General features: G+C 43.5%; 6 protein-coding genes across 10 annotated transcripts; 2 read left to right on the forward strand and 4 right to left on the reverse strand.

Moving 5' to 3' along the window:
• Positions 1-1,986: 1,986 nt before the first annotated feature.
• RUNDC1 (RUN domain containing 1) lies at positions 1,987-21,433 on the reverse strand. Its single transcript, XM_083147553.1, has 5 exons — positions 20,946-21,433; positions 12,487-12,645; positions 9,183-9,381; positions 6,363-6,446; positions 1,987-5,768 (listed from the first exon to the last, which is right to left on the reverse strand). The coding sequence occupies exons 1-5, from the start codon at positions 21,342-21,344 to the stop codon at positions 4,903-4,905; spliced, it is 1,707 nt and encodes a 568-aa protein (XP_083003679.1). The 5' UTR covers positions 21,345-21,433; the 3' UTR covers positions 1,987-4,902.
• Positions 16,210-40,464, forward strand: PTGES3L (prostaglandin E synthase 3 like). 4 transcript variants are annotated; one of them, XM_083147559.1, is made up of 8 exons: positions 16,210-16,310; positions 29,896-30,009; positions 32,132-32,198; positions 34,280-34,378; positions 34,776-34,865; positions 36,270-36,332; positions 37,158-37,200; positions 40,360-40,464. In XM_083147559.1, the coding sequence occupies exons 2-7, from the start codon at positions 29,942-29,944 to the stop codon at positions 37,167-37,169; spliced, it is 399 nt and encodes a 132-aa protein (XP_083003685.1). In that variant the 5' UTR covers positions 16,210-16,310; positions 29,896-29,941; the 3' UTR covers positions 37,170-37,200; positions 40,360-40,464. The 4 variants fall into 4 exon arrangements, with proteins under 4 accessions (XP_083003685.1, XP_083003684.1, XP_083003682.1 ...); XM_083147558.1 differs by lacking the exon at positions 16,210-16,310 and adding an exon at positions 21,384-21,622; XM_083147556.1 differs by lacking the exon at positions 16,210-16,310 and adding an exon at positions 21,929-27,663.
• Positions 40,465-43,048: 2,584 nt separating this feature from the next.
• AARSD1 (alanyl-tRNA synthetase domain containing 1) lies at positions 43,049-89,239 on the forward strand. Its single transcript, XM_083147554.1, has 13 exons — positions 43,049-43,210; positions 48,947-49,068; positions 51,410-51,538; positions 52,444-52,603; positions 54,481-54,538; positions 55,750-55,906; positions 60,580-60,696; positions 62,066-62,196; positions 64,397-64,463; positions 66,063-66,154; positions 69,247-69,301; positions 83,258-83,352; positions 86,218-89,239. The coding sequence occupies exons 2-13, from the start codon at positions 49,030-49,032 to the stop codon at positions 86,354-86,356; spliced, it is 1,239 nt and encodes a 412-aa protein (XP_083003680.1). The 5' UTR covers positions 43,049-43,210; positions 48,947-49,029; the 3' UTR covers positions 86,357-89,239.
• Positions 89,240-95,192: 5,953 nt separating this feature from the next.
• LOC146008357 (glucose-6-phosphatase catalytic subunit 1-like) lies at positions 95,193-101,153 on the reverse strand. Of its 2 annotated transcripts, XR_014444495.1 has the most exons (6): positions 100,853-101,153; positions 99,778-99,887; positions 98,347-98,455; positions 98,010-98,125; positions 95,808-97,078; positions 95,193-95,753 (listed from the first exon to the last, which is right to left on the reverse strand). XR_014444495.1 is itself a non-coding variant. In XM_083147560.1 (5 exons), the coding sequence occupies exons 1-5, from the start codon at positions 101,080-101,082 to the stop codon at positions 96,570-96,572; spliced, it is 1,074 nt and encodes a 357-aa protein (XP_083003686.1). In that variant the 5' UTR covers positions 101,083-101,153; the 3' UTR covers positions 95,193-96,569. The 2 variants fall into 2 exon arrangements, 1 of the variants encoding a protein (XP_083003686.1); XM_083147560.1 differs by having other exon boundaries at positions 95,193-97,078.
• Positions 101,154-116,280: 15,127 nt separating this feature from the next.
• Positions 116,281-126,735, reverse strand: LOC146008358 (glucose-6-phosphatase catalytic subunit 1-like). Its single transcript, XM_083147561.1, has 5 exons — positions 126,463-126,735; positions 121,833-121,942; positions 120,073-120,172; positions 118,526-118,641; positions 116,281-118,267 (listed from the first exon to the last, which is right to left on the reverse strand). Exons 1-5 carry the CDS (start codon positions 126,690-126,692, stop codon positions 117,756-117,758), a joined length of 1,068 nt encoding a protein of 355 aa, XP_083003687.1. The 5' UTR covers positions 126,693-126,735; the 3' UTR covers positions 116,281-117,755.
• An 8,326-nt stretch (positions 126,736-135,061) lies between these two features.
• On the reverse strand, positions 135,062-141,646 carry LOC146008359 (glucose-6-phosphatase catalytic subunit 1-like). Its single transcript, XM_083147562.1, has 5 exons — positions 141,341-141,646; positions 139,865-139,974; positions 139,048-139,153; positions 137,783-137,898; positions 135,062-136,485 (listed from the first exon to the last, which is right to left on the reverse strand). The coding sequence occupies exons 1-5, from the start codon at positions 141,619-141,621 to the stop codon at positions 135,974-135,976; spliced, it is 1,125 nt and encodes a 374-aa protein (XP_083003688.1). The 5' UTR covers positions 141,622-141,646; the 3' UTR covers positions 135,062-135,973.
• Between the last annotated feature and the right edge of the window lie 2,533 nt (positions 141,647-144,179).

Raw genomic sequence — 144,179 nt, forward strand, 5'->3', positions numbered from 1 at the left:
AACACATCAAAACACATGAAATACAGACAAATGTATTTTATTTGTGCATAAAACAAGGTTTCAAAACATGAAACAAAGTTTGTGGACAACCTCAGATACTGAATTTAAATGCCAAGCAATCATGCTCTTGCACATATTTAGTGCCAGTTACATACTTTTAGCAATACTGGGGGCCGGGGATGGTCGCATGCACGTGGAGCTCCGGTCCCCCATCCACGGAGCTCCACCATCCCTGGCCTCCGGAGCGGCGGGCAGCATGGCGGCGGAGAGGGGAGGGAGGAGGCAGCGCTGTGCACCTCCGGCAGCGAGCGCTGCAAACGGCACCCCCGGCGGGACGGCAGGCGCAGCACCATCGGCCTGCGGGCGGGCGACTTCCCCTAGTTGGGGTTGGGGACGCACACTGTGGAGCTCCCGCTCCATCCACGGAGCTCCCATCCCCCGGCCCCCCACTGCTGGAATTGAAGCTGTGAAGGTCAGCAGGAGAGAGGGATCCCCCAGGCAGCAGCGGTCCGGCCTAGCGGAGGCCCCACATGGATGTATGGAGGAGGCCTCTAGCCGAGCAGGCCACAAGCGCAATGGCTGATGAGGACCCCCGTCCACCAGGCTCCCGGCGACCATCGGAGGGAGAGGTGAGGGGAAGCTGCGTGAGGACACCAGCGGTAGCCCCCCCCCCAGCTTGCAGTTTCATCCCCAGGAGAGAGACCACAGGAGAGGGAACCTCTGCCCTCAGGAGACCAGCGGTGGCTCCCTTTCCTGCAGGCCCAGTCTCCAGCCCCAGGCCCCACTCGACTCGACTCTGCCCTGGCCCCCAGTGACTCTCTCTCCCCCACCAACTCCAGCCCCAGGCCTCACTGCCTCTGCCCAGGCCTCAGTGACTCTCTCTCCAACCCCCTCACCGCCACCACCCACGCTGCCCGCGGCTCTCCCTACAGGAAGATTTAAGAGGGCGCCACAATGGCTGCCTAGGAACTGTGCACTCAGCCATATGTATCCCTTGTCCCTATGTGATAACTGTACTGTCTCTGCTACAACTGTGCTGTCTTTGCCCACACTGTTACCTCATACTGTGCTTATAATGTTACCCACCTGGCTGCTGCAACGACCACTGGCGCCGCTGATGGCTGGCTAGGCGCTGTGCAGCTCGGAGGGTGTGTGTCCCCTGTGTGATAACTTTACTGCCCCTGCTTATATTGTTACCCACCGGCTGCTGCAACGACCAGTGGCGCTGCGGATGGCTGCCTAGGCGCTGTGCGACTCGGTGGGTATGTGTCCCCGGTATGTGTTCCAAGTGTGATAAACTGTACTGTCCCTGCTTATATTGTCACCTGCCTGGCTGCTGTGGCGACCAGTGGCGCCGCTGATGGCTGCCTGGGCGCTGAGCAAATCGGCGGGTATGTGTTCCCGTGTGATAACTGTACTGTCCCTGCTTAGATGTTACTCACCTGGCTGCTGCAACGACCAGTGGCGCCGCTGATGGCTGCCTAGGTGCTGCGCAGCTCAGAGGGTATGTGCCCCCCGCATGTAATGTCCTAATGTAACGTATGTAATGCCCCCCCCCCCCCCTTCATCCCTGCTTGATGCTGCACTGTAATCCACAAAAAATTCCTATTAAAGTTGATTCTATTCTATTCTATATGGTTGTCGGAATAATTTGGATAACGGATATTTGGATAAGGGATACTCAACCTGTATATGCATAAATGAATATAGAAAACGTGCATTGGTTGGTCTCTAGTAGACAGAAGCGCTGATAATGGCAGACTGTCAGTAATCACTACTTCCTTACGTGGGGTAGAAGCAGTATCAGCTCACATAACATATACAGATACACTTTTTACCCATAATGCCTGGTCATGAATTTACCTCAGGTGGTTAGGATAACCTTTCAACTTCATATATTGACAGGGTTTGCTAAATCTTCAAGCCCCCACACCAGAAATATAGTGTACATATATAAATTACACAGACACGGTCCATGACATCAAGTTAGATTTCAAAACTAGCAGCATTTTATTTTCCATGAAACAAATTAGTTTTACCTCTACATAAATATAAACATTTTATACAGAAAAATAAAATCAAAATATAGTGTCCGCAACAATTTCATGTGTAACATTGCACCATAGAGGATTTCACCGTACTAAGTATACACCATATGCCGTTCTCAAAGACCATTATAATCACCAACATTTGGAGGTAAAATATAATCGTGAGATCAGAATAATCATGCTGTAACCAACACCATTCAGGGACTAGCTTTCACTGCTCAGACTACATTATACAGACAAAAAAACAATATACAGTATACCTGGGTGCTATGGGTTACAGCACATTTTTGCTGTATGCAATAAGTTATTAAAATATTCCAGGAATGAAGAGATTTGTTTTTCTGTCTGTATATGGGTACACTATGGTCAACAATCTGTCAAAAAAATTTTTGGGTAAAAATGTAACTTCCATATCAACAGTTTTCTGTAGACCGCTGTAAAGTTTTGTAACATATACACGTAGCTTATATTACACTTATTACTGGTAAAGTAATAAGAGGGATTTGAGATGAAGTCCACTTTGAGGGGTCCATGTACTAAGCCCTGTAGAGAGATGAAAGCTCACAACTGCCATTTTCAAACCCAGTCTGTAACTTGACATTTAGGAGCTGACTGGGTGCTACGTTATCACCGGCCTCTTTATCAATTCACCAGCCTTAATACAGCTGCCCCATAGATCCACAGAGGATATTATCCTGCTACACTCAATTGTGTTCACCTCTGTCGCAATTTAAAAAAATGTAAATAAATCTATGACTAACATTTTACACTTAGATTTAGGGTTCAGGAGTTCAGCAACACCTCACCCATCAACAATAATTTTAACACAATTGCGATGGCACTGGTGCATTACACAACAGTAGTGTGTAAGGGCTCTAACATCCGTTAAACAGAGCATGGTCAGAGGTCTAGTGTATAAGACTGTGTGAATTATATTAAATCTACTTTTGAAGTACATAAAAAAAGTGTATGTAATGTGTGCTCTAAGCATGTAATATTTTCTGTTACGCACTTGTAAAACGAAGTGATCATCCCAAACCTTCTGCATAGAAAGCCTTGTAACTCAGCATTCTTTTGCATTTGATTTCAGCGTTCTGATTTATCGTCTAAAGATGTCATCATCGTATATAAACAGCTAAAATTACAGGAACAATTACAGACTATATTGATTCAATCATACAGCTAATTTTTTTTGTATATTTATGATTACATCGTACATTGAAAAATATACATACTGGTATAATTTTTAAATTGTGATTTCTTCCCTGGTTTGGGAGATTGTGGACCATACATGACCAATCATCCCCTCTTGCAAAAATAGAATATGCGCTTGGTCTATGGAAATATTCAGTCCAGCTTTAGTAGTATAATAGTAGGTCTGTCATTCCACTATCTGGGATGCAGAAACTTTGTATATACATGGATATTTCTTTGGTCAACTTAAATTATATTTGTTATACATTGGCATGTATATAGAGAAAAAAAGAACAAATTCAATGACTAGTCTTCCTAGGATCACAGTGAAGTGTTAAAAAAAAAAAATCACAAGTAGATTCTAAAATCAGTGGTCAGGGAACTCTGTCGTCATTACCCCACACAGTGCATGTTTTGCTGGTAACCCAGCAGGAGCACAGGTGTACTAATTACTCAGACACATTTTATAAGGTCTGCAGATGGAGTTAATTATTTCACTTGTGATTCTGTGAGGAGACCTGCAAAACATGCACTGGGTGGGGTAATGAGGACCGAGTTCCCTGACCACTGTTCTAAATCTATATCTGTAATGTACAGAGCACTCTATATGGAAAGTGACTATGTTTAGTGTGCAGGACACGCTGACCTGCACCGATGATCCCCAATCATAGTGGATCAGTTGTCTGTAGATGAAATTCTGCCCATGGTCTTTATTACCTCCAGGATATTCATACACAAAAGCATGGCTACGTTTGATTTTTCCCAGGAGGCCACTGCACTTGTAATTGGGTGTTTTATGCTCATATAGACAAAGCTATAGAAATATAATGAACACACCAGCTTCCAATTCTTGTAAAGGATCTGTGCTGTAGAACACAATGTAAGTACAGACCTTTATTTACACATCAAAGCAAAACACTGTCACCAAAACAATATTACTAATCAGTGTGGATCAATAGGTTGACCATCAAAAGATCGACCACTATTGGTCGACAGGCAGAAGGTCGACATTGAAAAAGGTTGACAGGCGGTTTTCAGAGTTTTGTGTGGTCTGTGTCGACATAGGTAGGTTGATACGAACACCGTATAAAATGTACCACTGCGCTCAGCACACTATTATATTATCCCTCTATGCCTACTGGGATGGTCAAGTACGAACAAGTCAGTAAAAAAAAAAAATAATAATAATTTATAACTCATGTCAAACTTTTGATTGTGTTGGCACTGACCATGTCAACATTTTCTGTGTCGAACCTCTGCCTGAGGACAGACACTGTTGACCTATTGACCGCATACCATATATATTGATAGACAAGGTCTACCCAGAGTGTTCCAACATTTACAGTACAGTATCAGAGTACAGAATGGCAGAGACTGATTTGTGAAAATATTCTCCAATCATTATTTATATAATTAAAAATAAATATTATGCACTTCCACATAAATAGTCATTTGTAGAGTATACTGAACATGTTATTGTCCCGATCTTCAGGACTACTAGTTGTGCTTGGTATTCAGGAAAACAAAGTAATCCTCAATGCTGTTGTACTTCTAGAATCAGTAGTAGATTTCAGGAGCCAAAAGAATCCACTGAACAAACAATTACATAGTACAGTCCTCCAGATATATTAAGTTCTTACATGAAATGTACAGGTGGGACTCAAAAAGCATCTTTAATGTTCTTGAGCTGCCGCACAGCAAGGTCCACAGGGAGGTTGAACTTTAGGTTGCTGAGTCGACTAAGAATATTCAAGGCACTTTCAAAGCCACTGCTCGCCATATAACTCCAGGGCTGGTAATGTGATTGAATTAACACCCCTGACTTGCAGATGAGGTTAAGCCAGGAGACTAGACGTTGTTCATTTAATGCCATGCAGACCAACGCCTTGAATTCAGAGTCTGCACTTCGCTTGAAAGGGTCATGTTCTGTCAAGACTGTGTTTATGGCAGAGAGGAGGCTGTGTTTGGGGGTTACTTTACTACCAGTTGAGACAGGAAGGGAGAAGGATTGCGAGAGCTTGCGGGCAGGAGACTCTACAAAGGCTTTTCCATTTTTCTCGTTGTAGTACTTGACAAACAGTTCCCAGGGGTGCATAGAAGGAGGTGAGGTGGTGAAAACAGGGATGAGGCAGGCGATGGGTGCTAGAACCAAACTCATTCCTTGAGATGTAGCATAAAGGCCATGTGACAAGAGATCTCTTATAGCAGCAGCCAGCTCTCTCCTGACGGCCACAGTTAGTTCATCTTTTCCTCCCAATGCAATCTCCTGCATGTTGGCATAGCTGATCAAATGATCTGCAGGCTGCTGTCGCAGCGCCAACTGTCTTACCTTCTCCACAGAGCACTCCAATTTCTTAATCAGTGGAGTGAAATCTCTGTTGCTTTCATCCTGTTTCCAGAGGTTTTGTGGCAAATTACCTGTACCACAGCCCAACTGGCTCACAGCAAAAATCTGCAGGACAGCCAGGGCCCGACGTAACAGATGCAGGCCGGTCTCTCGCATCTGCTTTGCCTGCTCTGGATTCACTGTTTAGAAAAATAGAAAGTATTTACAAGATAAATCAAATTACTCAAATCTGAAAACTACTGTAGGTGTATGTGAAATCTTTGGAATAAAGGTCAATCACTTGAGCTTTCACATATGAACATTTAGTGAGAACTTTTTCTTGTGTTAAAGAATCTATAAACCAAAATATTTAATGTTCTTATTGATAAACCTCCTAAAGCTCCAGCAATATTCCCATTGTCTATACTATCTCAACTCAAATATTCCCATATTCAGCTCTCTATCTGTACAAATGTACGTGGGTGAAAGTGAACCTGCAAATGTCTCTCTACAAACTCCATAAGAGGAGGTCTGGAGCACTAAAAGCAAGTGCTATAGACCAGTGGTAGCCAACTCCAGTCCTCGAGAGCTACCAACAGTTAATGTTTTCCAGATCTCATCACAGAATCACAAGTGAAGTAATTAGCTCCACCTGTGGATCTTTTAAAATGTGTCAGTCAGTAATGAGTGCACGTTTTCAGCAGCTAGGTTGTCTGGAAAATGTGAACTCTTGGTAGCTCTTGAGGACTGGAGTTGGTTCCCACTGCTATAGAGCAACGAATCAAAGTACTCACCATTAGTTCGTGCACTTGAGCTAGACTTTGGGTCGAAGCCTGCAGCTCCTCCGCTTAGACTCTCCACTGGGCTACCAATTTCATCTACAAGAAAGAAAAGTATAAATATGTAAACTCACCATTAAGTAGGGTTCTAAGCATAGTTAACAAAAAGAGCATACAGTGGAATAGCATATATCAGCTGGCAGTCACCTTAGAAAGTGTAACAGTGCACAGTAGAATGAATACATTATAAAAATGTTTAAAGATAAAGTTTAGGGTTTTTAGAATGGCATGTGTTCTAGTATTGGAGGTATCAGGCTCAGAGGTGCAACATGGTACGATTATTGTATGTATGTAATTTGCACTGCATTGCATCACATACGTGTTGCAATGCAATGAAATGTGATCTAGTACAAGAAGCATGTGCAGCACATACTTTTTGATCTGTGAGATGGGATGTCCACGGTAGCGCGCATATCATTGCACCCGGCAATTGTACCGTGTATGGGCACCTTTAGGACTAATGGCCATGGGAATTGAAGGTAGTCAGTCAATAACGAACCAGCCATTTGCATGTTCTGCTAGTAATGACTGAAAAGCCATAACGCCTCAACAATGCTGTTGAAATTATGAAAAATTTGGCACAGGTAGTAACTGTATTCCCATTCACTGAGGGAAATTTACTAAAGCTTCAAAAAATGAAACGAGAAAATCAGGATTTGTCTATCATTTTCTAGGAAGCAATAGAGAAATGATCGATAGAATCGGATTGGTTACTATGGGCAATATCACCTGGTTTATTTTTAGAAGATTTAGTAAATGTACCACTCTTTTTGACATTGGCCTCATATTGTACATGTACAGTAACTGCACTTTTGAAATCAATCCGGATATATTGGATATCCGGATATATTTTTTAAATACACTTGGGAGTATCTTATGTTAATTCTTCATACTTTGTTGTTATTGCTCTCTTGTGTTCTACAACGGCCAATCATTTGCAGGAGAAAATATAAACGCTGCCATTCTAAAAATGAAAGCACCAAATAGCTTTTAAAGTTTAACCTGGTGTAATGTAACCTAATAAAATGGAATGCAACAACAAAATGAGTTTAAAACAAATATGGGCAGCTCCGTTGTGGTAGATAACAAAGATCCACCTAGAAATATATCAATCATGACTGCTCCTACAAGGCGATATAGATGATTAACTCTTTTACTGTATTAATGCACATTTAGGCATTTCAAATGAAATACATGTTTAATATCTCTTATCCAAAATGCTTGGGACCAGGAGAATTTTGGATAACGGATTATACCGTATTTCTGAGTATTTCAGTTAAGTTTATTGAGGTATCTTGCATTTATGTTGTTTAAATACATCAAACGCATGAAATACACACAAATACATTTTATTTGTGCATGAAACAAGGTTTCAAAACATGAAACAAAGTTTTTGTCCCATCACAGGCACTGAATTTGAATGCCATTCAATCATTTTCTTACACATATTTAGTGCCAGTTACATATTATATCCTCAGTAGTGCCAGTTACAGATGTCCGCAGTAGTGCTTTTAGCAAAAAAAAAAAAAAATTACATTCTGGAAACTATGGATAAGGGATATTTTGGATAAGGGATATTTTGGATAAGGGATACGCAACCTGTACTCCCCACATCTAAATTGCACAAGCAAATCATATTACATCAAATTTACCGGTATTAAATACACCACAAAATACACAGGCCCAACTTCTAAAAAGAACAATGATCACCTACACACCTAAGTATAAGACCATTGTTCTGACTTATATTTGCGAGCCCATGAGAAATCATTCGATGGTGGCGACCATCGAATGATTTCTCCAGTGGTAGGACATGCCTCGTATGGTTGCAAGGGGGAAATGGGGGGGGGGGGGATTTGGCGGGGTGGGCCTTCTTGGAGTCAGTAAGCTGCAAGGGCCTCTGTATCCATTTAGCTACAATGCAATTTTGTCTGATCAAAACCTTCTGATATTGCAAAGCATAAGACCCAATATGTTCCAATATCGGGCGATAACAATGGCCCTTATTCTGATCGGTGCGGAAATTCCCGCATGCGGACGGACCGCCGATGTTGATCGTCTGCGCATGTGCAGAGGTCACTCTGCGCATGTGCAGGCGATTTCGCCGCACGGATTCTTTATACGCCGCACAGGGGGCGTAGAGGGGCGTGAGGGGCTACTTAGCCTCATTACCCTATGCATACGCCCCGCGTTTCATGGGCGTTCCCATGCAAACGCGGGGCGTATGCATGGTAATGAGGCCGTGACGCGTGGGTACGGGGCGGGCATCTGACATCGCCGGATGTCAGCTGCCCGCCCCCATACATGATTTCACACGGACAAGTGTCCGTGTGGTCTTGTGTTGCGGGACCTGGTGGAGCGTGCGGCCCTGCATTCGATGTTCGGCGACCATCGAATGCAGGGGCTGCTCCCAAGACGGAGGAGGCGTATCCCCGTCCAATTTCATGCGGATCGCCACATATCCGCATACGGACGGCAGGTGGCAATCCGTATGGAAGGCGGGGATTCGCCTGCACGGTTGCGGCCGCATATTCTGATCGGGCCGCACCGATCAGAATAAGGGCCAATGTCGGCATCAGGGCTAATAGGAAGGCCCCTAGTGAACCTACAGTATTAGCAGCAGTAAATGACTATGCTAATAGGATATCCACATAAGATACATGCACATTCATATGTAAAAATGCAATTTAGCACCCATAGGTTTACGCTTTCAATAGCATGCAACTATCAAGTGCTTATTTTTCTGAAGATGTAAAGAATAACACCCAAATTGACCTTGAATAAATTTAATGAACATCTCTAGGTCTCGGATCTGGGTTTTCAGTTGATCCACCAGCTGTTCTTTTACACGGGCTGGGTTAACAATCTGAGCAATGGCAGCATCCACTCTTTGACGCAGTTCTTCTGGAGACAAGCAGCCAATGTCCTCATTTAGATTGACATCCAGTTTCTTAATCAATTCATCTATGATCACCTGGGGAAGGTAGAAGACTTAATGAATACACGATATGTATGTTATAGTCCATCAATGCCTACTTCTCCTTCCCTCTAGTCACAGGCTCTATGCGGCTATGGATCAGTTATGTTGAATGCTAAAGATTTTTCTTAAAATTTGTTTTCTATAATTAGGAGTGAAAAAAACAAATTAAAAAAAAATATATCTATTCTACCATCAATGTGAATATTTTTGATAAGGTATTTTCCTCTTCCTATTTACAATGATAGGGCAAGTTTAATACCTTTGCCCTAAGCTATTCAATTAGTGGCACAAGCCCACGCCGTAAACACTGGAGGGTGTATTTACCACAGAAATAAGGCGTTAAACCCAGAGGCTTTATCCGTGTGGGTAAGTACAGTGGGTGTGGTATGGTGGGCCGACCGTCGGGATTCCGACAGTATGTATACAGACATCTGAATCCCAACCGCCAGGAAGGCGAGTGCAATGAAACCCCCAGTCAGCTCACTACGCTTGCCACGTTGTGGGCTCGGTGGCTCGAGGCACACACCACAGGTCCTATTCTCCCTCTATGAGGGTTGTGGACTGTCAGATTCAGATGTTGGGGTACTGACCGTCGGAATCTCAAATGTCGGGCCGTCATCCAGCACTGCTAATACTGTCTTTCTGTGCCCTCCTACAATACAACTTTACCAAATAATTTTTTTTGTCTTTTTGACTTTCAGATGTTGTATGAGCAGGTAGACTTCTGTTGCAATGGTAACAGACACCAAGGGCGAAATGTAATAGGGTGCGATTTTTTAGACTAAAAAAAAAAATCGCACCAAATCGCACCTTTAAAAATCGCATTTTTTGCCGCGAATTCGCATATGTAATGAGATGCGAATTAGCGGCAAAAAAATGCGATTTGCCGCGATTTTTAGTCATGAAAATGTGCGCATTTTCAGTCATGAAAATGTGCGCATTTTTCTAAATGCGCTTTTGTGCAAAAAAAAAAAAAAGTTAAAAAAAAAAACGGCGTGGGGTCCCCCCTCCTAAGCATAACCAGCCCCGGGCTCATTGAGCCGGACCTGGTTCCAAAAATACGGGGGAACAAAAAGCATAGGGGTCCCCCGTATTTCTGAAACCAGCCCCGGACTCTTGGACCGGTCCTGGTTCCAAAAATACGGGGGACAAAAAATCTGGGGGTCCCCCGTATTTTGAAACCAGCACCGGGCTCCAACAGCCCGCGGTGTCATGCCACAGCCGGGGGACACTTTTTATACAAGGTCCCCCGGCCAAAACATGAGCACCGTGGCTGGTCAGCCTTGGACGGGGTACCTGGAGGAGTGGGGACCCCCCCAATAAAGGGGTCCCCCCCCCCCAGGCTTCACCCGTCCAGGGCTGAAGCCCGGGGCTGTCACCGGCGTCCGTGGCCAGTGGACGCCGGCCTGATAGGGTTAAATCCATCATACATATCATTACATTGCTTTTTACCGGCGAACTACAAGTGCCAGCAGACCTCCCCCGCATGCTGGGACTTGGAGAACCACAAGTCCCAGCATGCAGGGCATTAATGGGCCCGCTGGGACTTGTAGTCCACCTGTAAAAAGAATGTTTATAAAAAACACACACACAGAGAAGTACAAGTTTATTACACACACACACACCTCAATTTTACACCAGCATACTTACCATTCCTGGATCCAGCGCTGGTCTGGCTGCTTTACAGCCGGCTCCCCCCGCACTGACAGGCAGCGGGGAGAACCGCTTTCTCCGTTGCCTGTCACCGGCTTTCTCCGTAGCTTCTGTAGCTCTGTCCCAGTGCTACAGAGGCTGAGAGCGTGATTGGCTGAGCTATGCGTCTCCATGGAGACGCATACTGTAGCTCAGCCAATCACGCTCTCAGCCTCTGTAGCACTGGGACAGAGCTACAGAAGCTACGGAGAAAGCCGGTGACAGGCAACGGAGAAAGCGGTTCTCCCCGCTGCCTGTCAGTGCGGGGGGAGCCGGCTGTAAAGCAGCCAGACCAGCGCTGGATCCAGGAATGGTAAGTATGCTGGTGTAAAATTGAGGTGTGTGTGTGTAATAAACTTGTACTTCTCTGTGTGTGTGTTTTTTATAAACATTCTTTTTACAGGTGGACTACAAGTCCCAGCGGGCCCATTAATGCCCTGCATGCTGGGACTTGTGGTTCTCCAAGTCCCAGCATGCGGGGGAGGTCTGCTGGCACTTGTAGTTCGCCGGTAAAAAGCAATGTAATGATATGTATGATGGATTTAACCCTATCAGGCCGGCGTCCACTGGCCACGGACGCCGGTGACAGCCCCGGGCTTCAGCCCTGGACGGGTGAAGCCTGGGGGGGGGGGACCCCTTTATTGGGGGGGTCCCCACTCCTCCAGGTACCCCGTCCAAGGCTGACCAGCCACGGTGCTCATGTTTTGGCCGGGGGACCTTGTATAAAAAGTGTCCCCCGGCTGTGGCATGACACCGCGGGCTGTTGGAGCCCGGTGCTGGTTTCAAAATACGGGGGACCCCCAGATTTTTTGACCCCCGTATTTTTGGAACCAGGACCGGTCCAAGAGTCCGGGGCTGGTTTCAGAAATACGGGGGACCCCTATGCTTTTTGTTCCCCCGTATTTTTGGAACCAGGTCCGGCTCAATGAGCCCGGGGCTGGTTATGCTTAGGAGGGGGGACCCCACGCCGTTTTTTTTTTTATAAAAACACTTTTACACATTTTTATTAACAGAACCATGCACAGATCTCAATGATCTGTGCATGGTTCTGTCAAATTCGCCTGTCAGAACCTGGTCTATTTTTTTTGCGATTTTTGGTAACATTGACCAAAAATCGCACCCTATTACATTTGCGAGTTGTATACTTTATAATGGGAAAACATCTGGATGCGAATTGAAATGTGACTAAAAATCGCACTTCTAAAAGTGCGATTTCGCGGTAAAAAGTGCGATTTTTTACCGCGATTTTCAACCTATTAAATGTGCGATTTTCGGAAAATGTGCGATTTCGGCCGTTTTTGACCAAAAATCGCACATGTCTAAAAAATCGCACTCTATTACATTTCGCCCCAAGGTTTTCTGAAGTGCGAGTAGAACTTTTGCCATCAATAAGGAATATTTGCTTACTCGCTGCCTCTCCATGAGGATAGATTGGGGCAACGAATCATAATTGCCCTCTTGGTATGCAAAAGTCTCCAAGTCATCCAGCTGTGTCTTCAGCTGCACAATGAGCTCCCGCTGCTTCTTCCGCTGGGCATCAATACGCTCCCTTTTCTCCCATTCACTCTGAAACAAGAGATTTGTTTAGATTTTATAGTGCTGCAGCAAGAAAATAGTAAGGACACACAAATAAAATGTCAGATATAGTATTTTGGAGAAGCCTTTTATACAGTACATGCTTCTTACACACACTTTTTTTTTTTGTCTATAAATATATTATTGTACCTAAAGACACTAATGTTTTCATAGGTTATCAAAGAAGTAACAAAATTGAACAAGACTGACACTTACCAGTTCCTGTACAGGGAAGCGTTAAAAAAAAAAGGGAAAAAAATGAGGTTTAAGTATTTGGCGTAAGTAGCATTTAGAAGCAGAACTGGTTTTGCATGGTGATAAGATGACCCGGGTGCGTCGTTTGTTTAAACAATCAGTCACAGGAACGTACTTTCTCTGCTCTTACAATTACAACACAATGCTTCTGTACAACCAGATACACAGAGAATGGACATTTCCTTCTTTCTCTGCAGCCCCAATACACAAAGGACTTTCTGAGTGATACTGTGCACAGTATCGTCTAGGGTGTGCACTAAATATTGTTAATGATGTGCGCTCCATTGCATCATTAACGTCCCCCTACCTCATGCATGATCAGACGAGGGGGGTCCTTGTTACTGCCGGCCATGCCTTAGTTGCAAGTATGGCCATCGCTCCCTTCTCCGCAAGCATCAGCAAGTGTGTACTCACTTGCCGATGTCGGCACCCCGCCGCTGCATATATCATGGTTAGCAAGTGTGTAATGGGCTTAAGAACAGAAGATTTCTATACAATAAACAAGCAGTTCCTTAAACAACATTAGCAATTATTAGAAAGTACAAGAATTACAGATACTACAAAGAGAACAGGAGTTAGGACCTGCCAGAAAAATTCTATATGGCATAACTATTCAAAATCTTGTCTGTAAGAGAATAAGCAGAATATTTGCCATTAAAAAGTAGAGTAAATGGTTAACGATTTTATTTATCAAACAATGACAACCCCTTTTTTCCTGCAGAAAAATGGGTCATCGCTGCTTATCTCAATTTAAGAAAGGGAAACTGCTGAGAAATAACCTGCATTTTATTTATTTGTGCATTGCACTGTAGTCCCATAGCCTCACATCCAGACTGCGGTGTAGAATAAATTGATTGAACTGTTATATGCTAATCGTTCCAGTTTGATGAAAAAGTATAATGCCATATTAGGGTGATGTTATTAAAGGAGCCCAAAGTGTCTGGCAATTTTGTGCATACAGTATGCAAGCTCAAGCTGTCTGCTTACACATGCAGAGTACAGCAGCAATTTCAGAAGATTTCCCCACAGTGTGGCCTTTTCAGACTGCGCATGAGAAATATGGATAAAAATGGCCAGAGAACTTTGCAGTCAGCATTAAACATTGCCCAAGGTAAAACTAGAATGAAGGACGCATGGCTTTTCGATCCACCTTTCTGAGGGGTGTAATTTTATTAAATTCTTGTGGTCTTTAGTTAGGATATGGTCACTAGGTCAACAAGCATTAGGTGGACACCACTAGGTCGACATGCATGAATGTCGACAAGGTCATTAGGTTGACACAAGCGGGGTTTTTCATGTCTTTTTGGGAACAGGCATGTGCCGACATGCGGTATTTCATGCTCTATCATCCACTAGGGCGTGGTGGGAGAATAAAATAGTGTCTGAGCCAGAAGCATGGCGAGCGCACGCGTGCTACGTTTCAGTATCCATGCCGACATTTGCGGGGAAAAAAGGTGAAAAAACCCCATGTCAACATTTTGACCGTCAACCTTCCCCATGTCGACCTAATGACCCTGTCGACCTAACCCACGTCAACCTAGTGGTGTCTACCTAATTGCGGTCTATCCAATGATCCATACCCATTTAGTTCTGTATTGCAAAAATGATGTTAAGTACCACAGTTAAAATAAGATTAATAAATTGAGCCCTAACTCATACATATACTTTGGCCCACAAACTTTGCAACCCAGCAACAATGGCTTCATCCTGCCTTGTTACATTAACAAAGCATCACTTAAGACTAAAGGCCCATACACACTGGGCGACTGAGCCGGGAAAGCCATTCATCTGTTGCTATTACCAGCAGATGAGCGGTTTTGAGGACGACTTTGCATAGCGCTGCGCTATTCAAAGCCGTCCTCTCCCGCTGACAGCACCGGGCAAGGGGAAAGCCGCTCAGTGTGTATGCACTAGGGATGCCAATCCCGGGGCTATTTTTCAATCCTGGGATTCGGGATTGAAAAATGCCTAATCCCGGGATTCCCGGGATACCCGGGATTGAGCTCGTCAATATAATGACGAACTTTAGTCCCCCCCAAACCCAGTCTAACTCACCCGGCCATTGCTGCGGGAGCCGAGCAGTGATGTTCAGAGGCCGGCGGCTTTCATTGGGGGCCGTGTGCGGGTGGTCTGGAGGCGGGCAGATGTGCGGTAGCCGGGCAGCGGTGGTCTGGAGGCCTGCAGATGTGTGGGAGACTGACGTCGCAGTACCCAGGCAGCAGTGAATGCACAGGTACCTAGCGGTGAGCGTGCACGGAGCATCAGACGCGCTGCGCAGCATGACTGCTGACATCAGGTCACGCTGCACGCAGCCACAGAGCAGCGCGCCGGGGTTTGGGAGAAGCCGGGAAGCGTCTGTGCTGGTCTTAGCGCTGCCCGACATTAGATTCGCGCATGCGCAGGCCAATCCCGCAATCCCGGGATTGGAACTTCCAATCCCGGGATTCAAATCCCGGCGTTTTTAGGGCCAAATCCCGGGATCCCGCCGATCCCGGGATTGGCCACCCTAGTATGCACTGAGCGTCTTTCCCCCTAGCGATCATCGCTGTCCATACACGCTGGGCATATTCGTCCAGTGAGTATGGACCTTAAAACTAGTCCAAAAAATTGACATGGCAATGAATTGACTAATTAGCTGACAGAGAAGATGTGGTGAGAGAACTATTGTCAGCTTCTGAGTTTATTACACAGTGAAGTCAGAAAATAACCTTGCTAAAACCATGCCCCAAACAGTAAGATCCTGTCCAATAGGCCCACCTACCACACCTGTGAGAATGGCCTGTGTGTAACCACAGCTAACTTCTCAAATTCTCTTCATTTACACTGGAATTTCTAGAGTTTCTTGCTCTGCTTGTTTAAGTACTGACATCTACAAATAAATAAGAATTTTCACATAGGTGCGTTACAAAAAAAGATGCTTAAAAAAGGAAAAAAATCTGTTATGCATCCATGGTGAACCCTGTACATCTTAATCAGTAAAAAAAAAAGAAGATAGACACTTTATAGTGTAAAGGTGCATACACACCTGTGATCCCCTAAAGCCGCCAATATCGTTGACTGAGGGGACCCAGCATTGGCAAGTGCATACACACATACCAATGCTGATGGGCTACGGCAACCATTCTGCCTTATGAGGGGTGTAGGCTTAGCGCACCTTGTCTGGTTCTGAGAGAAAAGAAAAGCAATTGCCACATGACATATCAGTATCAGGGAACCAAAAGCGTTGACCATGAGTGGCAACTAATCTGTATAAAGAATGATATAATATACTTATAAAAATATGCGTTAGCCCAGACAGGATGTTTGATAGAAATCGCCAGAAAGACCAGACAAAAGTTGAACATCCCATCTTTTGAAAATAGAGCAGCAGCAGGCAAGATATCTGGAGTCCATCCAATATGGTTCAATGCTTTTTCATTTCTTTATTTTGGTTGGCAGCTGGTCTTGCTTATTTATTTATGCATGCTGCTGTTTTTACCTTTAGGAGCTTAGCAGTTTATTACATTAGAACCTTTTTTCTGAAACATTATTATGCATGGCCCTTATCACAATCTTTTTTTCATCTATTGGGAGGTACACCCAAGATGATAAAGAAGTACCGCTCTTAAGAATGAATCCAGAGATAATTGGAGGTGTTTTAATGCATCTATATCAATAATGACATGACCTATAGCGGAGACTAAAGAGCGCTCTATTCTGCACCATTTGTTTTCAGGAACTATACGGTTATTTCACCTGCTTTGTCTATGCACTGGCTGTTACAGCAAGCAGTTTCCATTTTATGGTACTTATGGCCTGATTTAGACCTGTTTGCCAGGCTGCGTGTAATTGCAGCCTAGCAAACAGCCTTCACTCTGAAAAAGTAAGTCCATACTTACTTTTCAGATGCCCGCTATCAGCCAAATTGGGGGTAGGTGCTGACATCATGTGACGTCAGCCGCCCACCCCAAGCAGGAATAGTCATGCCTACGTTCTTGTGGGAATGACCATAAAATGCTAGGCTTTCCCTTGCTACCACCGCTGGCCCTTGCCAGAGCCATTTGCTCTTGGGGTTTGCGCATGCACAAACCCTGAACATCGGGAACTGAGATGAATTCAGCTTATATCGAATGGGTCTGAATAGGCTCCTTAGGACAAATCAGAAAGTCTATTTCCTGAACATGAGGGCATCCCTCTGAGATAACGTATGTTATACACCCTATGGAAAGCCCTTCCATGCACAATAAGACTCTCTACTAGCCTCCAAATTTTCAAGCATTCCCTGAAAACACCTCTTCAGGCAAGCCTATCATATTTAAGTTCCACACGCATAACCCTCTGAGGCACTTATGTATTATATAGATTCCCTTCTGGACTTGCAACCTGGTGGGACTGCTATGCTATTACCAGTGCCTGTCCTTGTGTTTCCCTCCTATGTCCTTATCGACCAGGGGTGGGCAATTATTTTGGCCAGGGGGTCACTTAACAATTCCATTAAATATTCGCGGGCGACACACAAAAATCGTATTAAGCCATACGGTATGAGCTCAAATTCTATATATACAAAAATAGGCCGTCTTACTTGTTTTGTAGGGAGAAGCCAACTCATAGAACAGAGACAAGAGGAGAGCAGAGACTCTCTCTGTCTCTCCTCCAAGCAGCTTCCATCCACATGGCACACACTGCCCGGGTTCCCACCTCCTGTGGCTCAGGAAATCACTGAGCCTCTGGCACCTAGCACACTATGGGATAGCTGAGCCGTTGCTCGACTGCCCTGCAGACGGTTCAGCTGTCACACAATTGAGTCAGGGCAGCAGGAGCTGGGTTATGCAGTGCTGCTGAGGAAATTCCGGCCAGCTGCCCCCCGTGTGGAGTGCAAAACATGTCCTGAGAGGCACCGCTGGCCAGTCAATATTGTGTCACGGGCCAGTTTGCCCACCCCTATTATAGACTGTAAGCTTGCAGCAGGGCCCTCTTACCTCCAAGCCTGTCTGTTTGATCACGGTCTACAATTGTAAAGCACAACAGAATCTGCTGCACTATATAAGAAACTGTAAATAATGATAATATTTAAAACATAGCTTTTATTATTATACATCTAAAAATCATAGTGATATGTATTCAACATAAAATGGATTAACCATAATGGTGTCTTCATTATCTTTCTTATGGGTTATAAGGGAGTTTATTCTTGCCTCTTCTCTTCTATGAGGTCGATCCTATTAGGAGCAGATGATTCGCAAGTGCACCGGGTGCACTATACGATGGACAGAATTCGCCTAAAAGCGCTCGTACCTCCATAGGGTTGCCAGCAATTTTAAGTGAATTAGGCCCATCGAAGGGTGCAAGATCAACTAAATTTGGGTGCCATTGCCAGCGGTTAAATGCGTTGGAACTAGAGATGTACAGGCTAGGATTTACTCTGATTTCAAAGCAGGATCTTATTGGCTATCCCTAATCACATGACAGTTGTTGACAGTTGATAGTCAATAAGATCCTGCTTTGAAATCAGAGTAAATCAGAGCCTGGACATCTCTAGTTGGACCGGCACCGTGCTCTCTTTGGAGCTAATGGGATCGACCCCTACCTAAATGTTTAATTGCCCTTTAAGAGTCATTTTGATCCTATTTTGGCATAAAATTATCACAGCTACAATTCTCCAGACTGCAAGGCACAGGCAACATAAATATCCATTTCCAGGTATATCAAAAAGTGATCATATCAATCTCCAATAATTATAAAAGCTTCATTATATTTAAGTCAATATCTTGTCAATAACTACAGTTTAGGTCAGTATAAATCTTCAAATGTTGTGTGCGAGACAGACAGACAGACAATAATGCAAATTGCACAATAGTATTATAGTGTAGAAGTCTGTCCTGATATCAGGGATCTGTAATTATATTGCAGCTCAACTATGGTCTTACCCCAGCCCAGGCAATGGTTTCATGTGGAGAAAAAAACAGAAGGAGAGCACAATGAAGAGTATTTCAACGGTAATTTACTAAAGATAAAAAGCTTGCATACATATCAGCTTAAAAAAAAAAAAATCAGCATGGGAGGCGTTCAGTATAGTACAACATCGACTGTCCAAGATGGCATATGATACACCGTACGCAGGCAATTTGCATATGATGCTTTGGGATCCGATAAATCTTATGGCAGTCACTGCAATCTCAGGCTCGGAATTGGAGGTTAAACACATACGATTTAACACTTTTCACCTGATTTCTCCCAATGCATCAGAATAAGGTAAAATAGGGCTCAAATCGCACAAGTGTATGTCCAGCTTAACATTGGAAGCTTTTATGATTATTGAAGATTGATGTGATGCAACTGCAAACGTATATTTATGTAGGCTATTCCTGTGCCTTGCAGCTGTACCTGCTTACTTCAAAAGAGGATCAATCTTTTTTGATCCCTCTTAATTTATACAGGTTGAGTATCCCGTATCCGAATATCCGTTATCCGAATTATTCCGAAAACCATACTTTTCAGAAAGTGGAAAAAAAATTTTTTTTTTGCTAAAAACTCACTGGGGACATTTGTAACAGCATCACTGGGGACATGATATGTAACTGGCACTATATATGTGCAAGAAAATGATTGCTTGGCATTCAAATTCAATATCTGAGATAGTACACAAATTTTGTTTCATGTTTTGAAACCTTGTTTTTTGAACAAATAAAATATCTTTGTGTGTATTTTATGTGGTAATAAAATATATTTGTGTGTATATTATGTGTTTATACAGCATAAATGCAAGATACTTCAAAATACATCATTGAAATATTAAAATATTCCGAAATACGGAATAATCCGTTATCCAAAAATCTCCTGGTCCCGAGCATTTTGGATACGGGATACTCAACCTGTACTATGAGATAAGAGGATCAAATTAACTTTTAAAAGGGCATGTAAACATTTTGCTGAAGACATACTATTTACATTGTTTGTTATAAGAGGAGGGATTACATAACCCATAAGAAAGAAAACTAATTATGGTTTAATACTTTTTTTAAATGTATATTAATAAAAGCTACATTTAAAATATAAACAAATACTTATATAAAAAGTGCCCCACAGAGATTTATTTTCTTCTGTGCAGATGCAATTTGATGCTGCTATATCTATAATAGAACATATAGAAATTATGTTGGTTTGAAACCAGCAATTTCCAAACTCAGTTTTCAAGGAACACATTTTTCAGCAAATGCATAGGTGTACTCATTACTCTCTGACATACTTAAAAAGATCCACAGGATAAAAAAATAAAATGGTACTTCACTTGGGGGAATCTGTGGGGATACCTAGAAAACATTAAAAGCCCTCAACAACCAAGTTTGGGAATCACTTAAGATTTCAAACCAATCCCTCAATGGGATGCAGTGGATATCCGGCGGTCGATATTTCGGCACTTTGTCCCTCTGTGGGTGTCCACGACACCCATAGAGAGAGAATAAATTAGTGTGCCGAGCGCAGCGAGCTCGAAGGGGGCGGGGGGCGATCCACGCCCCCCCTTGTTGGGATTTTGGCGGTCGGGATTCCGGCGTAGGGATTTTGACCGACGGGATTCCAACCGCCGGGCTTTCAAACCAATCTCCGTTTCAACATAATGGGGCAAATGTATTAAGCACCTTCTACTTTGTCTCTTCACCAGGCTTTCCACCCAGGTATAGGAAACAGAATCTACCCTATGTAAATCAGAGAGATTTTATATATCTGCATAGTACCACTTGTGCCACTGCCACCCCTCTCCCAGTAGGATATCAGGTACACATCCATAGATAGCCCCTGTGCCACCCTTCTTCCTGTTACCAGTGCCCCCATAAGCTTTCCCTCTCTCGGTCATGTACAGGACAGTTGTGCACCCATGGAAAGCCCCTCTGACAGTCCTTCCCTTGCCAGACACCAGGTGTACAGCCACCCTCGGCTCTTACTCCAATACTTAAGGTCCTGAAGTAAAGGAGGAAGAGGGTGGCTGTGGCTGCACAAGTTCAGGTACTGCAATGACTGAGCCATCAGGCATCAGCCCAAATACCTGCACCTACACTTACCGAGTCATCCAGCACCTGCTGGTCCGCCAATCCTCGGGGCCCTTGCACATGAGGGCAGCCCTTGAAGGCGAAGTCCTCCAGCTCGGCCAGCAGTTTCTCCTTCTCTGGACCCTCTGCGCGGACGATCTGCTTCAGACGGAACTGCACCTGGGCGAAGTGTGAGGTTAGGGCGAGCAGGGATGAATTAAGCAGCTCCTGCTCATCCTCCAGCCTCTGCAGCTTCTCAACCATCTCCACCGACCCCGTGCCGGAGCGCAGGAGGCCTGACACCACTCCTTCTGACTTAATGCCATGACCCGAGGCCTGCTCGTCTGCTTCTTCTGCAACTGCCCCGACGGGAGCCCACCGCTCCTGGGTGAAGGGCTCCCCATCAGACATCGACATCTCATCAGCGGACATGGCTACCTGTCACCGGCTGCTGCCTATGCCGCCATATTGGAGGTGGCAGTAATGCTGCTGCTGCTGCTGACGTCAGCTGTAGCGTAGCCACTGCCAGATGTCTGTTGTCATGGATACTGAGCTTGCGTAGCCACTTCCTGGGGGCTTCCGCCAGTGCTGCATACGTCACGGGCAGGCCGCGCAGATCACAAGGAACGCGTCAGTCAGGGATAAGGAGCGTACACACCTACAAATTTTCTGTCTGATCTCTCTGGTGGGAACAGACACCTGGAAATATGGTAATCAAAAATTTCCACCCAAATGCAGGAAAACAAAATCTATGCTTTGATAAATTTGTTATATCAGTATGATTTAAACAATTTGCCTGACTGATCACTGTGTTTTTACGTGTTTGGGAACAATTTTTTGATTGTCATACATTTCCAGGTTTTTGTTCCCACCAGATAGATCAGACAGAAAATCTGTAGGTGTGTACGCACCTGTATATTTATTAAGCTCGATGAAGTGATAAAGGGCCAGATTCTCTAAACTTCAAAAGTGTTAAAATGGAGAGTGATAACAACCAGCCAATCAGCTCCTGTCTGACATTTTTCAAACACAGTCTGTGACATGGCAGGCAGGAGCTGACTGGCTGGCTGTTTATCACTCTCCATTTTATCACTTTTGAAGCTTAGAGAATCTGGCCCACTGTGTCTGGTTTTTAATCACTGGCCAATCAGCTCCTACCTGTCATTTTTCAAACCAAGCCTGTAACTTCACAGTTAGGAGCTGATTGGCCGGTGATAAAAACCAGACACTATATCACTTCACCAAGCTTAATAAATCTGCCCCTCAGTGCTTTTTTAAAGGCAGATAATATACTGAGGATTGAGAAAAGAGTACTAACCAATCAACTCCAATCTGTCAATTAATAAGGATCTCATATACAATGCGCTCTGTGTGGGTTAAGGCCCCCATACACTAGTGAGATTTGGTGCGATTTGACCAGATTCCGGTCCCGTGCGCATCGGGGTCAGAGGTCGGGCGGGTTGCACATAAGATAATTCTTATGTGCAGCCTGGAGCCGGGAAGGGGGATGCAGAGAGGCGGGCCAATCAGTGGTTTCCCATGCATGTGGGGGTTGCATGTGATAAATCCCATGCGATTTATCACATGCAAATTTTGGCACATATGCCGTATGTGAGCCCTGCCGGGGAAACAGGTCCAACTTGTCCTTCAGACAAGTCAGCCTAATGTATGGGGGCCTTTAGCTTTGACCTCCAGCTGACCTGCTGACTGCACTGCCCCTGCACTTTGGTAACCCACAGTCAGAATAGCGGTAGTCCCCGGACCTGATGCAATGCTCCTGATATTGATACCATACCCCCAATGCCCGTGCGGCGTTTGGGGGGGCTGGACACATGCTCCAGTGCTCACCCCGCCCCCCCCGGCCGCTGTACATGGGTGGGGGGGGGGGGGGTGTGGGTGCCGGTGATTGCGCCTCAGGCAGGCCTCCACGTCATTTCCTGGGGGGGGCGGCCGGTGCCACTCACCTCTCTGATCCCTGCTGCAAACTGCCGCCGGCCCTGCATACCTCCCAACTGTCCCAATTTTCACTGACCATCCTGGTTTTTTATGGACAATCCCACGCCTGGGGCAGGCAGTGTCCTGAGGTGGGGAGGGAGTAGTTGGGAGTCCCCCCTGCTACCCATCTATTCCTGGAGACAGAGGGGCTGGGGGCATGGCCAGCAGCTCTGAGTGCTGGCCATGTCCCTTCAGTGGCTAAAATGGGGGCGTGGCCTCACAGAAGTGACACAATTTGTAGATCAGGCCACTAGGTCATGCCCCTGTTTGGAGGTATGTTGACTGACATCAGGGATATTTAATAATTACGACTAGCCTCCAGAAACAGGAGTTTTCGGGGAATTAGCCACAAATATTAAATGATAAATGGACCCCTTAGTACCAGTGCGGCACCTAGGGCTGCAGTACCAATTACCTAGTGCAGGGGAGTCCACCAAGCACATCTAACTATATCTGAGTGGATGTGTGTAATATACTGTATGTGCTTTCAGTGTATCCTGGATCAGTGAATGCAGAGTCCTGGGTTCACAATAGCGGCTGTGATAGAAACAGCACAGCCGATCCCATATACACTGCCAGCACATATTACATACACTTTCACATGTATGTTTATATGTGCTTGACGGACAAGTCCCGTCCGCCCCCACACCAGGTAGTCAGCGCTTCAGCTGCTTAGTACTTCTTCTGCTCCTGTGATGGTGTGTACGACACATTCAAGCTTCGATGGACATACTTTATTATGTAAACTTGCAATACAAGATTTGTTAGGTATCTGAATGTAAGTTCGTAAATATATAAACAGGCAATATGTGGACACCAAATGGTCAACAATCAAAAAGTTGACATGAATTTTTGTAGTCAGGGTCAAAAAGTCAACATGCAAATATCCGGAACAACAAATGTTGACAAATGGATTTTCATGATTTTTAGGGTTGGGCATTAAGGTGGCTTTACACTTAAACAATATGGTCCTTTTTCACATGTTGACCCATTGGGGCGATAAATCATGTGAAAAATGCTATATTGTATGTGTTTTACCTGCGGTTCCTGTGCGGATCGGATCTGGAGATCACCAAGGCTGCCACAAAGATTTTTCAGATACTGTGGCAGTCAATGGTATTTTACGCGATACATTGTACGCAAAAGTTAAGGCCCATACACACTGGGCGACTTTGAGCTGAAAGTCGCTCAAAACAGCAGGTTATACCAGCAGATGAGCGGCTTTCAGGACAGCTTTGCATATCGCCCCACTATGCAACGCCGTCCTCACCCCTCCGTCGGCCCCGGGCAGGGGGAAAGCTGCTCAGTGTGTATGCACTGAGCGGCTTTCCCCGCAGCAATGACAGCGGTCATCGCTGTCCATACACGCTGGGCATTGTCACCCAGTATATATGGACCTTAAAACATACAATATGGGAAACCCGGCAGTCAGTAGCAAAAGCATTGCATGCAATGACAAATTGCCTACCAACATGAAATTATGGATTGCAGATGTATGGGCATCTTTAGTGCGCCTTGAGGACTGGGTTTGGGAACTTCTGGTATAAGTGGATTTTTGTTATTATTTGTGAGGCTTATGTTCTTATATCTGCATAATACCTAATGGAAAAAAAGCTTCAAACCAGAATTTAATAAACAAGAAGTGCAATATGTTTTAGCCAGGAACTGTAGATTACAGTGGACATTTGAAACAAAGGCCCTTATTGTAGTTGATTCGGTCGGATGCGTATTTTCAGACAGGAACCGAGTGTTCTTAGCCCCGCCTTCCGTACGGATCGCTCACACCGTCCGTATGCGGTAAGACGCCGACCGAATGGACCGCAAGTGGATTTTTCATGTGAACACCTCCTCCATCTGTGAAAACCTACCCCATCATCCGATGGTCGCCGAATGGTCAGGCAGCACCGAGTGTTCAACGCCCATGAAACGCGGGGCGTATGCATATGGTAATGAGCCCAAAACAGCCCTTCACGCCCCTCTCCACCCCCTGTTCGGATTGTACAGAATTCACTTTGTATTCGGACGTGCGCGGCGTTCGCCTCTGCACATGCGCAAACACCAACCATCGGCCATCCGGCCGCATTCAGAGCCATCCTACTCAATCAAAATAAGGGCCAAAGAGATTGTAGCTGGTGTGATGCTACACAGGAGGATAGAATATTACTGCCCATGATGGAAGAATAGGCACTTTTTTTGTTGTCTGCTGCAGTAGATGATTGCTGCTTTGTGTGCTTTCCACCCCCTGGGCCTCTCCTTATGTTCCATTACATATGAATATGTGAGGTTAGCATTCAGTAAGTTTCCATACTATTGTCAATAAGTGGCCTGAGACTGAATGGAAAAACTATTGCTTTTAAGTCAAGTATACAGTGAAAAATAACATAAACAGCTGTAGGGAAACATGATAAATTCCGGATGGTGGCAGATTGTACCCGCACGCATTCGAATGGGTTTAATATTTTTCCATAAACATCCATTCGCAGCTTGCGTGCGGGGGTGAAATAATTAGATGGTCTCCGACCATCAAATGCTTTCTACAGCGCTCCCAGATCTAAGACACTCCGGCGCCTTAGATCTGCAGGCTCCCTGTATGGGAAGAGGGCGAGCAGCTGACATCCCCTGACATCAGCTTCCCGTCCCCCGCACCAATGGGTGAATTTCCATGGGAACGCCCAATGTATTCAAGGGAACGCCCATGAACCGTTGGTCGTTACCTTGGGCCCTACTCTGGCCCGCCGTCCCACGCCCCAAACCCACACTGCTGTGTGCCAGTGGCCGGCGAATAAAATGAAACTACATCTCTTTCTCTCTCACACATGCACACAGAGGCAATCACATTATCAAAATAACAGCAACATGCAATTTAAAAAAACAGGTTGCTATAAATGTATTTCATGTACCACCTGCAATTTTATTTTGACAGGTCCTACATTCAAACATCCGCATAAAGACAATTTTTTTTTATAAAGACGATTTTTTTTAATTAAACATACAGTATCTTGTACGACTAGATTTGTGATCTACATGATTAGTTGTCCATGTCTGCTGCTGATGACCTCTTTTTGGCACTTCGGCTGGGGAGGGGGCGTGCACTTGGGAACATAATACTCTGTAATAAATGTGCAAAATTGCAAAGTGCATATATAACATGAAAAACAATATTAGTGAAAAAAAAAACTTTGAAAACATATTTAAACATGATCACATCTAAAGTTTTAAATATGTTTAAAAAAATCACAGAATTTTTTACAGTTTTTAAAATGTTCAAATCTAGGAGTGGCACTGCAGTGGTAGACAGGCAGCCATTACTAGGCTGTTACAGGGGATTGGCTAATCATATGAAGAAGATAATATAGTAAGGTCATGTTGCTTATAGAGAGGCTAAAACGCTTACATTGAAGACCATATTTAGACAGATGATTTGCATCTAGAATAGGACCATACCACGATCTCCACGAGGTCACGCCCCTTTTTTGGCGTTGTGGGGGCATGGCCAGCAGCTGTGAGCTGCTGGCCTTGCCCCCAGCCCTTCTGTCTCTGGGAATAGATGCTGTGCGTACGGTAACAAATGGCACTCCCAACTGCCCCCCACCATGGGACACTGCCGGCCCTGGGAAAACTGGGATGGTCCCATGAAAATCGGCAGAGTTGGAAGGTATGTAGGACTGGTGAAAGTTTTAATTATGCAACCAACGGTGGCAACTAAAGATGCACAAAGCATGATTGCTGCATCTGTAAACACGGACAGGGGGCGTGTCAGTCCTTGTAGAGTCGAATGCACAGATGTACACCAGGATAGCATTAGCCTAAAGCATACTTGGCTACCCTCCTGGAATGGCCGAGAGAGTCCTGAATACTTGGTCTCTCCCCTGGTCCCCAGAAAGGGTGGGCAAGCCTCCTGTATGGAGCTGCCACAAAATCCCCCCCCCCCCCCCCAACAGCAATCCCCACCTTAACTGGTCAAATACTTCAGGGAGGGTCTAAAATGTCATAGATTGTGCCATTTTAGCCCCTCCCTAAAGATTTAAAAAAATGCGACATTTACTGTATTGAGGGCAGAGCTTTATGACATCATGCTCTAGCCCCCCCCCCCCCCGGGAAATGCAACAGGGAGTCTTCTCCCCGGGATTCTCCCTGAGAGGAAAGTACAGGTATGGCCTTAAGCTGCAGACACAATTGCTACAAAAGAGGCATGGAAGGCCGCAACTGCATACAACTCAGAAGCAGGCTCTATGAGGATGGATCGTGCTCCCCTCAACAGCTCCCACCACCTATAGAGCTGCTACCAGAAATTTCAGAGGCTGGTTTTCAAACCCAATCTACCCCAGGCATGTACACACCAGTAAATTAAGGTCATGCCATGGTGAAAAGCATAATTCATTACAGATGTATGTGATTTACACAAATTACCATTGAATTGATCGATCATTATATGCAAATCTTAACCTATTTCCTTTGCTATCAGTGAACTCAAGTGTCCTATCTGTGCATTCTTCATGACGGTCAATTTTTTATCACAGATGTCCCTGCTTGGGGAACAGTCTAGAAAGCACTAGTCTTTCTGGCTCTGTGACAAGTCACAGTGTTTTCTCAAGGGGGAGGGCACAGTATAACCAGCAGCTGTTCCTAAATATAGTAAGGCTTCTGAGGGTCTTTTGGTTGTGGTCTTGGAAACAGTGCATGCAGTCTCCTCTGACACTGTAGCTACACCAACCTCTAAAAACTCACTCCGTGGATTTCACAGGACTATCATGAGGTACGTTGATTAAAGATAGCGAGCTATAAACATAGTCAATGTTCGATAATTAATTGCTTCCCATTGTTTGCAGTTTCTAGTCTGAAACATTGTTTTGTGCTGCACTAGGTGGATGCATTAACAGAGTGCTGTCCCTCTGTTTGTTAAGTCCCAGCATGCTTCGCCAGAACATTCAAACTTATTTGGCTAGTGTATTGTCCAGTTAAGAGTAAATGGTATGGAGGATGGGACTGGATTGCACACCCTAATTGTAAACATAGTAAGGGGTGCTTACCATGCTGAGACTAAAAGTGCCATGCAGGATAAATAAAATGCAGGCGTTCACTATGAACAGTAATGCCCCATACACATGGGGTGACGGTGCCTCCGTGCTAAGCGATATAGTGGGACTGCGCATCGCCATCACTATGGGGCATACACACTGAGTGATTTGTGTCATAATTACTAAGCAATCTAGCCAGATCGTTTAGAAAACAAGCTCAAATCTCTCTGTTTGTATGCTGCATCAGAATACTGATAAACACTAACTCATTATAGCAATATAGTGTCAAGTTTAGTAAACATACACAGAATATCCAAAATGGCGACCTCTTGTTTTTCTTTAAAAAATTGCAGCTCTATCTACCAGGGGCATATACAGATGGAACATGCTCCCTCTCGCGCCCCGTGGCGACGGAGCTTCCCACCATCATCCGCCAGTCCCCACCACCCCCCAACCCGTCTCCCTGAATCGAAGACGGGCAGGGACCCGCTGTCCAGCCGCATGAGACGCACGTGCGTCCCAGTTTAATGGAGTCCCTGTCCGCCGGTGCTCGCCAGAGAGGACATTCTGGTGGGCGCAAGGCAAGGACAAGAGGGGCTCCATCTGTACATGCAGCAAATGGGGGGCCTTGTGAAACAGACCCCCTCGCAGCCAAATCCCCCACCCCCCAGCTGTACATCTTACTCAGTATGCGGGCAAGCAAGTCCCTTCTCTTCTCCAGAACCATCTTCCCAGTGATATTCAAAAAGATGCCAGTGTCTATGTTTTTACTGCTCAGGACAGTCAGGAAAGATGTCACTGGGAATGGTGGTACCGCAAAAGGTGTAGGGACCCATTTGTCATTTCACAAGATAAGCATAATCTTGATGCAGAATTTGCAGTGTGGGGCCTCCCTGGAACCTGCACCTATTATAAATGCGCCTACAGTATGTCCATATGGCTTAATATGTACTCATCTATAGTAAAACAGTTCCACTGCTTTCAAAGACTGGGGCAGATGTATTAAGCCTGGCAAAGAGATAAACTGGAGATAAAGTTGAGATAAAGTGGAAGGAGATAATGCACCAGCCAATCAACTCCCAACTGTCATATTTGAAACACAGCTGGTGCGTTATCTCCTTCCAATTTATCTGAACTTTATCACCAGGTTATCTTTTCACCAGGCCTAATACATTTGCCCCACTGCCAGATATTTCCTGTACTAGTATCCAAACTGTAGCAATATATTTTTTATTTTATTATTAGTTATGATAAAGTGATCTGAGAGACTGGGGTTTCTGCCACAGAGCTTAAGATGCCCATACACTAGTGCTGTGAACACACGGGGGCGATAGGGGCTGAAATCGCTGAGAATATGGTCGCTGAGCGACCATATTGCCAGTGATTGGAGTGTGCACCAGCGATAAATCGCCGGGTGTGCGCTCCCGTTTTCAGCCCCTGAATGGTCGCTGGTCGGAGGAGCATGCTCCTCCGACCAGCGACATCCCCTGCCCATACCTCCCAACTTGTGTCCGGATGAAATAGGGACACTCGCGCGGCGCCCGAAAAGGGGGCGGGGCGTATGCAAATGAGGGGGCGGCTTATGCTAATTAGCCGCGACCTCATTTTCATACGAGAATAGACGCTGTGCGCATGCGCACAGCGTCTATTCTACTAGATTGGGGGGTCTCCCAACTGCCACCCCCCGCAGCGGGACAATGCCTGCCGCGGGTGGGACGTCGGGACAGGACCCGAAAATCGGGACTGTCCCGACGGAATCGTGACAGTTGGGACGCACCTTAGGGCAACTTCTCTGAGGGGAGGTCACCCGCCAACCCTCCCTTGAGCTGCCAGGGAGGTTCCAGTCCTTTTGCATATGATGTATTTTAGACCATTTTACGTAAAATATAATGTAAATGAAAACAAGCCATTTGGAAATGCTTTTATTTTGATATCTTAATTTTGGTGATGGTTTTTGATCTTGTTTTAAGACAACACGCAAAAGTCCTTTGGTATGATCGGGCGAAGTATGTCTTTATGGAATTCTGTGTTGAGAACAGTCGGGATGTTAGAGTGGATATAGAGAAAAATAAAGTCATTTTCAGGTGAGTGCAGCAACAATTATTATTATTATAGGTGTAAATCTGCATTCAATATGCAGTAATTAATTAGCAATGTATTTGCTTTTACCTAGTTAAACAGTGGAAGCACCCTCCACTAATGGGGCCTACACACACATACCTCCCAACATGACCCTCTCCAGGAGGGACACATTGCTCTGCTCCTGCACTTCCCTCTTAATGTATGATTGCCATCACCTGTGCACACATAGCGATCCCCGGGCACTTTCTAAGCCATCTCACTAGATCGCACCATCCACTAATGGGGCCTACACACATAGCGATCCCCGGGCACTTTCTAAGCCATCTCACTAGATCGCATAGAAAAGCCCCAACATCACTCTGTGTGTAGGGGCAGAGCGAAAGCCCCGCGTGTTGCTATCGCCCTGCGACCAATATCGTGCACTCTGGATAAATCAAGTTAATCACTGGGGTCAGGGCTAGTGTTATCACAAAGAACACTGGCCCTGAGCACTGACAGATTGCTAAGTAGCACATCACTGTGCAGTGCTGTGTGCTGAGCGATCTAGCATCACTCAGAACACTTATTTCCCCATGTGTAGGTTGCTTAACACCATCTTTGAAATCTACAAATCTATGGACTTTGGTGAAACTCAAGGCAAGTAACCTAGTAACGAGTATTTAGTGCTGTGCCTCAGCTTGTTTGTTATTTGTAAACAACTCACATTGTCTGACTTGCTGATGGTTTATACCTAGTGCTAATTACTTAATGGCTGCTAAGGGCTTGCCTAAGAACCACTGTGTACATAGGCCCTTATGCTGGTTGACTCACAAGGTTGCGTGAGTCAACCAGAAAAAGGGCCTATGTACACAGTGGTTATTAGTCAAGCCCTTAGCAGCCATTAAGTATGCCGAATGCCGGTCTGCCTGTCCCCCGGCATGCCGCGTTCCTACACACTGGCTGCGAATGGATGTTTATATTCAATGTAACACCCACATCATTTGATGGTTGGCGACCTTCGATTGATGTGGTGAGTGCACGCATATCTAAAGTGACTCTCAGGTGATGTCAGCTGCTCGCCCCTACCACCCATGTCATGGGCCGATTACCATGGGAGCATCCAGCGTTTTCATGGGAACGCCCATGAATTGCTGGGCGTTCCCATGGGAGGGACTATCCACCGCCGCATCACACCTGCAGTCTTGGGTGCGTGCGCCCAGCCAACAGTATGCAGATGTGCAGAAATGCACCTGCGCATACGCACAACATTGGTCCCCCGTACAAATGAATTAGAATAACCCCCTCAGTACAGAAAGGCCGATGCCAGGAGTCCTGGGGGTTACAAGTGGGGTATAAAAGGAGTTCTCCTAGACAAATGGGGTAAATACTGAATTTTTGAAGAAAAAGAATAGCATAGAAAACAACAGGCAGGATATAGTGAAGATAGGAATGGATTTGGGTTGTGTAGTATTAGGGATCTGGATGATAGATCGGCAGTGTCTCTAGATAGAAAATAAATCGACACCAAAATGTTGACATGCACAAGGTCAACATAGACAATAAGGTCAATCTGCAGTAGGATGGTATTGACAAAAGGTTGACATGTCAATGGTCGACACATGAAAGGGTTGACATAAGTTTTTTACAATTATTATTATTTTTGGGGGGAGCCATGTGCTCTACACTAATTGGGGTCTATGTGCTCAGGTGTCGACACTGCCACAAATACCATGAAAACCTCTTTTCGACCTTTTCATGTGTCAAACTTTCGTCAATGTCAACCTTGTGCAACATATGGACACTGTTGACCCTTTGTTCAATAACCGGGGTATCATGGGTTGGTTGCATCAAACTATTGCTAAACTAGTGAAATAAGCAACTTGCACACATAGTACACAAATCATATATGTGTTCCTTTATAGTTTTTATTTACTTTATTTATTTGATTATAAAGGGGGCTATAACAACAGTGGGCAGGGCCTCGTGCAAAGGGGCATGGTCTAGTACAAGGACCCCCATTTTATAATTTTCGAGGGTATGCACAGGGCACTCCTAGCGACTGGACAGCCCCCGGCCCACTTTCCCCCTCTTCCTCTTTGCAGGCGCACAGCATCCAATAACAATATATTTTCTTTTCTTGCATAGTTGTATAAATGAAGACAATATTCAGATGTACAATGAGATTGAGTTGTATGACATTGTCCAGCCTAAGGTAAGCAGACATTACTTATGTCTTAAGAGCAGACAGTGCTATTGTGCTATACCATTTGATGGAATGAATATACATAGTACGACTAATTACAAACTGCAAATGTGTAAAACTACGGTATGGAGACTTTATTCTTGTTGTTGCACAACTAGGGTTACCACCTGTTCATTTTCAGATAACCGAATAGAGGGCATGGCAAGGGGCAGATATCATGTGATTTCACAGATTCCAGTTCCACCCATGCCCCTTTATAGATCATATTTCACATACACCTTATATGCCATCCGAGCCCTAAATGTCCCATTATATGTCTTATGTGCATTTATCTGTTAGCGTCAAACTCATTATGTCCCTATATATGCCTAAAAACCCATTGCCATGTGCAGATAATGATGGCATATTCAGGGCCCCATGTCGCAGAGCCTCCTTATGCCCCTGAATATGCCATCATTATCTGCACATGCCTCTAAATATACATCACTGCTTCCATATAATCTATTTTGTACTTATTATGTGTACTTATGCCTAATGTGTACTACATTAAGGATATGCACATTTGGGAAATATAGTTATATATAGTTATCACGCCGCTATAACCCTTCCTGCTTTGCCTCATTAACGAGGCGAAGCAGGAGGGGAGACCAACAAGATGTATCAACATCTTGCCCGCCGAAGCGGAGGAGCGCAAACTCCACCCTCCGGCGATGCCTTCTCCTGCTGACAGCGCATCAGTTAATACTGACGTGCTGTCTCCTTCCCCCCGGCCGTCTGGAATGGTCATGCGCAGGATCTCTCTACTCACACGAGATCTCCAGCGCAGCTTAGAGCCAGCAGCAGGGATAGCGCTGTCCCTGCTGTGGGCATAGGGCATCACCACCTTCAGTTGTCGAAGTTGATATCTGCAGGGGGCGGAATGGTCTGCGATGCTGACCGTTCATACATTAGGTAGGAGGCAGGCGAGCAATTTAAAATAATGTCCCTGCGCTAAGCCTCCTCCCCCGCACCGCTGCCCGTTAAACATCTGCACAGCGGGTGTCATAGATCAAGGGATGGGCTATCCCCTACATGGGGATAGCGCATATTCCCCTGATCAACAGATAGTAAATCTACCACAGTATCCCCTGCGTCCCGCCTTAGGGGGAGATTCAATCGCCGTCGAGCATCTCCCGTGGGGGAGATGCTCGACGGGCCCTATTCAATGCTGTCTTCCCCGACAGCATTGAACAGGGTTTTCTGTCAGAACGAGCCCGACATCTCTAGCTGTCGGGCTCGTTCTGCCGAGAACAGCCGGGAAGTGACGAGCTGCCGGCTGCAGCTCGTCACTTCCCGGCCGCAACTCGCGGCCACGCCCCCTTCTCGCCGCTCGGCGGCCGGGACATTGAATCCCGACTGCCGAGCTCCAGTCGAGGTAAGCGAGAACGGGACAGGGGCACGGCTGTCGCGCTAGCTCGACAGCCGTGCCTCTGACATTGAATACCCCCCAAAATCTGGCTATGTCTTCAGCTGTATGCAAGGTGGAATCTGCAGAGCTGCATATGAATGCTATCAATGATAGGAAGAGTTAGGTGGACTGGGAGCATTCCTTATTGAGAATGAAATAGGTGAATGATTGCACCTAGACATGCACACAAGTGGACATAAAAAAGGATTTTAAATAGCTAGATAAAAATGAGATACAGGTATGGAGAGGTTTTACAGGTCTTTCCCTTATTTATCTATCCACTACGGCAGCAGTCCCAGAGAGGGGCACATTTTGCAACTTCTATCTCATACAAGAGAAAGCATTTCTATGTGGAAGATGTATGAAGTGATGAAGAGTTGGTCCTTAAGTTTTAGTAGGTTGGACTTTGTAGGTTTGTGCTTCCAGCATGCACATTTTCAGCCAGCCTGTAAAAAGCAACATAGATTTCTTTTACAGGGCTATTTCCCAGGTCCGAGAATTGTGAATATACCTTGCTATGTGCTATATAGACAGATAGGTGCACTTGTACACATAATGAAGTATTGGAATTCTGGAGTATTTGTGCTTTGTAAATTGCCCTAGTTATGTAATCAGTGTCTAGTGACGGACCTTCTGTATTCAGGATTCCAGAGAAAAGCGTTCAGACCGGTCAATTACTTGTTTCCTGAGGAAAATGAAGGAGAAGGTGGCCTGGCCAAGGCTGACTAAGGAAAATAACAAGGTAATAGGTGAAAAGGGTACATATTTCAGTTCTCTTGCTAACATATTTTTTAGTAGTATTTGATGCATTTGGTTTTATCTTTTCTCAGTTTTTATGTACTGATAAAAGGAGAATAGAAAGTTTTGCATGTTATGAATGGAAAGAGATGTATCGCAGCCTCTGTCTTCCTAGTCACAGGCCATAGTTAATTTGTGGTCTGGTAAAGAAGATGCCTAAATACTATACCCATCTGGTACTATTATCACCCAGTGCTATAACCATCATTGTGGACTGGAAATATTCACAAGCACATTATATAAGTGTTCTGCATAAATGACTTTACACCTGTTTATACAATAAATATTATCATTTGTATCTTAATGCTTCTTGTAATTGGTCTCTTGTCCTGTGACTTTAGCCAGCGTGGTTGGCTGTAGACTTCGACAACTGGAGAGATTGGGATACTGAAGAAGAAGGAGAGGCGGCATTAGCTGAACATTACATGGATGTGAGTCTTAATAAAACCATATTAAATTACATAGCCCATTTCACATTGTTATAGTTTATGATCAAACACTAAGAATAGATTTAATTAAAAAATCCAGTCTATTTCTTATTCAGATTTTTAACCCAATGGCCAGTATGCAATGCTCCCGATTCACCGTTTTTTTGGGGGGCGAATCGGGCTGTTTTCTTTTTCACTAAAAATGTGATTCACCCTATTCACTGTTCACTGTTCGCCGACACGAACAGTGAATGCCGGCCAGTTCTCCGTTTCATGCTCTCTGCAATTCGCTGGTGTATTTCAATGGGATTTGCCGAGAGTGTATTCAATGCTAGGATGGCGAATTGCTTTCTCCCTGATTTTTGCCATGATTCACCGTTTTGCATTCAACACCTTTTTAAGGTGAAGGGGAAATCTATTTTTATTCATGTGCTCGAAGCACATAAATATATATTTAATTTTTAAATAAAAAAAAAAAAAAATTCCCACACATTCGCCAGCAGGGGGCCGGGAGCCGGTCATTAGATATTCATATATTCACTTCACTCTGGTCCCGGCTTGTTACGTGCCGGACCAGAGAAGGGGCTCCCTACCCCTGTCCCATGCCAGCATTCCCGGGGGGCAGCCTCTGCTGCCTGTATCCCTGGGAGCCCTCCCCCACAAATTCTGGAGCAGGTAGGGAGGCTTACATCTCCCTGCCTGCCTCCGTCCCCCGGCTCCCTGCGGCATTCGCCTGCAGTGGTTAAAATTCGCCAGCAGGGGCAGCGAGCCCCTGCTGCATTGAATAGGGTGACAGGGAGGGCTGGCAGCGAATGCTGCAGCTCTCCGGAACCCTGCGAATGTGCAGCGAATCCTAAACAGGATTTGCTGCACATGGAGAATAATAACACTGAATACTCCCCTTTGAGTGTTAACGTTGCTGTGAGAGATCCTCAAAATATTTGCTAAAAATGCCAGCATCGCTCACAGCTTCTGACCAAACCACCATACACTAATTAATATCATTGACATGGACAAGGGCTCTGTATACTCACTTGATGACTTTCTCTTCTACTTAATTTCAATCATCAGGTTCTGCACCACTGACCTCTCCAATTCCTTCAATCCAGCCCAATGAATATAGGAACTGCTATACATATCATTATCAATCATCATTACCAGTGACTGTAGTTTCTGCATACTATGTGCAAAATATACATCTCCTAACAAGCATATTTTTAGGTCTGAATAATCCGGGTCTAAATGATCAGGTTCTTTGTGAAATTTGCTTATGTTAATAAAGGCACTTACCTCCTCTGTTCTGCTTCTTCAGCCTCAAGTGCAGACGCTAATAATATATATGTTATGTGCAGTGCGAAACTCTGCTGAGTCCAATGTGTCTGATATTAATGTTTTTATTTTATTTAGCTAATAAACTCTGTGAAGACCAAAGGAGAACCACCAGCTATGGATGACCTAGATGACTTAGATGTAAGTCTGTTACAAATAAATAATGCATGTCACTCATACATCAGTACATTTTCAGCTGCACTGTATTAAATCAAGTTAATTACTCTTAAGTTTATGTAGGAAATAAATGTATAGGCGACTGTTAAACTGATTAGCAGAGGGTCTGACTTGCGATGACCGTGTGATAGGAACGGACCATTACGGACGGTGTAATGGTTAGCATTACTGCCTCACAGCACTTAAGTCATGGGTTCTATTCCCACCATGGCTCTAACTGTATGGAGTTTGTATATTCTCCCCGTGTTTGCGTGGGTTTCTTCTGGGTACTCCGGTTTCCTCCCCCAATCCAAAACTATACTGATAGGCTAATTGGCTCAAAACAAATTAACTCTAGAATGCCTGTGTGTGTGTGTGTGTGTGTACATGTGGTAGGGAATATAGACTGTAAGCTCCACTGGTGCAGGGACTGATGTGAATGTTCAAATATTCTCTGTAAAGTGATGTGGAATATGTATGCGCTATATAAGACTTGTTGTTTTGCTTGGCTTGATAAAGGGGCGCAGCCCTGAAACGTTGCCTTATAACATATTAAACCACTTCTTGGTTTCACTTCATATCCATCTCTGAGTGCCGCCTTTCCTTTAATTCTATATAAGAAACTGTAAATAAATAATAATAATAAATCCATGAAACTGCTTGCTGGTTGCTCTTATGGAAGGTAAACGTTTTCATATGGAACACACCCAAAATAATATATCAGGCAGTACAAAAGGATTCGGTAGTGAATTTGTCAACACCTGTGATGCCCCTATCTATGGTTACTTACTTTCTTTTCTATTTTACTAGGATGATATTTAACATCTACAGTATGTGTGTGTGCCTATCTTAGGTAAGTTGACGTACTGTTTTAAATTCAGCGTAATGGACTGAACTGTGCATTGCAACTACCAGCATCACTAGTTTTCCCTCACACCCCATAGAGTTACGAGGGAAAACTTGCAATGTTGAACCTACTGCATATGGCTGTTATGTGGGTAACCAGGTATTACCGGCATGCCGAGCGGCACATCAAGTTTGACTGAATTCCCCTCCTAGTCTTGTATACTGTATGCACATGTTTTTTTGCCAGGGCCTTGCTAAGGTTCAAATTGTTCTGTACATTCTGTCTCAGCATATTTTACTGCAACTTGAAAAACTATTAAAATAGAGATAATTTAGAATAAGCATATAATATGGTATAATATGGGGCCTACACCCGAGCAATGGGACCTTTGTGCTCAGTGGCGTAAGTTCGTCCATGTCGCCCGGAGGCAAGATAAAAGTTGGTGCCCCCCTAGATAGATAGCTAGAGAGAGGGAGAATAAGAGATGGGGGGGGGGGGGAGCGATAGAAAAAGAGAGAAACAAGCATGTCAGAGAGAAAGCATGTCAGAGAGAGGGATGAGGTGAGAGTGGGAACAGACAGAAAGAGGGGTGAGGTGAGAGGGGGATCGGTCTGAGAGGGATGAGGTGAGAGGGGGTCAGGCAGATAGAGATGGGTAAGAGTGGGATCAGGCAGAGAGAGGGATGAGGTGAGAGGGGGGTGAGGCAGAGAGAGAGGGATGAGGTGACAGGGGGATCAGGCAGAGAGAGGGATGAGGTCAGAGTGGGATCAGGCAGAGAGAGGGATGAGGTGAGAGGGGGATAAGGCAGAGAGAGGGATGAGGTGAGAGGGGGATAAGGCAGAGAGAGGGATGGGGTGACAGTGGATCAGGCAGAGAGAGTGATGATATGACAGGGGGTTAGGCAGATAGAGATGGGTAAGAGTGGGATCAGGCAGAAAGAGGGATGAGGTGAGAAAGGGATCAGGCAGAAAGAGGGATGAGGTGAGAGGGGGATCAGGCAGAGAGAGGGATGAGGTGAGAAGGGGATAAGGCAGAGAGAGGGATGAGATGAGAGGGGGATAAGGCAGAGAGAGGGATGAGATGAGAGGGGGATAAGGCAGAGAGAGGGATGAGATGAGAAAGGGTCAGGCAGATAGAGATGGGTAAGAGTAGGATCAGGCAAAAAGAGGGATGAGGTGAGAGAGGGGTCAGGCTGAGAGATTGGGGGGTCAGGCAGAGATAGATAAATGAGAGAGTGGTAAAAATCAGCTTGGTGCTGCTAAAGCCTGGATGCAGGCATTTAGAGCTAGAGTGGGAGGTGGACTGCTGCACCGATGCTGCATGAGCCCCACGGTGCTGCTCCCTTCTGGGCCACGCACACAAAGAGGGGCCACCTGGGTGTGAGGTGACTGGGAGGGGGAGGGATGAGGGGGTGACAGGTACCTTCTAGCCCAATGTCCTTGGGCTCGCTGAGCTGCTGCTCCCCGGGCTTCTCCTGAGTCCGGATGGTGGTTCATGTTCCGTGGTTCAGCCTTGATCAGTCCTGCGGGTCTGGCTGAGTGGGAGGGAGGCCTCTGCAGGGCCTGCGTAACAGCTGCAGTCTGGTCCTTTCCTGCAGGCTGTCGGAGTTGAGCTGCTGGGGAGGGACCGGAGGGGGCTGGCGGAGGCGATATTTGCAGTTTGGACGCGCCAGTCGGGGGAAAGAGCGGTGGGGATGCTGGGCTGGGACTGGCTGCTTCAGGACGCCGGGAGCTTGTATGCAGTGCTCCCTGAGTGGCACCCGTCCACATGGCTGCTGACTGTCTCCTGCTGCTGCGGCCTGCCCGACTCCCGGCTCCTCGTCACTGTGCTGGCTGGCTCTCATTTGCTCAGGCCGCTGTCACTCAGTGAGTACAGCGGCGGCCGGCCAACCAAGTGACAGGGAGGACTGAGGGGGGGCATCGCCGCTGGAGGGGGCATCGCTGCCGCATACATTAGGGTACTGCCGGGCAGCACCTCAAATGAGTGGAACACCAGGGGCAATGGAGTCAGTGCCCCCTTTGAGGCTGGCGCCCGGCGGCAGATGACTCCATTGCCTCCGGGAGTTCCGCCACTGTTTGTGCTGAGCGATCTAGCATCGCTCAGATTGCTCAGCACACAGTGCTGTGTGCTGAGCAATCTGTCACTGCCCATGTTCTCAATAAAGAGAGCACAGGTGATGACTAGATTTATCACTGTTGCTGGGGGCCCTACACTAACAGCGATGTGTGCTTAATTTCTAAGCGATCTAGTCACATCTAGTCAGATCGCTTAGAAAATAGGCAAAATTCACTACGTGTGTTGGCCCCATTACATACACTAACGCTTTAAGAAAGCTGGAAAGACTGAACATAGAATCATTAGTTTAAGTTTCAAAAACTGTTTTAAGCACTGCAGCAAATACAGTGTGTGTGTGTGTGTGTGTGTGTGTGTGTATATATATATATATATATACACACACACACACACACACACACACACATACAAGATGAAAAATGATGTAACAGTCAGTGGTACATGTTTATAATATGAGCTTATACTTAAGAAAGGCATCCAATAAAACTTGATAAAGAATGTCCACTGCAGGTCAGTCATGCTTTGCATCCCACCTATATGGGGGTCACTGTTCTATCCCCTTACACTGGGCACAGATGCACAGATACACTGCTGTATCAAACTCCAGTCAATAGTAGTAACCTGTATTAAATGATACAAGTAGTTTGAGTAGTAGGCAGTATGAGCTGGACTTATATTCACTAGCATGTCTTTCCAGCTGCTGCAACTCCTTAACTATCAAAAATATGAAAATTGGAAGAACATTTTTCATTATATAAGCATGTTTTGCCCTGTTCAGTCTGGAAAAGCATGGGGTTACATAAAGACTGGTAGATGAGTTCTGTTTTGATAGGAACAGAACATACGTGGTTGTTCGATTATCAGACGGACTGGATCTGAATCGGCCCAATGACTGCTGCTTTAAATATGTAATTCACACAGAATTCTTTCCCCTATGGCTTCTCACAGTGAAAAGTCATTCATTGAATATTAGATTAATAATATAATATTAATTTTGCTGCTGAACTGAGACAACTACAGTAGAATACAAAACGTATGAACAGTTTTTGATAAAGAAACCATTCTAAATTATGTATATATCTTTTTTTTCAGAGCTTTGCACTAAGAAAACAAATGCAGAATGAACGCATTAATTAATGGAGCTACTACAACTTGATTTTGTTTTTTGTAACATTTTGTCTTTATAATAAATTATGCTTGTTGTATTTTTTCAATGTGTCTGACTTTTGAGATCTATAACGTACACTACAATGCCACATAAGGTATAGTCCTGTTATACAGGGGGTTATTCTGGTTGGTTTGCAAAAGCAAATTCCTTCTTTAATGGACAAAACCATATTCACTGTAGATTTAGGTGAGTTAATTTGTTCTGTGCAGAGTAAATACTGGCTGCTTTATTCTTAAGGCCCCCATACACTAGCCGATTTTGGTCAGATTTCAGCCAGATCAGTCGGATCTGGCCGAAATCGGACCAAAATCGGACCAAAATCGGCTAGTTTTGATGTCCCCTCAGATCCGATGCGCGGTCCCGTGCGCATCGGATCTGCGTCGGGTGGTCGGACCTGCTGCACGTCCGACCACCCGACTTGGGACCTAGTGGGGCGGCGCGGCGGTAGAGGGAGCAGGGGGGGCTGGGGACGCTGCGGGGGGCACAGGCGGCATAGAGCCGGGCAGGGGGAGCCGGCGGGAGCTGTCAGTATTGAATAAAAAAAAAAAAGCCTATACAATGCATGGGCGGCCTGTGATTGGCTGAGCGCTCTCTCAGCCAGTCAGCAATTGGCTGAGAGAGCGCTCAGCCAATCACAGGCTGCCCATTCATTGTATAGGCTTTTTTTTTCTAGCACTGACAGCTCCCGCCGGCTCCCCCTGCCCGGCTCTATGCCGCCTGTGTCCCCCGCAGCGTCCCCAGCCCCCCTGCTCCCTCTACCGCCTCGCCGCACAGACGCTGTCCCCCGCAGCGTCCCCCGCAGCGTCCCCAGCCCCCCTGCTCCCACCTCTGTAGCCCCCCCCCCCCGCTCCCCGGGTTTTTTACATGTGATAAATCGAGACGATTTATCACATGTAAAAAATGGCACATCAAGTGCCAATCTAATCAAGCTCCCCCGGGGAGCAGCCGGGGAAGCTCAGGGGGAAGTCGGGGGCGACTTGTCCTAAGGACAAGTCTCCCTAGTGTATGGGGGCCTTTACACTGCTATTTAGATTTCAGTTTGAACACACCCCACCCAAATGTAACTCTCTCTGCACATGTTACATCTGCTCCACCTGCAGTGCACATGGTTTTGTCCATTAAAGAAGGAATTTACATTTGCAAACCAACCAGAATAACTCCCAAAGTCCCAGCATGTGATGTCCAAAATACTGCATACCTGCCAACTGTCACGATTACAGCGGGACAGTCACGATTTTCGGGTCCTGTCCCGCTGTCCCACCCGCGGCAGGCATTGTCCCGCTGCGGTGGGTGGCAGTTGGGAGACCCCCAATCTAATAGAATAGACGCTGTGCGCATGCGCACAGCGTCTATTCTCGTATGAAAATGAGGTTGCGGCTAATTAGCATAAGCCATGCCCTCATTTGCATATGCCCCACCCCTTTTCGGGCAATCGCACGGCAAAGCCGCGCGAGTGTCCCTATTTCCCCAACACAGAAGTTGGGAGGTATGATACTGTAGTACTGCTCCCCATCTCCATGTGTTTCACAATTCAAACTATGGCCTTTATTCTGGTTGACTTGCTCAGGCGCGAATTCACACCCTTGCGAGTCAACAAGAACCTGCCCTGCGGGGATTGAGGTACACCCGCCCCACCTTTGCAAGTCAGGTTTGTTCGCCCGAAATGCAAATGGAGGTTTTACATAAACATCTATTCGCATGCCAGTCGGAACCTCCCCCATGTTTTGATGGGCGTCGACCATCGAATGATGCTGAAGGCGCACGCATATGTAAGGGTGGTCCAGACCACTCGTACATATGGGTGTAGAATTTCAGGGAATTGGGCAGGCAGCTGTCCGCCCCCCGCACGTGCGTCATGAACGTCATGAATGCCCATGAAAAGCTGGGTGTTCACATATGCTAATGGCCCAGGCCGGCACCCCATGCCCCTCTCCAACCCCCGCTCGAAACATGCCCTTGCTCCGGGCACGGTGGCACCTAGCTACACCACTGGGGAAGTATCCAGGAACAGAGTATTCTCTCCCTGAAGGAGAGGGTCAAGTAGGCAACCATAACCTAAAGTATGTCGACTTTTTCATGTGTCGACCCCATGACCCATAACCCCCCAAAATTAAGTAGAGATGTTGTTGCTAAACTAATGGTTTCAGGTGGTCTGCATCAGTGATCCACAGAAAAATTACCATAGTCCTGACCTACACAGGGATAGAGATGGCATGTTACCATACCTCCCAACATGACCCTCTCCAGGAGGGACACAATGCTCTGCTCCTGGACTTCCCTCTTAATGTATGATTACCCTCATCTGTGTTTAACAGGTAAATTGCTAAGAAAGGTGTTTCACCACAGGTGATGGCAATTATGAATTAAGAGGAAAGTGTAGGAGCAGAGCAATGTGTCCCTCCTGGAGAGGGTCATGTTGGGAGGTATGTGTTACATGTACCTCAACACACATGTGGCTTTATAATTAATACCAACAACCATTAGCTACTCTTAATAACGTAACATTTAATGAAAATGATATAACAAGGAGTCTATATAAGCACACACACAAATCCAATGTTTCTACACCCAATATGTACAACACAAGCACCACCAGGCGGCAGCAGCGGCACCGGCTCCGCCTCCTCAGTGACAAGGGGCTGTGAATTGATCAACAGAGGATCCGTATGTGGGAGTTGCATGCCGGGATTTGTAGTTGTATAACGCCGGCTGCATGGAGGCTCTCGGGTCGGGTGTATAGCTAAGCAGCGGTGAATGAGAGGCCGGGTGTGACAGGTACTGGGACTGTGTGTGTATGTGCAGGCTGCAGCACTACTGTGTACATCGTGTATGTGCAGGCTGTGTCATCATTTGTGCCTCCCTTTCACTGTCCCCCTGTGTTCCTAGTCATGTTACGGTACATAGAGAAGTGCATAGAAAACCCCAGGCTGCCCCCAGCCCACATGTCCTCCCCTGTTGAATTCACCGTGGACGTCCGGGAACACCTGCTGCACTCACTCACCATGGTGAGCACTCAGGGCATACATGCTGGGATCAGTGAGACACTCCCCTCATATTTAGGCTTGCCATGCTATATATCCATTTAAATAGGTGCACGAATTGATTGACAGGTTCTGTCACTTATTAAAACCAAATGAAATGGTAGCGTAGAATGAATCTATATTCACTTTGTGTAGAGGAGTCAGGACACAGATGGTATGCCATGCGAGGGCGGAAGTTCTTTGATGCCCTTACAGTGTTGTTATTTTTCCTCCAATCTCAGTGTTGTAGGTTATTTAGGCTGCATTGTACCCTCGTGGGCATGCTTCGGGCCAGATGTCTCTCCCTCCCCTTTGTTGCCACAGGTGACAGGTTACTGTTCCCAATAGAAAATGACAGACCCAGTGCCTGATGGGAAAGGTCTCTTATGCAATAGGTGCTCTAATTAGCCCAGCGCGGGACTATGTAAAAAACCGGACCGGACTACACTCCGGACCGCCGGACAGGACATCAAAATCTGTAGTCCGGAACTTGTAGGGTCTGGTCCGGGGGGGTGTCTTGTCCGGGGGGTCCCTGTGATAGCTATCACCAGGGACATGGGAGAGGGGAGATTACTGCCTCCTTGTGTGGTCTGGACCGTCCGGTTTTTGCTACTTGCCCGGACCATACAGGGAGGCTTTATTCTCCCTCTCTACCTGGTGACAGGTGTCACAGGCAGCCCCCCCGGACAGGACACCCCCCCCCCCCCCCGGACCGGAGGCTACAAGCCCCAAAATGCAGAGTTTGTTGTCCAGTCCGGCGGTCCGGGGGTTTTGTCCTGGTCCGGTTTTCACCCATACCCGCCCAGCGCTAATAAAATAAATATAGGACTTTCATAAATAGCTCTGTCCCTTACAGGTCTTTTTTAATGCGAAGGTAGACCTGTATTGACCATTAGGCTACATAGTACTTCCAAATTCCTACCAGTTGATTCCTATCGTAGAAGGTCTAATGCTGGCCACACATCAGACCAACTTTCCTCCAACCATCCAACTAGTTGGTTGCTTGGACTGAAGATCTGGTACTGTATGGGGCAAATGCCAATAAGCAATTTGCTCACAAGCTCAGGAGAATGGACAAAAACATTCAGTGAAATTCTTTAAATCAAATAGGTCCAACTACAGTACATTGTCTGAGTAACAGTTGTTTCCGATTTGGGAAACAAATGACTTAATTACAAATTACATTTGCTCCTATCCAGTACCAGGTTTTTATTCCATCCAACCAACTAGTTGGATGGTTGGAGGAAAGTTGGTCTGATGTGTGGCCAGCATAAGAAATGCATTATGTTGACGAGATTCTCAGATTGAGCAGCATGTTGGGCCAAGTTAAAGACACGAGGAATGACACAAAGGACGATGTGGACAATTTGATACAATTCACAGCTGACTGACAATTCATACAAAAAAAATTGTCCAGTGTGTACCCAGAAGTCACCATTTCATATTGGTTAATAAAGAGTGAGAGCACCAAACATAACCTAAACAGGTCTATTTACTAATGTTGGCCACACATCAGACCCACTTTCCTTCAACCATCCAACTAGTTGGTTGGATAGAATAAAAACCTGGCACTGGATAGAAGCAAATGTAATTTGTTTCCCAAATCGGAAAATGGATAACTGCCACTCGGACAAGGGGCGAGATTCACCAGACTGAAAATGCCGTAAAACCCCTGTTTCGGGGTTTTTACCACATTTCCATATGCAGCAAAGCCCCACTGCCGGGTCTTCACTGCGGGGGGTTACGCCAGTTCTAGATGGCGTAACCCCATGGAAGCCTATGGGCTTCCCTTCGCGCGCCCTCCGCCGATCAGCGCCGCACCCCCCTCACCTGTGTCCGGGCAGCCTCTGGTGTGCTGCCCGGACCAGTGACCTCCTCCTCCCTGCACCTCTTCTGAGTGCAGGGAGGAGGAAACGGAGCACCCACACAGCGGGTAAGGGTGCAGGCAGGGAGGGGGGGCCCACTGCACATTGCCGGCCTTCGCCTTGGCGTTAATAATCGCATATGTTAATGCATATGCGATTATTAACAATGCGAATGCCGGCGATGTACAGTGGGGGTTATTAGTGAATCCCGCCCAATGTGCTGTAGTTGGACTTGATTTAACCAATTTAACTGAATGTATTTGTCTATTCTCCTGAGTTTGTGAGCAAATTGCTTATTGGCATTTACCCCCATACAGTACCAGATTTTCAGTCCAACCAACCAACCAACTAGTTGGATGGTTGGAGGAAAGTTGGTCTGATGTTTGGCCAGCATTAGCCTTGAAGCAGTGGTGTAACTAAATTTTGCTTAAAAGTTTCTTGCACCCCCTCCCCATGGCATTTTAGAAAACAAATAAGGCAGTTTCTAAGCAATTTGGCCCCCAGTGTGATTGCCGCTATTGGGGATACCAATATCCATGCACAATATCCAAAAGTACATTAACCCCTTCCCGACATTTGACGTACATTTACGTCATGGTCGGGAAGTACTTCCCGACACATGGCATAAATGTACGTCATGGTTTGTAACTGTCACTGCGTCTAGAGACGCAGTGACAGTTAGGTGATGTCTGCTGTCCCTGACAGCAGACATCCCCCCTCGCCGCCCAGGGGGGGCAGGGGTGCCCCCCCCGGTCGGCGATCGCTGTGATTGGCTGTTCAAATCTGAACAGCCATTCACAGCGTTTCCTGTGTTACCGGCGGCTAAGCCGCTCGGTAACACAGGGATCGGTGGTGATCGGTGCAGCACCGATCACCACCGAGCGGCAGCACCCCCCTCCCACCCGCCGGGCACTCACCCGGCAGCAGCAGCAGCTCCAGCGGCTCCACCGCTACGTCCGGAGCGCACGCTGCGCTCCCCTCCTCCCCCCTCCCCCCCGCAGCAGCAGCAGCAGCAGCAGCATCATGCTGCTGCTGGAAAAGTTAAAAATAAAATAAAATATAATGTGCAAATGTGTGTGTATATATATATATATATATATATATATATATACACACATATATATATATATATATATATATATATATATATATATGTGTGTATATATATGTATATATATATATATATATATACACACATATATATATATATATATATATATATATATATATATATATATATATATATATATATATATATATATATATGTATATATATATGTGTGTGTGTGTGCGTATACCGCACCGATCACCAACGATCGCCAGCCCCCCCCCCCTCCCACCCGGCAGCCCCCCTCCCTCCCACCCACCCGGCTGCCGCAGCGCCAGCACCCCTCCCACCCCCCCGCCAGCCGCAGCGCCAGCCCCCCTCCCAAAGCTGGTGACCAAAATGGGGTCACTTGTGGGGGGGTTCCACTGTATTGGTGCTTCGGGGGTCTTGCTAATGCGACATAGCACCCGCCATTCATTCCACCACCAAAAATCACTCCTTCCCTTCTGAGTCCTGCCATGCACCCAACTGGTATTTTTTGGTCACATGTGAGGCATTGCCGTACCCGGGAGAAATTGGGGCACAGATTTTGGGGTGCTTTGTCTCCTTCATTCCTTGTGAAAATTAAAAATTTTGAGCCAGAACTGCATTTTTGTGTAAAAAATTAAATTTTTTTACACAAAAATGCAGATCTGGCTCAAAATTTTTCATTTTCACAAGGAATGAAGGAGACAAAGCACCCCAAAATCTGTGCCCCAATTTCTCCCGGGTACGGCAATGCCTCACATGTGACCAAAAAATACCAGTTGGGTGCATGGCAGGACTCAGAAGGGAAGGAGTGATTTTTGGATTTTGCAGCACAGATTCTGGTTGAATGACCCCCGAAACACCCATACAGTGGAACCCCCCCACAAGTGACCCCATTTTGCAAACTACACCCCTCAGGGAATTCATCTAGGGGTATAGAGTACATTTCAAACCCCCCGGGGTTTCACCAATTTTGATACAACTGAGCTGTGAAAATGAAAAATTATTTTTTTTCATTTTCACTGCCCAGTTGTACCACAATTGGTGAAACCCCTGGGGGTTTGAAATGTACACTATACCCCTAGATGAATTCCCTGAGGGGTGTAGTTTGCAAAATGGGGTCACTTGTGGGGGGGTTCCTAACTTTTAGCATCTTATGGTGCCTAGAAACCTACATGGTGCCTAAAAAATAATCTCATAAAAAGGAGTCTCCAAAATCAAGTAGGTGCTCCTTCTATTATGAAGCCTGTGGTTTGGTCACCGTGCACACTAGGGCCACATATAGGATATTTATGAAAACCAAAGAATTGGGGGAATCAATTTTTAGTCACATTTCTCTAGTAAAATCTACTGTGTTCCTTAGAAAAATGTATTAAAATTGAAAATCCGAAAAAAAATGAAATTTTGAAATTTCACCTACACTTTGTTTTAATTCCTGTGAAACACCTAAAGGGTTAACAAACTTCCAAAATGCTGTTTTGAATACTGTGAGGGGTGCAGTTTTTGAAATGGCATCATTTATGGGGGTGTCTCACATACAAGTCCCTCAAAGTCACATCAGAACTGAACTGGTCCCTAAAAAAATCAGTGTTTGAAATTTTCTTGAAAATTTGAGAATTTGCTAGTCATATTTGAAGCCTCCTAGTGTCCAAAAAAATTAAAAGGAGGTTGAAATAATGATGTCAACATAAAGTAGACATATGGTCTTTGTTAGTTATTAACTATTTTGAGTGGTATGATTATTTGTCTCACAAGCAGAAAATGTGACATTTTGCATATTGCTAAATTTTCCATTTTTTCACGATATTTTGGTATTTTTCACAAAAAAACACAGACTGTATCGACCCAAATTTACCACTAACTTGAAGTACAATGTGTCACGAGAAAACAATCTCAAAATCACTGGGATAAGTAAAAGCAAAAAAAAGTTATCCCCACTTAAGTGAGACATGTCAGATTTGAAAAAAAGGGCTCTGTCATGAAGGCACAAACTGGCTCTGTCAGGAAGGGGTTAAAAGCATTGTATGGATATCTTTATTAACCGCTTCGTTGGTATGCCTGGAGATTTTCTGGGCTGAGTTGCGCTGCATTAGCTGGCTCTACCAGAAAATTTCCGGGCATGCCACGGATAAGCAGGTGTGCGCCAGTGGTTCCTCCAGTGGTGCAGCAACAGTGCTCCCCCACCCACTGGTCTATGCTGCTGATCCTCCCCCTGCTGATCTTACGCTGGCCCCCCACCGCTGGTTCACGTCGCCGATCCTCCCCCCAGCCGCTGATCCGCCCCCGCCATTTGGGAGCCCTCGGCGTTCATGTGTTCGGGCGCCTGAGCATGCGGTCCTGAACTTCCGCAAACAGCCAGAAGCAGCAGCCCCAGGGGAGCAGGGGCTGCTGCCAAAGGTAGTGGCTGCCAGTGTACTTTCTGTGGTGAGAATTTCTGTGGCAGTACAAACCTGCCCTGATAGGTTTGTCCTGCCCCAGGAAAACTAACCACTCAAGGGGTTCAACAAAATTTATTTACACCAGTCAATGTTGTTGTCTTTGACATGCATAGGTGGATACAAAAAGCTTTACCGGTGGGCCAGCTTTCTTCTCCTTTTTTTCTAAAGAACGAAGGATCCATCTTATTTCAGGAGGATGGCATTCTATTGTCAGAAAGATAGCTATGCCACTGAGGTAAGTGAGTGACCAAAAACGCCTGTTGATAATTACTGCATTGTTCTTTGTTTACAATAGATATTTTTTCAATCTCTAGAGCAGGGGTGGGGCCGTTTGTATGGGGAAAAAATCCTTTGGGGGCCATATGTGAAAATTTCTCTTACAAATTGTTTTGCTGTAGCCGTACCACGCTTCGGCGGCTGCCGCTGAATAGGACTGACAGTCTCCGGCTGCTGTTGATTAAGAGGAATCTCACGAGAACTACCGACCTCTTGCGAGAATTCCCCTGTACTTGACTCCTGGCAAAGCCGGCGGGCCACTCAGACCGGCTACGGGGGCCGCATACAGCCCCCGGGCCTGAGGTTCCCCACCCCTGCTCTAGAGCATTCAGTCTTAGATTTACTGATGTAAGGTTAAATCATGTGGAAACTTGAATGCTAGAGAGTACTAGCACTCATAATTATTATTTATATAGATTAAACATGGGTCCTAATTCAGTATAGATTGCTAAATTAAGGAAAAGCAATCCGATCAATTATCAAAAGACAAATTGCCAACCATGGAGGAAATATGGCATTCTGTGGGTGTGTTTGTCCAAAAGCCAATGTGCCAAGGCGTTTTATTGGGTGGGTATTTGACTTAAGCGGTGACCACTTCCTGCCTGTTGCTTTAACAGAATTGTCTAGCGCAGATGCGAAGTTCTCAGATGCACCGGTTTTCGCAAATGGATCTGCGTATGCATCGCCTTTTTTTGTAATGCATTCGCAATTTCTGCAACCAATGCTGAATTAGGCCCATTGTTATTACTTTAGAGAGAATATTTATTCTCGTAAGCCAGGGTTTCACAGACTCTGTTCTCAAGGCACCCTAACAGCTTGCTTGGGCACAGATTGTATAAATAAACTGATGGTGTATACATCAGATGTTGCGCAAATGAAGCTATATCATCAAACATTTCTTCTGGCCCGACAATATAGGGCATATACACAATGCGATCTAAAAAACAAAATATTGTGCGTCATTTGGGTGTTGATATAGCAGGTAATGATATGAGCTGATAATATCTGGTGATATCAGATTAAGATGCATGCATGACCAACCTGAAGATGAATGACTCAAGGGAGCGTGCGAAAGTGCGTACACACTGGACGATGTGTAAAATGTTTAGTCCTGAACCTTCAGAATTAGCCATATCGCTCAAAATACCATCTAAAGCAGGCATTCCCAGCCTCGGTCACCACGGCACGCTAACCGTGTAGGTTTTAGGGGTATTTAGGCTGCAGCACAGGTGACATAATTTGTAGCTCAGTTATTTTGATTTATCCATCTGTGCCTGGCTATCCCTAAAACCTGCACTGTTTGGTGTGCCTTAACTGGGAATGCCCGGTCTAATGTGTACCCAGCTTGACTGAGTTACTGATTTTCACCTGTGCTTAAGCATGGGTATCTTTAAAACCTGGACTATTAGATTGCCTATAGAACAGAGGTCCTAATTTAGACTTGACCGCTAATGTGAGAATTTGGGTTCACGTCTCCTTTCTTCACTCCTTTCAGATCTCCTATATTCACTTACTGATTCTTTAATGGGGGTAGATTAACCCTTTGAGTGCCAAGGGAATTTGATAAAATAGGTGTGACAATTGGCAAGCAAACATTTTTTTTTTAAATTAGCCCTTTGAGTGCCAATGTTGCTGTTAGAGATGCTCAAAATATCCGCTTTTTTAGGTGCAATATTTAACTTAACGTCAATTAATTGACTTGGCTGTATTTGTATTTATTTATACTAAAAGAGCAGTCGATGTGAGCTATCTGGCATTTTTAGAAGATATTTTGATGATCTCACAGCAACCTTGACACTCAAAGGGTTAATACTTTTACCTAGACAGGATTCACATTTCTGCTTTATATGGCATGAAAAATTAAAATGAAATATACTTTTTTCCTTGTTCCTTTAATGTAAAACCACTGGTTGTTTCTTTCTGGAGTACAATAATAAAAATAAGCAGGGAGCACATGTTGTTCAAGTGAACTGTGTGATGAAGGACATGCATTGTCATACCTCCCAACTGTCCCTATTTTTGACGGGAATGTACCGTTTTTTGGGGGGGGGGGCTGGGGGCATGGCTAGCAGCTCACAGAGTCTCAGGCCTCCCACAGTGGCAGAAATTACACAATTTCTAGGCCACACCCCCAAACTCTGGCATTCGCAAGCATCCCGCCACCCCTTATACGAAAGTTGTGAGGTATGCATTGTGTGGGCAGTGATTTTTTTTCTTTTTTTTTAACATAATGCTGAAAGGTTTAGATGCACGTACGGTTCTCTAATAATTAGTTTCAATCATTTGCCTTGGTTTTACAGCTTATGACTGTGGTGGTGACCTGCAGTCCTGCTCAATTAAAGACGGAGAATGGTGGAAAAAAGGAGACCATGTCAGGGTACAATGTTATATTGAAGGACACCGTTCTTTTCCCAGAAGGTGGTGGACAGGTATAAATGTTATACTATAATTTAATGTGAACTACCAAGTGTGGGGAGTACTGCTTAAATAATGTCCCATGCTAAGGAGGTAGGGCACTTAGAAAGAAGTACAGGATCCTCCTCTTTCCACTTTAATTTGCCTTCTGCCAAGGTCGCTGGACACTGAGCAATATATTGCGCTGTGTACACAGCTTTAGAGACACATGCATGTATACATAAAAGGAAATACAGCAAAGTCTACATTATATTGAATATTCTAAAATCAACAATTTAACTAATGTATATGAAGATGTGGTGATCACCAATAGACCATTTATTTACTCTGAAGGGGATATTGGGAAGAAGAAAGTGAAAAAGGGACTAGGGTCACAATCGGTTTGTCTGTCTGTCTGGTTAGAAGAGTAAATCAGCCACATCGTTTTTGGTCAATTCCTGTTGCATCCTTTTCCCTTAATCAGACTGGAGGACACTTCATTCCTTCCCTCATGCTCAGTCATGCTGGTTCTTAACCAGCTTTTCCCTACTGATTTTATTGTTTCACTGGATGACTGCTACTTGATACCGGATTCTTTTAAGTAGTACTGGCATGCTGGGATTGCAGGGGAGTGTAGTTTGTGACAGTTAATTTCAATGCTAGCTCCATTCCCAACATGCAAAACCCCAATGATCCAGTGTCCCCCAGCTTACATTAGAGAAAATAATAAAAAAAAAAGGTGACTGAAAATCCTTCTGGAAGATGAGACTAAAAAAAAAAAAAAATTAGATTATGTTTTAGAGAAAATAAGTAATTGGTAACAAATAGTGTGACTTACATTGATCAGGTTAGTATCTTTAATGTCTTCAGTGAGTGTTTTAGATTGAATAGACCTAGAGAGCATTTTTTGATATATATTTATATGAACTTCTACTACTAGCCTGACGACCGAGGATTCATAGGCGAAATCCAAGTGCACCGTGTCACTCGTCAGGGACCAGATGCTGTACATTTTGTGTCCTCTCCCTTGGAGCCAGGTGCCGAGATACTGGTAAAGGTAGACTGGAACCGAAGGTTTGACCATATGCAGCAACACTCAGGTAACTCATCAATTGACAGTTTTTTTTAAATAGTATTAAACTTCTTGATAGTAATTTTTTCAACAGCTGTGATATCATAATGGGCCAGATGCACTAAGCTTCACAAGTGATAAAATGGAGAGTGATAAACAGCCAGCCAATCAGCTCCTACCTGCCATGTCACAGACTGTGTTTTAAAATGTCAGTCACTTTTGAAGCTTAGTACATCTGGCCCAGTGACTCATGAATACACTGTCAGCTATTTGACCATCATCAGGTACCATTATGGCATGACCACTGGTTGCACAATTGACTAATATTGTAATATTTTATGTAAAATGATTAATCATTCACAGGTACACTCTGGTTATCATCTCAACGCTCTTTGTGAGATCTCGGCTAGATCTATACATACTTTATGTAAACTACTATGCCCAATATTAAGATATGCTTTATGAATATTTTCAAAGAGCCTGTTACTTTCTATACTGTCAATGTTTAGCAGGAGTGTTTGCGTCACATGATTGTTTCATTGTCCTACATTGTCCCACAGGCAGAATTGTTGCACTGTTTATGGATCTGCCCACTCCTGCTACAATTCTGGCTTCGGGACAGACCATTTTCCATGGATAATTCTGTTAATTGCTTGCCTATTCAGCTGAGTCATATTAGGACATATAAGAATAACACTGAGCACCCAGAGACACCAATGGCCATAAGAAATTGATACTAGCTATAATGCTGTGTACACACCAGGACGACTAGGGCCCGATCCCCACAATCTAGATCCAATTCCGATCAATTGGATGTAGATTGTGTGCTGATTGGGCCCTTTTCTGACCTGCTGTGGACCGATACCGATCCGATGCACGGGTCGGTCGTTATTGAGATCCTACCTGCTGCAGGTAGGATCTCAATGACGACCATACAGCCGGGTGCGGGTCGCCATCGGATCGGACCCGCTCACGGTGCACATCGTGAGCGGGTCGTGCCCCCCCCCCCGCGTCACCGTGAGCGGGTCGGACGAGACACTGACGACCCGCTCATGATGTGCATCGTGAGCGGGTCGTCCTGGTGTGTACCCTACATAAGAGCAGCAGCGCATGAAAGTCCTATTTCAGACTTTTATTTGATTTTCGAGATTCCATTAATCACACAATATAGTATGAGCATTGTATTTTGTCAAATGATCCTCCCATGACAGTAGATGCTTAAAAATAGATTTATTTCTAACATAACAACTTATACTTAGGATGGGGGTATTCTCCTGGTTTCCCTATACATATTTTATTAGGCTCTGAGCAATTTTATTGTATACTGATTAGATTATAAGTGTGCAGCATTATATCAAGAATTGTATTCATTTGTATGGGGAAGGATGAGCTGAGTGTGTTCTCTATGGGGTGATTTTTGGAAAACCTGTTGTAAAACATAATGTTGTTATTTTGGTAACACTTTCTTGGAGTACTCTGCTTTGTCACTTATACATGTATGTGTCATAGGGTTGACAGCACTAAGGTCGCCATGCATTGGGTTGACATGAGCCAAGGTCGACACAATCATTCGGTCGGCAGTCAAAAGGTCGACATTGGGGGTTTCACTTTTTTTTTCTACCCAAATGTCGACATGGACATCAGAGCTCGAATAGTCCAAGAAAGGGTTTCCAAATAACATTGTTTTACATAAATCCAGAACAAAACAACAACTTACTGATGTATGTCTTTACCTGCAGCATACTGTATGTATGATCCAGAGAGGCTAATGACCGTGAGGCCAATGTTTGCATATGGGTAGCAGTTGTGGTGGATGTAGGGATTTTGAGGGCTTATAATGTTGAACGTCTGGAACTCAAAGAGTAAAAAGTTTCCTGCCCCTATTTTATATTTTCTGTATAACAGGCCAACACCTCATTACAGCCATTGCAGATTCATTGTACGGGTTCAAGACAACGTCTTGGTAAGTCAGCAAAAATTTCCTCTTGTACTACATTATTTCAGTCTAGTCTTGTTTATTGGACAGAGGCTCATCTGACAGATGTGAGTGCAGGCAGACATTCAGGGGGGTTGCTGTAGGTGCAGAGACAGCAGTGAACGCAGAGAGACATTCAGGGGGGTTGCTGTGGGTGCAGGGACAGCTGTGAGTGCAGAGAGACATTCAGGGGGGTTGCTGTGAGGGCAAAGACAGCTGTGAGTGCAGAGAGATGTGCACTGATCCAGTTTTTTTCATTTTGTATCTGGACTAATTTTCTTGAGTGACATGTGCAAAGACGTGCAGGTCCGCACAATCGGTGCCCGGAGCGAATACGCAGAGGAATGATTGATCATGAATCAGGCTCTAAATACAGTGGGCGGCATTCAATGCCTTTTTGCGAGCTGTGACAGCAAGGAGTGCTGACTGCTCGCAGTGACAGCTCGCAGGTCAGTATTCAACTGCACACGCTGTTTCCACCTCGCTGGGTTTTTACAGCAACATTGAAATGGCTTGTGCGCCCGCCAAAACATTGAGGCTTGCGGCTAACTGCAGCGGGCTCCCTGCTTTAACCGCGAACCTCAGCGTTTGAGGGAATCCGGGCCGTCCTCTGACAACGAGGATTCCCCCGGAATGTTAAATAGGGTTAGCGGCCGGCACAGGGGTTAAATGGCAAGGGTTGCTTTTTTTTCAACGATCTTCGCCTTTTAACCGATCTCGCCGGCCGCATTAAATATGGCCCAGTGATAAGACAGCACTAAGAATGTTAGTGTGCCAAGCTAAACCCAACGAGCAGGATACACTTGGAATGTTGGTGTAGACAAGAGTTTACTTGATATGTTCCTGCCTAATATTGGCTCTACGTTAGGGATTCATTTTTCCTGTCACTTGCGAATTGTGCTATTTACTCTTCTTTGCTATGAAATAATGCACTGTAAGCAAGCCAACATGTTCCTGCCTTCTTTGGTATGAGAATTATCCACTACAAATGTGCATTGAACGATCATATAAATGGCACTGCAATCTGTGAGTGTTTATAGCTGATTTATTTATGGCTGGTGTAATATTGAAGGTCTTGAATATGGCACTGGTATCACATGAAATCGTATACTTCATGTTACTTTGTTTGGGCAGATATGTCCTCTTATGAATGACAACAGCTCACTGATCTATTTTAATTAGTTGTATTTTATTGACAGGGAACTGGGACGCCAGCGTAGCTTCATCGAATTGGACACCCCAGCAATGACCAGTGAACAGATTGAAGCTGTAGAACAGCTGGTGAATAAGAAGATCCGTGAGCGTGTGCCTGTTACCGTGAGAGTGATTACTGCCTATGATTCCGAATTTGACCATGTGAGTCTGGCGGCTTACTCCAACAATGAAATAAGGGTCCTAATAGTAATCGCAAAATACAATCATACTACGTGAAAACGTTTTTGTGGATCTTGTAATGATAAAAATAATAATATACCTGTTATACCAGAGGTTCACAAACATGGACCTCAAGGCACCCCAGCGGTACAGGTTTTTGGTATTGACGGTTACATCAGCTTAGGTGTTAATGTCATTTGGGAATTTCGAAGAAGGATTATTATAGGAGAACAGGTGAGGTTATGATGAGATATATGGCGTTGGGAATGTATAAAAATGGAAATGATGTTGTTGGTTCAAAGCATCTTAAATACATGTGTGAAGTGTGCTCATTAGTCGTCACAAAAACCTTTCACAATCTCATCATTCGTAATTAATATTGATCCATAAAAATGGATTTGCTTTTGATCAATTCATCTATTCCAATTTAAGACATTGAGTAAATTATAGTTAAATGAGTACTATCACCACTGTGTTAAACATAATAGTATGCTACAGTTCCCAATCCCATGATTGGGAGAGTGCCGATTGAGGAATACAAAGCATAATACCTGATAAGTGCTGGTATCGGGGCTAATAAGCTACGCCCCAGCGGACCCAATGCCGCTGCTAATAGGATATCCCCCTATGAATAATGTGTGGACTTTGGGATAGGGATACTACTTTGGAATCATTCCATCCATAAGCCACTGCTGGAATTTTGGGTTGGTATACATCATTTGGGACTGACCAAAGTATTGTACTTTCCTAACATTAATGATCACAAAGCCTGTGTAATAAGCTTATATGCTATAACTTACTTGCATTGTTTTTAATTTGGAACACCAAATTAGAACATTTTGGTTTAACAATGAGCCCTAACATATGCTGTACTCCAAGCTGTTGACATGCGTTTTTCCTTCCTATAGTTGACCTTATTATACAGGCATGCAACATATACATGAATTCATGTCTTGTAAAATCAGATCATTTCTTTAATATTCTTACAGGCAACCAATGATGGGAGTAGAAAATATGTCCGAATCAGGGCTGGGTAGTTAACAGCCAGGCTACTGCATTTTGTGTCAGCTGCAAGTGGGGCAGTACGGACGGTGTAGTGGTTAGCATTACTGCCTCACAGCACTGAGGTCATGGGTTTGATTCCCACCATAGAAACATAGAAACACAGAATTTGACAGCAGATAAGAACCATTTGGCCCATCTAGTCTGCCCCTTTTTTTACCCTTCAGGTAATCTCAACCGTTTTTTATCCACCATGGCCCTAACTGTGCAGAGTTTGTGTATTCTCTCCATACTTTCTTGGTTTCTTCGGGGTACTCCGGCTTCCTCCCACATTCCAAAAATATACTGGTAGTTTAATTGGCTCCTGACAAAAATGAACCCTTGAATGTCTGTGTGTACATGTACGTGTGTTAGGGAACATAGATTGTAAGTTCCCCTAGGGCAGGAAGTATATTCACTAGGAATAGTCAGGCGCTTGGTAATGAGCTGAATCCTCAATGGAAGCAGCTGCTCAAATGTGGGGGTAGTCACTCCCCACTCAAGAAAAGAAAGAAAAGGACACGCACTAGGCGAGTCGAGCAGCGCTTGTATTAATAGACAATACCAATTGGTTGGAAAAATATAACAAATTTTACTGTATTAAAATACATGCATAATTACAATATTACATAAAATATATATAAAAAAACACAATAATGTAACAGGTAGGGTGGGGAATAAAAAGTAAATTGGAATGAATGAAAATGAATATAATAACCAAGCCTCAATGGATACGTCTGGATTTATATTGTGATCACTTTTTGGAGGACGGGTAAGTGCACGTTACACCAATTGATGTATTAGGGTCCTTTCTAGGTGGTGTAACCAGGGGTCCTCACGATGTCTGCGGCTGAGTGGAATTGCCACTGGAGGAACAATTGCTCGCTTGATGATGTTCAGTCCTCTGATTTAGGGTGAGAGAATGATGTTTTTAGCTCAAATCACCTGGAGGAATCTCTGAAGCGATATACCCGGTGGATATTACAGCAATGATGTGGAGTGTGGCTTCCGTGCCCAGTGATGGTACTCCCTGGTGTGGATGTTGTTCACCTGGGGTGCTGAGCACGGTGTCCGCCAATTGAAGTGTCCAAAGTTTGGATGAATGATGAAAGGGTGTCCGCAAAAAGGAGGGGGTTCACAGCGATATCCAGAGGCTGGGAGGATCACCTAACGCGTTTCACTGCGTCTTGCAGCTTTATCAAAGGTGTTGAGACTGTGTACCTAGCTCAGGTATATATACCCTACTCCTCGTAGTCCGGATGCTTTTGCTTCAAACTGTATAACGTCTCGTCCACTGTCAGTGACCAACAGGTTGGAGACTCGCCGCCATGTAACACGCAGCACGGTAACAACTTCAACAAATAGCGGGAATGGAAACGCCAACCTAGGTTGGCTAGTACTTAATCACTCTCCACTTTATCACTATCCAAGGCTTTGTACATGTGCCCTTGTGTTTAATTAGAGTTCAGTTACAGTGAACGGACACTTATCCTCTCCTGGAGCACTACAACAGTTTAAATTATTATTAGATTTTTAGCTGGGGCAAAGGACCAGTACTGTTGAGTATCATCAGAATAGCAGTGTTCTGCCATTGGGAAATTATTTGAACCACTGTGGAATGTCCAGTTCACAAAAATATTTCAGACACTCTTCTACAATCTTTATGGTATGAAATGCTGCAGAGAGATCCATAAGGATTAATACTGAACAGTCATCTCTGTCTCATTTCATTAGATTATTAACCCCTTGAGTGGTGGGTTTTGCTTGGACAGGACAAACCTACCAGGTACAGGTTTGTCCTGCCCCAGCAAAACCCCCCACATAACGTACGCCCCCTCACCTCCGCTCCGGCGTTGTATGCTGGAGCTCCAGTGCCTCTGCCATTCACAGCAGTGTTCACAGGCGGCAGGATCGGGAATGTTCGCGGCGGCTCAGGAGGACTCGGGCGCCTGAACTCCTGAGCGCTCTCGAGTCGCCCCGAACATCCCCAAGCCTGCCGCCTTCATCACGGCTGTGAACGGAGGCTGGGGAAGCGGCAGGGGAGCTCCGGGGTTTGATGACCGGAGCAGAGGTGATTAGGGGGTTGGTGGAGATGGTGCGCCAGTGGTGCACAGCTGGAGGCACCACTGGCACGCACCTACTGCATAGTGGTATGCCCAGGACAGCCCGCTGTGCAAGTGTTGTCAGAGCTGTGTAAGTTTTGCCTGGAATGGTTCAGAAATATCATTAACTGATGATATTTGACTGGTTTCCAGTAGAGGTGCACCCACTATAACAATCTTTTCCAGTCTGTAATTAGTCAAGCAGCTAGGACGTTGATGGGTAACCTTGATACTCCAGCTGTTGTTGAACTAGACATCCCAGCATGCCCTGCATCAGTTTTACATGACCAAATAGTAAAACTGTAGCAGGGCATGCTGGGACATGTAGTTCAACAACAGATGGAGTGTGAAGGTTAGCCATCACTGAGCTAGGATCTATGTTTTTTTAGAAGGGTTCAAACATTTGCTTCCTTTTGTTATTCCGAAAATAATGCCTGACTTCAAAGAGTGTATACACCTTTTTATAGAAGATTTATTTAAAATGGAGTCTAGATCACAGGTGGTTGGGTTGGAGGCAATCTTTGCCGTAATTACAACCATGAACTACATCTAATGCTGCGGATTGTATGCAAATTGAATGTGTTCCCTGACGCGATGCGCGGGCACGCCAGTCGCATATCGTGTCAATGGATATTATGTGCTGTACATAATATTTACCGAATTTTATGAGTGATCACGTGGTTTTTGACCACATGCGTTCGCTCTAATGCAATCTGTGGGCGGGGGGCTAAGGGAGCACTTTCATCTGCATCCGTTCGGAGAAAGGGGGCCCGAGGGAGCTCTGGCTGCGTCCGTCAGAATAGTGTAGCACTAGCGGGTGGCAGGGGGGCAGCGCCAGAACTTGAAGAAAAAAAAAACAGTTTAAAACACTGGAGGGCCCTACAATTGGCTGAGCTCTCTCAGCCAATCAGAAGACCGTCCAGTGTCTTTAAATGCTTTTTTTAAAATTTTTTACCTCTGCGCTGACCCCCACCACCCGCTAGTGCTACTTCCCAGTGATACACTACTCTGCCAATCACTGCCTGCTCTCTTCCAGCACCCGATGTGCATGCGACATCCGGTGCTGGAAGAGGGCACTTTTTGCACCATAAGATGCAATCGGATGCGATGGAACATGACATCCGATCACATAAGTGTATGGGCACCATTAGGGGTCAATGCTAGTCCCAGATTCATTCATCTTCTGCATTGGAACATTGGCACTTGCTTCATGGCACGTTTGGAATATTTATTCATTCATTCCAAATCTGATCATCAAAGAATGTCGATGAACACATTGCATCTTGAGAGCGGATTATATGAAGTTGCAGGCATGCTAATTTGTAAGCGTCTCCACTGTACAGAACTTCTGAGCTGGCCTGTTGTGTGCTGCCATGATCTGACTTGACATGAACTCTTCTTATGAATGATTGTAATGCACTGATGGTTTACTGTTAGTTTTATGGCTATACTGAGATTACTGAATGTAATAATACATTAGTAGTTACACGTTCACTTATCTACCTTTTATAGGTCAGAAGCCGAGGTTTACCTGATGACCATGCCGGTCCAGTGAGAATAATTGACATAGAAGGAGTTGATGCCAACATGTGTTGTGGTACCCATGTTGCAAACCTTAGTGACCTACAGGTAAGTAGATTTATTTTTCTTTCTTTTTTCAATGTTTTTTTAAACTCCTGGTGATGGTGGCGTAAATGTGTCCGAAATTAACGGAAAGCTGGAAAATAGTACGTCCAAGATAGTGAAGAATGGCCAAAATACGCCAATGTGTTTCTGACACCGAGTGTTTCCAGATTCCATTAATTTGGGACAAGCTTACTCCCCCTAACCTGGCAGTGCATAAGGGAAGGACCATAACCCTGGACTAAATATACCTTCATTGAATGACTATGTCTTTTCCGAAGTGAGTGATTACCTCTAAAGGGACCTGTAAAGGTTGTACGGTTTTCTAGCATCATCTAGAAATACAGGTGATACCGAGAAACCTTTATGTGCACACATCTCGTCTATATAGGTGAGCCCATAAGAGGACCATCAGGGACATAATGCGCATAATACATACTGGTGTACTTATCTCATGTTTCTTCTTGTCCTTGAGAAGGATCCATTCCCAAAAAGGAGGTGGCCTTGTAGAGAATAACACGCCCCCCCCTACCCCCCTTGCAGTGGTCTGGGCAGCGGGGATCATGCAGTGGGCAGTGTGCGGCGGGGTCCATTCAGTGAATGTGAAGTCAGCATGGGGTTCCTGCAGCGGATGGGAACTAGTAACGCTGCAACTGGCAAGTACCAGGGGAGGGGGGACGTGTGTGTGTGTGTGTGTGTGGGGGGGGGGGGTGGGTGGGTATATTACTGGATTACTGCCAAGTACCAGGGGAGGGGGGTATATTACTGGATTACCGTTTTTGTACCTTTCACAACGGGTTCAATGTGCAAGGTACAAAAACAGTAGTTAACCAGTAATATACCATTTAAAACATGCAATGTGAAAGGGGTATAAGTGGGACAGGTGTCTGTCAGACTTTTTTGAGTGTTCCATTAGTCTGCTACATACAGTATGGGGTTTATTGAGTTTAGCCAGCAATTATATCCAGCAGCAGCAGCAGTTATAATTCAATCATTTATATCAAATGTTTAAATGTGGTTAGGATTGTAGTATTGGAGACTTGAGGGTATATTTGTGAAGTGACTCCTTTGCTAATAAGCAGTTCTAGTCACAATAATATTGAATGCAACACATGCTTGGTTTTGCATTAATATTAATGCTGTTTTCAAACCCATAACCAGAACCGCTGTTTGGTGCCACTTCTTAGTAATTATGCCATCCGGAGAGCCAAAAGTCAATTCCAATTATTATAATGATGCCTAATAATATTTTCAATCTCAGTCTAGCCTACAGGTAGCAGTAATATAGTATTGTACTTGAAATTTGGACACATAAAACCAGTTTCTAGTTTTCTATGTCATAATTTCAAAATGTGTTCATCTGTCTCTTCTGCAGGTGATTAAGCTTTTGGGTACAGAAAAAGGGAAGAAGAACAAGACAAACTTAATCTTCATTGCTGGAGAAAGAGTACTAAAATATGCTGCACGGAGCTACAGCATGGAAAAGTCTTTAACTACACTTTTAAAGTAAGGGATCTTCTACAGTAACATGTAACTGAGGACAAGCTGCGCAAGATGTGAGCTTTTTATAATAAACATAGAGTATGTGAACCCATACTTGGTAACACCTTTGGTACTTATTTCCTAGCACGGCTCCCTCGATTTTGATTGTATTGAATCGGGTCGGAAAAATCGCGTTAATCGCATCGAATGCCAACCAAATCGCATGCAATGCGATCGACCCGATTTTTACATTGGAATCAATGTAAAATGGTCCCTGAGACCCGATTTTACATTGATTTCAATGTAAAAAGCCCCAAAACCCCCCATTTTAATAGAAAACCCCCGTCATGTTTTAAATGCCCTCCCAATGTTAACGCCACCCCACTATTGACGTCAACCCGAAGCGTGGCGAGCGGCGGCGGTACGCGTCCTCTGACCTTTTCATACCCCCACTATCCATGTCGGTGTGGAGTTGATTTTATAAACTGTTGTGAGCGCAGCGAGCCACCGAGCCCGAAGCGTGGCAAGCGGACGCGCATAACTTCACAGGTATACGCGTCCCCTCGCGGGGCTCGGTGGCTCGCTGCGCTCGCCACACTTTATAAAATCAACTCCATGCCGACGTGGATAGTGGGGGTATGAAAAGGTCGGAGGAAGCGTACCGCTGCCTCTCGCGAGCTCGCGCTCGACACGCTTCGGGTTGACGTCAATAGTGAGGTGGCGTTAACAATGGGGGGGGGGCATTAACCATACTTTATAACCATACTCAATGAGAAATTGGCCATATTGGCCCATTTCCCATTGTCCCCTATGTAAAATCGTGTTGACCGCATTGCGGCCCATTATAATGGGCCACAATCAACCCGATTTTGACTTGGAAAAATAATTTACCATTAATCTCTATGGGAAAATCGCGTTGGTCGCATCGCGGCCCATTATAATGGGCCGCGATGGACGCGATCTTCTCTTTCACCGGCAAATTAGCAGGTGATTGACAGAAAATCGAGTCCATCGCGTTGATTGTATACCTTAAGTACCTTACACTTAAGGCATACAATCAATGAGACGGGCGCCGTGCTAGGAAATAAGTACCACACCTTTTATAGATTTTGCCCCCAAACAAAAGTGGAATTTGACGGCACTTGACTGGTATGCTCAGTAGTGATGATTTTTCTCAGATTAGGGCAGAAAAACATAAACAAAATATGTGTATCAGTAACAAAAAATAACCAGATATTTGGGGGTCAATGGGTACCCAAAAATACTATGTATTTCGTACCAAAACTCAAATGGAGGTGGTAGGTTCAAAACGTGTAAAGGTATCTTTTTAAAGGACCAAAGTGGACAATCATGAATCAATACCGGAAATAGTGAAGGGGTGATCAAAAGTGCATACCGTACTCACTGATAAATCAGGAGATTTCAAACATACAAAGGTATCTTTACACCACTAGGTCCAGACCATTCATGCTGATGGTAATTAAACAAAGAGCAATGTGACGGCGTACCATACTCACTGCAAAAGCAGGTGAGATACACATATAATGGTATCTTTGTGGAGAACTCCTCTCAAAGTTTTTCTCCCACAGGTCTCCCCAGATAGGTGTATGATTACCCGAAAACAAAGTTGGGGACTGGTCTCAGTACAAAAATATTTAAGAACAGCTGTATTGTGGCCAAATGGCCATAAGCCACAGTAACAACATAAAACAAGAATAAAACTCACTTAGCCTCCTTTTATAGATGCCTATTTATTAGCCCTTAGAGAGAGATAAAGTTGAGAGCAAAAAAGTTAAAACCATCCGCTCCTATCATTTTTCACACCAAGCCTGTAAAAAGGCAGAAAAGATCGGGTTGGCCGATACTTTACCTCTCTCTATTGTATCTCTCATTAAGGCTTTGTAAATAGACCCCCTTTGTTTTTAATACATAATACCAAACCAGAACCAGTTATTACTTTGCCTGCCTTTGTGTGATGTCACTGCACAAGCAGACATTACATACAGGGATGATGCAGTGGCAAAAACAACATGAAAATGAATTGGATTATACTCCCCTTTCCCTGCCCACTCCAGCTTGCATCATGCAATGCCTTCTGAGTGTTCCATGCTAAATATCACTAGGTGTAATGGCCGTCTCCTGCTTAGCACTTGTTAATTTGATCCTGCTGTTATTCCCGGGCCTGCACCTTGTAACACAGTATTGCTTCTGTTTTCCTGTACAGGAACGGGCCTGAGGAGCATGTTGAAGCTGTGGAGAAATTGCAGAAATCTGTCAGATCTCTTCAGAAGGTGTGGGCTTAAATTGTTGACTGGATAATGGTGGGATTCATTGGAACTATAAAACTCAGTTGTCATGCGTTCTTCTACAATGCATGTTACTAGAAATAGCAATGCAAATAGCATTGTTATGAAGGTTTCTTGTGTTACTATTACTATTGTCTGAGCTCTAAAGGTGCCCATACACCGGTCCGATTTGGCCTGGGTTTTTTTACACCCGATTCCGACTGATCAGGCTGCTGGATCAGCTGAAAAGTGGCAAAAGTGTTGACCTCCGATCCTATGCGCTGTCCCGTGCGCATCAGATTAGAGTTAGAGATCATACGACCTCCGACTTGGCGGGAAACGGGGATCGTATGCAATGCGTCACATGCAGAGTGACCACATGCAATGTATTTGATGCAATCCTGCTGCCAGGGTAGGTCACTGGCCGTCTCAAGGGGGATCGGATGCCAATACACTGTTCCAAGAAGTTGGACCAGTCTATCGCCACCTTAAAAATCAGTTGAAGAGAACATCATACAGGGTTTTTGAGTGTCAAAAAATGGTGGGTGTGGAAAGTGAGCTGTAATAGTTTTTCCAGGTCTGCCTCACATATTTAACATTACATTGTTTGTGGGCCAAAAGCACCTGACAATGGTTGTCATTACTCCATTGTCTTTTTTGTGTGTGTTTAGTTCATGAGGCCGTCATGCTCTATGCCTGATCCTGGAACAACCATATCTGTGCTATTAGTGCTTTTACATACATGTTTGCTCCACAATAAGGCAGAAGTACCTTGTATCATAAACGTTTATTCAGATTTATCGCTTTAAATGAGCAGTTATTTAACACTACCAATTATTGCCATGAATGCTGACCAGCACACTCTTGTGTCTATCTGATCCGCTTCCACTTGGGGCCTTCTTATTCTTCAGGCACAGGGCACCCGTGTGAACATACAGCAAAAGTAATTGCATTTATATAATAGAGCATTTGTTCCCTTACTTATTAAATCACAGTGCCCTGGAGCAGTGGTTCTCAACCTCAGTCCTCAAGTACCCCCAACAGTTCACGTTTTCCAAGTCTCCACACAGAATCACATATGAAATCATTAGCTCCACATGTGGATCTTTTAAAATGTGTCAGTGAGTAATGAGTGAACCTGCCTTGTGAACTGGAAACTGTGCATTGTTGGGGGTACTTGAGGACCGAGGTTGAGATCCACTGCCCTAGAGTATCTGCATTTTTTTTCACAGCACCTCTAAGACTCAAGTTTTTTTTTATTGATAAATTTGAAAAAACTGTTAAATTAAGTTTATTCTGCCTACCTGTCATCTTTTGTTTCAGTTATGTGGTGTTGTATAGTTGTACTTTTGATTGTTCACATGTTTTTTGATTGGCAGCCACTAGCACTGAATTAGCCTAGCACTTAACACCTAAATAATTTGATTTGGTCCTTAATCACACACCCGAAGCACACCTGCAATGGAGTATCGAGACATCCCATGGTGCCTAGCCACACAGTTTGGGAACCACTGTCATAGTGACATGAGAAATGCTGTAAAAGCATGACATTGATTATAGCCTGGTAATGTAACATCATGACAATTTTTGTTATTTGTATTTCAGAATAATTTGACTTTATTGCGAGATCTTGCTGTTCTTACAGCCCAGAATTTCAAACACAGCACAGCCCGGGACAGAGTATTCTCCTTACACAGGTGAGGTTACAATCATATGGCTTGCATTATTAGGACCAACCAATCTAATGCCCAGTAAGGACTGATGTGCTCTCTATCACCTGCTACAGGCACATTTATTGTATTTGCACAATGCATATGAGGCTGCATTGTCCCTACCCACACACAATAGAAGTGCTAGTGTAGGGTGTGCGGTCTTCATCCCTCACTTGGCAGTTGGTGTGTTCCCACTATTTAAATGTTGCATTTTGCACCTCTGGAGCTGCCACTGCTTAGTGGTGTACTGGCTGTGTGCCAAAATAAATACCCTTTATGTGTAAATAAAAGCAAAAAACAAATCTGCTGTACATAGTTATCTCTTTATAGTGTTATGTATACCAAAAAGATTCATTTACTGCTCACAAAAAAATGCAGATTTGCACTGCCTAATATTTAGGTGAATTCACTCCATATACATTAAGAGAGCAAGCCTGCTTTCAAGGATTCAGAAGTGCGCATGTAAATAGGAAATTTACCTACTATTGTCCTAACCGTCCTGGAAATGCACATAAAAAATAAAAAGTAAAGGGGCCCATACACTAGTGAGATTTTCACTATATTGACACATCGGGCTGATTCATCACTTAAAAAATGTCATATGATATGTCATTTATAGTGTTCCCTCTAGAAATGAGGGCGGGCAGGGCGCCGCAGCGCAAGGGGGGCAGACCGGGCCCACCGACGTCACAATTGTGGGCGGCCGCGGCGTCGCGAAAAGGGGCGGGCCCGGCCGGCGCCGTCACTAAAGGGGCGGGCCCGGCCGGCGCCGTCACTAAAGGGGCGGGCCCGGCCGGCGCCGTCACTAAAGGAGGCGGGGCCGGCACCGCCGAAGTTACCGTGCTGCCGGGGAAGCGCTGGGAATCGCTGCGCTTCCCAGTGCACACAGCCAGGGCAGGCACGACACTGTTTTAGCGGGGTGCTGCTAGCAGGGCAGGGCGCATTTTGCCCTGTTAAAATCGGGCAGGGCGCAGCGCCCCGCTAAAACAGCCTAGCGGGAACACTAATTAATAGAGACAGGATTGTATGCAACATAAAAAGCTTGAAATATGCATGAAAAATACGTAAAATATGCACGAAAAAGACATAAAATATGCTACATTAAATATTTTTTTTTTTACTTATTTAAAAATCCGCATACAATTAGTTGCAAGTAAACCTCAAAAATAGGCCCACAGCATCTGCAGATGTCTAGTGCTGTACACAGGATTTCTTCCTGGCTGCAGTGTCCTAGGCATCATCTACACGGACCCTCATCTTCAATGCCGATGGATCAAATGTCATCATAGCATGTGAGGGCAGCTCATTGGAAAGGCTTCCTCCCTGCGCTGTCACTCACTGTGACCCGGCGTTTCCTCCGCATACGTTATGTCACAACCCTTCCGCCTGCCTTTTCTGCTGCCGAAGTCTCTCTCCTGGCATCAACTACACGGACCCTCATCTCCAATGCTGATGGATCAAATGTCAGCATAGCATGTGAGGGCAGCGCAGTGGAAGGCTTCACTGTGACCCAGCGTTTCCTCCACACGCGTGATGTCACAACCCATACGCCCGCCTCTTCTGCTGCAGAAGTCTCTCTCTTGGCGCAAAGTCTCAGGCCAGGGGTAGGCAAAGGTTCAGGAGCTTCGTGACGGCATCCGCCCCGACTGACAGACATGCAAGGTCCCCTAGCCTGCACACTCTACCTCTACCTGTCCAGCAACAGCAGGGCAAAGCAGTGCCGTGATTCGCAGGTGGAAAAGGGGCGGGGCCACTATGCATATAATTCTGTCTCTATTCATTACCATTCCGATTCGATGCGCAGTCTGATGCGTTGTACATCATATCTAGAGATTGCCACTGTTTCAGTAAGGATGTATTATATCCTGGAGAGGTGAATAGGATTGCATACAATATATCTTATGTAAAATGTCCCAATACGATGTATCGCATTCAGGGTGAGGCTTGCATGCAAAACCTGGCCTAGTGTATGTGGTCCTTTTAGAATACAGATTTAGGAGGATGTTCAATCATCCGCGAGCATGTCTTCCCCGACAGCATTGAGCAGGGTATCTCGGCAGGACGAGCCCGACATCACTAGCTGTCGGGCTCGTTCTGCCGAGAATGGCTGGGAAATGACGAGCTGCCGGCTGCAGCTCGTCACTTCCCGGCTGCAGCTCCCAGCCACTCCCCCTTTTTGCTCCCCAGCAGGTGGGACATTGAATCCCGCCTGCATGTTCTCAGTCGAGCTGACAGAGAACGGGACTGGGTCACGGCGATCGAGCAAGCTCGACTGCCGTGACCCCACATTGAATACCCCCCATAATGTCCAATTAAGTTAATTTCAGATTTACATTTTTATCCGTACATGTTATGCTTGCTTCTTGCCTTTTATTTGCTATACTCCAACAAATCATTATTTCCTCTTCAATTATTTTATGTGGCAAAAACAAATAGTGCTGCCATGGGGTCTCATTTCTCCGCAAGCTATGTTATGGCAGAGGGGGGGAAAGGGAGAAAGAGCATATGACAGTGTACAGAGCAGGTATAAAACACTTCATGACCAATGCAGATTTGAATGCAGTTTGGCCATAATTGCACCAAATTGGATGTTTGGAAGGAAATGCATATACATATATGTGCTTGTATACCACCACTATCTTCATGCTTGGTTTCATATCTGCACCATCACTATACCTGATGCAAAATATTGGGTCTGAAAACAGGATTATTTTTGTGCATACAGAGCTGTGTATGGTCTGCAGTTTCAAAGGCACGTTGGGGGTAAATGTAGTAAGCTTCAGTGTTCCAGCGGAGTTGTCATTTGGCTGGTTACAAACGTGAACGGGTCTGTTTTGAGAACAAAAAATATATGTTCTCGGGGTGTGATCATTTTGTAATGAGGTTCGTTCTTACAGTAATTGGCACCTTATGACTAATACATGGAGCATTGTCCTTTCTTATAAGCTAGTAGCTCTCTATACTTCCAGACTTTACATTTTACCATTGCTTTAATAGTAAACATTTGTAAAGGATTTAATATGTGTATTGTTCTTCACTGATCTACTGTACTAACTATTATTTCACTGTCTAAACAGGAAAGAGGGGGATAACGAATTTATGAACATTATTGCCAATGAGATTGGCACAGAGGTGAGTTACTATAGCCTAGAGGTAAGTTTCTGAAGGTACCAGGCCATGAATGAATGAATATTTTTATATGGACTGATTGCGTGCCCCCCTTCCTACATTGGGGTATATACAATGCCACCTGGCGAGCAGTGACTAGGAGCAGTACTGATTTATTGCGTGCCAAGATGCTGATGAGCCTGCCAACGCTCTGGGGGCAGCGGCTGCTGTTCTGGGTATTTCACTGTAGGATGACCTTCTATACTGTAGACCGTGATTAAAATTGTTATACAGAAACAGGGGGTGAAATTAGTAACACAGGATATAATGTATGCATGGGCAGTTAATTGCTAAACACATTGGCTATTGTTAAATGTGTTCAGATATGGCTGGTGGAAGGGTGATATACTGTAACAGCCATAAGAAGGATGAGATGAGCGTTAGCTATCTATTGCTATAGGGCAAGTTGGAAATTGGCATCATTAATTTATGTACATAAACTTGTTAGAGAGACCTGCATTGCGCAGGATAAAGACATCAGGCTGTATCCCAACACCCATCAGTTGTTCTGCTGTAACTTCAAATGTAGCCGATACTAAACTATGGTCCTAAATCATGTTTGTAAGCAGTGCTGATGTTCATGCACCTGAATAATTATCATCATGACCATTTGGGGAAGGTAACAGGAAGTGGTGGCAAAAACGCAGGTGTGTCATGGATGTTTTGGTGGCGTGTTTCTGCCTTCAGCTGCGATCATGTATGTGGTGCAACATGCTGACCGCATCGCAGCCAGACTGCGTAACCATAGACTCAGGGAGTCAGTGTTCCTTGATACTCGGTTGGTGTTGTTGTACACAGTTGCTGAGGATCTTGTAATGGCTCCGGTGGGCATCCCTATTGTTTTTGGGGAAGCAGCATCACTTAAGATGATTGACAAATGTGTAGTCTGAAAAATTTCAATTTTATAGGCTTTTCTGTACAAACCTGAATTAGGCCATATATCTGTGCAGTGTAGTTCCATATTCCACCTTTGTCCGCCCATATTCAGCAAGCAAAGAGCAATCTCAACCAACCTGTACCCAGAAACATTCATTTGTGTGATACATAGGGGTGTATTCATTGTAGCCGGCGAGGGAGTAAACGGCGGGGATCACCGAAAACAAGCGTTCCTCACCGTTTAACCCCTGCACCGGCCGCTCACCCTATTCAACGTTTCGGGGAATCCTCAGTGTCAGAGGATGGCGAGCAGGGCTTGCGGCTAATGCAGGGAGCCCATTGCGTATAGCCGCAAGTCTCGCTGTTTTACTGGCCACATACGCTGTTTCCCCCTCATTCTAAAAACCGAGCGAGGGGAAATGGTGTATGCAGGGAGTCAGTTGAATACTGACCCTGCGAGCTGTGACAGTAAGCAGGCAGCATTGAATACTGCCCATAATGTAATGGCGTGCAGTGTCTACAGGATTTGGAACTGTCAAAGGAAGGAGCTAATACTAGAAAGAGGAACTGCCAGGATTGTTAAACTGCCTCCACTGAAAAAAAAATTGGGGTAGGCAGTAGTTGAGCTACAGCCATTGTTATTTTCGTGTATACAGTTAATTGATACTTATTTACATTTCAAGATCTTTATTTCACTATTTTATTAACATTTATTATACATTAATGCAAGTTCACAAATATCAATTGTAGCTAGTAGTCTAATTCACAGTGTTTAATATTCATAAGCTACTAAAACGCCCATCACTGAGGTATACGAAGCTCAAACTGACACGTGGCGCACATTGAATAGCTGTTATCAGAGCTATAGTTGACATGAGGTCACAGAAAGTGAGAGGTGGGAGGAGTTTGGGCTTAATGTAAATCATGCGGGCACTTGTCTTCTGTACAACGGTACCCCAATATCTCAGTTTCACGGTTCTCGAGCTATAGCAATTTTTTGAGGAACACAAATTCGTTACGCAACTTTTTTCAACAATACACCCCGCCTAGTGAGTATATAAGTAAAAATGTCTAGATGCACCGCTTGAAGGATGATGGAGCAAGTGTTAAAATCCAATTCCATGTATAGAAATATAAGTGGGTCACAAAACAAAAAACACTGCTTTTATTTAATTCAACCACTAGAGGGCGAAGTTGTCAAAATATATATAAACTTGTAAATATATGAGGTCCTACCTGTAGCTTCTCTTTCTCTCTACAATGCCTATTGCAAATCAGAAGTGCATTTAGTTTTTATTTTTTGGTATCAGCACAAAGAGCAAAAGGTGAGGACTCTGTAAGGCCAACCTGTCACCTCCTTAGCACCAACCCTTTATATAAAATGTTTCTCATGGTTTTTACGTAAAATATAAGTAGTGTAATCACACATGATATAATGACCTTATAGCAGCATTAATAAAATGTTAAAAAGGAGTAAGGGACCTGTCTGTCTTTAATTTTTAATTTTTATTTTTTTATACATGTAGCTTTCTAATACATTGCTTGGAATGCTTTTCTCCTCCAAAGGGGCGAGGTGAAGGCCCCAAATAAATCCCATTAAAAGTAAAGGAAGATACATGTAGATCAGCAACTCCGAGCTGGTGCAAAAATCATATCCAATTTTTCTGCACCCCATAGTATCCAGTAATTGGATCTACAGTGTCTAGGGCAACAGTCAAAAGGTTGACAACTATTGGTTAATAGGTCGACAACGTTTTTTTGTAAAATAAACCACAACTTGTTCATAGGTTGCCATCCATGTGGTCATGGCGTTAGATTAGAATTGTGTGCCTAGCGCAGCGAGGCACCGTGCCCAAAGTATGGTGAGTGAGGCGAGCCACGTGGTACACTTATATGGTCCCCATGTCAACCTATATTGACCATGTCAACCTTTTGACTGTCGACCAGTAGTTGTCGACCTTTTGACTGTAGACACTGTAGTTTGAATACCCCATAAACCCCCCTCCAATAAATCCTCCTTTGTGCACTACTCCACAGAGCTGCACTGCTATTCTGGTTTGAGGAACAATCTCTTTGTGGCCGAGCTGATTTTGCACTGCACCACAGCTATACTCTGCGCAAGACTATACATATGCCGAAAAAACACACTATACTGCTTGTAGTATTTTAAATAATATCAGTTTTATTTTAGAAAATTAGCAGTTCAAAAATCAATATAGCAGTTCAAAATCAATATAAATGCATTAGACAGTTAACTAATACCGGTATACACACTGGGGGATGGTTTAACAGTACAAGACAAACATACACAAAACATCAATTTTCAAGCACCGAGGTGCAATATCTCCTTTTTAAAGTGATGTGTGCAAATGTCCAGTCTGGAACAGTCGATGTATCTAGAACAGTTTGGATCCCATTGGACCTGTGCAAGTTACCACGCAGTCCACCTGGGAAGTCTGCCGGCAGACCCTCAGCCATCCTGGTAAGCAACCATCTTTATGGATACAATTTGAACTCTGTGCATAAAAGGACCCAAGGTAAAAACCTACCCCCAAAAAGGGAAAACTAATTACCCCTAAAATGACATTTGCACACATCACTTTAAAAAGGAGATCTTGAACCTCGGTGCTTGAAAATTGATGTTTTGTGTATGTTTGTCTTGTACTGTTAAACCATCCCCCAGTGTGTATACCGGTATTAATTAACTGTCTAATGAATTTATATTGATTTTGAACTGCTATATTGATTTTTGAACTGCTAATTTTCTAAAATAAAACTGATATTATTTAAAATACTACAAGCAGTATAGTGTGTTTTTTCGGCATATGTATAGTCTTGCGCAGAGTATAACACATCGCTCCATCCACTGACCCCCTATACAAGGTATTGGTAGTATACCTCTACTCAGCAGCAACTACACATATCGGCTGTAGCGCAGACCTCTACCCCCCATTTTTTCCACAACTGCACCACAGCTGTTTTTGTGTTTTGTCTTCATAGTCTCTCAGTGCTGGACAGCTTATAATTTAATTTAAAAACTATGGGCTGTTTCTCTGCATATTTTTATAAAGTAGTTAATCCATGAAAAAAACCTTAGAGTCAGTGAGAGCATTTGAAGATGATGCTAAGCAAACATATCTGCATATTCATGCAGAACATTTTTTTTTTAGAAATCTGCTATTACTCATAAGTCTAAAAAAGTGTAGAATATAGTTGTAATTTTAAACACATGTCTCATTCCACAAACTGAGTAATAGATAAACCGTTCTAAATGAAGTACTGTAACTGGTCGTGAATAATCTATACCACTGCATTCACTTGCTAGTTCAGGTGCTCACTTACTTATGGTTGGTGCACAGTTCTCACCTGATTTGAAAGCTTAGATGTAGAGTTCAGTGACTGGATTCACACCCGTTTTCTATGTGACTTCCAGATGGTTTCTCATATAGAAGACCTCATTACTGGACTCCACCTGCAAACTCTGTAATGCCATTCTACAGTCAGCCATAGGCACATTTAATAATTGAATGCATCCTTTGTATTCAATCTGTGTAAACCTGAATGAGGGAGTGGCCTTAATGTAGGGTCGGTTTAACAGAGGAGAGGGCCAACATGCAAGCCCCTGCCTCTCTGGCAGTGGGTAGACTTTGACTTTATGCCAGTCTCGTGCATATGCGCAGGACTCCATCAACATCTCTTGTGAATGTAGAAATCCCCGGGAAAACAGAAGTTGTGGACATTTTCCAAGTGGTCTATGTCTGCAGTCTCAGCCTCCATGGCGTGACGCCATGTGTGTAATTATAATTATATGGGTGCGGTGTGGGCCCCCCTGTACACATGTGCAACTTGCAGGGAACCGCTGAGTGCCTGTCATTTGTGCTTCTCTTGAACCAACCCTCGAGAAGAGGTGAACTACTGGTTTTGTCCATTTTCAGGCATTAAGAGCAAATGGTGTTTTTTTTTTTTTTTATTCCAAACACTACTAGATTTTCTTTACAACCATCCAACTAACTACATTGTTGGACATATAATCTTAATGTGTATGGCCTGCTCAAGTTTTCACAATATCCTGTGATGATCCTTACTATAACGGTACAGCCACCTCTAAAGTAATCAGTTTTACAACATGGTACTACTGTAGATGCATGATGGCATACACCTTTGTCAGTTTAGAGGCAGGAAGATAACATTGACTGGAATACCTCATCCAGATACACAATTTAATTTTCACACATCACTCGCATCCCACCACTAATAATTTTTTAGATATCACACTTGAAATACAGAACAACATCACTACATGTAATTATATCAAAGATACTAGCACTAACAGCTATTTACACTTCAGTAGTGCCCGTTATCACCCGTGGGTTAAGAATGTACCAAAGGGACAGTTTCTCCGACTAATTAGAAACTGTTCAGACCAGAAAGTTTATGGCACTCAAGCCAACTGTATGTCGGAGACTTTAATAGATAGAGGTTACCAAGACCCATTGTGACATTGTGCTGCCCTAATTAAGAAATTGTGTTCATTTAATGAATGTTTTAATTTATTTGTACAGATGTTATTTTAAGTGTTACCATATTTTAATACCATTCTTTATTGTTTATTAGCGCTGCTTCTACTTTATGGTTTTTGTTGTACAATCTATTGAAGGGATCCGACTAAATCACCTCTTCAAGTGCCTAAAATGTACCTTTGGTAAATGGTCCAGTGAACAGGAATGATAGAACAGTAAGAAGAAAAGGTTTTACTTGTTATGTCTCCGGCATCACAATCTCTTTCAAACTTGTAGAAGTATTGTTTCACAAAAATACCAGTGGAATTCATGGGGTATATTGATATCTCAGCAAGGTTACAAATTTATACTGTAATAACCAAAGCGATTGATGACTAATCTATTACAAAATATGCTGGTCGTACTCCACCAACTATTACTGCCACTTGATCCAGAAGGTTTTGGCGTCTACATTGTCTCTCCCAAATCATCTCCAGAAGCTCAACAAGGCTACAAAATGCATCTTCGTCCATGGGCATACAATATAATTTTTTTTTACTACGGAGTTAAAATGGTGGAATCGTGGATAAAGAAAATCTTATTGTAAATACTTTGAATATCTCAGGATCTTTCCCCCATCCGGAGTCTTCAACGCCCTCCCCCCTTCCCCGATATCTCTTATGACTGTTGACAGCAGTCCACTTCTTGGGCAATACTCCTGACTCCTTCCTCTTGGCACCCCACACCAATCTCTGGCTCAATCCTGCTGCTTTCCAGCTACACAACATGGCTCGCTTAAGGCCATTCCTTTCCAGAGCCATTCACCTCTTCTACAAGCTGTCTGCCCATAATATGATTCTTATCCTTTATATGGTACCACATGGTATCTACAACATCCAGATGCAGAATACATAAACAAATAAACAAAACAAGACAAGAACAGGGTACATAAACATGGGTACACTGATTACTCCTTTGCCTCCTTATTGTGGTGCGAATTGTTACCTCTGCTCTTTTTTTAGTTTTTTAGTTACTGTAATGTTAAGTTCTGTGTAATCATCTTTTCAGCCATTGGTTATGGCTCTTTCTGCTCACTAGTAGTGACAGCGAGGAGTTGCTTATTCCCTGAGCTTCACAAGAAGTAATGGCAATAGACATATTAATCATTTTGTTTTCACCTACCAAGAATTTGCAAAGAGAGCTCTTATGGCAGCATTATAACACCATGGTTTAAATGCCAGACACCTAGGGATTTGTACAGTTCCAGGATTAATCAGCCAACATTATTGGTAGCCAACTGTATGACGTTATAGTGCATCTTGTTCTGTTTGTGTAGGGAGTAAAATTCCTCATACTCCTCAGTCCAGCCAGGTTTTCATCTATTCCTTCAGGGCGTTTGTAGTCTATTTCTGATTTTATTTCAGAGTTGCCTTCCTCTCATAAATCACCAAACAGAGGGGAAGTTGTGTCAAACCTTGCCGAGAGATAAAGTACCAGCCAATGAGCTTCTGCCATTTTACATGCTGTGTTTTTAAAAAATGACCACTAGGACCTGATTTGATTGATTGATTAAAACCTATCCCCAGAGTATTTTCACTTTAAAAGAACTTCCATTAGCACTTCTTGCAATTGACCGTATAATCCATAATATGCACATACACCAGGGGTGGCCAAACCTGTCCTCAAGATCTACTAACAGTTCATGTTTTTCAGGCCACCTGTGGATCTATAGTAGGAATAGATGCAGAATGTTTGAAAGTGTGACAGTTAGTAATGACTACAGCTGTGCACCAGCTAGGTGATCTGGAAAACGTGGACCGTTGGTAGATCTCGAGGACCGGTTTAGCCACTCCTGACATACACGATGTAATTCAGCATGGATCTCCTAATTAGAGAATTTGCAAACAAGTGCTCGCTACTGGCTTGTATGGGCCCAGATAGCAAAAAATATCTGTATGCATAGAAGTTACAGAGTAGCCGCAGTTTGATTGACCGAAAATTGGAAATTAGGGGAGGAAACATGGCATTTTCTGAATGTGTTTGGCATTTTTGTGTTTGTCTCCAGCCAGATTTTTTAGCAGATTAGTGGAAGCCGTAGAGTGGTGCACATGAAAAAAACTTTTGCAACTGGATCTATGAAAATAACTCTATTTGTGATGCATTTGCAGTTTTGCAAGGGCGTCGCTTCTTTTTGTCTGGGCAACGGCTTTCTGCTCACAGTCCACACTGCAAATTCTCTGATTAGCGATCTATGCTGAATTGGGCTCATAGAACACAGATGAGTAATTGCAGTAGATAATAGTATGGATTTTGGCCCAGAATGTTAATTTAGCATGATTGGTACAATTTAAATGTTTATACTTTTGGTAAAAAAAAAACTGTAACTTCATGTTAGCCAATATCCTATGAAAATCAGACGCTTGCTTGCCCCCCATAACAAGATGATGATTATTTCTTCACACAGATCAATGCAGAGTTATTATTTTTTGTCATCTGCTAGCCGGTTGTATGAAATATGATCACTGGCTGTCTGATTACCTCTTCAATCAGAAACAAATGATGATTTGTAGTAAAAGCATCTATGGATGGTGACTGAATAGGTCCCTGTCCCACAAAACTATTCACGAAGTGTGCTTTGCCGAACTTGAGTTGTTGGTGCCAAGTACACACTCTTTATTGCTGAATTCATGTATTTATTTCATTGAAAATATTATTTTAAGTGTGTCTATGCAAACATGCCAGAGCCTTCTGCAAAAACAGGGAACTGTAGACTTCAACAACATTTTGATTCCCATTAGGTACCCTGCCCACTAGGCATACCAGCAGTGCCAGATTAAGGTCTAAATGGGCCTGGAGCTAAAAATTATCAAGGCCCTATTATGCGCAATAAAAGGGGTTGTGCCCAGCATCTAATAATGTGGGGGGACGTGACCAGTGTTCTGTTTGGGTGGTCTGCTCATGGGTGTGTCTCTATTTGTGTAAATACTTAAGGCCCATACACACTTGACGATTTTCAGCTGAAAATCGGTCAAAACGGGTGTTTTGACCGATTTTCGTCTGAAAATCGCCTAGTGTGTATGGGCCAGAGATCCCCGACTAGCGATGATGCGCGCTCCCGCATCACCGCTAGCGAGGTGGGCAGTCTGCTGGTTTTACCAGCACATCTAGCGACGATGGCTGGTTTTTTTTAGCCATCATCGCTAAATGTGTACGGCAGCCAGGCTGAAAGATCACAGACTTTCAGCCCAGCTGACCGCCCGCTCCCTCCCCCTGCTCATACTCACCCCTCCTCGCTCCCACGCTGTCCGGGTCACACGCTGCAGACCTGCACGCAGCACAGCCTCCTCTCCCACTCCCGGCTACACAGCGTGCCGGAGCGCCCCGCCCCCCGGCTCACTGGCTGCATCCTCCCCTGCTTCACAGCCGCTGACCACCAATGTTTAAAGGGAGTAATATATACATTGCTGGCACAAGCCAGCAATGTATATATTACTGGCACCACTGGCCACCAATGATATTTATAATGCAGTAATATATACATTGCTGGCACAGGCCAGCAATGTATATATTACTGGCACCACTGGGCACCAATGTTATTAACAAACCATTAATATATACATTGCTGGCACATGCCAGCAATGTTTATATCGATGGCACCACTGGCCACCAATAATGTTTATAATGCAGTAATATATACATTGCTGGCACATGCCAACAATGTATATATTACTGGCACCACTGGGCACCAATGTTATTAATAAGCCAGTAATATATACATTGCTGGCACAGACCAGCAATGTATATATTATTGGTACCACTGGGCACCAATGATTACTTAATAGCTAGTAATATATACATTGCTGGAACAGGCCAGCAATGTATACAGATGTAGCGCCGCTCATCCTTGGCAGGCGCCTGCCAGATCCCTTTCACTGGCGAGCGCCAGCGATAGGGACTGGGACGCGCGTGCTTCTCACACGCACGTGCGTCCCAGTATTGTGGCGGCTGGGCAGCGTCTCCCTGCCCGTCTCCGCTTCAGGGAGACGCTGCCCAGTTCGGGGGGAGGGGGGGTTTTGGGGTGGCGAGTGGGACCAGGGGAGGCAGCGGGGACCCCCGCCAAGCTCCGTTGGCACAGGGCGCACGAGCGTCTCGTGCGCACACGCCCCTGTCGGTAGTCGGCCGCTGGTGGGGTTTGCGATAGAATCGCCATCCCCTGCAAAGATGTGGCCGGCTACATCTGTATATTCATTGCCGTCTTAATGCAAGGGCTGATGGGCAGTTGCCCATGGGCCCCATAATCCTAGGGGCCCAAGTTCCAGTGGCGGACTGTGGCAGGATGGCATGTGCCCCCCCCCCCCCCGAGGCAGTACACTATCCGTTGCCATCACCGGGCCACCCTCATGCTGCCGTCACCATCACCCACTGTCCATCACCCTCACGTTGCTGTCACCCACTATGCATCACTATCACCCACTGCCCGTCACCCTCACGCTGCTGTCACCCACTGCCCATCAACCTCATCCACCACCCTTATGCTGCTGTCACCCACTATCCATTACTATCACTCACTGCTCATCACCCTCACACTGATGTCGCCACCCACTATCCATCACTATCACCCACTGCCCATCACCTAATGGTGTGTGGCATATTGTGTAATGGGCGTTATAGTATGTGGTATAATGTGTAATGGGCATTATGGTGTGTTTAGTCCCCTGTGTTTAATGCACTGATTAAAATGGCCCCTGCTCCCACCCTTGGAATTCAAACCCAGCCCATTATGTAAATAGCCTTGTATATGAAAGATTTTCAGCAAAGTCTTTCGCCTCCTGAAAATCTCTTGCTCTTTGAGGAAAATAGATCAGTGTGTACACACTACTTTGGTGAAAGATTTATCTATCAAAGATTTTGGCAAAGTCTTTTGAAATGAAAGTCTACTAGTGTGTATGGGCCTTTATATTTGCCTGGTAAAGGCAGGGGGCTGGCATAGGAAAAATGCAGGGAGATATATTGGTGAGGGCCCTCCAAAGGTGCACCCACAGGATGCCGATGTCCTAAGATACTTGTGGGGTGAGGAGGCACTCCAGTCATAAAAAAAATACTGAAAGCCGAAACTTGGTAGACCACCTTTTATGTGGTCACATGAGTTTACCACACCATATACCCCTTATACAAATCATGCAACACAATAGTACCCCCCTTATACTGTACTTGCCTTGTACACATTATGCCACATGGAATGAGCCAAAATTCACACGGACTGAGCAAAAATTACCCACTATGGCACACGGATTGAGTCAAAATTCACGTGATGTAACACAAATTAAGGCAAAATTCACATTTTTGCCACATGAATTGAGCCAAAATAAACACTGTAGCAAACAGATTGAGCAATAATGCACAATATGCTCCATAAACAGGGGCATTGCCCTCCAAAGCCGCGCATTAAAAATCTACACCATAATGCCCATTACATGTTTAGCCACACACCATAATGCCTATTAAAAATGATGCTACATAAGTGCTGCTTACCTACATGCTCATTGCCAGAGGTTCCATGCTCGTTGCCATGTGTGATTACATGCTTATTACCAAAGGGGAATACATGCTTACGGTAACTGGGGGACAGCCGTCGCCGGGCAGAAAGCACAGCCATTGACAGCCAGGCAGAGAACAGGGGGCTGCCCGGCTGTATTCAGAGCACTGCAGGTCCCTTCTATTTGAAATAATACCCCTTTCAAACCAGAAAATGCAGGGACTTTCCTGGTAATATGGTCCCACGATCATGCAGGGACATTTCCGGGCCTTTTACACCAGCCTAGTCCTTGCATTTTCTGGTGTGAGGGGGAGAGAACCCCCCCACCCCTTTTAACAACAGCTATATCTTCGGAACCAACTTACCCATTTTCATATGGGCTTTGAATTATTTTCCCGTGAAACTGGGCCATTTGGTTCCAGAGAAATCTTCCCTCAAACAACATGAACAGCCATGAAATTACATTTCAGAAATGAAAAAATCGGTTTACCGACAATATCTCTAGAACCAAGGAACTCATATAGACCAGTCTGGTATCAGATTGAAGGCCCAGCGATTTGAGATCAACCTCAAGCTTCTGTGATGCCGGAGGGGGAACTGGCAGCCATTGGAACCCGGTGGGGTCGGAATTAGCAGGTCCCATGTTATCCTACGGGGAAAACGTTCCAGCTTTGCCTGACGGTATCTCTGGTTCCCGGGGGGCTAGCAACACTGGGCCGGGCTTGTTGGAAAGCCTGGCCCTCAGCTACAATTTGGAGAGTGGGCCTGGAGCTTTAGCTCAATCAGGCCCATTGTTAATCCGGCCCTGCTTACCAGTTAATTTGTCATGACTCTATTAAAGGTGGAATATTTTACAGGCTCATTTGTTTGCCTTCCAGACCGGACTTAAAGAAGGTGTTTTTCTCAGAAGTTAGAATTGAAAGCAAAATGGAACTTGTGTATACCTCCAAAATTACATCACAACTGTTGCTATTTTTTAATACAAATGACTGTCTATCTATATTTCAACTTGTCACCTTTTAAACAGGTGTATTAGAAAATTAAAAAGATCGGAAAACGCTGTGAAGTACTAAACCTGGTGGCAGAGTAGTGTCCATTCTGTGCAGCATATGCCACAGACTGTACAAGCTTAGTGGCTCAATGTTCTCACAGCTTAACAAACATAAAACGTCTTTCGTACTTTGGGCATAATTCGAACCTGATCACACAGCTCTGAATTCGCAGGCAGGGCTATTATCGATAGATAGGCCAACCTGTGATACCTGCTGGCCATTAATATCTAGCCGGCATCTGATGGTGGTATTCAGTTGTTTTGTGGCAGTATCCGGGAAACCGCAGGCGTTTGAAGGGAATGTGTGTGACATGCGCTCCAGTATCACAGCCGCTGAGTGAGTCGTGGGCTATGCACACACTGCACAGTGCAAAAATCATTAGATGGTGAGGGGTTGCGAATGGATTTGCAGCTATTTGCTGATCCAGCTAATTTCCGCAAGCCATGATACGCAATTTGGCAGGCTTGCACGTGGCGGGAGTTTACTCTGGTGGGGCGGCGTATAACTGATCGCAGGACTACAAAAATAAGCACCAGTACAATCAGCCATTATTAAAGCAACTTGATGCTACAATCCTTCTTCTTTTTTTTTTTTTTCAGAAACTTTTGAAATGCACAGAATATATTTTATTTGTACGTACGTATCATCCTTTCCACCAAAGTAGCCAGGAATGGAGACCAGCAAACCACCATTTCCAAAATAATTTTGGAAATGGTGGGTTGGCGGGTGAAAAGGTTTATATGTCTATAATTATAGATGGGGCTCAGCACCTGTGTATCAAGATTTGCATTACTTCCTTACTCTCCTTCATCCCAGTGTGCTGGAAGAGTGGCTAGCATGGTTGTTGGTGCAAAATTACAGTCTAGTGTATTTTACAAAGCTTTATGTATGAATATTTTTGCGCTTATTTGTTGTCATTGAAAATATCAGATTAATCAAATTATTTCCCAAACAAATTCAAATTGCTACACAGTGTCACAGTTACATATACAAAGACATTGGGTGTGACTCAGATGTGCGCAGTGCTGATGTTTGCGCAGTTGAAAGGTAATTTAATACAGCCACCAAGTTTGTATTTAGCCAGAGTTGAGAAGGAGACACTGCGCCTGTGATAGAGCTGCATAGACTTGTGGGGCTGAGCAAACTGTGTTGACCCCTTGTTGTGTTTAAACTTTAATGCCTCAGGTTTGTAGTGGGCTGGGATAGAACAGCCTGGAACCAATCAGTGTGTTAGAAGTCTAACATCACCATACCCTCCAACATGACCCATTCCATTAGGTACAAAATGCTCTGTTCCTGGACTTCCCTGCCAGTGGCAGTTACAGATGTGAGCCTGCAGCACAGTCCAATATTCAAAAAGGGGAGCCACACCAGCTGCCATCCCAAACATCACTGAGAGTTGATGTGACCCCCCCTCTTTGAAGATTGGACTGTGCTGTAGGCTCACATCTGTAACTGTCACTGGCAGGGAAGTCCAGGAACAGAGCATTTTGTACCTAATGGGATGGGTCATGTTGGAGGGTATGCATCACCAGAAGATGAGTGTACAGAGCAGGCCTCAGTAGCGGTGTCATAATGCAAGGATAGGAATTCACCCTTTTCATACTGTAAACATCAGGATTCCAAGAGCACAGTGTAGTAATGTGACACAGGTGCCTGAAGGAGTAAAGCTGCCCCATAGCAGTTAAGTCATCCAATATTTTTCTGCCATTACTATGGCTGTACGACACTTAGTAGTTGAATGACCTATGCCAAGTACTGTAGTTTTATCTGGGATCTTTCCCCAAACTTTCATTTAACAGTTTCAATAACATTAAAATAAACTGGGCGCTTTTAGGTTCATTCATCCTCTATTTAATATTTGAAATAAAACCTTAACATTCAGTTACATCAATCTGCAAGTGTAGAAATGGGGAGGTGTTTGATTTTTGTTTATTTTGTTTTGTTTACATTACAGGACACAATAGTCTTCCTAACTGCCGGAGATGAAAAGGCATCAGGATTATTCCTTCTTGCAGGTCCACCAGAAATGATTGAGAATTTAGGACCCAGGTATGTTTTCATTATGTGTGTGCAGTCTAGGCCTATGCAGAGTGCATGGAAATAGATGGGTATATTTGTTTGTATGTAGGGTTGTACAAAATGTGCTGTCCATACACCACTTATTTGTACACTTGGTGTGATATTTGTCATCATCATTCATGCACACTTTTTACATTTTAACATGTACTTGGTGCAAAAGATTTATACAAGACCAGCAATATTTACTATGTGCATATTATTCTTCATACTAGATTGTAATCTCCTCAGTGCAGGGCCCTCTTCCCTCCTGTTGTCAAAGCCCTCTTCTATTCACACTTCACTCACAGCTCTCCTATACTCAAACACTCAGTGATCATCTTTGTCCACATACTCATCTCCATCTTTGGCCACCAGCCTCTAGAAGTACGTTGATCAAGTCCTCACTATTTATATTTAAGCTGTAATGTGCTCTTGACCTGTACTCTATTTTTGTTATTTATTCAATGTACATTAATGCTAAGTTTTGTCTCCCTGTACTGTTCCTTTGTACAGCGCTGCAAAACACTTGTGGTGCCCTATAAATAAAATAATAATAATATGTGCATGTTAAACACATGTTTTTTTCATTTTTTCATTATTTGTTGTTAATGAATTGTTAATGTACAAGATTAATATATTATTATTCAAGGTTTAGTTTTATTATTGTCTTGCGGAGTTTAGCTTGCCTGCTTAATGTCTGTCATAATCTCCATACAGTATCTTCTCCCCAGACTATTGTCACACACCACAGCAGCTAGGCAGTGTGGACAGATTGAATAGGGAGTAGTACTGCATCATAGGAGACCTGGCAAACTGGTAGCAGTCACATCCCCCTATGTTTGCTCATGGTCTTTACAGAGCAAAATAACATATGCACCTACTACTTAGCTTTATGCTAAGCCTTGGGGAGTGATAAAATGGAGAAAGATACCAGCCTCTCTGTTCCAACTTTAATATTTCAAACCTTGGGGAAGATTGATGAAGTGATAATGTGGCTGGGTCTTTATCACCAGCCAATCAGCTCCTATCTGTAATTTTTCAAACCCAGGGCTAGATGCACTAAGCTTCAAAAAGTGATAAAATGGAGAGTGATAAACAGCCAGCCAATCAGCTCCTGCCTGATCGTTTTCAATCACAGCCTGTGACATGATCGGTAGGAGCTGATTGGCTGGCTTGTTATCACTCTCCATTTGATCATTTTGGAAGCTTAGTGCACCTGGCCCTATTTCTGTAACTTGATGGTTAAGAGCTAATTGGCTAATGATAAAGCACCACTGAGCTTCATAAATGTGACCGACAGTCTGTAACATGCCAGTTAGGAGATGATTGGCTGGTGCTTATTTTAGTAGTTACAAATAAAAAGTATTGATACACTAAATAAAGTATAAAGGTAAGCATGATGAGATTGTTATGTTGTACTTACCGTTTATATGTGTAGGATTGTGTACTCCTTTCATGCTACAGACAATAAAAGGGTCAATTACAGTACTCTGTAAAAAGTTGTATTGATTTTATGGATAGCTGTTACATGCTTAATTGCTTTGCTTGTGCCTCATAAACCTGCTCCATAATATTTGTTCATGCTTTGATTGAAGCACTTGCACCCAGAAGCCTATTGCTTAACTGCATGCTCTGTACGTTCTCCCTTCTATCACTTTCCCCTTTCAGGATCACTCATTAGCATTGAAAACAAAGTATGAATAACAGTCCCTTTTAACTTTTTACCCTGTTAACGTTTGTGACAGGATTTTATTGGCTGGATTACCGAAAAAGCTTGTGGCATGTATGGGCTTTAGGTATTTGCTTTAGGTATAAGTATAGGTATGGGCTTTAGGTATACATGCACTAGCTCTGGAAACCCTGTGTTTACAGGCATAGCTTGTGGACCGTGTTATGCTGGGTACACACTAGGTGACGCGTACTGGCATTGGCACATGCATGCACACTTGTCGATACTGGCAGCGACGTAGTGGGGGTGAGGACAGCATGACCCTCGCTCTTACCCACACTAAATTGCTGCCAGCGTCGGCAAGTTTGTATGCTCGTGCCGATACCGGGTGCCCATCACTAACGAAGTCGCACGTCGTCAGTGACCTAGGTCATACACACACAAAAAAATGTTGCTCCAACCCTTAGGATTCAGCAAACTTGCTGACAATCTGGTCATGGAGTTCCCTAAAATCAGGGATATATGTAATGATACAGTATATCCCTGTTTCTAGGTATACCATGAGTTTACGGTAAAACTTTAGTTATATTGACTAAACTGTGTGGTTGGCAGGAAAATATGTTAAGCATTTAAATGCATTAATCAGTAAGATAAATATACTGTATATCAGGAACTGTATATTTAAATGAATTTTTGTTAGCGGTGTAGATACAGGATCATAGGATTATAGCACTCATTATGGCTGAAGTTGTGTCCAATGTGTCATTGGAAAATATTCTTTGAATATAATGTAGTATTCATTTTAGTACCCTGCATCTTCCAAAACCCATTCAGTTCATCTTCCATGCCTCGAGTGTCAAACTTGGTGCTTCTAACAAAGTGTGGTCTGTATTTCAGCATGGATATGTAAACCTGTGCTAGATGCACCACAGCAGTATTTTTGATTTACAGTTTTTTAGATCGCGCACACCAGGTAGGTAGGAGAAAGCGACACCCCAGGTCGGGAAGAGAAACTGCAGAGGTTTTGAAAGGTGCAGGGTGCTAGAATGTACACTATAATGTGCTAACATAAACCACGTAGGGGTACAGACAAAGAAGCAAGTAAATGTCACATAATGGTAACATTCATACATAAGGTCTAGATATGATAAAAAAATATACTATTATTCTTGTCTCTGTGCTTTCAGAGTTTCCAAAATCCTGGATGGGAAAGGTGCTGGAAAGAAGGGCCGTTTCCAGGGCAAAGCCAATAAGATGAGCCAGAGGGGAGAGGTGGAGAATCTGCTACGAGAGGTCATGAATGGCTCTGGTTTGAAGGAGGAATGATCAAGCAATTTGCTCCGTCCTGTGCAACAGACTATGTTCACCACTATGTGTTGCTGCTGCTCCAATATAAACCTTGAATATGTTGTATATAGTCCGTTGTGAATCAACTTAATCTGGTTTACAGTTGTAATCAGATTACAACAGAGGAAATCGAATTTTCAGGCAGTTGCTCAGCTTCCCAAGTTGCTTTGCCCTACTATGTAGTTACCGGAGTAATAGAACTAGATAAGGTCCATGCTGCCGGAAGTCCCAGAAATACCATGCTTTATACTGTAGATCAAAAATACAGGAGGCTGTGTTCATTGTCTATATGGCAGATGATGTCTGTACCATATGTACTGATATCACTACTCATTTGTTTCCCTTATTTTATCTTTCTTGAGAATGCAGAGCAAAGCATCGGAGGCGACCGTTATTTTTATGTACAGATTTATTTCCCTTATTTATCATTATAACTGCATTTCAGTTACTAACAGGGTTTATTATGTCATTTGGGAAATAGACATTCTAGCCTGCTCTTGTCTAATCGCAAAACAAGTTTTAACTCTTTGAGTGCCAACATCTGAGAGATGTTCAAAATAACTACTAAAAATGCCTGCGTCGCTCACATTTGTTATATCCATTCAAATAAATATGTAAAAAAAAATAACACATGTAAATTATTTACTATATAAGGGTCAGTGGCGGAACTCCCGGAGGCAATGGAGTCATCTGCCGCCGGGCGCTAGGCTTAAAGGGGGCACTGGCTCCATTGCCTCCGATGTGCCGCTACCTATGTTATGCAGCACAGTGCGGGCCCTGTGTGTGCCCCTCCCCGGTACCCTTGTGTGAAGAGGTGCGTGCGGCCCGCCTCCCCCGTAACCTTGTGCGGTGCACAGGCAGCCCCCCCCTCCCCCATTCCCTTGTGTGCAGAGGTGCGAACGGCCCCCCTCCCCCGTAGCTTTGTGCGGTGTGCAGTGGTGAGGGCGGGCGACCTGTGAAGTGGTGAGGGCGGGCGCCCCCCCCCCCCCTTCCCGGCGGGCGACCCTCCCCCCCTTCCCGGCGGGCAACCCCCCCCCCTCCCCCGTACCCGTGTGTGCAAAGGTGTGGGCGGCCCCACCTCCTCCGTAGCCTTGTGTGTACTAGCCGCGGCCGCGTCACCGCTCCTGGCAGGCCTGGAGGGGGGGGGGGGGGCACCAACTTTTGGCTTGCCTCCGGGCTACTTAAACAAATTTATGCCACTGATAAGGGTTAAAGGTAACGTGTAATAAATATCAACATTGTTATTAACTGGAGTGTTTTAGTTAATTTATTAGAGTTTGGAGAGTGTGTACTTCAATGTGGTGCTTTGAAAACACACATTTTATAAACGGTGTCTTCCACAAACCGGACATATTTCTACTCATAAAAAGGAAAGCCTATATCTATTATGGTCCTTGGTATAAATTAGGTAATCATGTATGTTTTCCTAATTGCAGCTGTGGCACATGCAAAACGAACCTAATGCCCCCCATACACGGTCCGTTTTTTCGGTCTGTTCTGTACTTTTAAAGTACATATCGGATCGCATCCCTAGTGCATGCAGTGTGCATGCACTGCGATCCGTTCCGATGTGTACCTAGTACAAAAAGTATGTGCAGCACATACTTTTTGTACCGTACTATGTTATGCGCGGGAGCGCGCGTCGCATAGTACAGAACGGAGCCCTACACAACCGACCGTGTATGGGCTCCTTAACATTCACTGTGTGCCACACCTACCACAACGAATGTGTGTGCCCTATGAGGACTGGAAATGAGGGTAAGTGTGATGGGTCAGAAAGGTCAGGGGCAGATACGGTCCATTTAGTTATTGGTAACCAATAAAATGATCAACCTCCAGTTTGCTTCAGTCATTGTCTAACTGAAATAATGTGGCATTTCCCTCACTGACCATTTGTGGTACCCACACACTACAGTGGGATTTTTGGGCAATTTATCAGCTGATTTGGCTGCAAATCGAATGCTGTCCGATGTACATGGATTACTGCAGGACAGATCAGAAGACGCAGCTAAAGATCCCCAGGGCTGCATATCCCATCACGATCCATGTCTAGCTACCCCCACCCAGAGCCAGTGGAACACTGTAAGCACAGCGGGGGGAGGTGGGCAAGTCAGAGAGGCGCTCCCCAGTGCCAGTTATCCTAATCCCCAATGTGAAGCCTGCTGCCCTGGCGCTGGCTATGCCGATCCCTGGCGTGGCGACTGCCATAAGGCATCAAGCGTGTAACCCCCACACACATACACACACACACACACACAATCCCTGTGTCAACAAGCATGTAAATCTTGGCAATGAGCATGTAGATGAGCGGTACTTATGTGGCATTATATGTAATGGGCATTATGGCATGTGACATTATATGTAAGGGGCATTACGGTGAGTGGCATAACGTGTAATGGGTATTGCAGTGTAAATTTTTGCAGTGCGACTTTCGGCACTGTCCCTATGATAGTCCAGCCCATTATTAAAATGTATTTTGTAGCTCTGATTTTTTCCTTTTGCGTCTCCACATATACTGCATGAAGGTGACACATATTTTTTGAGCGTGTCATGTCATCCTGTAGGATTACTTAATTTGGATGTGAGTTTGTTATGAAACTTACATACTTCACACCCAAGATATGTGAGATCCAAAAGCTTGTGAATATATTTCTACACAATACCACCCGCAAGAAGTGCAGGAGAAAGTGGGAAACTGTGGCCCTTATTCAGATCTGATTGCAGTACAAATTTGGGTACTTGTGAGTTATCCGGGCGCCCGATTTCAAAATCGGGTCGGATCGGGACATCGCATCGCATGCGACCATCGGATGCGATGCGATGACCCGATTTTTCCATAGGAATCAATGTTAAAATGGACTGAGTCCATTTTAACATGGAATTCAGTGGGAAAAAGGGGTCCTTTTCATACCCCTACTATCCAAGTGGGCATGGAGTTGGATATAAACCTGTGGCGAGCGTAGCGAGCCACCGAGCCCGAAGCGTGGCGAGCGGACACGGAATACCGTCCCCTTGCGGGGCTCGCTTCGCTCGCCACGCTTCGGGCTCGGTGGCTCGCTACGCTCGCCACAGGTTTATATCCAACTCCATGCCCACTTGGATAGTAGGGGTATGAAAAGGACCCCTTTTTCCATAGGAATCAATTTAACATTGATTCCTATGGAAAAATCGGGTCATCGCATCCGATGGTCGCATGCGATGCGATGCGATATCGCATCGCATCGCATCTGATTGTATGCCTTAACTTAAGGCATACAATCAAAAAATCGGGCGCCCGGATAACTCACAAGTACCCAAATTTGTTTGGAAAATGGGAAAAACCATGTGCACTGCAGGTGGGGCAGATGGTAACATGTGCAGAAAGAGTTAAGTTTGGGTGGGGTGTGTTGAAACTGAAATCTAAATTGCAGTGTAAACATAATGCAGACAGTATTTACCCTGCACAGAAACAAAATAACTCACACAAATGTAACTCTCTCTGCACATGTTATATCTGCCCCACCTGCAGTGCACATGGTTTTGCCCATTTTCCAAACAAATTTGTACTGCAATCGGATCTGAATAAAGGCCTATGTTTTACCCCAAAAATGTGACCGTTTGGATAGCATGACTATATAGAATGCTATTAACAAAGTAGTTTACTCAAGGTTTTTAAAAACTGTCAGATGGTTTATTTTTGCAGTTTTTTTTATTAATGGTTGAAAAATTATTGCAAGTGGGCTTTTTGTATTAAATTACATTCTTTCCATCGTTCTGGGGTACAGGAAAATGTAATGCTTCCCTGTTTTTATTCAAGTTTGTAAATTGTTGTACACCTACATGTACCTGTATGCTATTTTAACTGCTCCAAATGCTTGATAATCCATTAGGAGGGGTGTATCAGAGGTTATCCACATTTTAAGCTTGGAAATAATGATTGTTCCTACCCATTAACAAAAAATCCTAAGAATGTCTGTTTGAAAATCAATGTGAGTGGCAATTGGATTGCAAATGCAATGAGAGTTCACCATGAGAATAGCTTGCAGGACACAACTGTAACCTAATTGAATTGACCTCTTTGGGGCTATTCAATTAGTGACAATTTTTTACGACTGTTGGGAAATCTGTATTCTTTACATTTACATTCAACCTATTCAGTTAAAGTGCTGATTTTTCGACATGTGGCGATCCACCTCTTTCAGATGAAAATGCATCAGTTTTTGAGTATTTTTCACCAATGCAGATTCAACTTTTTAATAAAGTCCACCCTGCATTGGCAGAAAAAAAAATGGTAATTGACACAACTTGGCTGCCCTGGTTATCCTTCAAAGGCTCTGACCACTATAAAACTCTACTTTAATCCATTTACTGTTAGTACTTTACAATTATGATTATTTTATGTTGATGCTATGGGTATGTAGGGGGTCGCAGCTTCTACTTCTTTCCTCTTCTCTATTTTGTCTTTCTGCCCCCTTCCTCTCTTTGACTTTGTTCTCTCTTTCCTATTTGACAAACAAGTCATCCATTGTCATATCTAGACTTATGTGTGCTTGATTGTACAATTTTTTTATTCAAAACGTAGTACCATGTGTATTTTTCTGGTTGTAACCTGTGATCGTCTGTTTTCCTGTACACATACAGTCCTCCGCTTATGTCCTCTCTCATAGAAAACTCAATAAAAATCTTATTTGCAAAAAAAAAAACCCCTGTAACTCACAATCTATTTATCTCTTTATGATAAAATAACTACCTAAGTTGGCACAATTGTTGGAGCAAATAATTAACAAAAAATTATAAAGGATTTTGTGAAGACAACTTTTAGGTCTCCTGAATAATGTCCATGACCTGTTTGGAATGTTATTATTCTGTGAAGTTAGAGGTTCCATCTCTTTATAACAGACCTCATTCTGTATGTTCTATTTATTGTGTTCTGTCCAAATGGATAGCCACCGTCTTTTTGAATCTTTCTATCTTCTTTAAATGTTTGAAACAACCTATACTATAGACCAGCTGTACTGTTAAATATTAATACTATATTCCATACAGTATCCAGTGTATAAAGAGATCAATTTTCATGGCTGTTGCCACTCCCAGAGACTCCCGTATGTGCAGCACAGTGGGAGATTATGGATTACAGTTGGAAACCCCCTCTGACAATGGTCACATGAAAAGTTTGACATGAGTTTTAAACCTTTTTTTTTCCATTCAGAGAACTTGTTCTTATAATCCATTTTGACTGCAACTAGGAACGATAATGTCTGCCGTGTGAAGGTCGATCTCCGCGCAATCTTGTGAAACATAAGAATTGGATTAGTTGTGTCCTATGGGATCCCAGAGAGGCAGATACTGCCAAGGAATGGACTACATTCATTTTGAATTTGAACAAATTCTGTATGCTCCCATAAATCTTCATTGAACATTGAACATTGAGATCAATGTAACCTTGTCATTATGTCCCTGGATCACATGTAAGTCATTAATGCTTCACCCAAAAATATTTCTTACGTTCTTGCCATTTAGCAGTAATCCTTAAGACAGGCATGTCCAACGTTGGCCCTCCAGATGTTTTAAAACTACACATCTCAGCATGCTTTGCCACAGTTTTGCTAATAGAGAATGCTAAAACTATTGCAAAGCATGCTGGGATTTGTAGTTTCAAAACATCTGGAGGGCCAACGTTGGACATGCCTGCCTTAAGAGGACATTATTTTGCTACTTCACTTAATATAGAGCATAGATTTCATAGCTGTAACACAACGGTACTCACATGTGGGAGATACGCTTGTGCAGCAAATAGTACAGTATTCAACCAAAAATACAGAGAAAAGGAAATCTGTAAGACCACCCTGGCAGGGTCTTCGCTGCTATTCAGTAGGGGGGTGTTAGGCCCCTAACTAATACAATGTAAATAACGAGCCAAAGAAAACAGCGCTTGGATTTTTAAAATCCTGCTGCGTGGCATGTTTTTTATATTAGTCAGTGATCCCAAGAGTTGTTCTCTTTTTGGCTCATCACTTAGAATGTTATTTAATAATTTTTCCATTAAAGGGTTTTCTAAGGATGTGTGCCAGTAATTATAAAAATAAATATGTTAGTCTGGCCCTGGTTATTGTTTTAAAAGGCAATAGGAATTCATGCTAACACAGGACTATGGAAGCCGCATGCTCAGAATTAATATACTAGTAAACTAATCAAGGTGATCAATCAATGGCTCTGACCATAGTCCAGTGCAAATTAGGGAAACCTACTGAGGTCTCTGACCAGAGGGAATATTCAAATGTATGCATAAACAAAAAGTCATCCATAGTGCACTCGTGATGTATGCTGACAGAATAGATACAGAATACCCACAAAGGTCTAGTAAAATATAACGTAGCAATAGTTTCAAATAAATTCCAATTTTAAATTTCAGCTGTAAAAACAAAACAATTCCAAGGGAAAGTAAGGATAACATTACACAGCAGCATTAAAAATAGCTATTTATGACATCCAAATGCAGTCAGTATAGTTGGTTAGGATAAAGCACGCTCTGCTGAGTTTCATTTTCATCTGTTTAGCATTCAAAAGTTCCCATAACAATGAAATGGAGAGTATGGGTGAAATGTAATAGGATGAGAGATTCAGAAAGTGAGAGATTTGATAAGAAATCTCCAGGTTTTTTTTTAAAGCGGCAATCATTTACACTTCAAAATTGCAGTGTGAATAATTGCCTCTTTAAAAAAACCCTGGAGATTTCTTAAGAAATCTCTCACTTTCTGAATATCTCATCCTATTACATTTCTCCTATGAGTCTCTTCTCTTGGAGAAGACTGGAGAGGAGATGTTGCTGGCCACTTCCAGGGGTGTCACATCATTAGGTCCACCCCCAACTAGAGAAATGTAAGGGGTGGGGCTAAAATGATGTAATTTGCATAATTTAGTCCAACCCCTACACATTGCTTTGTGATTCCCATATTATATTCCCATCTGGCTTGCTTCAAAGACCACTTTGCAGCACAGCACCAGAGACATATTAACATACTGGTATACAGATTAAAAATTATGTGAATTCCATAGGACTTGTGGTAGTATGTTTGTTACTTGGTTTAGTTTTCCACAGATTGTTCAAATGTAGTAAGAAGTGACAGATAGTACTTGAGAGTTCTGACACTTTATGAACATTTTGACCGAGAACTCCTTCCTGACACGTCTAGTTGTTTGTCCGTACATGCCTCTGCATTTGTTTTTAGGACATTGGCTGTGTTATCTGTGCTGAAAGTAGGTGACAGGTGAGATGCCTGAAAGTGAATGCGTGCAGAATGCGTGTTTCAGCCAGGACGTTAAAGGAAAGAAAGCCAGTGACAGGAATCTGTTTCTTGTTCTGGTTTTCAGCACAGAGTACATCTTTATGCCAATAACTTCCCTCACAGCTATGAATCTGCCAAACCTTGTAAGAAGAGAGGTGCGTTAACATAAACACTGTCCATTTTTATTCATTTATTTCAATTAGTGACATATCACATATGTCGCCTGCCTTGAAGTGGAATAGATTGCATAATGTTTATATGGGTATATTTCATAGAGTCGACATTAAGAAGTTCAACAGTCATTTGGTCGACAGTGAAAAGGTTAGCATGGCTTAGATTGACCTGGTCGAAAGGTTGACACAAGCAAAACGTTTACATGAAAAAGGTCAATATGAGTTTTGCACAATTTTTGGTGGCTATGTCGACTTATGTTGACATGGACACTGTGTAAGTGTACCAGGTCCCTTCGCGTGGCTTGCTTCGCTCACCATGCTTTGGGCACTATTAAATGTTCACTTGGATAGTAAAGTATGAAAAGACACCTGTTTTGGAAAAAGAAATGTAAAACTCATGCCTGAATATTGCATGTGTTATCCTTTTGACTATGTCGACCCTTGTTACGTTGGCCTATGGACTGTCGACCTATTGAGTTATTGTTGTCCTGCCAATTGGCAAGATGTCAGTCTGATCTACTTCTGTAGCTTGTGGAGAGGAGAGTTCTTCCCAATCTCAGGCACTTTCTTAGTACAGACTGATCCCCTAACTCCCCTTCAGACCCTCTTCCCCTGACATTGTCCCAGCTATCACTTGCTTCTCCAGTTTTTTTTGTTCTGTGTCTCTCAATTTATGGCTGCTGAAAGCTGCTTGACTCTTCAATGGTCTTCCGGACCCCCCTCACTGGCCTCAGCGGCTCCCTCAGGATGCCGGCATTGGTATTGTGAACATCGGCATTCCCACTGCCGGGATGCTGAATGCATCCCGTAGGAACATGTAGGGTGTTCTAAGTGGCAAGTGGGAATATCTTGGCATACATATAAGACCTGAAGGCATGTGAGGGTAATCGATTGCTTGAGGGCATTTTATTGTGGAGGTTTGAGTGGCATGTGGGGACATTTTGTGGTTAGTAAGTATTCCAGGGCATAGAGGAAATTTCAGAGCAAGTGGGGGTCACATGGGGCATTTTGTGGTGGGTGACACGAGGATGCCAAGCTCTATTTATGGGTATTTTTTATCCTTGAAATAAGGGTAATGATTTTCCTTTTTTTAAGGTTTGAGGTGTGTACTTGAGGCCTTTAAAGGGTGTCCGGTTGTACATTACTGGCATAGCATATGGCTTCCCGCAGGAAGAGGGAAGAGAAATGTTTCCATTTTTGTAGCTTAGTTTTGTTGTATTGATCTAATAAATCTAGAAATTAACTTTGGAGAATGTTTCACTTTATATCATTTCTAACATATTTTGTTATTGTTTTTCTACATTTGTTCGTATTTTGTGTTTATTGATGCATGCAGCTATAGTGTAATAAAAACACCTTTGTTTTTAAGAAAACATATTTATTTTAACAATAATTCTAAAAACTGGAGCAAAAATACAATACAAAATAATGTGAATATTACTAGCTTTGATCTGCATATCAAACACAGATAAATTATTATTTTGCTAAAAGTACCACTGACTTCTCTGAAGTATATTACTGAAATACTAGTTGGCCAGATGTAACTAGAAATTGGATGGACAATCTAGAGAGACTAATACTGAATAGGTTCCTAGCACCTCATTTAAAAGAGGCAGTCCGCTGACTTATTAACCGCTCATATTGCTACAACTAACGCATTCCATCATTTGGAGATATTACTGGTATAAAAAATTAGGTATGCATTAGTCCCCAAGTATGCTGGACATTTACTATAACATGTACATCTACACCTAGTCCATATGTAACTTGGACATTACCATCCCTATGGTGAGGTCCACACATTTATTATTTCACTAATCCGCTATGATTCCCAACTCAAATTAGACTTATGGGCCCTACACACATAGCGATGTGTGCAGGGCTACCTAGCTATGCTAGGTCGGGCTGTGCTGCGCCGCTATCGCATAGCACACAGAGCTGACAGCCCACACACAGAGCGAGCTGTCAGCTCTGTGTGCTAAGCGAGCAGACAGCGCCACTGTTCTCCGGTGGGAGAACCCTGCCGATGCCGAGATTGATGGACACTGTCCATCAATCTCGGCCAGCGATAAAGACGCGCGGGGACGCGCACTGCTGCAGATATAGCCCCCACACACACACACCTATGTGAGGGCATTTGCTAAGCGACTTTGCCAAACTAAGCAAAATCGCTTAGAAAATGCCTTCATATCGGCATGTGTGTAGGCCGTATTAGTTCTTACTAAAGCTGGGTACACATTTTATACAATCTTTGGTTCGTCACCCAATACCAGGTGAACGCTCCGACATTTGTATAGGTGTGTATGCAGGACCTTTGCAATAACAATAAACCGCTTACAACGCTGTTGCTAACAGTCCGGATTAGCATCTTTTGTGTTTTACATTTTTCAGAATCCCACTGAGGAACCGCTCACCTATCTGCCGTAGCCTCACGGGTCACGCTGGGTACACACTGCTAAACTGATCATAAGCATGAAACCCAATCAGCTGTGTGATTGTAAAAGTGTGTACCCAGCTATAGGCCACTTTTCAAGTGTTCCTTTTCATTTGCTTGTTTTGTCCATTCTTTGAAGTGGCCATCGTAATTGGTATACAGTTTCCAAGAAACAGTGATTAATAAATTGTCACTAGCAAAATAACATTTATCTATAGCTTGCATGAAGAATAAGTTAATGCAGATTTCAACCCTTTTGGGAAATTGTCCTTGGTCTAAGTGTCCATACCCTGCTACAGGTAACATGGAGTACAAGCAGCTCATAGAATCTTCTCTTTCTTATTGGTGATATGGGAAACGCAGTATGGAACAATTCCTACACAGGCCAGGGGAACAGCAGCGCTTTTGCAGAATGAGAGGATGTAGAAGACTATTTCAACTTTGGTAGGAGGCTTGAAGCTGTCAAAAACATGGAGCACAAACAACGATGTTGCTATGCAGCAGATGCGAAATGTGAACTGGTTGGAAAACTTTGTCTGGCAGCTTTCTCTGTACATCTGGGAGTTGAGGGCCAGACCTAAGCCAAAGAAGATGCCAAGATTCCTTATGAGTCCAGCGAAAGGATTTGTGTCAATGTGGATCCATTCAGGTTGAGCACACCACCTCTTGGCCTTCTCTAGGGTCCACAGGAGGTCCACACCCACTGCTTTCAGGATCAGGTAGAAGCCCAGAGCAAAGAAGAAGAGGAAGAGTGTTGTATACACATATTTCTTCAGGCTGGCCTTGTAGATGGACTGGACATTGCCAAAGCATTCTGCCACCACCATTCCTGCAATAAAAATTGACAATAAATTTAACAATTTATCATACCGTTTTTGTTAGATATGTGCATAAGCAAATCCCTTCCTAAGTCAATCATTACAAGAACAAGTCTCAAAAATTGTGGTAAAAGCTATATATTGTAATGTGTCCACTGGTACTTATGTTTTTTTGACTTTTTAAAAGGAACGACTGTAGATCTACTTTAGGGGAATGGGGTTGTGGCTACTGTGCATGCCTGGCTGCATTAGGCTTCAGCAAATAATTCTTATTTGCAAGCCGATCATAGAGTGAGTGACGGGTGAATGCGTGGGGGTGGAGCCTGGCCGATTCATGAGCGTGACCAATGAAACGCTGGGAGTGTCCGGGACAATGCAGTTGTTCTTAAGCCTACTAGGTCCAGCCAGATGATGCCAGCAGGCAGCTGGAAGTGGCTGTTTTGTTCGCAATAACCCTGGACTTACACGGCAGCTGTTAACAGTCTAAAGGACCAGAGGAAAACTCATTTGATTGTGAGTTAAAATCAAATAATTTTTCCTCTAGGCGGCCAGATGCAAATTAATCTATACCTGTACACATCCATTCACAGACCCTGCAAACCTATTAGTAAGGCGGGAGTAAGGATGGAGCAGATACAGACCTGTTCGCAGAGCGGCCGAATTCGTCCCTGTGCAAACAGGTCTGAACCGGTCACACTGTCCTTTGTGGACAATACTACTTGTATGCTGGATTAAGCAACCTCTATACTGTACATGTACCAAGACCCTTGCCACAAGCACACTTCCCAGCTGGTTCCATATAGGTAACCTGCTATTGCTAGTATCTGACATTTCATTGATATCTCTCAACTTGTTCCACAAACAATGAAATTGTGCTGTAACTTGGCATTACACATACTGGCAGGAAACAGTTGGATGTTTTTTTCTCCAGGAGCATCTTACCTGATATTACACCACATACAACTTGATGGGGAAAGTGAGCAGCAAGGAAGACACGTGAGAGGCAAACACACACCTGGACCAGCCAGAACCCAGTCCACAGAAAAGCTTGAAGGCACCTATAGGAGAGAGATAAGAGAGAGGTAAGCCATATTATACTGTATTTTACTGTATTATATACATGTGGCCAAATCTTCTGTTATCACTTATGATTGATGGGGTATAGCATGACCACCCCAATCATTTAAACTATTTTTCTCCACTCATGTCAGTGCAAATTATCGATTATATCCAACAAGGGAACATGCAATTATATTGTTGAAGTCTTCAGATTATTCACCTGTTCTTGAAAGTGAGTGGAGACTTCTTGCTCAGGAGAATTGTGAGGAGTGAAGTCACCATAACATAGTATACTCCAGCTGATCCCATGGCGTGGCCAGATGGACTTCCTATGGGCAGAAAAAATCAAATCTGTTAATCACGTGTTCTTATCACATAAATGGGCCCCTGTTTAGTGATTTGTTTATTGTAAATGCCTTAGTTACTGCTCTATGATTACTTCTTGTTAATTGCTGTTACGCAATTGCCACATGGTATGCGTCTACTTCAGATTTTATCTTTATTGTATCGAATACCTATTGATGTCATAAAAATTTTACTTAAGGTTTGAATTGTAAAACTGCTTAATACAACCATCATCTATGATTTATGCATAAAGAAAAACAAATTAACAAAACTTTTCAAAGTTATTGTTCAGGATTTAGAATCCATTAATGTTGAGATGCAAAGTAGATTAATATTGTCTAGTTAAGAGAAATGTTTTACAGCCAAAAATCGATCCATGTGTACACAGCTTTAAACTGGATTTTGGGTCAAGCTCTATTGGTCGACAGTGAAATGTGGACACATGAGAAAAGGTTGACATGCACTAGGGCGACATTGACAAAAGGTTGATGCAAACAGTAGATCAACATGGAAATGGTGGACATAGGAAAAGGTTGACATGGAGTTATCACATTTTTGGGGGTATCTATGTTTATATGTACCCCCAATTAGTGTAGTGCGTATACAACCCCCCCTCCCCCCCTGCTTCGGACACCGTGACTTGCTTCGCTCGGCACACTTCACTGTTCCCAATTGTAGTCTACATGGTCCTTAAGTAAGAACACTTAATGTCATGTCAACCTTTTCATGTGTTGACCATTGCCATGTCGGTCAATTGCTTATGTCAACCTTTTGTCAATGTTGACCTGGTGCAAGTCGATCTTTTCACCATGTTGACCTATTGCTTGGTGACCAATATTGGTCGACCTATTGACTGTTGTCAACTGGAACCACTGTTGATCGTAAAGAGTAGGGTCTTCTCCCAATGCATGCTAAATTGTGGTATGCCTGTCTCCAGAGACATCCAGTGTTGATCTGTTTTGCTGAGAGAAGCCTTTTTCCAGTGGAAACACCAGAAAAGGGTTTTATCAAAATAATAAGTAGATCTCTTATGCTCATTATTGTAGTAACATGACTTTAGGTATCAGTGTTGTTTGTGCTGAATATATTACTAACACAGAATACAGCTACATTACATAATTAGAATGGTCTCTTTCAATCTATATTCCTTAAAGTATAGGTCACATGCAAATTTTATTGTTTTATGTTGAGGTGTAATTGAAAGCTCAGATACTACGGGATGCTATAAATTATTAGCATAGTTTCTACAAGCTGTAATACAAATATCACTTAACAACTGTTAGGCAAATAAGAAGAATTTTCGCACCTGGTCCAGTCTCGCATGTAACCGGAAACTGCTGTATGATGGGGGCAGACATGTTGCTGTAATAGTCTGTGTCATGAACCCACCAATATGGCCTCTGCCCAAATAGAATCCTGAAAGTAAAGAACATAGTCTATGAGATGCAAAGAAATACTATTGGGCCTGCTAGAGCAATCATGACATCTTAACCATCGAATGCTATCTATCTATCTATCTATCTCTATGTCTGTCAGTCTATATGCATACATATATATTGATAGCTAGATATACTGTATATAATATACATACATATACAGTATATATATATATATATATATAAAGTGTTGTATATATTGTGTTAACAATGGTTTGTTGTTAATTACTCATACACACACACACACACACACACACACACACACGTGTGTGTGTGTGTGTGTGTGTGTATATATGTTTATAAAATTTAGTAATAATAATTATACAAATAAAAACAAAATAATTCACAGAAGGTTTTAGTAAATCAGTTCTATCACAAATAACACATAAAATGCTTAGAAGAACAGTGCAGAAATAATAATTATTCTCCACCTGTCTCTTTATTTCAGTTCACTAAAGGTGAACTACTTATTACAGCTGTGCCTTTTGTCTGTGTTTGATTTATATCTGCCTATATTTAGTGTGTGTATCTATATGTGTGTGTATGTATATATGTGTGTGTGTGTGTATATATATATATACACACACACACACACACACACACACACACATTATTTATACAAGTTGAGGCGGACATCTGTAACAGCACTATGTGCAAGACAGTAATTGCTTGCCATTAAAATTCAGTATCTGAGATAATACACAAAATTTGTTTCATGTTTTGAAACCTTGTTTTATGCACAAATAAAATATGTGTGTATTTCATGTGGTTGATGTGTTCGTACAACATAAATGCAAGATACCAAAAGATACATCATTAAAATATAAAAATATTCTGAAATAAGGAATCCATTATCTAAAATTCTTCCGGTCCCGAGCATTTTGGATAAGGGATACTCAACATTATATATATAAAATGTAGAACACAAGCCAAGATAAAACTCACCACTTGAAAACAAGGTTAAGCCAGTCCCCGATTACGGCCACCCAGATAAGTTTGATGCCTACGGACTCGCACAGATGGAACCAGATGGGGAAGAAGATGTAGAAGGTATTTCTGAGATCAGCAGCAAATGAGATGAACATGAACCAGTCTTGGGAAGCCTTGTAGTTCATCTGGAGGTATTCGACCATTTGAACTCCTGAGTCATGAAGAGCATCCATTGCGTTCTCCATGTCTTTGTCTCTTGTGCTCTTGGAGAGTTGTTTACTTGCTTCGAGTCTCTTGATCTGGTTTCTGGTTCTCTGCAGCTGCCTATTATATTGTCTGCTGCTTAAACCCGTCACTCTGATCTTTGACCCACATGAGCATCCCTGTAGCAACACATTGTTGACAATATATCATGGATGACGCAGGTAGGGATAAGGGGAAAGAAAAGTGTTGACCAGTGTCATGTTACAGTGAAATGATGGAGAAACGGTGAAAATAACTTTGTTGACAATACAAAGGGCAGAGTCCTTTCTATGAAAAGGACGTCAGAATGCAAGGTTGTAGGGGAAATAGAAAATGCTTAGCTAAGCACTCTGTGGGATACCTGTGTTCTAGCAAGTTTACTTATTTAATTAAAAGTTCATGTACCTGCCAATAATAGTCATGTCTGTTAACTGCAATTGTTGGGCAGAATGTATTGAACCGAATAGCGTGCTATGGCACAGGATGTTTATTTCAGTTCACTGGAAAAATAAATTATAGCGATATACTAATTAAAGATGTCACAAATCTACTTTGGCCTAATTCAGAGATGGACGCAAGGGCCTTTGCATCGGCAATTCAGTACACAGCAATTCTGTGAAAACATGTATATTTTGCAGCAGTCTGGACTTCTATTGAGACACCCAATGGAGGCGCCTGAGATCCACAGCTTGTGTAGAAAGGTGCAATGATTGGATAACCTAAAGAGTAACACTACAGTCACACATCATGACTGTCAGATGTAAGACACCAGAGCACGGATATTAATTGTGTGCAGGATGTGACAGGATGTGATGGTGTCCATGCAATAGAACTTAAAGGCCACGCCCCCAAGGTAAAGAATGAAGATGCCGTGGAAGTCCTGGATAGGTGGCTGCCATGCAAAAGAGCTTAAAGGCTGCCCACCCCCCTAGTTAAGAGCTTAAAGGCTGCCCCCCCCCCGCAAAGTCTATCACGGTGCCAGGGTAATCTGCCACTCAGCACTAGTTTTGCTGCTGGGGGGTAATTGATAAATCTGTTGAATAAATGTGAACCATACGGCTTACTACAGATAAGGAGGCCTTATTCTTAAATGCGGGTGTTATTTATTGAACTATGGGGCTTGATGAGGGCCAGAATATTCACTCATTGTACATGTTTCATCAATATTTCCAAATAGGGCCTCTGTATTCCAGGACCCAGACAATAAGCAACTTGAAGTAATACAAAAGGAGCCACTGGTAATACAGTTTCAAGTGCAAGTAGGAGAGAGCAGAACATTCTGCTAACTGTCCTCATTCTGGCATGGCCGTCCCAAATGCAGATGACTGACATGATTAGGCAGCATTGTAAGGACACGGGCTGATTGAGGCCTGCACCAGTTTGAGTAACAGATCTAGGGCGGAATTTACTAAGATGGGAGTTCTGTTTCACTTGGGATGTTGCTATGGACAACCAATCAGAATCTACTTTTTATTTCGCACTTTCTAGAAGATAATAGAAAGTATCTGATTGGTTGTCCATAGCAACATCCCATGTGAAATAAAACTCTCATCTTTGTAAATTCCCCCCCTCAGTCAAATGACTCAGTGTATGAAATGCAGCCACATTGCTACAGCTGTTTGTACTTCTTTTTGTAGAGGCAGAATGAGGGAGGAAAGGGGAACTTTAAAGTGGTCAAGTTCAGTAATGGCGTGAGACCAGGGAGGTTATTCTAGTTCACATGCAAATCTGCTTTGTGTGTTCTTTGAATGCCGCACGCACGAGCACCAACCCCCACACATGCCGAGTTCCCCTGCAAACGTGCAAATGGATGTTTAGCATAAACATCTATTTGCAGCTTGCGTGCGGGGAGGAAATCATTTGTTGGTCGCCAACCATCAAATGATTTTTAAGGTGCACGCAAATCTAAGACACTCTCTGGTGTCTTAGATTTGTGGCTACCTTGTACGGGTAGAGGGCGGGCAGGTGACATCTGGTGACAATAGCTGCCCATCCTCGGCACGTGCATCATCGCCGAATTACCGTGGCAATGCCCAGCGTTCCCATGAGTGCACTGCTAGGTGTGAACAAGATGGCGAATAACCAACTCGCCGTTCACACCATGCACATGCGCATATCGCTCCCCAGATCAGAATCTCCCCCCCCCAGATGTAGACCAGCTCATGTATGTCTTGTGTAAATCTAAGCATATATTATTGGTGCCGACCAATATGGACCCTGTTATACAGTAATTGTAACCTATTCTGGGTCAGAGATTAGGGGGAAATTTACTAAAGGAAATTTGTAAAAAATCGGTGTATTTGTATCCAGAAATACACTTATTTTTGACATTTACTATCCCGAAAATACGGCAATTCGTAGTCGTATTGATGTGCTATCAATACGAATACGAATTGCCGTATTTTCGGGATAGTAAATGTCAAAAATAAGTGTATTTCTGGATACAAATACACCGATTTTTTACAAATTTCCTTTAGTAAATTTCCCCCTTGGCTAAATATTATTTTTAAAGCACTTTGGAATATGGATGAGCTACATACATAACTGCCAGTAATAATATGTGGATTTTTTTATTGAAGGTTTGGAGTCAAACTGCATCAGCCCATCTGACCATTTTCTTCATTACCAGCTACAGATGACAGGTGGCAGTGTACTGTCAAATTGGATAACTGCACTATTTGTTTCCCCACTTCCAGTACTTATCACCAGGGCTGCCATCAGGGGGGTGCTGTGGGTACAGATGTCCTGGGGTAGGCCTCTCAGAAAGAGAGGGAAGGGTTTAGACAACTCCTGAGAGAGAGAGGGAAGGGCTCTGACAATCCTGGAGCAGGGCTTCGTAGGGATGGACATCGGAAGCCCACCATCGAATGATGGCTGGGCTTCCACCATCAAATCTTTCCATGCAATGGTCACTGACCATCACATCAAAAGAATTAGATAGAAAAACATTGATGGCGCATGTGCAAAAAAAAAAACCTATTTTGCATATGCGCAACCATCTTCAGAGCAGCCATGCAAGTGCAGAAGCAGTTAAACCGGGAGGGCAGGATCATCAGAACACCATCAAATGTTTACCATTCGATAGTGGCAAACATCGATATGCCACCATCGAATGGTAAAACCACTGGTCTCGCTGCCAGTCCTCGCGCAACCTCCCTCTGTTGTCCTATATTTGGAGTTGGCTAGGGTTCTGTGACAGGATGTGCGGCATGTATGTGGCAACAAGGTGCCCTGTCTGGCAACATTTACTATTGTGTGTGTGTGTGTGGGGGGGGGCAGAATTAAAATTAGTCCCGTGCCCCAAAATTCCTAGTGGCAACCCTGCTCATCACCTCTACTTAGAAGGATATATAATGCACAGAAGACTGTTGAGGGAACGTTGGGATTGGCTGGTGCACACTTTCTTGACATGGTACAACAATAAGTAGGCTAAGGGAGGGCTGCGTTCCTGAAAGTGGGGGCATGTGGCCTCCGTTTCCTGGGAGGTGAGAGCCAATGGTCTGCGTATCACTAGGCAGACTTCCTGGCCTTGCAGCCTCCTATTTGGCTGATTGTCTTGATTTTGGATCCCAGCTTGCAACGTCGGTCACAGTGCTAGGAATGTAGGTACATGCAGGTGTCTCTTCGACATCTCCTGGATGACTCTCCTATAAATTTGACAAACTACAATCCCGCATTTAACATTGAACTTGAATCCAGCTCTGAATTAGGCCATAAAACAATAAGCAAAAAGTGCTGTGTGTGAATTTTAGCACTCAATCGGCGCACAAGACCACAGAGCCTAGAGAACAGTTGATGACAAGATGAGATGGGGCATACTGTATGTGATTAGAAAGCTTAGTTCTGTGTCCTGCTGGTCATATTATGTATCTTACAGCCCTCATTTTATATATTATGGGTTGAACTGTTTTTCTGATCTATTTATCTATTTATTTATATGAGATAAATAAGTTTGATACAGAAGATTAATTTTTTATTCACTACAGTAGCTGAGGCTAATCAACTAGCTGCCCGCAGTCTGCTGTGATCAGTGTGCACTTTTTCACTTTTGTTTTATCATGCCTGACTTCCAACAGCCAATGGTATCGGCAGATGCAGAGCACAACAATATGAGGAGGGGATTCCTTGCTTTGGCCCCTTTCACTCCATTGCTTAAATCTGGAGGCAGTGTAAAATACTGAGCTCAGCGGTCATCAGATCTCAGTAGAATCCCCCAAGGAGGATTCATGTAAGCCATGCACTGACTATTAATATTAATATTTGTGGAATCCTGCTAACAAGAATTTTGAGGATGGGGGTCACAGCTGCTATTGAAGTAAATGGGGATGTAAATAAAGGACACTACTGTGTGCTGTAATAGAATTTGGGTCACTATTGTATGGCATAATGTGAAAAATTGTCACTATTGTGTCGCATAATTTGAATAAAGGTCAGTAATGTGTAACATAATGTGAATAAGGGGATCTACTGTGGCATAATGTGAATAAGGGATATTACTGTGGCACAATATACAGCCTGGCCCTACTGCTGCAACAAATGGCTTACTAGGAGTAAGGTTTGTAAAGGTTTTCACAATCACTATGCCTTTAACAGATGGTTTTTAATTGCTTACTGTAATTTTAGATACATCAAGAAATCTGTGTAATAATTTTAGAGGTTAATATAATTAGCAGCTGAGGATTTATCCTGAGTATCTTATTATCCCAGATGCTGGTGCATATTGGGGAGTTTATTTTTCCTAACTCAAGCAGGCAAAAATGAAATTCCTGAATAGTGACCATTTTTTACCCCATCGCAGAAGCGAAAAATCCAAAGATTTGCTGCTTTTCAATACAGGGTAATTTGCTGCACAAAAGGAACAGGATTACAATGTATAGCCCCAATTTTTTGTCTTTTTTAGGGTTACTGCAGGTAATATGATTCCCCCCAAAAGGTAAGCAAGCTTGTAGATTATGTGAGTACAGGTATCCATTTTCTGAGTACCTGTACTTTAATTTAATAGAAAAAAAAGAATTGCTCAGAACTCTGGAAAGGATTCTCCACCTCTTGATGTCTATGTCAGTAGAATTAGGAGAGACTATTATCTGCTTTTTGTACTGTGTTTGGTGCTTGGCACATGTTATTTTCTCAGTACTAAAAGGAAAAAACCAGTTTGAACAGGATTGTGAAAAAAAACATTCTGTCCGTGGTCGTGGTTTAGAAGTAACTAGGAAAATCAATATGTGCGCTCTCATATATTCACAGAGAACAAGGTCTGTTTTCAGTTTTGCAGAGGAGAATGCCTGGGGACTGTCCTGAGTTCATTAATGTTATGTCAGTTCAAAGTCGTTCTCCTGGCATAACAATAAACACCTCACACAAACACTTTCCAGAAACCAGAAACATACTTTAAGAGTGTAGAGTATTTATCTCTGTAAACTTGTGAATTTAGTTAAAAATGTTCTAGTACGCACTTCTGTTAAATATGATACTTGCTTGGGCTCCTCACAGTCCTACGGGATGACACGTGTAGTAATACAAATTATTTTATGTTTGAATTATAACCAGCCTTGCTGACCTAGCCGCATTGGAAGTCTAAATTCTTGGAAATTCTACTTTTATATTTGCTGTTAGTTATCTGGTACATTATCATGCATACACTAGCAGTATGTACTATTTATATTTAGTAAGGGGCTCAGACCATGCACTGGTGGTTAGCAAAGCCTCTAAGCATGGACCCCTTACACTGCATTTCCAGTGATAGGCCCTTCATGCCCTAGTGCAGGGCTGGGCAACACCGGCCCTCCAGATGTTAATGAACTACACATCCCAGGATGCTTTGCATTAGATTTGCTATGTGGCCATGCTGAAACTGATGCAAGGCATGCTGGAATGTGTAGTTCATCAACATCTGGAGGGCCGGTGTTGCCCAGCCCTGCCCTAGTGGGACACTGCTAGTGAGTTACTCCAAACATTCACATCACAGTGAGTATTTTTTTCTTCTTATTGTATTGTAACAGGAGCTTTGTGTCTACCTTCAATAAAACCAGCTTAAGTCATACTTGCCTACGTTTAAAAACTAGTTTCAGGAAGATTATAGTTGGCAGTAGAATTTTGCAAAGTGCACCATTGAGGGGGTGTGTCATGCTCCACCCAAAGGGCGGTATTCTAGTTCCATGCTCTACCCAAAGGGCGGTATTCTAGTTCCATATATGGAGAGATTGTGAAAAGAGATTATGAACGTGGCACCTAGAAGTGTGGGTGTGTACTGCTACATCTGAGAGGAATCCTGTAAAATTAATTGTATCCAAATGTAGATGAGCCCCAAAGCAGTTAGTAAGAGCTACTATACTTGCTAAATTGCTGGGAAATGGTGCTGATGATTCAATGTAAATGTATCTGTGTCTCATTCCTTTTTCTGAAAAAAAAAAGTAACAGTGTAATGTGGGCTAGGTGACATGAGGGAGATTGCTAGACTAATGAGGGAGAGAGGGAGATTGCTGCTATTTCAGGGAGTCTCCTGCAGAATGCAGGAGCATAGGCAACTATGGCTTAAGTTCATTTGTTACAACATGTTACACATGCATTGGCACCAGATAAAATTTACCTTAACTGCTCCTTGGAAGCAGCAGTGATGACTCCTCCAACCACGTCTGAATTAGGACCTATCTGTCCCAACAATGTAATAGTATATAGTACTCTATTGGAAAAGGTCCTTATAAAATTGTAATAGTCTGCTTAAGCTATAGCAGCACAAAAATATATATAATTGAGCTCATTGTGGTGCAGTCTGTCTTTCGGAAAAGGTGCTAAATTATATGAAACGAAATATGCCTAATAGTCAACAATTCTTTATTTTATGGACTGTAGCTTGAACTACACATCCCAGCATGCCCTGCTATAGTTTTGCTATTTTGCCATGCTAAATCAGTTGCAGGGCATGATGGGATGTGTAGTTCAACAACAGCTGGAGTGCCAAAGGTTTCCCATCCCTCTTATAGTAGGTAGGCCATGATAATCCAGCACCCTTGGTTCCAGCACTGTCCAGTATTATCCATTTTCTGGATTATTGGTGGAACACACAGCGGCATCCCAACAGCTTTCCCTCCCACCCCCCACTAACTAAACCATAATCTTGTACAGCCAGGGGCACCGACCGGTCCGCCGGGCCCCAGTAAAAAGGGAGGGGTCACGGCAACCAGGTGGGGGTGTGGCCTCCGGGAAGGGCAGGATAATAGATGGTAAACCTGTATATTAAAAGCTGCTCTTCACCTCTATGGCGGCTACTAGATGGTGTCCAATAGAGCGATTAAAGTGTTGCTCCGTTCTAGTGTGCACAGCCAATGGCGCTGACATTACTATTATGTTGTACCATCATTTGACAGGGTGATAACTAGTAATGAATATTTTCCATTATACGTCACTGCAGAATATCATGGTGCCTTATATGGATAATAATAATAATAATAATAATAATGATATTATATCTTGCAGGGTGAAAATACTGTTTATTTTCATTGTAACCTATTGTATTGTTTAACAAAAAGAGATACAATACATGATTTTAACATCCATTGCTGTTGTCCGACTTTCATATGAAGAGATATTCTCCACAGGATTTTAAATAAATGTCAAACCAAATTGAATTGAACTATTCAGGACAGTAAATACAGGATAAAGAACATTGAGTAATTTCTCCCTCTATGGAATATAGTAGCTTAGAATTACTTTTTAATTGTGTTAGCATTTGACATGAATCACATTGGGCCTTATTTTGGTTTATTCTTTCTGACAAAATCCTTCTTAGATGGACAAAACCATGTGCACTGCAGGGGGGCAGATGAAACATGTGCAGAGAGAATTCGATTTGGGTGAGTAATTTTGTTTCTGTGCAGGGAAAATACTGACTGCTTTATTTTTACACTGCAATATAGATCTCACTTTGAAGTAAAACCCCACCCAAATCTAATTCTCTCTGCACATGTTACATCTGCCCCACCTGCAGTGCACATGGTTTTGCCCATCTAAGAAGGATTTTGTCAGAAAGAATGAACCAAAATAAGGCCCCTTGTGAGGTTCTTTTATGCAACAAATGGAACAAGTAACTAAACCTTTTCCTAAATCACAAAATACCTAAAATAAATTAGTGTTACCCACTACCAAGTGCTAATACTATAGGTACAGTGGCTTTAAAAGAAAGCTGTATTACATTTTTCTATGTTTGCAAACACTGCTGCAATGGAGATGTTACATAAATTACAGTCCTCAGGTTATAAAATGTTTTCTGTCAAGCTTAAAGGTCAGGAACTAAGATAACCTGGTAACCTAGTCTAAAGGATAGGATATACAGTAACAAAAGAAAAGATTTGACCCAAGGGGTTATAGGCCAAAAACATATGCCTCTAGGTTAGTGCATACGTGCTAGCAGTAATGTTACCTCTACTAGCAAATTAGTAACAAATTCCTACTTGTTACATTACTGTATCACACACTGAGGTTATGAATTCAGTTCCCGAGCATGGCTGATTGGTGTGGAGCTTGTATGTTCTACCTGTGCCTGTGTGAGTATCCTCTGGGTGCAGTGTTTGACTGGGAAATGAAGGGCTCAACAGGGGAATACCTGTTTAAATCTTCTTTGGGTGTTACCAATCATTTTGTGGGTGTGGTCATCAACTGTAGGGGTGTGGGTTTTGCACAAAAGCACAATATCGTACAGTCTACTATTTGCAGACACAGCACCGGTGTGTAGGATACACTGGCATCTGTGACGTAACAATAAACTGCACTACACAACATCATCATATACAAACCAAGATAAACACACAGTAATTTAACTTATCTTTGGCTAATCAAGCTTATGTGGCACTAGTGTCACAGTAAGTGGCAAATCAAACTGTTACACTAGTAAGAGGATATGAGTGTGAGTTTAATTTGTGTGGAGTTTGTATGTGTATATAAATAATAACTATAACCGAAATAAATTGCAAACTATTTTGTGTATAACATTTTTTCACATTGTAACTAATTTTATGTGCTCAACATATATACCTCAACTTGTATTCTTTGTAGTATGAAAAATGCACTATTATATTTTCCCTCTATGCGGACATGGATGTTGAAGTAAGAACGGTTTAGTCAGTTAAAAAAAATCATGAAAAACTTCAACCTTGTCATGTGTCGACCATTGGCATGTTAACCATTTGCTTATGTCAACCTAGTATAGGTCAACCTTTTTCATGTTGACTTTGACTGGATACCCATTTATACCCCTTTCAGACCACCAAAGGTTATTGCAGTGTCATCCCAGGTTGAAAGCAGCATTGACCGAGTTCCCGGGTCGAGCTACATGGCTCTGACCTGAATTGCTTTGCAGTGTGAATGGGTAATTCGGTTCGAGCGTCCTGGATCCTGTTCACACTATGAAGGAGGCCGATTAATCTCCAAGTGATGCCCCCTCCCCCACCCCCGATGACGTGCCGATGCCCCGCCCCCCCTCCATCTGACATCAGCGACCCAGATTACAGCACAAATGCCGGGTCACTCCCGGGACAGACCCATGTCCAAATCACAGGTGCGACCTGGCATTTGAGATGTGAAAGGGGTATTACTGTGTGTGCACGGCATGAGCACTGAAAAATCACATATTGATTAGTCCTGGATCCATAAGTAGAGATAAGAAAAATGCTACTTTTGGAACCAGAGGCAATAAGCCAGGTGTGGCCAAACCTGTCCTCAAGATCTACATCCAACAAATTTGCTACAAATCTAAATGATTTAGAGTCATGCAGATTATGGGCCTAACTCAGGTTCAATTGCAGTTTTGCTGATAAAAAAACAAAACTGCTACTGCTGTCTCTTGCATGCTGGAGGCTGCCCAGCACTACTGCACTGCTATTTGTGACATCACGCAGTCACCCCAGTGACAATTAATTTGTGATCGCATCCTTTCAGGATACAATTGCAGTTTGACACTTCACACACACAAGTTGCATGTGCAGCACTACGAACATCGCCAGAATGCAATTTTCACACTTCTGTACTTGATACTGAAGCAGGCCTTGTATCAGTTACATCAGTTTCGCTGAAGCAGTCCATCTTTGTTTCCCTACTGTCACATAATAAATTAGAACTTGCAACATTGAGTTACTGATCCAACAATTTTAGGAATCGATATATTAAATAAAGTGACAACATTACTATATGTTGGAAAGTTTAGAAAAACCTGTTTCAGTGGAGCTGCCAAAAACAAAGCAAAGAAACAGAAATTACTTGCGTAAACTACATGGGAATTTTACCAAAACAAGCTACATTTAATTGATGTACCAAATATCTGTCGAATTAAGTTCTGAGTACAAAAAGGCAATAGTGCAGCTGTACACATCATTATTACAGAAAAGGTTGATTCTGTACAAGATGTTGGAACAAAGATCTGGTTCAAATAAGGTCCATAGAAGCTACCATAACATAATAAAAATTAAAACTATTTTCTTTATTGCTTTGTCTCACTACATTTATAAAACTCCTCAGCTATGGTCTCTACATATGATTCACCATTCTGTAGAAATACCAATGACACATATATAATTGGTGCCAGGTGCACGGTTTACATGGTCAAATACTGCACAACATTCTGGGAAATGTCAGCTGCACATGTGCAGTAGACTGTCGCACACAACCAAAGTGTACAGCGCTGCCAGAGAGGAGAGGGCACACATGGAGCCTCTCCACTCCTATAATGCCCCAGTACAATATATAACACTATCCTTTATTCCATTTATAAATGCTATATTTCTCACATCTAATGTATGTTTAGCCTTCATCTGCTACCCTATCCAAACTTATTACATTGTCCTTCCCTCTCCAACAAGCTATACACTGGCTCCCCTTCCCCTTCAGATTCCAATTCAAGCTTCTCAGCCTTCTCCCAATCTTCTCCGGTTTACATATCTCCCTTCACACTCTGGGATGACCATTCGCTTCACAAATGCATGCCGTCTCTTCTGCCAACCGATTACTTCCTCCACCTCCCTCTGGATATTTATCCTTTTACCTATCCACCTATATTCAAGACTTCAAACGGGCTCTCAAGTTCCCCTCCTTCATTAGTGCCACCCAGGTCTCATCCTAATCCACTTCTCCTTATTCCTTCCTCATTTTATATGCCATCTGAGTCACCCCTGAATGTCTCTCCACTCCTTTAGAATATAATGCTTCTCCTCCCCATACTTTAATTAACTTACTGCCCTTCTCAACTGAACTTTAAGGCCACTAAGTGTGAAGCTTTATCACATTGGTCTTACATGGGCAGTGCGGATGGTGTAATGGTTAGCATTACTGCCTCACAGCACTGAGGTCATGGGTTTGAATTCCACCATGGCCCTAACTGTGCGGAGTTTGTATATTCTCCCCATACTTGTGTGGGTTTCCTCCGGGTACTCCTCCCACAATCCAAAAATATACTGTTAGGTTATTTGGTTCCTAACAAAATGAACCCTAGAATGTCTGTGTCTACATGTACACGTGGTCGGGAATATAGACTGTAAACTCCACTGGGGCAGGGACTGATGTGAATGTTCAAATATTCTCTGTAAATCACTGCGGAATATGTGTGCGCTATATAAGAAACTGTTAACAACAACAACGTGCCTAACTTGTTAACTGCATTTACAACGTTTTTTTATTTCTTTGGGTCAACCTGCTCTGAAGATGACTATTTATGTAATATAAATGTGCTGTTAATGGGTTGTAATCAAAAGGTCGACATTAACAATATCGACCTTTATAGTGTTCAAACCCGAATTTTGACAGATGATGATGGTGACATGTTAAAATGCAACGTTGACATTTTCAGAAAAAGGACAGGTAAAATGACGACACTCCGGTTACACAGACAGGGGAGGAGAGAGTTAGGTTGTGAGGGGGTTGACAGAGGTTAGGATTAGGGTTAGGCACTGAAAAAATACTTACCCTAATGCATACCTCCCAACTGTCCCGCTTACCGCGGGAATGTCCCGATATTTGGGGACGTTCCCGTGCCCCGCCCAGGACCGCCATTGTCCCGCGGTGGGGGGGACAGTTGGGGGTCCCCCCAGCCTGCCAAGAATAGACGCTGTGCGCAATACGCACAGCGTCTATTCAACGCAGACGAGCAGTGGAAAACGGGGGCGCGGCTGGAGGACGCGTCATCCCGCAAGGCCACGCCCCCTTTTTGTGAGGCCGCCCCCCCTTTTAGGGAGCGCGCACGGTGAAGCCGCGCGAGAGTCCCGACCTCCCAACTGCAGAAGTTTGGAGGTATGCTAATGCCTGGGGGAAACTAAACCAGGGATTAAAGTGTGGGGGAAACGGGTGGAACTGGGTTCCACCACCTTTAATGGTAGGAGGAACTGTCCCAACGGCTTCTTTTTCCAGAAAGGCGTATGTGATGTCATGCCATCTCCACTGTACAAGTGAAGTAGAAGCAATAAGAGGAGCAGGCTCTGTGCATGCCGAGGACAGGGTGACACAAAGAGGAGAGAAAGGGCACAGGGCATGTAACTACTGTGGGACATGGGCAATGAGCTGCCATAGTGACAGAGACAGATATGTGTATAAGCAGCACTAGTGTGGAAATGATGTGTGTAAGGGGCACTACTGTGTAAATGAGTGTTTAATATTTTCATTCTTTTGCTTCTTTCATGTGCAGGGCCGGTGCAAGGCATCTAGGCGCCCTAGGCAAACCTACAGGATACCGCCCCCCCCATAGAGGGAGGAAGCACCACCTTGTAAAAAAATAACTGCCACCATCAGTGGCGTAACTATAAATTTTGCTCCCCCCTGCCAAAAAGTTTGTGGCGCCCCCCTCCCCACACCCCACCTCCACTGCATATATGGAAAATTATATATACACAGGTCTGGTTTGCATATCAATGCTGATATACAGACTACACTGTGCTAGTAGCACTACAGCAGACAGCGACAACCCAGACAGGGAAGAGGAACTGCATGGGTTTTAAAAGATGGAGGGTGCTAGAATAAACTATATATATATATATATATATATATATATATATATATATATATATATATAGATATACACATACATACATACATATAGACTGTGAGATTTATTTAATAAATACTGCCGGTGTGGTTTGCAGTTATTGATATTTGTGAAAGTCCTCTGAGTGCCGCCCCAGTACAGTGTCTGTATATATATACATACATACATACATACATACAGTGGTCAAAGTGGAAATTTTTAAGTGGGGGTATGCTCTGGAGAAGAGGGCATGGCCACATAAAATGGGCGTGGTCATGCAAACGGTTGGGTGTCCTTAAGTGTTTAAGTGTAATGTACCACAATATAAACAAGGAATGTTGCATAATTCCCACAGAATTAACCAAAATTCACATTATTATTAGTGACGGAGTGAGATGATAGGGGGTGTGAAGACAGGGGGGTGAGAGGATGTGGGGCGAGGTGACAGGGAGAGAGAGGGGGGTGAGGTGACGGGGCATGGTGAGCTAATGTAATGTGGGATAAGATGAAAGGGGGTGAAATGAGAGGTGGTGCAGTAACATTGTTCTCACCAGAAATCTGTCCCAGGCCGCTGATGCAGTAGAGATGGGTCTTTATGCCGGCAGCTGCTGGATCCCTGCTCCCTGTGGTTAGGGTTATAGGGTTCATGGGTGCGTGTGGTTAGGGTTATAGGGTGCGTGGGTGTGTGGTTTGGTTTATAGGCTGTGTGTGTGTCTGGGGGGAAGGGGTCCTGATGACCCTGCAGGTTTTTGCCCCCACAGTGGTCGCTACTAATCTTTCCCTGCTTTGCTTGAAAAGAGCTGGTTGTGGGGGTGATCAGGATGCCAACACCAGAATACAGACAGCCGGCATTCTGACTGGTAAATCAGTTAGGGCAGGCTAGTGTGTGGCCAGGGAAGGGGTAGGTTTTGGCCCTATTGGGGGAACAGGGTTAGGCTGGGTGGTGCAAGGGGTTACGTTTAGGCACTATCAGCAAGAGTTATAGGCTGCTGCAAGGGAGGGTTTGGGTACATACAGAGCATACACTGTGTTATGCAAAAGCCCCCTCCCCCATGTCACCTCCAAGACACTGCATTATGCACAAGCGAGCCCCCTCCCCATGTCACCCCCAGTACACTACATTATACACAGACACCCCTTCCCCATGCCACCCACGCAGTACACACTTCATTATACACAGGCCCCCTACCCCATTTGTCACTCCACCTAGTACACAGGCCCCCTCCCACATGTCACCTCCAATACACTGCATTATGCATAGGCCCCCTACCCCATTTGTCACCCCACCTAGTGCACATTTTACTATACACAAGCCCCCTCCTCATGTCACCCCCACGTAATAACAATCCCCACCTGACATCCGTGCTTCTTCCTCTTCAGAGCAGAGACAGCCTGCAAGCCCAGTTTGTGGTGAGAGATGACTCAGATGAGGCAGCTTGCTGAGCACATTCATTTCAGCCCTGCCAGACAGACGACGAGGAGCAGGAAGTAAATGCTGGGCTGAGGCTGAGCCTGGTAGGCGGAGCCAGCCCCGGTGAAGGGAAGCTGGTGTGGTGGCTGGAGTGTGGTTCACTGCGGGAGCCGGGGACATGTTCCTCTGGCAGTCTAACCACCAGACTTTGCATGTGCAGAAGCACGCTGCCCGATTGCTCCAATCGAGGCAGCAGTGAGTCAGCCTGCGGGTGGGTGCTGGAGCACAGCACCCACACTGCCGCTCGCTCCCCCAAGCGGCAGCCGGGGCTGCAAACCTTATGCAAGCCCCCCTACCCAGAGGGAAGGAGGATTGACGCTGTCTTCCCGGCGGGGGCAGGGGCTGCCGCCACCGCCCGCCGCCGAAGTTTCCCTCTGGCTGCTGTAGGCCTGATGACCGAGTGCCTGACTGACTACTGTCTGTCAGCGTCTGTCAGCGCAGCATGGGGGGGGATGGGGGGCCGAATAATTACTCACATAATAGCTGCTCTTGTTGCTGTAGAGTCTGCAGTGCAGGCAGCTTCCTCTAGTTGTTCCTCTCCTCTGCGGACTGCGGTAGTGTGCGTAGTAGCTTCCTGCTGCTGCTGGCCAGCTCACTACCGCCCTCCAGTGGCCGGCGCCCTAGGCAAATGCCTAACCTTGCCTGCTCATGTGCCAAAATATCCTATTTTCTGCACAAATATCTGTAAATTGTAGATGATAATATTGTCATGATTCATTTTAATGCACCAGATACAAAATATTTATTTATTTGATTGATTTCAATCACTTGGTTAGAAACCTAAAAATAACCCTACAAAATACCATATAAATATTGCATCATTTGGTATACAACTAAAGAATATTTCTATATGGCTTAGCAAAGGATTGTAAACACTCTCCCACCCTATCTCAAAGCACACCTGTTACCGCAAATGCATGTTTAATCGTACATCAAAAACTGCATGCCCATTCATGCAAGAATGAACACTTGTTTACCTTCCATTCCTCGTAACTGTTCCAATTAAGATGAGACAGCCCTAATGTGAGTGCAACAGTCCCAATTAGGAGGACTTTTGTTCATATTCCCCAAAATCTGGGAGGTGTGTGTCACTAATGGGTGCGGCAGGTGTAAATTGAATTGGTAAGGTACATTTTGGGGAGAAGATGGGGTTGGAGGAACTTCCTAAGTCTGATGGCATAGTGACATTGCTTTCTTGTGTGCTCAATGTACTGTGTGTTGAGGCTGTCTTTTGTATCTACTATGAATTTAGCACCTTCCAGTTTCTCTTTATCAGGAAACTTGGTATCAACCAATATACATTATAAAAAACATTAAATTACACAAAATTTAATCATAATAAAAACAGCTTCAATGTAGTTACACTCTCTTGACTATCTAAACTGAGCAGTAATTTAAAATAAAATGTAAAATATTAATTTAATTAAAATGGTGGTTCTAAAGTGGTTAGTGAGTTAGGATCCTGTGGCAGTTTTCACCTAGGCATGTGCATTTGTACAGCAACTAGGATTAATGATCTAACTGCTGCAGTGCATTGCACAGCTGTATTGTGTTGCAATGGTGGTACTAGTTACTGCTCACTGCATGTCTGCAATGGAATCCCGCAATCAGTATCATTGCAGCAGTGCCGCCTGTACTCACAGGAACCCTGACATGTTTACAGCTGGCTGAAGTGATTTGAAGACTCTTTGAGCATTGCTGCAGGTCTGGGTGCCCCCTATGCATGATTTCATGCACAACAGGGAGGGTCACTCAGAGCCCGACTTACGGCACTGAGAGGAACCATAAGATGTCACTAACAGCTTACTTTCAGCTTTGAAAGAAATGTAGCTGCAGGGTGGCATTTTAAAAACATTTATAAATGTTATTGCTTTTATAAATCTGACAGGGAGTTCATAAACATACACTGACTGGCATACATTGACCTCATATTGTAATATTGAAAACTATAATAACAGTAATTGAGATGCAATATTCTATAACAGCAAGGTCTAAATATTGAAATAAAGAGACAAAAACTTAGGTTGTATTGCCTTGACTATACCCAAAATGTTTGCTTTGCCTTCCAAATATTCCAAATCAGTCAAAGTCGAGATCTTTCTGAAACATTCACACAGTGCATGAAAATAAATGACTGCTGTACAGCGTTCTTGTGAAATGTCTGGTATGTGCATACGTTATTATCTGTTCATCACCAGGGATATTATTTACAGGACTTTCTTATCCTGTCCCCTTAAAATTTGAGATGCACAGTAAGGAACAATTCCCACAGCAGTCAAAGGAACAGCAACGCTCTTGCAGAATGTGAGGAGATAGAAGACCATCTCGACATTGCTGGGAAGCTCAAATGAGTCAAAGATATGGAGAATGAGTAGGGAAGCTATAATACAGGTGATGTGGAACGTGACTTGTGTTTTCTGCTTCCCCTTGTAGTTGTACTTATACATCTTGGAGTTTAAGGCTAGTCCTAGGCCAGTGAAGATGCCTAAATTCCTGATCAGGCTGGCAAAAGGGGTGGAGTCAAGGTGGATCCACTCTGGCCTTGCACACCATCGTTTAGCCTTGTCTAATGTCCACAAAAGGTCCACGTCGAAAGCTTTGAGTGACAAGTAGAAGCCCACAGCAAAGGAAAAGAAGAACACTGTAGTACAGATGTATTTTTTCAAGCTGACATTGTAGATCGCTTGTATGTGGTTAAACATTTCAGCCACCACTATACCTGGAAATAAAGAAATATTAAATATTTGTCACCACACATATGAACAACATGATTAGCTGCTTATATAGCAAACCGACAAACAATGAAGGAACATTATTTCAAAATGTAATAATTTTCCTACTCCTTGGTTATCTTATCATAATGACATCCCATCATATATCACCTGCTGTATTACATTCTTGTTATGTATAAGGTCAAGACCATGATAGATGATATTCATGTGTTGTCAGTGTCACTCAGTCAGTACTTACTGCGTACCTGATATGACGCCAGCAATAACTTGGTGAGGAAAATGGGCAGCCACAAATACTCTGGACAGGCAGACATTGATCTGGACTCCCCAAAAGATAACCCACAGGGCCCAACGCTGGCACCTATGTTTAAGTTAAAGGAAAACAGTCATTGCACATGCCTAGAGACCATAAACAGTATTGTAGTAAAATCGAATTACTTTGCAGTATTGGATCACAAAGTACACGATAGGAAATCTGCTCATATAACTAGTAGTATCACTAGAGCTCATATAACTAGTAGTATCCCCACCCCTCTCCAATTACTCGCCAAGTGGCAGCGGCGTCACCCTCCTACATCCCCTCATCGTCTCCTTGGTTGTGCATGCACAGTGCAGCCTTCAGAGCGCCAAGCCTGGGACACAGAGGGGAGCACCCAGATGATGGTGATTGGCTCTCCCCCTCTGTGTTCTGGGCTCGTCGGGCTGCCCTGTGTGGTGTTCTTGCCTGGCTGGCTGGGGAGAGATGGAGCCGTGGGCAAAATTAGCTGCCCGGACCCTTCTTGAGCCTGTGACAGCTGTACTCATGGCACCCCCCCTGCTCGCGGCTCTGACATTGGATATCAGTCCATGCAATTTTGTGACATGTGCCTCTTTTTCACTGAGCCCCTCAATTCCAAACCAACTATTGAAAGTATAGAAACCCCAGATTTACTAAGCATAGTGGTTTAGAATCCAGCACAAATAAAATGACCTGCCTCCGATTCTAGTGCTGGTTGTTGGGAAAACTAAGGTGGACCCGACACTTTTTGTCCTCCCATTTTTTCTTAGAAGCCTTTTCCCAATTAGTCTTAAAAGCCTGAGCACAGAGCCTGATTCAGACCCAGTTGTCGTTTAGCAAGGTTTTGCTAAACGACAACTGCCGGCGGTATACAGCAAAGCACTTGCAGATTACTGGCTGCCTCTTGGCTGTGCTGCCTAGCTGTGAAGCCAGGCCCAGGCTGGCCATGTTTTGAGTTTCAGCGACTACGTGTGATGTCACGCTGCCACTGCGGCTCTCCACCGAGTGGTTCAGACAAGCCTACATTGTCCGGGCTACTCTCTCAAAACACTGTGTTGCCACTGCTGCAACGGTCCATCGAAGCCCCCGTTGCGTTGTTGCCGCCAACATTCTACTTAACTGTGGTTGCGGTGTGATTGCTCACACGTGCACATCGGAGCATGTGCGCATGCGCAAATCTCTGGAAATTGCTGAGTGGCGATTTTCGCAGATCTGCGCATGGGTCTGAATCAGGCCCATAGATAGCAGCTTTGGGGGTTGACCTCACAATGTTTCACTTTTTTTAACATAGAGAAGAAAAGGAGTTCTGCACTGATTAAACCAATGATGGATTTGTTTTAGGAAATAAAACTGATCTATAGTAAACTGACCCCTAGGCACTTGTATACGGTAATATATTCTTTAGACTCATCTGTCTACACACAACTATCTCACAGTTTACTTGTCTGCCCCCCATGGTATTGGCCATTTTATAAAGTATTTATTTTGTTAAACCAAACTTAGCAAATCACTCACCGGCTCTGGAAAGAGTTCTTATTATGCAGGAATGTTAGCACCGCACATGCCATTACATAGTACACTGAGGAAGAGCCCATAGCATGCCCTGATGGGCTTCCTGTGATTAGAAATAAAGCAGGAAACATCAGCATTATATCTAGGGTGGTAATGAATGTTATATTATATCTCAATGAAAAGGGCTTTTGTCTCACGGAGCTGTTAGGTTCTCTATCGTATCTACTGTAAAAATACACTTGTGGGATTGTTTTGAAAATAGATTTATTAAATATGAGCTTATTGGCAGTAAAAAGACGCCCTATGAGCCAGAATGTGCCACAGTAATAGAGCATACAGAGTGGACCTTATTCAGATCTGATCGCAGTACACATTTGGGTACTTGTTTCCTAGCACGGCCACACCGATTTGCATCGGGGTGATCGTGTCGGAAAAATCGCGTCGGTCGCATCGCATGCGACCAAATCGCATGCGATGCGACCGACGCGATCGACCCGATTTTTACATTGAATCAAATGTGAATAGGGTCCCTGGGACCCTATTTTACATTGGATTCAATGTAAAGTATTCCCCAGACCCCCAATTTTACCCCCTCAACGCCACCCCACGATTGACGCCAACCCGAAGCGTGGCGAGCACAGCGGTGCGCGTCCTCCGACCTTTTCATACCCCTACTATCCACGTCGGCGTGGAGTTGAGAATATAAAGTGTGGCGAGCGCGGCGTATAACTTCACAGGTATACGCGGCCCCTCGCCACGCTTCGGGCACGCTGCGCTCGCCACACTTTATATTCTCGACTCCATGCCGACATGGATAGTAGGGGTATGAAAAGGTCGGAGGACGCGCAACGCCGCCCCTCGCGGGCTCGCTGCGCTCGCCACGCTTCGGGTTGGCATCAATCGTGGGGTGACGCTCACAATGGGGTTGCGTAACCCATGACGGGGCCATATACAATGTGAAATGGGTCATATTGGCCCATTTCACATTGTTTCCTATGTGAGATGGACTTAATTAAGTCCATCTCATCTTGTGCCATTATAATGGGACAAGACCGACGCGATGCTCCCGATTTCAATGTTAAAAATATTTTAACATTGAAGCCTATGGCAAAATCGCGGGCATCGCGTCGGGGGCCATGTTAATGCACGTGACCGACGCAATGCCCCCAATTTTGCCTTTGCTGGCAAAATGGACCTGATTTCAAAGGAAATCGGGTCCATCGCGGGCATCGTGTACCTTAACTTAAAGGTACACGATGCCCACGATTGTGGCCGTGCTAGGAAACAAGTACCCACATTTGTTTCACAAAATGGGCAAAACCATGTTCACTGCAGGTGGGGCAGATGTAACATGTATAGAGAGAGTTAGATTTGTGTGAGTTATTTTGTTTCTGTGCAGAGTAAATACTGGCTGCACTATTTTTACACTGCAATTTAGATTTCAGTTTCAACACACCCCACCCAAATTTAACTCTCTCTCTATACATGTTACATCTGCCACACCGGCAGTGCACATGGTTTTGCCCATTTTGAGAACAAATTTGTACTGCGATCAGATCTGAATAAGGGCCAGTGTGTGAGTGTACATATGTCAGGAAATATAGATTGTAAACTACACCAACTATTCTCTGTAAAGCGCTGCAGAATATGTGTGGCTATATAAATAACTGTTGATAATAATAATACATTTCTACAGAATGACATGTAGTATAAGCCCGTAGTGCAACAAGTCAATGCCTAGAACAACAACAAGTAGCCAATACCTGGTCCAGTCTCACAGGTTACAGGAAACTGCTTAATTTCTGGAGCTGAAACATTACCGTAATAGGATGTCTCATGGACCCACCAGTAAGGTCTTTGTCCAAAAAGAATCCTGTGAGGAAAGAAACAACAACAATAATTGTATTAAGAAAATCATGCATAAAAGAGATTCTGGGCACTGCCAAATCTCACCTGCTTTTGTGTGAAAAGGTGTAATGGACATATTTAATAAAAAAAAATTCCATAACTCCCAACACAAATGAAGCTGGACTCCCACTGGCAGCTTCGTATTGCTCTACTGAATAGGGATTGTGGCCTCTGTAAATGTTAAAGTGGCCTCATATAAATGCCGTGACCCATGCCCCTTTTTGTCACTAATGGGGCATGCCCAGCGCTCTGAGAGCAGCTGGCCATGCCTCACATTCCTCATTCTCCCATGAAAAGACATTTGAGGATATTGGGTCTAATTCATGTTTGGAAGCAATGTCAGTATTCACGCAACTAAATGTTTATCACCAGACTTCACACTGTGCACCCACCAAGGTACTTTTTGCGATGCTACCCTTATTGACATTATAAGAGAAGTGATTGACAGCAATGTTACCGCCCAAGACGGCATTACAGGATGTGATTTTACCAGGCAGATGTACGTATAAGTTTACACCTGCAGGGATAGTGACCCTGAAAGGAGTGCTCAGTGTGTATGTAAGCTAAATTGGTCCTGACATTTTCTTTTGCTATTTTATCATATGATGAGATTTTTGGGATAATGTGGAAAAACTAGGAGGATCTTGCTGACTATACGTTTCTGGTTCTGTAGCTGGACAACAACATTCTGTTTGCCCCATTAGTTCTACTCCGTATCTAAATAATGGATCCTTTCTGTCAGCAGTCTGTGTGGGAGCACATGTTTTCTGCATGCAACAGCCATCCAGTGCTGCAAGGGCCTTTCACAAAATGAAGATCCTATGTGAATGACATTGTAAGCAAGATATCCACAGAAATATGGTGCAGATTATAGAACAGTTCTGACACAGTGCCAGCGTATTATGTATTTTCTGTTCTGACCGTGCTGACATCAGAAGGACACAAATAAAGTTGTGTCTGTGTATTTACATTTCTGGAAATGTTGGCCACCCCTGAAATCCCAGGGTTCTTCGCATGCAGGACAGCAAAATTGCCCGAATAAAATACCTGTATATTACTCAGTATTTTATCCATAATCCTTGTTTACCAATTTATTACAAAATTAATGGGGTTACATTTTCTTCATTCCCTGCATCATCTCAAATCTTGTCAAAACAAAACAATCTGCCTCTTCCACTTTGGTACAGTAGCTGTACTGCATATGAGAGGTCACTTGGGGAAACCCTCTGCAGGAATGAATGGGGCCTTGCAGATTGGTCAGTTTGTGGCAGTTGCCATACCTTGGCTCCAAAGCCAGGCGCTGGTTATAATTTTCTTTGGGAACCCCATGCCCTTTTCTTAGATTGATGGCAGATTCTAGGCTTAATTGTATTGGGTTCAAGGTGAGACATTTGCTTCAAAACTGATGGACTCTATAGACAGCGAAATACAAATGACAGCCAAACTGATGCTCAGTAAATGCTGTATTTTGATGGTTCTAAATCCTGAGATGCCTATTGATTTGTAATTTAAACGCGAACCGATGTAATGAAAATGATCATTATGAGCCTGATTCAAAGTCAAATGCAATGACAATATTCACACAAATGGTCAATCTTTTGTAATTGGCCATGTGTTTAAGTATCTATCAAAATTGAGCATAGACATTTCATCATTGCCTACTTCTCTCTATGTAAAGGTAGCCAAGACAGCTCCAATCTCATTCCCCATTTCCTACCATTTACTACAATTTGCGACCAGATTAACTCCACCCCCCTGTCAGTTGCATTCTTTTTTTTTTTTTAAAGCCAACGGACTCCTGGGGCCCTGATCCACCATTGGCTATGCATTGAATACAGGGTCTGATTCATACCCATTTGTTCGAATTCAACCCTGTCCCCGAGTTTCAGACTTGCTGGGCCGTTCCCTCCAGGCAGAAAGGGTCGGGGCGGGCAGGGGGTGGGTGCAGGGTTACGCCCAGTGTTTTATGGATCTCTAACATCCGTCAGGAGAGCACAGCACAGACAGTGCTACCCACATGTCCTGGATTCCGGGAGCACTGTGACCCTGCAACTCCTTGTCAATGAACATGAAACCCCCTTGCAAGAAACATGTAACCTCCCCTAGCAACAAGCAAAAAACTTCCAGCAATGAACATGTAACCCCTGGCAACGAGCAAGAAACCCCTGACAACGAGCAAGTAGGTAAAAAAAAATGATATATATATATATATATATATATATATATATAAACTTGGTGTTTGGACACAGGAGAGCACACACCTTCAGGAGCCAACAAGGTCATATACTGGACCGTATCTTCACTCCTGTGATTCACAAGGGGATTTTCTACTCCGTTGTATAGTTCACTCCCTAACGTTGTTTAGGTGTAATGCACCTAAAAAAACTAAATTAGAATACGAGATTACAATCTTTCCACTAATGGTACCTACAAAACCAGAAGAAAATTTAACTGAGGTAGCCTTCAAGTATTAATTACAGGTAATTGCCCACCACCACCAACCTTAATTGGATCAGGAATATACTCAAGTATTAATTACAGCAAAAGGCTTGAGACCAGTGTTACAGAAATCTGATAAAAAGTTTTTTTTGATAAAAGATCCTTAAAGATCTATTATAAAACTATTCACCCCTGATGAAGTCTCACAAAGAGACGAAACGCGTCGGGTAACCGTTGGTAACCATTGTGATCCATAATCTAAAAAATACACCTTTGTTACAAAATCCTATTTCAAGAAAAAGTTTGATTTATTTGTTTTAAATGTTTTAAATAAATGTTTTATATTTGAAAACGTTTTATGCTGATTATGGTACTATAAAACAAAGGAAAGACAGGAAGTATCCTGAGAATTGCACAGGGCGCTACATAACGCTATTGGTTTGTATATATATATATATATATCTATATATATATATATATATATATATATATATATATAGATATATATATATATATACACAGGGGGCCCAGCACTCACTACAACATTACTTACTAGACAACATTATTTACTACAGTGAGTGATCACAGGCCAATGCACCCCATCCTGGGAAGTGGGTGCTGTTTGCACCCCATTCTTAGGAATGGCGAGTGTGTTGGTACTTTTGTATCTATCTATCTATCTATCTATCTATCTATCTATCTATCTATCTATATATATATAATGTATGGAAGGAACAACACAATATTTTTTGAGCTGGGGGAAGCAACATTTTTACTGAATCCACTGGCTGACCATACTATAGCCTTCTCCAAATTATAGGGGCTTCAGTGTTGTACCTCACCAAGGCACATTGATATCTAATTGGGATGCAGTATGGATGCCTAGGTTCAATATACCAACGCCAGCATCCCGATTGCCATCAGAAGACTAGCGCCGGAACCACAAACAGGATCAGGACATCTAGGATGGAATACCAACAGCCAGCATCCCTATTGGTAAGTATGCCAGGAGGCCTAGCTTGTGGCCAGGGAAGGGGATTAGGTTTAGACACTAGTGGGAGGACTTAGGGTTAGGCATTTAGAAGGGGGGTTGGCTTAGGCTGCAGGGAGTTTGGGGGGGGGGGGTTAGGTTTTAAGCGGTAGGGCACAGGGGTTAGGTTTAGGCACTGACAACCTAACCAATTCCAGGTTAGGGTCAGGCTGCAGGGGGAGAGGGTTAGGCGCTGCAGGGGAGGGTTAGGGTAAGGGGGGGGGGGGTAAAAGGAGATGGTTAATAAATACATTTGGTGACCCTCTCAAGAATTCTCTTTATCCGGATGCCGGGTCTTTCTTTTGACCACCGGGATATCATATGTATCCTGTCTAATTATATCTCTGTTTCCCTGTGACAGGAGAATTCATGCAATGTTATCAGAACTGTGATAGAAGTGCTCTCATGTGACGGACAAGGAACATTTCCTCTCCATTTCATTGTGTCAATGCAGGAGAGATTCAGCTTACAGTAAGGATTCTACTCTTCTGGGGATCGCCATCCTTGGGATTCACAGTTCCCAAAATGTTGTATGTACATTATTTAGTTCTTGAATGTGTTTTACAGTTTATTGTCTTTATTTTGTTCCACCAAGTGAGACTATCAGTAATATGCTATTATTAATACGGAGACTGTGTTTGGGTTTAGAACATTAATACAATGCTATATTTGCTATTCACTGGTTATCTAGACAGAAGTCAAATAGGATTGAGGTAAGTGTTTGGCATGGTACTGGTTAATGAATTAACCAGTGCTATGCCAAACCATCTAATACTCCTCTCTCCTGCAGGTCTCAGGGGTTGGAAGCTGTTATAAAATAGTCTGCTAGTTTCAAATGTTGCATTTTCTTATAGATTGGCAGCTCACATGCCCTACATGCCCTAATTATATTAATAACAATACTTGTCATTAATAAGGGACTCATTGGAAATGTTAAAAATGATGTGGAGATCCACTAATATCCAGATTCCGTATACAGATAATGATATGCGAGTGCTGATTTTTTGAGTACTCACCATTTAAGGACAAGGTTCAACCAATCACCGACCACAGCCACCCATATAAGTTTGATTCCAATAGGCGCACACAAGTGGAACCATATGGGGAAAAAGATGTAGAATGTACTTCTGAGGTCGGCCGCATGTGAGACAAAAATAAACCAGTCTTCACAACTCATAAAGTTCTCCTGAAGATGTTTGACTATATAGACCCCCATAGCATGAAGAGTATCCATGCCCACCTCCATTCTGCAAATCTGTCCCTAGCACACAGTGTTTTCTATCTATAGTGAACCTCTACCCCAGCTTTTATAGGATTTCATAAACACCTCCCTCCCCTACTCTGCAAACAGAGACATCAAACAAATGTTTCACCATTGCATTTTTCTAGCATCATTTTTATTTTTTTACCATTTACTGATCAGATAACATCAGTGATTGTTCAAATGATCCTCTGCACTCAGCTATAGAAGTTTGGATGTCCTGCTTATGTGCTATGATATCAGAGGCATAACTACCATTGGTGCAGCAGGTGCAGTGCTTAGGAATAAGGGGCCCACTGCTGCCCCTGTCAAACACTGTTTTTCCCTGTCACACTCTGACTTCCCCTGCCTCTCCCTGTCACCCACTGCCGTGTTAATTTTTAACACCACTGAGCAAATGTAGAACCACCGAAGTAGACACAACATTGTAAACTAGGTAGTGAGGCGTGGCAATTTCTTGTATTGTATAAGTGGGACATACCATCAGGGTCAGTGCTAGGGTATTCCATGCCCTCCTGCTCTCTAGAAAGAGACAGCGCTTGCACGTGGAAAAAAAAAGGGTGTATAATGCCCATAGTAGTAGTGCCTCTTATACTTATAATGTGCCCAGTAGCAGCAATGCTGTAACTAGACATTCTGGTGCCCCACCCCCACCCACACACACAATAAAACCAGGCATAGTGCGCGCTGAAGGCACACGCAAAAAATTTACACCATAAATCTCATTACACATTATGCCACACACCATAATGCCTATTACATATTATGCAACACATAAATAATGTCCATTACACATTATGCCACACACCGTAATGCCTATTACACATTATGCCAAATACTGTAATGCCCATTACATATTATGTCACACACCGTAATGCCTATTACATATTATGCCATAATGCCCATACATATTATGCCACATGCCATAACACCTATTACATATTATGCCACACACCATAATGCATACTGTATTAAACATTATACCACATGCTGTAATGCCCATTATATATTATGCCATAATGTACATTACATAATATGGCACACACCGCAATGCCCCTTACACATTATAGCACACACCGTTATGCATAATACACATTATACTACACTAGTAATGCCTATTACGTATTATAATACACTGTGGGCCTGATTTCAGTTTGCTCAGTAAGCTGCGAGGACCACAGCTTACCAAGCATCTGAGACATCACCCCGACCAATATACGCCCCCCACCGTTGATTCCCCTCGCTACCATGCGAGGGGATGTGTGATAAAAGCACATCCCCTTGCATGCCTCCGCTACAGGAGAAATAATTTGAACTGACTTTTATTGGGACGGCAGCTGATGTCCTGTGATGTCGCGTTTGGATTGTCCCTAAGGTAAAATATGAATGGTCAACCGAGCACCATTGGCAACCATCGATGGCAATAACAATGATGGCCATCCCTATCTTCTGCTGAGCAGGTATTGCCAGCTCTGCAATAGCATTGTGGAAAATGATGTACTTATTTATTGTAAAATCTAGGGAAAGTGTTTTACTATAATTACATTTATTTTAAAGACATATACACAATCTCATTCGCAGCTAACCTCACTGTATTTCTTTTTCAGCAGGGTCGGATTTGCCACTAGTCCCATGAGGCACGGGCCTAGAGGCGATGAAAAATAAGGGCAGCAGGCAGCCAGGAGCCTTGCCCGGCACAACTCAAGGCAGCAGCATCGGATGGCTGAGCAGCCAGCGGCAGGACTGCCATCACCCTTTGCACAGCTGCCCGTAGAGACCCAGAGCTAGTGACCTGTGCCGGGTGAGGCTCCTGCTCATACAGGTGTCTGGCGGTACCTATGCCATGGACCCCGACACGGAGGTGTCTGTGTGGCCGTCCGCCTGCTGCAGTAGCATGCGGCAGGAGGATGACAGGGGCACTGTGCAGGGGCGGCAGGCGGAGAGGGAGAAGTTCCGGCGCAGTGTGCAGAGGCAGATGAAAGACTCACTGTGGTAGGGGCCGCTCTCCTCCACCATCACCGACCTGCAGGGAGAGAATGGGTTGCTGCGGGAGCAGTTGGAGAGGCTGAACCGCCAGGTACCGGGCGGCTGTAAATCCGGCCCTTTTTTTCAGGACAGTGTTTTGTAGAATGTCTACGCCGTTAGCCACATATTAGGTACGTGCAACTTTTTACGACTTCTTTTTTGGTATTAGGAAAAGTGGCTTTCGATGGGAAGCATGGCAGCTTTTAGTTTGTACCTCTAGAGTTGGTGATGACCATTTAAAATGAATTATTTTTAATATAAAAATATCCAGATATTGGGCGTAATTCATTAATGTATGAAGATGAAATTGCAATTGTGATTTTCTAGTCTACGGAGCTGCTGTTAGCAAATAAAGCTGCCATCCAGAAATGAGAAGCCGCCCACCAGAGCCAATACCACCTCATTCCCAATTACATACACATTCACAGCCTGTATGCAAATACTAGGAACATCAAGGATAAGAGTAGGTCTATGGCTATGCAGACTGGACGTAGCGTGGTTGGTGCCATCTTTTTGCACATACCAGCTCATAACTGACAGCAGATACATGTCCTGAAAAATACCTTGGCACGCCTGTGTTTTTCCAAAAACCTCCAAATGGTCACTTCATGACATTCAGTTCTCCATGAAATCCACATTGTGAGATCACTGCGGCACCTTGACGTGTGCGCAGTACGATTGCAGTACATGGGCTGAAGGTTGATAAACGCTCCGTTGCATGAACATTGGCCATTGTGTAAAACATGAACTAGGCTCATTGTGCAGTTCCTCAGACACACCTCTCCTAGGGCGGGATGTATTAATATACATCGCTGCCACGATGCCAGCGCATATGTACTAACATATGCGGCTGGCATCGCGGTGCGGTAACGGAGACCCCCTGCGATACCTGTACTGTGGTCTGCGGGGGTCTCCGTCACCTTCCAGCCGGCTCCTGATGCCTACACGCCGGGGACAGCCTGCAGCCGGAAGGACGTCCGGCTGCGTTGATAGGGGGAGGAAGGGCTTACCTTCCAGGGTCCAGGAGGACCTGCAAGAAGGTAAGCCCAAGAGAGGGGGAGAGAGGGGGTCGGCGAGGCGGTGGGGTTGCGGCGACGCGGCGAAAAGAAGCCCATAGGCTTCTATAGGGTATCGCCACCCAAAGGTGGCGATACCCTGCCCTGCGATAACGGAGCGGCCGAGTAATAGTACATAGGAAAATGCAGTAAAACGGGGTTTTTACCGCATTTTCCCTTTAGTACATCTCTCCCCTAATGAATAATAATATATTTTTAAATGGTGGTTTTATTTATTATATAACCAATATAGATACTTGATCTTTATATAAGGTTGTCTAAAAAGCAATCACATGAGATTAAATGATATGTATGTTCATGTGGTAGGGAATAAACAGAAATTTTTCCAAGTTTCAGATGTAGAAAAAAGTAGTTTTTCCGATTGTCCCCTACGTTTATATAAATGAAAGCTAACAATGCTCAATAAAGACTGTAATCCTTTGAGTGTCAAATGAATTTGCCAAAATACATGTGAAAATTGCCAAGTAAACATCGTTATTTATCATCATGACCTGTAATGTTTACCTTTTTATATAGGAAATATAATCTTTTCTTACACCACATTTTTTTATTTGAATTTATATAACAAATGTGAGCGAAGCGGGCATTTTTTAGAAGACATTTTCACATCTCTCAAAGAGATATAGGCACTCAAAGCGTTAAAGTACCCCAAAGTACTGTTACTGAAGTATACTTGCTAGCTAATATTCTATTCACAAATTCAAATTATAAAATTCAAATATATCATGTATTTGTGTGATTTGTATGCTGACTTCCCAGGACCAGGACCGTGTAATTTGTGACACAAACCATGATGAATATTACACAGAGATTTGCTGTTTATTGTTTTTACTCCAAGGCTTTGATCAGCTCTAAAGGATCACTATAAAAATGATAAACATCCAATCCCCATTACTGCTAAATTAGATACACATTTCCCCTACCATTTTTAGCTGAAACGCAGAAACACCAGGCTTTATAAATATCTATGTATAGAATGATTATTTTCTCTTGCCAATGCTGCAGCATTTATGCAATGGTTGCTATAGAGCAGTGATTTTCAACCTTTTTCAGGTCGCGGCACACCAGACAAGACTTCAAAATTGCCAAGGCACACCAACATTTTTTAATCAGATATTCCAAAAATATTGCGCACCTTTTTGTTGAGAGATTCCCAGACATTGGCCCACCCCCTGACCCGCCCCAGTCCCGCCTTATGTTGATTTTTTTAAACCTTTGCTTCAATTTCATTCTTGATTTTGCATACCATAATGCCAGTTACATGTTATATCACACACATTAATGGCCATTACAAGTTATGGCACACATCGTGATGCCAATTACAAGCTATGCCATATACCGCAATGGCCATTACACATTATGCCAGGACTCAACAAATTTCTTGCAAACGAGGGACAACATGGACAGTGCGCCAACCGCACCGCACACCCATTATATAGTATACCACATGCCATAATGGCCATTACATGTTATGCCACACACCGTAATGCCCATTGCACATTTTAGTGAACTTTGTAATTCCGATTACACATAAGCCCACACATGATGCCCATGACATACTATGTAACACTCCGCAATGCCCATGACATACTATATAACACTCCGCAATGCCCATGACATACTATATAACACTCCGCAATGCCCATGACATACTATATAACACACCATACACATTTGACACATAAGTGCCACTTACCTACATGCTCAATGCCAGGGGCTTCATGCTCGATGCCAAGGTGGACTGAATTTGCTCGTTGCCAAGGGGGACAGAACTGTGCAGTGGCCCACTCCTGGCTCCTGTCCGCTATTTGCAATTCAATGCACCGCCAGTAGTGTGCGGCAGGGAGGGAGGGTGGGAGCAGTAGGGTGGGAGGGTATCTGCAGTGGGGTGGGAGGGTGGCTGGGAGGGTATCTGCAGTGGGGTGGGAGGGTGGCTGGGAGGGTATCTGCAGTGAGATGGGAGGGTGGCTGGGAGGGTATCTGCAGTGAGGTGGGAGGGTGGCTGGGATGGTATCTGCAGTGGGGTGGGAGGGTATCTGCAGTGGGGTGGGAGGGTGGCTGGGAGGGTATCTGCAGTGGGGTGGAAGGGTGGCTGGGAGGGTATCTGCAGTGGGGTGGAAGGGTGGCTGGGAGGGTATCTGCAGTGGGGTGGAAGGGTGGCTGGGTGAGTGCAGGAGGGTGGGAGATTGGGTGGGAGTACACCATACTTAGCCAGCCGATGGTTAGCCGGCCCGCTCACCTCACCCCCCCCACCTCCTCCCAGTGTGCGTCCGTGTGCAAACCCCCCTCCTGCCTGTGCTGACACGCCGACGACCCCTCCCCCTGTCAGTGTGCGTCCATGTGCGCACCGCCTGCCCGCTCACGGCTCCCCCGCTATGTACGGGAGAGAGACGTGCTGTGCTGCTATGTAATATTCATATCTCCCGCTGCTGGACCACTAGCCAATGGGCGCTCGCGGTCCAGCAGCCACCAGTTGATTGGCTGCTGGACCGCAAGCGCCCATTGGCTAGTGGTCCAGCGGGATATATGATTATTGCATAGCAGCACAGCACGTCTCTCGAGTCCCGGACAGTGCACAGCGGGGGAGCCGTGAGCGAGCGGGCGGGCGGTGCGCACATGGACGCACACTGACAGGGGGGCGGGCGGGGAAGCATTCCCGGACAGCCACTCAGCGCCGCGCGACCACACACAACCCACAACGTCCAGCATGATGCCGAGCCGCCTGCCCGTCCCCCCTGTCAAAGTGAAACTCCGCTGGTGTGTCGCCGTGACCCGAGGCATGGCGGCACACCTGTCAGCTGGCCGCAGCACACTAGTGTGCCGCGGCACACCGGTTGAAAATGTCTGCTATAGAGGGTCAGTTGGATATACAGTAGGCCTCACCCAAAAATGTGAGTTTTTTTTAAAATGTATCTAATTTCTGTTTTTGGGCAGGATGTATTAAAATACATGGCCCCAAAGGTGGTGATACCCTACAATGCGGTATCGTGGCGGCTGCATTTTAATACACAGGAAAATGCGGTAAAACGGGGGTTTTAACGCATTTTCCCCTTAGTACATCCCGCCCTTTGTAAGACATTTAATGAGTACATAAGTAGGCCATGTTTACCCAAACAGCACTGTTTGCTAAGATTCCTCACTATTAAGTGACCCCTTAGATTCTCCTTGAACTCCTCAGAACCCAAAACCACAGATTTTGACTAGATTTGATTGCGATTTTGACTATACCAGAACACTAGATTGTACACAAAATAGCCAAAATTGACTTGCCTGCACAGTCTATTTTACTTGCGATACTGACCTCACAGGGTCGCACATCATTGATCTACTGTATATAGTCATATAATTGAGTAAGAGCTGTAAAACACAATTGTATGTTTTTAACTGTATGTGTATTCTACTTCACATGTGGTGTTGCTATGGGCAACCAATCAGATCCTGTCTACTATCTTTTAGAGGGTGCTACATAAATAAGTAGTTTCTGATTAGTTGTCCTTAGCAACATCACGTGTGAAGAAGAATACACATCTTAGTAAATTTCCCCCGCAGTGTTTAAACTTTATATCAGGCAACCCCATGTTTTAAAGCACTAGTTTTGAAGAGCATACATATTCCCTAAGTGAGAATAGAATAGTTAAAACCAAATACAGCAGGTGCAGTAGTATTTTCCAAACTTAGCAATAATTAAATAAAAAAACACTTTCCAAAATACACTTTTTTCTCTGTCATTAATGCAAAAAAATAAACAACCTGTGAATTTGTAATCAACCAATAAGAATTGTCCAGCTTGTGCACATCATCAACATAATCGGCATGTCTTTGTACCTTCCCCATTCCCCCTCAGTTGTTGCGGTATCACAAGTATATACATGAATGCTAGTTTGTAGTACTGCACATATTAACAATGATCTAAACTGCCTTTATTGTACTCCCGTTTCTCCAATTGCAAATGGGCACATTTGCGCAAATCTGCATTGTCACAATATACGTTCAAGGTCTTCTGTATATGCACAGTGCTAGTTTGGGTATTTTATGCAACACAAACTGGTGTGATGTACTACAAACTCAATCAGACTCAAGAGTCTGAGCGTGAATATGCAGTAAATTCCCCATTTTGGGCTTTCACCACATATCCATATGTACTAAGACCTGGCTGCTGTGGTGTCGGTGCGGAAGGCAATTTCAGCAAAAAGCTGGAGTTATCCAATAGAAGGCTATGGGCTTCTTTCCACATTGGTGCTGTAGAGGTATTGTATCCCTCCCAACACGCCACGCAGCCACAGCGTCACTCTGGCAATGTGCAGGAGGCACTCCTGGGGCAGAAACCTGGAAGTCCTATGGCCGGTGGCCATCTTTTTGGGAGAGCTATCTTTGCATTACTAATTGCATCTGTAAGTATATAAGCGATTAGTATCAGCGTGGTAAATTGTGTATGGTGTACTGTGCAAGGTTGGTACATCCCTTCCCTAATATCGTACTGTACACATATCACCCAAAAAGTTTTTGTGTTGTACTCACATTCTGTATTATAGCTACCTGTGCCCAAAGTAGTCTCAAAACTTTATTTTATTTATTAACCGTTTCTTATATAGCGCACACATATTCCGCAGCGCTTTACAGAGTATATTTGAACATTCACATCAGTCCCTGCCCCAGTGGTGGAATCTATATCCCCCTACCACATATACACACACACAGACATTCTTGGTTTAATTTTGTTGGGAGGCAATTAGCCTACCAGTATATTTTTGGATTGTAGGAGGAAACCAGGGCACCCGGAGGAAACCCATGCAAGTACTGGGAGAAAATGCAAACTCCGCACAGTTAGGGCCATTATGGGAATCAAACCCATGACCTCAGCGCTGTGAGGCAGTAATATTAACCATTACACCATCCGTACTGCACTAAACTTTGAAAGTAATCAGTTCGGCAATAACCAGTATTACTTCATGTTTTGGTTATATTTTTTTCATGAATACCCATCCACTACTTAGTGCTGTATATTAACTAAGACTTCTTGTGGTCAATTGCCATTTCTGAGATTGTCAGGTAGAAATATTTATGTGTTTGGTGTAGAAGGAAGAAAATCACCTCTTCCTTACACATAATGTAGGCAGCCATTTTATAGTCCATGCCATCATTAATGATAAGGCACTAGGAACAACTTTATTAATAACCTTACCAGAAATGGGACTTTAAACCTTGTCATTTGTAAATTCCCCATAAACAATAATAAAAAAATTATACCAAATATTGTGTGCATTTCTTTTTTTTTATTACAAATAGTCTAATTTTTTTCAAATAAAAAATATCTCTAGTGAAACATTACACAATTAACAATTTATGTTATGGATAAAGTAATACCAAAACATTTGGTGCTAATGTGTGAATAAATATATAATAAAACATACAAATATAATTCTCCTTAACATATAACTAGTCACTAGGGGAGATTTAACCCTTTACTGTCTCCAATTAATTGCTCTGTTGGATTTGTGCAAAAGTACAAAAGTACACAGGCTAGTGCAAAAGTACACAGGCTAGGGCTCTCTACAAGAAAGGTTCTGCCCTGTTATAGTTGTACCGACTACAAACAGCTAGACATATGTACTGTAGGTTGTAAAGTCCTGAAGCAAACATATGCATCTTTTATCTTTGAAGAAGGGATAATGTGGCCATTGCTTGTTCTAGTAATTCTTGGTCAGACTTCTGGAAGAAAAGTTCTAAATGTAGAATAGTCTTTGTTCATAAATAAAAATAATTAAGTAGCTGGAAAGTTCAGAAGTGTCAGAAGAATGACTTGGTAGTGAGGAGCACAACTTGGTATAGAAGCTTTGTGACACATTCCAAATACATTTGCCAGTTCAGTGTTGTAAGGTGTCATCGAGGATCAATAAGTCCTTCCCTGTTTTAGACCTCATGCATATCCACTGCAGATGCCAATCAGTAGAAGACTGCCACAATAGCTTCCCATGGTTTTCTCAGGGAAGACATTCTCTGCATACAGTACAATAATCTTCTATCCAAACCGCCAGCGTATTCTCACATTTTAAAATGGCAGTGTGAAATGTGGAAGACTCATGTATGTATATGAAGGATTCATATTTTGGTTAAATAAAACCTTTGAAAATGATATAACTTAAAAAAATATATAAAATAAGACCACTAGAGTGTTTTTTTGTTCTGTTGATAAAGAATTTGAGAAACACAATAAGGGACAATTCCCACGGCGGCTAGCGGCACTGCAGCACTTTTGCAAAATGACAGGGCATAGAAGAGCATCGCCACTTTGGTGGGTGGTTTGAATGAGTCAAAGAGATGTAGGACAACTAGAGAAGCTACTATACAGCAGATGCGGAACTTGATTTCCCTTCCTTGCTTGCCACGGCAACTGTCTTGGTAAAGTTTGGAGTTGAGAGCCAAGCCTAATCCAAAGAAGATACCCAGGTTTCTAAGGAGGCCAGCAAAAGGGGTAGTGTCAATGTGGATCCATTCTGGCTTTTCGCACCATTTTTTAGCCTTCTCCAGAGTCCATAGGAGGTCCACACCTACTGCTTTCAGGACCAAATAGAATCCAAGAGCAAAGGAGAACAGGAAGAGGGTGGTGAAGATGTATTTCTTCAGATTTGCTTTGTATATAGCCTGCGTGTGATGGAAAGCTTCTGCCACTACCATACCTGTATAAGAGTAGAAAAACATGCAGTGTGAGACCAGCTGTCCAATTTAATAAACTTTTGTTTTCTTTAAATTTTTAAATACTTATCATAACAAGAAGGTTGTAAACTATGAAAGGAGATTCAAGAAATTCAACAATGCAAAAACAGTGTTTTGCTATTAATTCTCATCAGGGACCAGATGTACTATGCTTTAAAAAGTGATAACATGGAGAGTGATAAAGTACCAGACAATCAGGGGTAGATTTATTAAGCTTGGTGAAGTGATAAAGTGTCTGGTTTTTATTGCCGGCCAATCAGCTCCTAACTGTGAAGTTACAGGCTTGGTTTGAAAAATGATAGTTAGGAGCTGATTGGGCGGTGGTAAAAAACAGTCACTTTATCACTACACCGAGCTTAATAAATCTACCCCTCAGCTCCTTATTACCATGTTACAGGTTGTGTTTAAAAATGACAGTTAGGAGCTGGTTAGCTGTTTTTTTATCACTCTGCTTTATCACTATTTGGAAGGGATGCCAAAACTGTTAATTTTTTTTTTGCAAAATAATTTATTTTGGTTTCTTTTGTTTGCTAATTCTAGGACATAGCATTTACCACTGACTTACACCCCAAAAAATAGGGCGGTATTCATTCTGGCTGTCAGAACGTTTTTGCTCCGTTCGACAGAATTCAGTGTTCCGCCTGTCGAGTGTTAAAAAGTGGGTGTGTCAGCTAAAACGGCCACGGATTGTTGTAAAATGGCTGTGAATTTGAAAATCTGTTGTTTTTGACAAAACAGATCAGACTTGTTTTAAAGTCGGACTTGTTTTGTCGGAATCCACCTTCAATGCTGTCGGAAACGGCAGCACTTAATAGGCGGCGGCCATTTCTGCTTTAAGAAATAGCGGGCAAGTAATGATCAGTAAGTTACATTGTCACATGCTTCTAGCAGTCAATTTAAGAACTTTAACCCCCCCCCCCCCCCCCACACACACACACAGTACATCAAAACGAGTGACAGCTATCACAAACATAGAACAAATTAGGCTTTAATTTCATTGCGTTGAGCTTAAAAAATGTGATGGATACTGTATAGTGCATCTAGCAGTTTATTGTATGGAGTAACTTGTACTTGACTAGCCAGCATTACCATACTATTTATGGTGTATGGACCCTTTATGCATATGGTATGATCTCGAAACATGATGTGTGGACCAGTGGCCATTTGTGATACCTTTAAAAATGCCATTTTGCCTACAACTGGTTTGTTGGTGAGCAAGGCTAGGCTAAATCAATCAGATAGATAATATACTATACACACCTGAAATGACTCCAACCACGACCTGATGTGGGAAGTGTGCAGCCAAAAAGATTCTAGACAAGCAGACACTGACCTGGACAGCCCAAAATACTGTCCATAGGGCTCCACGCAAGCACCTGAAATACAAGAGCACAGAACCTCAGCTTATAATTCATTTCAGAGTGTGAGCACCCTATGAGCTTTAGACTGAGCAGTGATGTAAGTCACAGTTACAAGCACTGATAAAGCACTGCTCTTTCAGTGCAAGGCTGGTGTTTCCTTGCAGATTAATGGATAACGGTAACTTTGTGAAATCTTACAGCATTAGGACTGTTTATGGCATTTTAGGTCATGAAGTTCAACTCTTTTTATAAACAGGCATAGGGCATTATGGGGACTAGAAAGACCATGACCACGGAGGATTGTAGCAAACAGTTCCGTCCTTTTGGATACTACTCAGAGAAATAAAAGTTTGATGGGGAGATCAAACAAAGGCACCAAGGACCTTATTCTGATTGACTTGCAAGGCTGCGAAACTTTCAGCAACCATCAAATGATTTCTCCAGCGCTCGCAGTTCAGAGATACCTCTATGGTGTCTCTAAACTGTGGGCACCCTGTGTGACGACAAGGCGGGCAGCTGACATCCACTGACGTCAGCTGCCCACCCCCCCGCACCCGGGTCACGGCCTCATTAGCATGAGAACGTCCAGCGTTCCATGTGCTAATGGACTGCTCAATGTCCCCAGTCCTTTTCCGCCGCCCGCTGTTTAGGGGGAACGCACGAGGGACTGAAGCAATTGAAAAAGGTCCCAAGTGTATGAAGAAGGTAGGGTAAATCTACCATTTGCTGCAATATATAATAAACTGTTTCTAAATAAAATAAATACATTTGATGTAAATTAAATGTAAAAATTATTTTGTCAATGGAAGTCCTTTGTGATCTTACAGTTTTTTGTATATTAGATGAATAAACGCCCAATGTGTTAGCCAGTTTAATTTATATATGGAGTGTGGAATATTTATCCAGACTGACTCCTGTAGTATGGTAAACAGCAATAAAAGAAAGCAGATTTGTAATAAACATGGATCTCAAATTGTGTGCATGTTTTATACTATGCTTTATTTATTAAAATTGTGTCTTTTTTTGTATTTTTTTGTATTTGTATCATTCATGTAGATTATTTATTTATTTGTTAACAGTTTCCTATATAGCGCACACATATTCCGCAGCGCTTTACAGAGAATATTTGAACATTCGCATCACTTAAAATATATTTCAACTCACCAGCTGGTAAGCATGGATTCTTTCTTCTTTAGCACGATTGTGAGGATGGCCGTCACCATTACGTAGTAAATTCCTGCAGACCCCATAGCATGACCTGAAGGGCTTCCTGTAAGGACCACAATACATTTAAATGACAATGTAATCATTAAGAGTCAAGTGGCATTGTCAAGTAAGCAAGTAAGATGTATACTGGAACCTAAGGACTGATGCCAACTGCCATTTTAACACTAGTAAAATGCATGTAAATGAGCCTGACACTGCAATCCATTATTTTTTATTTTTACTGTCACCCTGCCTTTTGCACTCTTTACTTAAGTAAATTTGTATCAAAATGTGTTTTACACAGTATGATAAAGTTTTCTAAGAATATCGGAGTGCCGTGCATTTGCTGATCCTGTCTATTTTGTTCACACTACAAGTTTCTGTTCCGGACAACCCCTGCAAGTATATATATATATATATATATAAATGAGCCTGAGACGGCACTCCCAATTTGTTGCAGTTTAAGTCCCACCAAGGGACATAGGAAATGATGCGGTGCCCTCCGTGCTGGGTAGCAGAAGCAGCCAGTGATATAGCGTGTGTGGGCGGCGGCACTCGAACAAATGACAGGACAGCAGGTAAGTATACCGATACCGTATACTTGACTGCTGTCCTATCATTTGTTCGAGTGCCGCCGCCCACACACGCTATATATATATATATATATATATATATATATATATATATATATATATATATATATATACATATGTATCCCTGTTGCAGTGTCATTTACGGAAGTACATAAATATGTTTTATAATGAGTTTTTCTTACCTGGTCCGGTCTCACATGTCACTGGGAACTGCTCAATGATTGGAGCGGACATATTTCCATAGTAATCTGTGTCGTGGACCCACCAATACGGCCTCTGACCAAAGAGGATCCTGGAACCATGAAGGAGAAGAAGTTACTAAGGTGAAGGTACACATTGGTGGGAAAAGTATTGCATGGTAGCATGTTTCAAACTAGTTCTCATCTCTGTTTTAAAATATTAATACTTGGAAATATATTTATTTTTAGCATTCACCATATGTTCACTGTATTTTTTATAGGTTGTTATTTACAGACTCATATATTTTTATGTTCTAGTAAAAAAAAAAGAATTCTAATTCTATGTCCTGACAATTATCCCTGATGTACAGTACAGACATGACACACACATTGTAGTAGAATATGCTACCCAACATCAGTGATTTTAGTGTGCACCTCTAAACATAAACAAATACATAAATAAGAGAATAAAGTAGTTTGAATTGGATCTGACGTACACTATTTCTTTATCATTCTAATAACAAAATCCTTACAATATGCTTAAAAGTATTAAATATTTTCAGTAGAAATGCTAATGACACTCCTGTAATTAGTTCACTGCTACTGTTCTGCATTGATGTATCTATAGACTGGAATCTCACCAGCCCCTTCCCCAGGGAATAATAGCATATTTGGAGGAATGTGGATTCTATATTACATATCCAATGTGCTTTTAAAGTACTATATTCCTTTACAAGTTCCTTATATTTGTATGCTATCTTTTAGTGTATTTTTAGATAAATGTATCTAAAATGAATATAATTACATCCAATTATCATCCAATGATCATGTATTATGGCTTATATATATAAATGCACGTCAGAGTGTAATGTACATATTTTTACTACTCTGTGCTGCAAGCAAATGGAGCTATTTTGCTAAGTGGCTCCTAAACCCTTAATTATGACATAAGATCATTTGGCCATGTGTAATAAAAGTCAATTATTAAAGTGGATTCCTGACAAAATGAGCCTATTAAGTAGATCAAGTAATTATGATATACTGATCTTTAAAAACACAATGCAAAATAGGGTACTTGTTTAGTTTCACGGCGGCCGATATATCGGATGTGATATCGGCCGATATATATCCGCCAATCCGATGCGATTTTTTTCCTGTTCATAAGGCCACTATCCACTACACATGGTGTTGATTTTATATAGTGTGGCGAGCGCAGCGAGCCCGAAGCGTGGCGGGCGGACGCGGATTACTGCGCTCGCCACACTTTATAAAATCAACTCCGTGCATAGTGGATAGTGCGGTTATGAACAGGTAAAAAATAGCATCGGATCGCATCCGATCGGCCGATATATCGGCCGCCGTGAAACTAAACTAGTACCCAAAATAAAGGGCTATATAACATAAGGGCTATTATAGCATACCAGTGCAATAACATTCATTTATTTGTCCAAGAATATATTTTATATAAGATATACTCACCATTTGAATACAAGATTGATCCAATCCCCGATTACTGCCACCCAGATAAGTTTGATGCCCACAGACTCGCACAGATGGAACCAGATGGGGAAGAAGATGAAGAAGGTATTTCTGAGATCTGCAGCAAATGAGATGAACATAAACCAGTCTTGGGAAGTCTTGTAGTTCGTCTGGAGGTATTGGACCATTTGGACTCCTGAGTCATGAAGACCATCCATTCCGTTTTCCATTATTGAACTCAATGGCTCTCTAAAGTTGAAACTACTTAAGCTTGTCTGCATCTCTTTGTGTACTACCTCTCACTGTACGCCTTCAGCAATATTTATACCATCCCCAGCCTCCTGTTTACAACTGAAAAACCTGCTTTTTGACCTTTGGACCCATAGAAAAAAAATGTCTTTGGTCATAAGAAAAAAACTACTGTCGATCAAAGGTAATGTCACAAACATGTTTGGTACAATGTGAGTAAAAAAACAGTTCAATAAGACAACTTTGTACTGCAGTGAGGTTGCTCAACTCTGGTCCTTTGGAACCCTTTATGATATTGCTGTTACAATCATTTTAAGGCAGTAAGGCATCAATGGTACAAATGAGGAAATTCACTTTTTCTGTAAAAATGTGAACATTATGGAAATTCATTACTGGAATAATGTATTATTTAGAAGTTATGAGCTGTTTGAATGCAGAGAACAAAACAGCAGACATAGAAAAACATTATACAAGTTCTTGCTGCGTAAAATCTTTAACCTAGGAACTTGGTGAAGTAATTATTGCTGAATAATGTCTATGCTTAATTCTGATGAGCATGCAATGTACAGCTTTCCCATATTTCCTGTGTAAATGCAGGGAAGGAAGCATATGGTCTGTATGCAGCTGACAATGCTAATAGATTTTATAGTCTGAAATGTAAAAGACAAGCGTTTCCTGTATTTGTTAATGTTTCTGTGTGGTATTAATGTAATGTCATTTTTTTTTTAAAGAATTTAAATTTAAATTTCTAACGTTTAGCTATTTCTCTTAATAAATAGTGGATCAGGGAACAGCCATTCCAGGCTCTATATTATAATTTTATGCCCCCCCCCCCATATTGCAGTGTCTATGATTACTCGAGTCCGTCAGCACTGTCGATTCGCCGACCTGGCTAATAATTGGCGATCTGTTGGATAATTGGGATAATAAAAACAGATTAAAAATGCCTGATTTGATGATCCTCACCATTTTCAGTCAGGATCGGGGAATCGGTTTTTCTAACATTCATTGGGAGATTGTAACATTGGCAAAATGTATTGCTGATGTATGGGGGTCAGTAAGCTTGGGTACACACTATGCATGCCTCCCAACTTCTTCTCCTGTGTAGTCGGGACAATTGCAAGTGTGACATTGTGACTAGGGCACTTGTTCCCAAACTGTGTGCCGTGGCTCCCTGGTGTGCCTCGGGACACTTGCAGGGGTGCCACGGGTTGGTGGTCCAGTACCAAATCAAATTATTTATGATCATTATTTATGGACAAATCCAGTGCTGGTGGCTGCCAATCATAAAATATGTGTACACACAGAAGCAAATCCTGCCATTTACCACATAACTGACCCTAAGAAGCACATACAAACACAATCTACTTCATTTTATATATAGTTTTTTGGGCCATGGGATGCCGTAAAAAATTCTGATACTCTAGGGTGCCGTGATTCAAAAAAGATTGGGAACCCCTGGACTAGGGGCATGGCCTATAAATGTTGCTCTTCCTGCAAGGCCACACCCCTGGTTTCACTGCAGTGCGGGAGTTTCCAGTGATTTAGGAGCTGCAGGCCATACCCCCTATCTCTCTCTCACAAAAAAAAGTGACTGTCCTGCGGTAATCAGGACATTTGAGAGGTATGCACATTGATATTGCTACTATGTGAATCTATCCCAATTACACCATGTGTGACTTAGGGGTTAGACTAGGTGTCAGGAACAGTGCTGTCAAGAGGAGGGGCAGGGGAGCGGGACCCAGGCCCCTGCATCAGACTCAGGCCCCGCTCCTCCGCCCCCATTGCAGGGAGCCTGGCAGTGGGAGTAGAGAGGACAGGCTGCCACCACAGTACAGCCTCTATCACCCGTTCAGCACACGCTGCTCAGTGACGTGTGCTGAGTGGGGAAGAGAGGCAACTGCTGCAGCAGTCTGTCCTCTCTCTCCCTGTACGGATGTCCCACCACTGCAAATGTAGTTACATTTTTTTCTTACAGTGCTGTGGCCATGCCCTTCCAGTTGACCACTCCCCCTTTTAACAGGTCCTGGCGGTGCTTTCAGTTGCCCTGGTCAGGAACAGTGACCCACTCTCAAACCAAGGAGGGACTGGTTAGGGTTAAGGATTGGGATTTGGTTAAAAACTTTCCAATTGATGGATTTCCATTCCCAATCGCTATATTTTCTGATTAAATATTGTTTACTTAATAAGAGAAACTTATTGTTATTTGTATTTAAATCCTTCGTCTTTATTTACATTTATATATAATGTAGTACCAGCATATTCTGTTAAAGTTAACAATTGGGAAAACAGTAATACCACGAGATGAGAAATTACAGGTAATAAAAAGGTAAAAGGGTGTCAGGCTCCGCGCGTCCGGCTCCCCCAGTGCGCGGCGTCCTCTATACAGTGCGTCCCGGCTGTTGCTAAGCAGCCGGAACGTCACTCTAACATGGCGCCGGTGGGCGGTGTCAGGCAGCCGGGACGCAGCACGCTTCCTCCTCTCCTGCAGCGGTTGCCTAGGCGACGCAGGATGCCAGGCGGCCGCGGGGAGGAAGTGGGGCAGCGTCCAGCTGCAACTAATGAGGGGCTGAGCCTGCAATCTGTCAGT

The sequence above is a fragment of the Crinia signifera genome, chromosome 6 (genome assembly GCF_055691185.1).
Source record: "Crinia signifera chromosome 6, ASM5569118v1, whole genome shotgun sequence".
Taxonomy (NCBI): Eukaryota; Metazoa; Chordata; class Amphibia; order Anura; family Myobatrachidae; genus Crinia; species Crinia signifera.

Excerpts from the sequence above, each read along its gene's own strand:
- RUNDC1 (XM_083147553.1), bottom strand. The coding sequence starts at position 21,344 with ATGTCCGCTGATGAGATGTCGATGTCTGATGGGGAGCCCTTCACCCAG. Across the intron at positions 12,646-20,945 it reads AGCAGGTGCTGGATGACTCG|AGTGAATGGGAGAAAAGGGA; the intron begins GTAAGTGTAGGT and ends CTCTTGTTTCAG. Across the intron at positions 6,447-9,182 it reads GTTCATTAAATTTATTCAAG|ATGAAATTGGTAGCCCAGTG; the intron begins GTCAATTTGGGT and ends TCTTTCTTGTAG.
- PTGES3L (XM_083147555.1), top strand. The coding sequence starts at position 29,873 with ATGGTTTTTGATCTTGTTTTAAGACAACACGCAAAAGTCCTTTGGTAT. Across the intron at positions 34,379-34,775 it reads TGACTAAGGAAAATAACAAG|CCAGCGTGGTTGGCTGTAGA; the intron begins GTAATAGGTGAA and ends CTGTGACTTTAG. Across the intron at positions 34,866-36,269 it reads TAGCTGAACATTACATGGAT|CTAATAAACTCTGTGAAGAC; the intron begins GTGAGTCTTAAT and ends TATTTTATTTAG.
- AARSD1 (XM_083147554.1), top strand. The coding sequence starts at position 49,030 with ATGGCATTCTATTGTCAGAAAGATAGCTATGCCACTGAG. Across the intron at positions 51,539-52,443 it reads TCCCAGAAGGTGGTGGACAG|CCTGACGACCGAGGATTCAT; the intron begins GTATAAATGTTA and ends TTCTACTACTAG. Across the intron at positions 66,155-69,246 it reads AGAGTATTCTCCTTACACAG|GAAAGAGGGGGATAACGAAT; the intron begins GTGAGGTTACAA and ends CTGTCTAAACAG.
- LOC146008357 (XM_083147560.1), bottom strand. The coding sequence starts at position 101,082 with ATGGAGAACGCAATGGATGCTCTTCATGACTCAGGAGTTCAAATGGTC. Across the intron at positions 99,888-100,852 it reads CTTAACCTTGTTTTCAAGTG|GATTCTATTTGGGCAGAGGC; the intron begins GTGAGTTTTATC and ends CTTTACTTTCAG. Across the intron at positions 97,079-98,009 it reads TGTATGTGGTGTAATATCAG|GAATGGTGGTGGCAGAATGC; the intron begins GTAAGATGCTCC and ends TTTTTATTGCAG.
- LOC146008358 (XM_083147561.1), bottom strand. The coding sequence starts at position 126,692 with ATGGAGGTGGGCATGGATACTCTTCATGCTATGGGGGTCTATATAGTC. Across the intron at positions 118,642-120,072 it reads AAGAACTCTTTCCAGAGCCG|GTGCCAGCGTTGGGCCCTGT; the intron begins GTGAGTGATTTG and ends ACTTAAACATAG. Across the intron at positions 118,268-118,525 it reads TATTGCTGGCGTCATATCAG|GTATAGTGGTGGCTGAAATG; the intron begins GTACGCAGTAAG and ends CTTTATTTCCAG.
- LOC146008359 (XM_083147562.1), bottom strand. The coding sequence starts at position 141,621 with ATGCAGACAAGCTTAAGTAGTTTCAACTTTAGAGAGCCATTGAGTTCA. Across the intron at positions 139,975-141,340 it reads ATCAATCTTGTATTCAAATG|GATCCTCTTTGGTCAGAGGC; the intron begins GTGAGTATATCT and ends TCATGGTTCCAG. Across the intron at positions 137,899-139,047 it reads GAATCCATGCTTACCAGCTG|GTGCTTGCGTGGAGCCCTAT; the intron begins GTGAGTTGAAAT and ends CTTGTATTTCAG.